At 40.6% G+C, this 143,006-nt stretch overlaps 1 protein-coding gene and 1 long non-coding RNA gene across 2 annotated transcripts; both read left to right on the top strand.

Annotated features, from left to right (window-relative positions):
* Positions 1-33,608: 33,608 nt before the first annotated feature.
* Positions 33,609-88,742, top strand: LOC129736275 (uncharacterized). Its single transcript, XR_008732628.1, has 3 exons — positions 33,609-33,924; positions 34,129-34,196; positions 78,479-88,742. It is a non-coding gene; the product is annotated as an uncharacterized LOC129736275 (long non-coding RNA).
* A 40,549-nt stretch (positions 88,743-129,291) lies between these two features.
* Positions 129,292-132,190, top strand: BTG1 (BTG anti-proliferation factor 1). The gene is made up of 2 exons (XM_055711581.1): positions 129,292-129,697; positions 130,907-132,190. The coding sequence occupies exons 1-2, from the start codon at positions 129,550-129,552 to the stop codon at positions 131,269-131,271; spliced, it is 513 nt and encodes a 170-aa protein (XP_055567556.1). The 5' UTR covers positions 129,292-129,549; the 3' UTR covers positions 131,272-132,190.
* Positions 132,191-143,006: the final 10,816 nt, after the last annotated feature.

Below are 143,006 nucleotides of genomic sequence, written 5' to 3'. Positions count from 1 at the left end.
GGTAGGGAAACTGAAGGCAATGCTATCAGAGCCAGCCATTTATCTTTGGAGAAGGCAGTCCTAGCTAAGAGATGTGTCTGGTTTCTGGTCTTTGTACAGACTAGGTTTTGTATATGGAAGAGAGAGGAGGATGGAGTCTGGACAGTATTTGTGGATTGCTGGGCAGTATTTTTACTCAGCAGATGACTTGTAGGAGTTTCTGCAAGCCTGTTGAGTGTCAAGGGGATATGAGATATCAAAATGAGTTGAATCTCAGTTTCAAACATATTTCTTAAGTTTCATGATTAATCAGAATCTATCACAATTAAAAGAATATGAAACGGCAACAGCAACATACAGCGCAAGCAAATGAGAAACAAAGAACAGCTGTGCTTATTGCAAAGCGAGAACTGCTCACTTTAATGGCCTTTTACTGTAAATCTACAGCCTTACGAGTGGCTCTGCAAACCATGAATACTACCCAAATGGAATGCTTGGCTGTTACAAGAAAACATATAAAAAGTTGAGCACACAGAGGACCTGCCTCCCATCATTAAATAATACAGCTGGCTTATGTTCACGCTAATACTTTCCTGTGGTATTTTCTCTCTGCACTACTTGAAGCCCTCACCATCCTGTGTTGCCCTTTTCCATTTTGTGCTTGGTCTGTGTTTTCAGTGGAACTGAGCTTAATGTGCCTGCTCTGTTTTGGTTACGCTTAGAGGTGGGCACAACCAGTTTTGGATTCACCACATTTTAAATTAAACATTTTTCTGTCCTCTGTGCAAACCCCAACCCCCTCTGACCACAGAAAATGTTTTAACTTTTTTTTCCCCTGTGTGTTTGAGCTTTCACCAACTGCTCTACTTCCTGCTCTCAGCCAAAGCATCAAGGGGAAGACAGAAAAAGGAGAGGGCAAATGCAAAGCAGTACTTTCATAAAAGGGGCCAACAGGCATGAAAAGCAGAACCTTCAGTGGCTTCCCACACATGCACTTGACCTTGAAATGCTGAATGTTTCTTTCTTATTTCAAAGGCTGAATTTCTTTATTTTTCTTCCCTTTCTGCAGTAAAAAACAACTTTATCTGGACTCTTCTGAAAGGCCAGAAGCATAATCAGTATCCTAAACTTTGCAGAACTCTCTAGATCATCACGACAATTATTGTCACAATTAAGTTAAATTAAAGAAAGAGGATTCCAATTAGAAAAATCACTAGTACTGTAATAAGGTAAAACTGGGAAGAAAGCCCTTAAAAACTGTGCTGCAAGCCTTCATCATCAAGCCAGGGTAATGAGCAATCTCCTTTGCAAGAATGCTTTGCAATGACACTTTATATCTTTAATGCATCATACATCAGTACGTAAAAAGTTTGTCAGGAACTAATAAAGTCCAAGAACAATCCGATACTGTCTGGGGAAATTGCTCCTAAATCCTAATGGGACTCAGAGACCCAGGAGTTTTGTAGCGTAGAACCCTGCATTTTAGTAAATATGTCTTGTTCATTTTTGGGAACCATGAACAGTCATACTTTCTAAAGATCCACCGATCATCAACCAAAAATATAGAATTCTGACCTGCTGTCAAGTAGTCTGCAAGCCACACGTACTTGCTTTTTCATTTCCTATCTGAAAAAGTAAATGATGGAAATGTTTATTAAAAATACAGTTGAGAGCAACTTTGTCAATGCTACTATAACTTCAGGAGCTATTAATCTGAGATCTTGGTGGGATTTCCACCCAGCACTTGATCTCCCTCTTTAGTCTCTTTCCCTACACACTGCTTGTCTATGCTGAATATTCATTGTTCAACCAGTTGAACAAAGAGACAAGAACTAAGTTAGGTTTTGGTGACACTGAAAACATCCTGCTTGCAGTGCTTTTCAAGAGTTCCTTCTAAAGCTTTTCAATAGCTTCTCAATAGTTTTCAGTTGTTCCTTCTGGAGGAGCTACTCTTGGCATCTGCTGAATATAGAAATTGTAAGGACAATTTTCTGGTTGAAAGCTCTCACTTGTGAGAGAATAACTCATGTTTATGGGCAACATATCATTTAGTGTGTGATGTCTTAATTTAAGATGCTAGTCTTGCACAGAAAAGCCAGGTCTCTTTTAATTTACTTTACAAATTACTTACCATGGTTTTGCTGCACTGTACACATATGTAAAAAGAGCTCCCTACAGTTTTTAGGTATTGTATCGATATGTTGAGTAGATAAACATTCCCACTAATTTGAGTAGGATCCTACCTTTACAAGATATATAGTTGCCATATGTATCATAAACAAATCTTGTGGGTATCCTGGAAAGTAGATGCTTCTACTGTTTTCTTTTTTTCTCAAAAATCTTTTATCCCAGACCAATGAGACTACCTTCTTGCTGGCTTAAAAAGAACCTTTAAAAATATGTTTTATACTTCACTCCACGTGTGAATTGAGCCTTTATATGGGAGATTTCACTAACATATAGTACTCCTTGTTGACCACACAGCTGTCAGCAGCCAGTAGAGAATTTTATTTAAGTTTTCACCTAATTTTGCCTCCACTGTTTTCTCGTGGTAACTGAGCTAAGCCAAATGCATTTGAAAAAACAGCAGGTCAAGGTGAGGATGAATAGGTCATATTCATGTGTTATCTGCAGTTTCAATCAAATTGATTTGTGTTATCTATAAATCTGGTATCCATTAAAAAAATAATCAAATCAAACGAGAAGTTTCTGCTCTCTTGTCTACTGAGTTAAGTTCAAAGCTGTTTTCCACTTGATACAGCACAGGAACTGGAGCGGAGGTCTTTCATTTGCTAACTAAGTGCCCCAAGCACTGTGAAATGTAATCCTTCTACTCTTAGGATCAGTAAACATTTAATGCATCCATACAAAGAGCAGTGAGTCTGCGAGGAAAGAGGAAGAACAGCATGTGATGGCTTGATTCTTTGGACAATATTCCAGTAGTAAAAAACATAGGTTCAAATTCTTTCCCACAAAGGAGAGGATGGAATATAAATGTTTTGCCTGGGTATGGGGAAATGTTCTACTCCTCAACTACGTAACTGTGTCCCAGACTTATACCTAATCCAAAACCCTGAGATGCATTGGTTCCAGCTTCATACCTTACACTAACATTTGCTTTCTCTCTCAAATTGAATCTCTGGATGATCTGTTCATTGCTTCTTTTTTCTCAGGTATTAACAGTGAGTTGATGACAATGGAAAAACTTGATGGTTGTGTTTGTTCCTTGCCACTTTTAAAGGACGGATTTCAACTCAGGATCAAAACTAAATTTGCTGTCTACAGGAAAGTGCTTGCATGGCAGGTGTATAGGCTCCCTCTACAGTCAACAGAAATTAGCTCAGTGAAGCCAGAAGGGCCTAGAAAGTGATTCTTCCCAGCCTAAGATAGTACTAAGGCTCAATTGGGATGCCTAGCCGTAGTTTTGGAGTTTTTGGCGATGTAGCAGGGAATCCCACTCAATCTTCAGTTGCTGACCTAGAAAGACATGGGTCTCACACAGCTGAACTGAGCTTTTCTGGTTTGTGAGCTGACTAAGCTCTTTAGCTTTACTGGTTCTATTGTCTACAGACATGATCAAGTTGCCTGCACACACAAGCATCTGGTACATTGGAGGTGCCCTGGGATAACCTGCTGGGGCTTCAGAAAGAGACGGATCTTCTACAGGCTCTGTGTCACATCTGCCAGCCTGTGTGGATGTCTTGGATGCCCTAAGACATGTGTGAGCAACAGAAATGAGCACCTGCCTTGACTATTATGATTTTCCATTGCTTAGAGGATTAGCAGACATCTGCAGAATTAAATATTGGGGTCTAAATGTCAGACTGTACTTTCAGAGCCCTATCTCATTGCATTTGAAATAATCCGTTTTGATGGAGACCAGACTTATTAGTTTAGCCAAATTCTCAGCTGCCATGAGAATGTCATTGATATACAGAATAGGTGGAGTTTACTACTGAATATGGCTGAAACTGCAAATACTGTCTATGCACAGGAGAATTGCAGAGGGTTGAGCACAGACTCCCTTATGTATGGTTGGGGTGCTTTCTTCTCTTGTTCTTTATTTATCATGTTCCTTCCTCTTTGCTGAAGAACTTTGCTGAACTTGCAGTTTTTATTTTTGCTGGATATATGAGCCTACTACTTTGCATCATAAACAAGAGGTTTGCTATCTTTGAACCTAATTGAATGCCAAAGACAGTTTCTCTACCCTACTTATAACAAACTTAGGTACAGCACCTTGGCTTTAGTTTATTCTATTTAAGTTTGTATAATATTTCTTTGTATGACATTTCTCTCTGCTTTTTGAAAGCAGAATTGTGTGAATGTAGTTCTGCACCAAAAGTTTAGGGGACATGACAGAGAATCTCTTAAATCTTCTTTTAAATATGCTATCATTGTGTTTTAAAGCACAAAGATTTATACTTCATACATATAACACACATATAAGATCACGTGTGTTTTAAAGCACACAGATTTATGCTTTACAGTAGCCTTTAAAAGGAAGTATTACTTGACTGTCTTATTTGTCCACTAGGCTCTATTGCTATATATAGGAAAATGGTGGAAGGGTAAATCCAGATTCCCTGATCCAAATTCTGTCTGCTAAGTCATTTTATCATGTTCCTTCCTCTGTACTGAGAAAGAATTAACATTTAAAAGAAAAATATATCTCCTGGTCAATGAAATTGCTTTTATATATGTGTTTATTTGGAATACTTTACAGTATGGTACCCTGTGTTGTCAAACTGTGCATACTTCCAAAGTAATGATAATATGCTAAGATGAACAACACAACGAAAGATTTTAAATATGGTTGTTAGGCAGGTAGACACAGAACTGCCTGTATGAATCTATTGCTTTAGAAAGAGACAGAATAAAAAGAGGAAGCAAAGTGTTAATGATTTTAGGTTGTGTTCTGAAGTCAGATGTTAAATTACTAGGACAATTATATACGAGTTTGTGAACCACTTAAAGAGTTGTGAGGTAGACTGTTTAAATAGCTCAGCAACTTACTTTAAAAGAAGTGACAGAAGTAAAGCTCCTGATAGTAAATTGGTAACAAGTTTTCTGTTTTGTACTGTAAGAAATAAGTTGAATTGGCTTTTCTTTTCCTTATTAAAAGCCATCATGCTGGCATGTGTATAGGAGGGTTTTTTAGAGTGCTCTAAGATACATCTTCAAAAATCCCTTACAAAATATGCAGAAATATTTGTTTTGTCCTACTTATTTTTAATTTCTAAAAATGATATCACGCTTCTTATAAGTAGTGTTCTATTGCTGAGAGGGTTTTGTAGTTGTTTTTTCCCCCATTTTATCTTACCTATTGAGTAATGAACTCTGTGCAGAAGTCAGGAAATTATTCCCCTGGAGCTGGAGTTATTTGCCTCAGCATAAGTTTCTAGAATTTATTTGTGAGCAGGCAGACCAAGGAAACAGAGAAATGAGCTATGCTCCATGTTATACATGATGCCAAGCTGTCCTTTGACATTCACTCTATCCACATCATACTGCTGTGTATTAACAATCCACCTTTTCAGATCACATTCACCACTTCAAAGTCTTATCTTTGTTTTACAGTTTTTCAAGCTCTGGTTGCTAGCCTCTGCAGAGATTTTGAATCACTGTATCATTATATGTCATTTCCCTTTTCCTTTCTTCTTTTGGCTGTGTCCTTCCTGGGTCTCCTTGTTGTTTCACAGTGATGATGCCAATAATGGTTCTTTTATGCCTGGGCTTAGAAGAAATGACACTTGTGTCTGAAACTTCAAACAAAGTTTGTCTGAAGGCAAATGTGCCCATGTCTGAAGGGAAAATGCATACATTCCTACACCTTCTGCTGCATTCACTGCAAAGTCTATTTATTTAGTTCGGTCTATTATTTTAGACTAAGGACATTTATGTTCAAGCAACACTCTGTTCTGAAGTGTTATTTGCAAGCTCTGGAGCAACTTCTCAGACTTCTCTGGGGTGACTGCATGCTGCCCTGGCTGAGGTGTGTCCCCGTTGCTTGGCTTGGCCATGTCACTTCCTAGCGTTGTGTCGCATCTGCCAACAATGAGATCGGTCTTCCAGCAGGTGAACAATGAGAAGCATATCTCTATATATTACTCTGTGTAAGGTGACTATGTAACTAATGGCTGGCAAATTGATTCCAGGTCAATAGTAAAAGACTACAATGAGCATCCTTTGCTTTCTTGTTCTCACACCACAGGGCAATCAACACAGAGATCAACATTAGTTTCCCTGAGGTCTCAAAACAGCTGGGAACTACTGCCAGTACCTAGGAGGAGCGGATCATCACCCTTGGTTGTCTAGCTGGTGTCTTCACATCCCTATTACTTCAGCATAGGAGCAACATAACATTCGTCATTGTATATACAATGCACAGAGCAAATAAACCAGTTGTAAGACTTTTGCTGGCCCCACTCTGTTTGCTGCTCTTCCTTTGCATGATCTCTTTATCCTTTGCTAAGTGTAATCAGCTTGTGCTCGGTGTTGAAAGTGGGTACGATGCAGGAGCTGAAGCAGCAGTTCTACCTGGAAGTCTCAGAGCTTGTTCTTTCATTCAGTCTATGGCTCAATACACTGGAGATTAAGGTTGAGCAAGGCAGAAGAAAGACTTTTCAGACGTGTTCCCTCCTCTGTCCCTCATGGCCACTGTCATGCTGATTCTGTGATTCCTGGGGCCAAGCCAGGCTGTGAGGTGGCCATGCCTAGTCATGGAGGGGCAGAACAGCTCAGACTGGGAGGAAAGACGTGGGATGGGATGAGTCTGGACAGGCAAAATTTTTCCTCCTGAGACAGGGACCTTGGCTTCTGGACTTTTTAGCTCTCTTCACACCAAGTTACATCTTCCCAGTTGCTCTAGAGTAACAGTTTATTCAGGGGCAGTGACAAACTCATGTGCAGGAATGTGTTACTGCAGAAATTGTGTCTGCCCTGTTGGGTACTGCAGGGCTCTGTGCAGTGACTGAACTGTGAAAGAGTAAATGCTGGTGAGAAGACAAGATGAACAGCTTTAGGAGGCTGGCAATAAGGACTAGAAAGATAAGACAATATAAAATAAGGAGGAGAAAACACTATTTATACTAACACATTCAGAGTTGTTGGGGGAAACAAAGCTGGAGTCATCATTTGGGCATTTGGATATAGGAAATCAAAGGATGGCAGTGGGGAACTGTGGGAGATGAAGATAAAAGGTTACATGGCTGTGAATCAGGGAGCATCAAAGGAGCAACCATTTCTGAAATAAAATGGTTTAGATTTAAGCCTTATTGCTGCCTGCATCACCTGTGTCCCTGTGAAGACAAACACAGCATTTCTTATGAAGCATTGACAAAGAGGTCCATGGCTGACTCATGGAACTTATAATGCATTGTATTTCTGAAAGATTTCACACGATCACCATCAATGGAAAGATGTGAGCCATAATGACCCTTCATTTCAGCCAAAGAAAAGCAGGCTAGTCTTGCAAAAATCTCCACTTTAATGTGTACTAGAGAATTTATATTCAGAGAAAAATGATAAAGTCATATCTATGTATGGTGAGCAGGGAGATTTTTTTTCCACTCCAGAAATAGTCCAGCAGAAAGGAGAGGACAGTGAGTTGCTGTGGGAAGGAAAAAACCCCACAAAAAATGAAAACAGCCCCCCCCCCCAAACCCTAAATCTTTCTCTCTCTAATCTTTCAGAAAACACTATACTTTTGATGGTTGAGATGGGGATGCAGACAGCTAACGGAAAGTACTGAGGCTAGAATAACATAGAGCAAGAAAATCATTGCCAGTTAGTGTTACTGAATAACATATCTTCTCTGATATATTACTGGCTATCTATTGGGCACCTACAATTCTGGAACAGTAATGTAAAGTGCTTTCTTACGCCTCCTGGACCCTCAAATTCACAAAGCTTGGAGGTTATTTCATTGCCTGTCTCATGCTGGTTTTTGGTTCTTCCATGAGGGTTTGCTGCCAGATGGAAGGATGGGGCTGAAGCGAATGGGGACATCAAATTTCTAACTGACAGATATCCCATGAAGAACAGACAGCTAACAAACTGCCATTTTCTTCTGCTGTTTCATCAGTAATGCATCTAATTACTCTTTCTACAAACTGGTATTTTAATTATTTTAGTTCAGATAAAGCAGGTACACTGTACTTTCTTTTTTCTGCCTCAATTAGCAAAACAACAACATACCAAGCCAGCTTTGTCTGCCTGTTCCCAGTTTGAAATTCAGGCTGTTTTGATTATTCTTGAATCCACAACAGTGGGTCTGGGTACTAAGTGGGAAGCTGCCAGTTTGGAATCTTCTGTTGGCCTGGGTGTATTTCTAGAAGGGACTGCCACTAATTTTAGAGGCAAGTCACTGAATAAACCAACCCTATAATATAAATAGAAATGGAAAGAATACAAACTTCAGCCTTTGAATTTGTTCTGGTAGCTGCAGAGTCTCCTTACTCATGCTGGTAGTTTCTTAAGGCACTCAAGGAATTACTGTATGTAAATGCATCTGTGTGGCATGTATAGCAACATTCACTAAACTTTGTATTTAGATAACAGGAGGCGATGTAGAGAAGGGGTTTTTGTTGGTTTTTTTTTTTTTTTCTCCCCCCCCCCCCCCCCCCCCCCCCCGGAAACATGAAATTTGGCTCAAGTGGGACTGATTCCAAACTGACCAATTTTATCCTGACTCCAGTTTTGCCTTGACCTTTCCTGACTAATGCAAAATGAGACTAGCTACATGGAGAGGTTTTTTTCAGTGTTTATACTGTAAGAGTCATGCTGACTCAAACAGAACCAGGCTTGTACTCTTCCAGTGAGCCACATAATAGATCCTTTGAGAGGAGCAGTGGAGGTAGTGTGGAAGGTCATTGACTCTCAGTCTCTGTACATGCCAAGAGGATGCAGACGAATGGTGGTGTGAATTCATACAAGTCGAAACCACCTGATCACAAGACACAAGAGGGCAGCTCAAAAACAGGAAGAAGCACCAATGTTCTGGGGCTTCCTACAGAAAGCCATAGGTATATAAACAAGCACATACCCCACCTACCACAGTTTTCTTTTTCTTTTTTTTTTTTTTTTTTTTTAATAGAAGGCTTTATTTACAGAAGTTTGCAATCAAATATGATCCATTTGCAGCTAAAATAGATTTATGGACTCTATTTTGTCAGTCACTTTGACTGGCCCTCTCTGTACCCTTCTCCAAAATGTGTAGCGTCATTGTAATCCATAACTCTCCTGAGAACTGTTGGAGGTTCTGGGTCATCTCATCCACATGAATGATTTTGTTGTCACACCTACGACAGTGTCTAAGATAAAGAGTACAATAAGTACTTTGAGCCTTTCCTAGCTGGGGCTGCCAGGCTCTGTCTCTGTGCAGTTAGTGGAGGGAAGGAGACATGATACCAAAGTTAGGCACCTACTGCTTGCCTACAGGTCACAACTGCCTTTTCCGCTCTGATTGAACTCTGGCTGCACCAGGCAGAAGGGCATGTACTTACTCTTCTCTCACTTCACTTTTGATGCTGTGGTAGGCAGGAGAACTCAGCCAGCCATCAGAATGAGATTTATTTCACCCAATGTTAGTCATCTAAAAATCGGGATATCAGTATAAGCAGGTCATCCAGGCTCCCCCTCTGCTCCAGCCACCTTGATTCATAACAGACCCCTTAGGTCTTGGGATGGATGAATCAGCCCACCCCCTCTGTCTCTCCATGGGAAGCAGAGGGAGCTGAGATAGCAAGTTTTCACAGGATGTCTCAAAACCTGAGAGCTTGTTAGGCAAAGTGAAGGCGGCTTTACTCCACTTTGCCCTTCTCTGGTGTCCCCCAGTTCCTATGTAGGTGTTGTTCCCTTTGCCTTCAGACTTTGCTTTTGGGGAGAGCTGATGCCAGGAGAGAGGACAGTGCCCTCAATAAGGCTGTGCTTCTGTAACAGATGTAAAGCCAGTAGGACTATTCAGATGCCTGAAGTTACATATATAGTGCAGTGGGTATGTGATTAGTTAGTGTTGATCTGCATCTGTTTCTTTTTATTGCTGCTTGGAGGCATATTTGTACAAAGAATGGGCATTTCAGCAAAGCCTACACACTCCCTAAATGCAGATCTGAAGTCCTGCCGAGCATCTGTGGATGGGAAGAAGTCAGTATGGTAAATAGTGTGTCCCTTCTTCTCATTGTTATTTGTATTAAATTAGTGATATTACTGTAGTGCCTAGAGACAGCAAATTAGGTTTAGGGCCCCATTCTGCTGGGTCCTGTGCAGGCAAATCAGATGATGCTGATTCTGCCTTAGGGAGCCTACAGTTCTGCAAACCTGCTGCCCAAATGCACTTACAAGACCCATTTGATTTGGAGGGAAGGCATGGGATGAAGGAATGCAAAGGCAGATTTTGTTTACTATTTGTAGCATGACGAGGTGCAAGTGACCACGTTGCACTGGTCAGAGCCAATGAGAGTGAGCAAAAGGTCCAGTCAAACTGCTGGCTGCTTACCTGTAGCATAGGCTGCACCTGGCAAAGGGCAGAACCTTCACATTGTCAGGCTGGGAGCATCTGCAAGTCCAGAAGCAAGTGCTGTACCCTCTGTAGGGTGAAAGCCACCCCAGCCCTCCCACGAACAGGCCATCTGCCATGGCTTGCATGCCTAGTGCTGGAACCTGCTCTTGGAGCAAATTGAAAGGGGCATGCTCCTACTTACACTGGTGTGAAAAAGATCAGCTACCTAATCTGTTAAAACCAAAGAGTTAAATTAAATGGTACTACATATTTTAAAGCAGCAAATGAAACAGTGTGTTAATTCAGCAGCAGTACTTTGTTATTTTTACTACCACCTGTTACTTCTTGAAGTAAATGTCTCAGTAGGACTCAACAGAAGATTTAAAAAAATGTTGCACTTTTTAATATTAGGAACACATTGTTCAGGGATAATTCTCTCATCTTCCATTTGTCACAAACATTTCCATTTGTGGGATCGCAGTATTTCCTTCTCCACCCCACCCCTCCACCCCCCTTAGGGTGCACTGTAGTCTAATGGATGATGACTGTTATATGATACATTGTTTATCACAGACCACAAATAAGTCAATAAGCTAAAATATATTATGCCTTCTTTTAAAGATGAGGTCTGAAGCTTACATTGGAGAAGGTGCATGGTATATCATTTCCCTAACTTCCAAAAACGTGCTTTTTCTCATACTCATTTCTGATGCTGTTCTGCAAGTCCAAAGGAAGTTCTTCCTTTCCTAAGATGTCTTCACCCTCTCCCCCTTTTTCGTGTGTGGGTAATTTGGTGCTTTTTTTTTTTTTTTCCCTTGTGTACTCACCAGACTAGGACTATTATTGATTCTGACATTAATACTGACCTAGAAAAGTATTCATCCCATGCTATGCCTGGATATAAAACACTTCTATATTGAAAAGTTAACGTGGATTTTGCAAACAAACGTAGACAAGAAAGGACAGATAGCATTTCAGGCCTACCACTTTGACAGCATCCCTTTGATGTGCCAAGCTTTTCTAGCTGCAAATGGATTTCCATCCCAGCTCTGTGAGGAGCAGAGCTAGGAGGCTGAGCAGCATGGAGTGAGTGCCAGGCTGGCACAAATATTAGGTGTCGTCTTTTACCCGCTCTGTGAACCTGCAACAATCCCTGTGAAATGGAAAGCAAAGATTTCAGCCCTCCTGGTGTAAGCAGTGAGCTTGAACTCTCTCTGAACTCTGTGTGTGTTGAAGTCTGGGATAGTTCAAAAGGAAAGAATGAAGGACTTGATAAAGACGAAAACTGTGTAGCTTCATGTTCTGGGTAATGATGCCTGCATTGCTGTGCTGGCACAGCCAGATCTGAATGCTGTTGCAGCACAAAAGGGAAACATTACATAAATGATTTGGGTTTTTCCTGAGACTCCTCTGGTTAAAGCTGTTGCTACCTTGCTAGTGCTGCAAGCCAGACAGCTGGACATATAAAATCAAACAAACCACTGTCAATAAATAAAGGTAGCAAGAACCTTGATTCATGAATTCTGGTGTTGTGGGATTTTTTTTCCTATCAGATTCTAGCAAGGGATGTGGAAAGGAGTCTGATAGATGTGTTTGCTCCCGCTGGAGTCAAATGGCTCTTCTGATAATGTTATCTCTGGGGACTGACCTTAAACTCCCAAGCTGATTCCATTTAACATATCTGCTGTGTTAACAAGCAGTTTGAGCATGATCCCAGGATGTGCCAGGTGTCTGGGACAGTGTCTTGACATCAGTGGACAGGGGAGAGGTGTCTGTAACCTGAATGTGATGGGGAAGAATAACTGCAGTGTTTATCCAGAACATGCCAATGGGCAGCACCACTGAGAAACTGCTGCTGAGCCTCTCTGGGGCAGAGAAAACCCCAAGTACTTTGAACTCCAGGGAGGGACTTACCCTTTCTCAAATTAGATGTCATTTTTTCCCTCCTCTTGTCCCAGCCTTGTTAGAGTATGTCATTTGGTGGCAAATGGTGCAGAACTGGAACCTGGTGGTGACTCCCATTCCCTTTCTGCTGTGAAGCTTCTTAACGCATTACAGTGGTGTTTCTCAGGAAGACAAGACAAACAAAGGAATGAATGTGTATGTTTTGACAAGGCAAATCAGGGAAGGATAAACATTTTCTAACTGCTATTTTTTGCCATATGCACAAATATTTATAATTGAAACTTGCATCTATGAGCTGTTCACATGGAAAAAATAATTAGCTATAAATGCAATATAGCAGCATATGTGAGAATTTTTCTGTGAAGGATTGTGTGCCTTCCATTCTCATTTCAACTTATTTTGCACTGAATGCTCCTCACTTCTGCAAAGGAAGCTGACAGCGTCTCTGGATTAGGAGTGTTCAGTTTATTTTAGGGGGTATATGTGTTCTGCTTGCCCATCCACTGTCTCAAAATTCATAGACAATAACCAGACCAGTCAGAAAGTATTCATTATTAAGTAAACGCTAATACAGTGACATGAATTCTGGTGTTTAAAATTAATCATATAACTTTATTACATTATATGAAAGACTGTACAGCATTTCTTTTTATAGCAGAATTCATGTTTGTTATTGCTTTTATTTTGTTGCCTTCTCATCTGTGGAAGTTTCATTCACAAGTGTAACTTTTTGATAGGTAGATTTGCAACTCTGAATGCACTGGCTTGTTTTGTAGGCCAACAGAATAAAGGACACTAAAGAAAACTAATTCTCCCTTTTTTCCAGTTCTGTGGCAGCTTGAAATCCTGTGTAATGACCCCTTAGGTCTAGACTGGCTTTACTTACTCTTAGCCACATAAAAGTAATTTGGGCTCAGCTGCGTTCTGTAGTCTGTGTAGATAAGGCAGCCCCAGCGGACAATTCATCCAACCTCTTTCAGAAAGCTAGGCTGGGAAGGGTTTAAGCACCTACCTTTCTGATGGCTGATATTACATGAGGCAAACGTGATTCTGGTTTAGGAGCAGTGGGAGTGCAAGGGCTGTGGCCATGCCTTGCACTGCCAGTCAGCCTGGAAGGTGCCAGGAGGAGGGGCTGAGTTTGACCTGGCTGCAACAGGACAGCTTCTGTGCAGGGAAATCTCCAAATTTCCTCTTGGTACTGTTTTATGGCATCTCTGTGTTGCCAAATCAAACAAATTAAAGGCCAGGGTCTGTCCATGTAAAATGTAACTGTACAAATGCCACAAAAATAAGAAATAAGTTCCTGGTCAGAACTAAAGACAAGGTTGAAAAGACTATTGTCATAGTGCAATAGGCATGTTATGCGTGTGTTTTTGTTATGCATCTTGGAGATTTATCATCATATTGTTAGAGCTGATGTCAGGTATGATGTAGGTCATAGAATCATAGAATTGTAGAATCATACAATAGTTTGGGTTGGAAGAGACCTTAAAGATCATCTAGTTCCAGTGCCCCTGCCATCCAACCTGTCCTTGAACACTTCCAGGCATGGGGCATCCACAGCCTGTCTGGGCAACCTGTTCCAGTGCCTCACCACTCTGTGAACAGGTCAAATGAACACTGCACATTCAGTAAAACTTCACTGGCCTGATCCACCTCCCAGTAAAAACATATTCCTTATTGACTTCTGTGGAAGCCCAGTCTTTGAAGAAAGAGAGGTGTAAACAGGGGCTTCTCCAATTACTCCTGTAATTACAGCATGGGTATTCAGAACCCAGTGAACACAGGGAAGTCAACAGGGCCGTCGCAATTGACTGTAATGGTGAGTGGCTGGGATTCTTGCTCTAGCCTTCCCCAATGCATGGTAACCACTGCCACGGGAAACCACTTGGTTTTACTGAATTCCAAACCCCTGCTGGTAAAAGTAGTTTGAAATGCCACCAAGAACGGCAATACTGGGCAATGGCAGAACTTCAGTGAGATGAAGGGGAGTGGTTAAACATTTGATTGACTGAAAACATGATAGCATCTTTCTAGCGTAATCTTCTTCCCAGAAATGTATCAAGTTACATGGTGCTGACAAATGACCAGCTCACAAGGCATCTCACCCCACCACCTTCTGCCACTTTCTATGACAAGTAATGAAACCCCAAAATGGTGGGGAGAAGTGAGTGAGAACCGCCTCTGAATCAGGCTCAGTTTAAAGGGCATTTCTGAGAACTTTTGGTTTGAGAATTTTTCATTTCTTTGACTGATTTATCATTTCCCTCCACCTGGACAAAAAAAACCCCACAAAAAACAACAGCAAAACAAAAAAGAAAACCCTAACCACACAAAAAAATCCCCCACCCCACCCCACACCCCCCCCCAAAAAAAAAAAAAAAAGAGAGAGAGAAAAAAGGCATTGTAAAGGATCCCTGGGAGGGTGAATAGCAGGACAGCTCTTACTGGACTCCACAGCATTTGCCCCTGCCTCCCTCAGTTAGAGAGCCCAACAGCTGTCTTCATAAATACTGTCGCTCAGGATTTGAATAGTTTTACATAATCTGGGCTGGAGTGGGGAATCCAAGCTTTTTTTGCTGTTCAAGTGACAGGTGAAGAATTTAAGCTTTTATAACAGGGCCACAATTGCTGCTCCCACAGGGATTTTCTTTTAATGTCTATTGATTTATTATAAGCTCCAAAGTAAAGACCCCGGGATTAAAGTGGGGGTGGGAGGTGATATATTCTGAAGGTCAGAGGGGTGAAGATGTAGAGGAAGTCTGGATCTGCCACTGGCCCAGACGGGTGGCCCATGTGCCCTGTTCTTGACCCCTGTGCTGAGGAGAAGCGTTTAAACTGCTGGCTCACCACTTAGATATGAGAAAAGGAGAAGCTTCTATTTTAGTTATGGGATTCTGTTTTAAATCCTTCTTTTCTTTTTATGTTTTAATATAGAAATACTTGTCTAGGTCCTAGCTCTGACCATAGTCCATGTGCTTGCCATGACTGCATCACCTGAGAACAAATTTCTTCAAGACAGCCGAAATGCTCTCCATTGGTGTGACCTTCTGGGGCTCCCCTAAGATTCCACAGACCTATGCTCATTTCCCCCAGCTGAGGGCCTGGCACAAACCTAATGGCAATGTCTGAGACAAATCAGAATTTAGGAGATGTAGATCTAAGAGTACATCAAAAGAAGCGCGGAGTACATTGTTTTATAATTATACAGGGCAGCGTAGCTCAGACTTTTCTGAATAATAGCTCACTGGTAGATAGGAAAAGTGAGCCAGCCTTGAGCAAATACAGTAAACTAAATAGAGCTGGGATTAAAGTGAAAAATACACATCTTTTGCTTACTCTTAGCTGACCATCTCTGCTGCTTGCATTTACTGTGACATCAACCTTCAGGTGAGGGCATGTTTACACATTAAAGCTAATGAAGCTTGATTGCAATGGACCTGCCCTTCAGCCTCCCTCCTCCTTCGTAGCACGCTGGTTCCAGCCAGAACGGGCCTGGGCTTTGCCTGCTCCACCACCCTGACGCCAAGGCTGGGGTGATGAACTGCTTTTACACAAAGCAAACTTTCATTCACTGGGAACAGGTGCAAAGTGTCCTTTTGTGTGAACAGCTGGGAAAACAGTAACCCTTCCCCTGCCTGCGTTTACTTCACTTAGGGTTCATGCTGTGGAAGGAATAGTGTCAGCAGATTTCAAGCAATGGTTTCTACATCTGCCCACTTGCTGTGGAAAACCTTTGCCTTTAACTCATATCACTGAACAGCTTTTTTGTCTTTCTTTGTCTTCAGTATGCACAGAGCTACTGCATAATAAAAACTGATTTTAGATGCCTTGCTACATATATTTGTAATTTTCTGAAGTCTACCCTTGCCTTGCAAAGGCATCTGCTGCTGGGATCTAGTCAATAGCTCCAAATATGGGTGGTCTTTCTGTATCTAATCACATAACTAGTTCAGCCATGTCCTTCATTAGACTCTGGAGTTCCACAGAGAGTATTACCCATTCTTTTCTTGTCCTAATTGTAAGAGATACTAGTAGGAAAAACCTCGCTCCTGTCAAGCATGTAACTATGTACTTAAGACTAAGTACAGTAGGAGTTGCAGTGAATTCAAATAAAGTTATAGACTGGCCTTCATCAAAGGAACCAAAGGAAAAAGACACATAAGATCACATGCATCTCAGTCAGGAGCATAATTTAGTAACAGTAATATAGTTAAAATTAAAGGCAGACCTTATGTTTCTTCAATAACAAACTTATTCTTATATTAGATTCAATACAAGAGCATTTTATTGTATCAGATTCTTTGCATTTAAGAAAATTGCAGACAATAAATTTTTATTTCCATAAATAAGAAATGAGGAAAAATAATACCAAGGTAATTCTAAGCACATCAAAAACTAATGCAAAATTATCTGCTCTAGTGGGACAAGTTAAGGAATTTAGTAGCAGAGCAGTCATTAAATGACTAGTTTTGAAAGAGCATAGTATATTGTGGGTAACCATCTATAACAATTTTGCTTGATAGTTATAAAATGGCTATGTGTATTCAGCAGGAATTTCACAGCATCTTTAAAATCTATAGGATCCTCTAAGTTAGCTGAACTGACTTATTGAAAGCCAGCATAAGTGCAAAGCAATTGGTTATATGACAGAAATTTAAAATTAGTAGAGTTTGGTAGGCCAAGAGAATTACTGACTACCGTTATTGCTGCAGTGTCCTTTCTTACCAAATACTCTGCCTAGTATGTTACAGGGAGACAGATACATGCATCAGCATAATATCTCACATCAGATTAGGAAGTCATTGACATCATAAAGATGGTTATTACAGCTTGGCATATTCCTGAGGGTATTTCAGAGTCAGATGTAAACAATGATGGAAATTTGGGAGGTAGTATTTGCAATATTGATCTATTTTGATCATGCTTGGACAGCACAAAGAGCCTTGAAATTTTTATTGCACAAGGAGTATGTCTCACAAATGCCAATTGTTTTTGTTAGGTCTTTCTGAAAAGATGGGGAATTTTCCATGAGTTCAGATGAACTAATTACTGTGTGTTCTGTCTTGGTGCTCTGTTGAAGCATACTTTCCATACTTCACACTATGTAGCATGGATTAAATTCTACCTTTAGGTTAGATCAGTGTTTCCTTCATCTTCTCCTCCCCCTTCCCACTCAGCAACAAACACTGCCCTTCACCCTTTCTAACAGGCTGGAAGTAAGAATTTGGTGGTTTGTGCTGGGGTGTCACAGACACAGGGGGAGACATACAACTGTGTGTGCTGCCTGTGCACGTTGTTCCTTGCTCCCTGGGATTAAGAAGTAGGTTGGATGGAAGTGCCCTGTGGACCATGGTCCAGGCTCTTAGCTGCAAGCTGGACCACACCAACTTCCAGATGGGCATGTGGGAAGTCAGGACTGAAGCCTTGTGTCTCCGAGCCCAGCACCACAAAACCAGAGAGACCTTAAGTGAGACAGAAAGACAGTAAATCAAAAGGATATGCTTTTTCCAAAATATATAAGTGAATATTAGCTGGTAGAGGACGTCACAGAGGAGTTTAGCAAGAATTAAGAAAGAAAAAAATATTAGCAGCAAGAATTTCCAGAATTGTTACAATTATCAGACAAAAACCCAGAGCTATTTTACTTCTCATGCTGTGAGAGTTAGTCAGCCTCTGACTACTGGATGGTGATATTTGGGATCTGCACTTCTGTGTTGACCTGCCTTGGTTCTCTGCCCCTTTGTGTGGCCTGTCTGCTGCTGACCACCACTAATGCTAACAGTGGTGTTCACACTGGAGAGTCTGGCCATGAAACTAGTCTAATCTAGACCTTCTTATTTGTCTAAAAAAATTATGATGACATTATTTTATATGTATGACAGGCCACTGGTGGTCCCTTCCCTGATGTTTTTGTTTCAGCCAAGGTCTGGGCAAAGCTCTGATTGAATTCGTTAAGGACAGGTATCTAGTCCTGACCAGGCAAGCTGCAGTCCTGGAAAGAACTGAACTTGTGTTGGATATAGTGTTAGAGTATACATGAGCTTTCTCTGCAACACTAACACCAAAAAAAGGTGTAAGAAAACTATCAGAAGTCAGGGAATGCTGCCTTGAGAAGATCCCTCTGTCAGAGGAAAATGTGCTCATTCAAATAACTGCACTGTATCACTTTAGACATAGTAGGTACTCAGCTATCAAAACAACCTTGCTGTGGGTGTGTAAGCACTACCCCAGATGGGGTGCATTGGCCATTGGCCACAAGGCAGCAAGTGGAGGAGACCACAGGACAATGATGCTGTGTTAGTATAAACCTGCCCTCTACTGCATCTTTGCTTTATCCGTCCCCTGGTGCTGCTCGTTGACTGCAGGATGAGCGCTTCATCTCACGTGCCATACGTTCAAAAAAGTACTCTGGGGACAAGGAGCAAGGAAGGAAAGCTTAGGTTTCCTATAGCTCCCTTCTGTCTTTCTTAGAAATATAAAGGGCCCAAACTCCCTGCTGTTAAGTCTTTAGCAATAATAAGGTATTAAACAAAGAGGCAGTAGTTCCAAAAAACGAAGAAAGTATCATACTAGGAGGAATACTGTAGAGGACACCTCAAATTCTAGCTCTTTTGGCGAGAGACCAACCCCCACATTAGTTCTGCAAAAACTTCAGTGTGCCTTGGTGAGACAGCCGGCCAGCTCAGAGAACTGTAACCCCATTGTCCCTCCAGAGGCTCTAAACCCCGCGTCTCTTGCAGAAGAGCAAAGTGGAACCAAGAGTAGCTTGCCAGAGTGAAGATCTCCTGAGAGCTGTGTGTGTGCACTTAGACCCAGGGAACCTCTGACTGACCCTGAAGGATTTTCACATGGAAACAAAGTGTGTTTTTCATTTGGAATCCCGCTTTCAAAGAGGCAGGTCACGTGTGAAATTTCAGCCATTTCAATGGGTATGAGGAAAACAGGGAAACCTCAGGGACCTGCAAAGTATTCTACAAAATCTGTTCTTGAAAATGTATTTAATGGTCATCAATCTATTATTATCTAGGAACAGCAGACCGCCTTACTTGTGAAGTATCAGTGCTGGTTTTATTTTTCACAGGTATTAAATATTTGGTATTACATCCTCCCTGGATGAAAATATATCTGATTAAATGAACTCCAAAGAAACTATATAGAAGAGGAAATGAAGAACTTAGAACAGGGGGAGAAAAATCACATAAGGTAGCTCAATTCCTGTGAACTTCTCATCGTAACTTTTCTCTTTAGCCTCGATGGGACACTGAAATGCCTTTACAAGGAAATCCAACCAGTGAAAGTGTTGTATGAAACAATGAGGAAGGCAGGTACATATGTCAATGTCACATTTCAGCTTATGATCTATATACATAGTATTAGGAAAAACACAATCAGTTTAATTTAATATATAATTTGTACAAAATATTTTACTTCAATCTGCATGAAAATTGGTAGCTACTGTTTTAAATTAGAGTGATCTGGGTGCCTCCTAGCACCTTTGTGTGAAAAGCCACACAACACAAAGTCTGTCTGTTCCTGTGAAGGTTTCTGCTTTCTTTGTGTTGTTCATTGAAGTCAAAAGGAAGACACAAATAAATAAAAAATAGGAAATGTGATTTTAAAGTTAATAAACACAATAACTAGAGGAGCTGGTGCAGAACTAGCACCTGCAACCAATGTTAACAATTTTCTATTTGACTTCTCTTCAAGTTATTTTGGATTCTGTTACTACCATCGGATGTCTGACCAGGCCATTTAAGCATTGAAAGAAAATCACTCAAAAAGGAAATATGAAGCTAACTGGTTTTGTTTAGTGATCTGCAGTAGGGTGGTAATGATAAGTTATCACAGCTACCTTGCAGCAGAGCTCTGAGGCTTATGCTAGATGAGGCTACTGGAGTTAAGCAGGCTCCTGAACTTTTCAGAAATCTTCCTAGTTTGCTTTTAAATGGAAGGGGGTGGGGGTGGGGGTGAGGGGGGGTGGGGGTGGGGGAGATTAGACGGGTTTAATCTTAACAAATGAATAGTTCTTTCTTTCTTTCTCACAGTCTGCTCCCTTAGCTCCAGCAGGGAAGATGGAAAATGTCTCTGGTACTCTATTCACAGGTGAATTTACTGGGTTTAGGGAAGTTTTGCTGTTATGGCTGACCACTGCAACATTGGCTCCTCGTCACACCATTGGGGAACAGCTGTTCCCTTGCTTCCCTGACCCAGTCTTCACTGCAGATGCAGGTTAGCTTTGTGCCAGGGAGAAAGAAAGGGTGTGAGACCATGCGGAAGTGTCACCTGAGCTTCTTGCTGGTGAAGCCTAAAACAAATGTTATATTTGGTCGTTTAAGTGTCACTTGTCATATACTGAGGGCTTTTCTTTCCATCAAATGGAAATAGAATATAGGGATAACCCCTAACCCAAGTCTTGCCAGTGTGCAGAAGGCACGTGTCTATTGACTTTAGCTGGCATGCTGAGATTACCTGCCACAGCAACAGTATGACCTAAAAAAATCCTTATCCCTAAAATATCAGTACAAAGATAAAACAATATAGAATCATAGAATCATAAAATAGCAGGTTGGAAGGGACCTCAAGGATCACCTGGTCCAACCTTTCTTAGCAAAAAACATATAGATGTAATGTTTTCTGTCAGAAGCATCTTTTTACTAGTAGACCCTTTAACATAGAAGGGGGTGGTTTGATTAGATGAGCAGAGCAGCTGGTTTTGCCTTTAGAGACTTGTGGCTTTACAGAATACGTGTAAAGATAAACTGGCATCACCTCAATAGTGCAGACTTGCTGACCAAGAATGCTCTATTTTGAAATGAAAAATGAAGATGCCTACATGTGGAAAACTAGAAATGTATCATATCAGCTGGCTTAGCAAACTCATAGTGAAAGTGAGAGTGGAAAGCCAGGCACTACAGCTCTTGGCTTGGCTGTAAAACCAAAGTCAATGAGACAGCCAAAGGGTTAGAAGCCCCTGTGTCATGTAGGAGCCAAGATCAATGAGCATGAGAGGCAGGCCTCTGAGCCTTGGCTGTAAGTCAGGGTTTCAGGGCTGCCAGGCTCCCTGCACCAGCAGGGGAAGCCAAGCCTTCAGGAAGGATTGCAATCCCAGGGCTTTGTCACCGTTGGAAGGGGTACAGAAGTGTGGAAAGCTGCACAACCTGCAAAAGCCCTAAGGTCCCTGAGGCATGTCATGAGGCTCACAGGTGCTCAATGGCCTGGCTAGTGCCATCACGACACAACACTTGCCAGAAGGCTGTGAAGCCTACAGCCTTGCACGACACCTTTTGATTTTGATGGATTGGCATTTTCTCATGAAATTATTCCACCATAAAATTTTCAGCCGGCTCTATGATCTTCAGAGGGTACCCTGCCTACCTCAAATGGTATTTCACTGAAAATCTGTTCTAACTTGCACAAGTCAATGCGGGTAAATATACACCCTGACAGGGATGAGGCCAGTTCCAAGGGAAAGAAAGTCACAATGGGGAATTTTTAAGAGGGCCCAAACCTAGCTGTAATAGTTTCTGATACATCAGTCGTTTGTGCCAGAGGATTGAAGCAGCCCTAAACTCACTGGCTAAAGCCTATCCTATCCTTTTTCTAATGTATTTACAACTTCCCTATTCACCCACACTGACCACATGTTGCATGGTTTTGTGTCAGTCACCAGAAACTCCTGTTCCTTAGGGTTTCTGTCTGTGGTCTCTGTGTTTTCTGTGATTTGATGCAAGTGAATTGACAGAAATAATAGTTCATCTCTCTAAAAAGTTGCTTACACTGCAGCAGTGACCTGGAAAGCCCCATACTTCCTTGGTTCCTGCAAGTCAATATTCACAGTGATCACATGGGCTGATTGCTTATGTTGAACTATGTACGAGTCATGATTGCAAAATATTAGAAATGCATTCCTTTTACAGGAATGACCACATTAAACTTACTTGATTTGATTTGAAAAAACAATAATAAATGTATTAAGGAATTGTTGGGAATGTAGTAGCTGAAGACAAGGGATGTAGCCTTGCTGAATGTTAACTTATGAAACACTGACTCTTCCAATGAGGAACTGACGCTTATCTTCTAAATGTGATATTCACAGGAATTAAAATTACAGCACTTTGAAAGAAAAACCTGGACAGATTTTTTGTACAAAATATTTATCAAGTTTTCTAGAAAATTGCTAGAAACAAGCAGGAAGGCAACACTCCCAGGACTAGATTATTATTGTCATTATGGTAGTGATAAAGGAATATAGAATTAGTAGTACTAGTACTAAATTTTGCTATACTGATTTTAAAATATTTTAATCTTCCTTCTAGTTGTATGAGAAAGAATATTTAAAAAACATACGCTGTTTGTAATTGCATATTTACATGCCTCATCATGTTTTCTGTTGAATTTAATTTTTAATTTATTATTTTTTAAAAAATGTTTGAATGTAATTAAAGATTAAAATTTGTAGAATATTAATACAACTAACAATTTCATTAAAAGTTAATAATATTAACTGCTGTTAATAGCAATTAATTCTAAATTACTGAACTACACAGGCTCCCCACATTAGCTCTATATTAGTACTGCTTTTATTTGGGAAGACAGGTTTGGAAATTAAGTAGTAGGAAATGCCCATACAGTGTATGCATGTGTGTATGTGTGCCTTTATACATGTGATATACATGCCTCTGTACATGTCATACAGGCACTCAAACTGGAACCCGTACAAAAAAAGACTCCCCAATGGATATAGTTGAAATTGTGTCTTGTGTAATGAACAGCTATTGCATTCTATGTTCAGACAGAGAATTCTCAGCCCTAGAGGCTCTTGTCCACTGTTGTCTACTTAGCCATCATATATATATATAGAAAGTAACTTTCTATCCTTTTATCTTCAAACATCTGCACAAATACAAATTTTCATAATCCTTCACTCCTGTGAAGCTGTACTGAAGTTTATAACAAAACCAATAGCTGATGTTGCTTGCACATTTCTGCTCATTATGGCTTTTTTAGTTATCTAAAGGAGGATTGTGAAGTTTTGGGGCTGAAATTTACTGGGTTTTTGGATTAACTGTATGATGTAACAATTACTTGTGATGCTCACAGAGCGAACTGCTTTCTCACAAAAATCTTTGTATAACTGAAGGCTGTTAAATTCCAAGGAAGGAAGATAGTTTGGGTGTTAGATTTGTTGGGTTGATAGATTTGTATGGAAGGCCTTTAGAAGGACTGTTTTGGCTAAGCATGAAACAAGACTTGCAACAGTGAGATATGAGTCTTCCTGGGAAGAATGTTTGGGACTTTGATGACTTGGCAAAACAGTAGTTAATGCCATGCAGGGAAGCATCTTGTATTAGCAGAGAATGACAGGAAGATAATCTACTAAGTCTGGATTCTGGGCTCTCCCCTTCCTCCCATACAAATAGACAGGAAATTAAAAGGAGAAAGGTGATACTGAAAATATAAGAGCATATTCCTCTGTGACACTCCCATTGCTTCCTAATACGATCTCAGCAGGAAGTTCTGCAGCAATAACCCTTCTAGTGAGATTATTGATAAAAAATGGAGGTGCTGAAAGAATAAAAAAAATTATGATATTTGAAGACAAAAATGTTTCAATAGGAGTATGGAGTAGACTAAGATACTGAATAAAGTTTCTAGGTTTTAATCAAACCTCTTCAGCTCATGCTGACATTATTTTAATTTCTAGCATATCTATAGAATATAAATAAATATAATAAATTAAATGTAATGAATAGAAGTCTTGTTCAGGCATGGCTAGGTACACAGATGAACTGAATTTCAATAGAAGCTATGGCAAATTTCTAGTTTGTTACTTGGTGAGGAATTCCTTCTTGCAAGATACTCAATCAGATACAACAGCCCATCTATCAGGTGTCACACCAGGGACCAAGATCCTGAAAAGATTTGTACTAATAGAATCACAGAATCACAGGATGGTTTCGGTTGGAAGGGACTTTTGAAGATCATCTAGTCCAACCCCCATTCCATGGGCAGGGACATCTTTCATTGGATCAGGTTGCTAAAAGCCCCATCCAGCCTGGCCTTGAATGCTTCCAGTGATGGGACATCCACAGTGGCTCTGGGCAACCTGTTCCGGTGTCTCACCACTCTTATAATAAATAAACATCTTTCTTATGCTCAATGCAAACCTACCCTCTTTCAGCTTATAAACTGTTGCCCCTTGTCCTGTCACTACAGGCCTTGGTAAAAAGTCTCTCTTTCTTATAAGACATTATATATTGAAAGACTGCAAGAAGATCTCCCTGGAGCCTTCTCTTTAGGATGAGAACCCCCAACTGTCTCAGCTTCTCTCCATAGGAGAGATGTTCCATCCTTCTGTTCATCAGCTTCTCTTCAGCTTCTCTTCATAGGAGAGATGTTCAATCCAATGAAAATGATCATTTTCATGGCCCTCCTCTAGATCTGCTCCAACAGGTCCATATCTTTCTTGTACAGGGGACTCCAGAGCTGGATGCAGCATGGCAACTGGGGGAGTTTCACGAGAGCAGAGGAGAGGGGCAGAATCACCTCCCTCAACTTGCTGACCATGTTTCTTTTTAGGCAACCCAGGATATGATTGCCTTTCTGGGATGCAAGTGCACATTGCTGGCTCATGTCAAATATTTCGTCCACCGTTATCCCAAGTCCTTCACCACTGGGATGCTCTCAATCTATTAATCCCCCAGTCTGTATTGATGCTGAGGACTGCCCTGACCCAGGTGCAGGACCTCGCACTTGGCCTTGTTGAAGTTCTCACAGGCCCATTCCTCAAACCTCTTAAGGTCTTTTATGGATGGCCTTGCTTTCCTCCAGTGAATCAACTGCACCACTCAGCCTGGTGTCATCTCCAAACTTGCTGAAGGTGTACTCAGTCCCACTATGTTGTTGATGAAGATATTAAATAGTGTTGGTCCCAGTACAGACCCTTGAGGGAAGATAGAAATTACTACTCAATATAATTATTATGAACAGATTTTTATCACTGAGATACATTCCATTTCATTACTTCATATTGTTTTCCAGTCTCTTTTACTTTCCTTTTATGGTAACCTGATTCTTGTTTCATTCCGAAAAGTGAGGTGAAGACCAGAGCATTCAGCTGTGGACCTGGCAGCTCTGATTATGAGGTTGCTAGATAAATACATTTAGCTTATATCTGCCCAGAGAAATAGTTGCATGGCTATAACCCATGTTATAGTGATGAGACTCACACTGTGTGTAGGGAATTGAATGAGGCATTTTTTATTATTTGGATAGCCCTGAAAACTTTCTTATGGTGAAATTCAATCAGATAGCAATTTCATAGCCTATCTCCCTCTCATACCACAAATAAGCTGGAAAACAAAAACTTTAAAATTAGCCTAACTTTTGCTGATCCACTGCAGTCATGTTCTTAGGCAGTAATTAAGAAGAGCTCTGAGCTGGTGTTTATAACTTGATGAGACTTCAGTAAAATAAATATTGGAGGGAAGAGCTTTGAAGGGAGGGAGAAAGAAATCTGTTTCTCTTTGTCAGGTAGATATTAACTGACAACTGCAAATATAATCAAAGCAGAATCTTCCTGCATGTTGAAAGCACCGCTTAGTCTAGTTTCAGCGACCATTTTTTCATATTACCTTATTTATGTTGCATGACAGTTTTGTTCTCATGTATGGAGTCTGGCAGGAAATGGTGGAACAGTGAAATAATAATTTTCCTTATGCTGTTGCTGCTTTTCCTGGGGTAGACATACATAGACTGGGAGAGAGACTACATTTAAATCAAACCAGTTCTGATATGGTGCAAGCGTGAATCATACTATTTAACTTAAAATAAATAATTGAGTACCCCATTCTGTTTCACAGCTTGAACAAAACTGCTGAAGGAAAGATCTCTTTGCTGCAGTCATAGTCTTTTTCAATGGATGTAACCTCCCAACTGCCCACAGGCACTTCAGTACACCAGCTTCTCCCCTTTCCCTACACAAACTTGAGTGCTTCTGAATGACAGCATAGCTAGCTATGTCAGTAAATTGGGGAGGCAGATCCTCAGGAATGAACAAATGCAAGCTAATTCCATGGTATGGCTATGAAAAAGATGCTCATCTAAAGAAAACAAGCAAACAGTTCTCATTTATAACAGGAGTGATTCTTGTATGTACCAATCTCTGTTAGTATCAGGGAGAAAGAAGTCAGTCCCAGAATATTCAGAAAGATCAGCTGTCTTTAAAGATTAACAGCTCTAATTTGTGCTTGGTCTTTGGGGCTTTTTGTTTCTTTCTGGTACTGAGATGCTAAGCAGTCTAGTAACATATTTATGAAATATCTTTATTGAATAGTTGCACTGTGGTTGGTCTCAGCACAACTTAGCAACTAATGAAGGTCTTTAAAGTTCAGTACAGTACTCAGTCTGTTACTACAGGAAGAAATTTAAGACACTAGAAAGTGTATTTGCCTGGAAGCAGGACAGTATTGTACGAGCAACTGCTTTCTCTCACATGCTTTATCCCTTCATTCTTTCTTTCTGTGTTTACCTATTCCCTCAGCCCAATATACTGGCCTGAGGGTAGCTGCCTGTCTAATAACTTATTCAGCAATATTCTAAAAAAGAAGCCACCCATGAGTCATTTCACACTCCCCAGGCCCTTTATACAGATAACATGAAAGTTCAATCATGTATGCAAACTGTTTTCTTTCCATTAAAGTAATTGGTATATCCCTTTTGAGGATATCTCACAAGACTTGACTGTATATTGCCAGACAGCACTTACTCGGAAGAGTGGTACACCCCTCTGCAGCAGATGCCATGGGAACCTACTGTGATAATGTTGATCTATCCACTGGATCATGCTTGGAAGTGCACAGCTTTGCAATAAATGAATTATGTTTGCCTTGCCAGCGCCCACTGCTTCTAGATCATTTCAGGCCTGTCGGTGATCCTTTTACCAACCTATCTCACAAGTATCCTTTTTTGCTTTATCCAGTTATCAACAAAGCAAGGAAATATCTTTTTTCCTCCCTGTTTCTAAACCTTTTAATTCGTTGCTGGCAAAGCTTCTCAATGGTTACAGAAAATGAGGCAAAGCTGCTGTGTATAGATAAAAAAGAAGACTCTCTGAGTCCTTGCTTCCCGATTTAATGAAAAATCTGAACAAATGATAGTTTTCAGGCTACTGCAAACGTTATAATTCACATACTGCTGCAAGGTGTATTTTCAGCAACTTAAGTAGCACTTGTCATCTTGATCTTGTTTTTGCTTTGATTTCCACAAACAGATCCAGGCTTCCTGAAACACAGGCCCCTGCTACTGCAGGCAACCATATCATGTAATCCCTTTCATACAATGACCTAACTCTTCTCAAAGCCAGGTGGATTGTTTTTCCGCACTGCGGTTCCAACTAAAATCAGTTTGCCTAATGCTTCCTACAGCTTCATTTGCCTCATCATGGTCAAAGAACAGTGCTGGTATTTGGGTAGCTGGTGATTGCTCTGTACAGCAAAGACACAGCTTCTACTGCCAAATTTCTTACCATTTGTACTACTTCATTGCTCAAAGTCATACAGAAATTCTTACATAGTATCAGCATTCTTCCTATGTTTCCATCACCTCTGAGATTCATGTTATCAGGGAAGTTTTCTAGCCCATCACTAGTTTCCCTGACACCAACCAATGAAAAAATTTGTACAAAGAGTAATTATTAAAATAAAATGTACATATCTCTTCCATTTGGGATTTTTCAGTTTTAAACCTAAGTGTTTTCTTCATTTAGCACATACCTGTGTAGACTTGTATTCCCATGTCTTTAACTGAAATGTACTAAAAAGATGGTCAGAGACCAAGGTCTTTCTTCCCACTTGTATATGGCTGACATTAAAGAGTACGGTAGATCAAAGTGGTATTTTTCTCCCTTAGGCTCATCTGCTTTTGGTAATCTGTTTTCTACTCTATAATATTTTTGGTTTTTTCTACAGACTGACATTTGCTTACTGCAGCAGCAAGTCCCTGGTAATTGTTTTCTCCCACTAGACTTGTTTAACATTGCAGAAAGGAAAGGTGGTTTTTGTCGGGGGGAATTGTAGTCTTCAGTTGTTGACTTCTATGAATGGCACTGAAGAGGATTTAGAAATCTAGAGTGGTGGTGGTGGGGAGGGGTGCGTGTGTAGAAAAAAAATTCTGCAAGGGTTTACTAGTAAATTTCCAAAAGATGCCTTAAGTTAGGGACTTGCAGACAGATATAAGCCATGTAACTGCCCTCGGTAATCTTCTGCAACTGGTGCTGAAACCTATGGCTGTCCAACCTGGAACAGCATTTTACTGAGAATTAGCTCAGTTGTAGAGTCCTAAGTAAATGTCAGGTTCTCCTTTTCTGTCTTGTCAGGGATTTCCCTTCCAGTTTCAAGTCTGAACTTAGTCTTCTTTTTTTAATATGTCCAAGAGAAATTTTAAGTTATGAAGATTTTCAAAGCTGGGATTTTCCTTTTCCTACCCTCAACAAAATCAGAGCATTTCCAGTCTTAACTGATATACGAGATACATCCCATTCAGAGAACTAATACATCCCAACACTACCAAAACAAGGTACCTGCCTCTAAAATTAAGACTAGTGTCTTCTCTCAGAGGCAACCACTCATCTTCACTAAAGGATCTCTTCAGGGGACTCTCCTGCCAGGGTAATTCCAGTGATAACGTGAAGGGCTTCACTGAATTAAGTCGTATGTCATTGCTTTAATTAGATTCATTGGAAGAAAGAATCTGAAACTTGTGTTCTTTCCCTGATTTTATTTGACCTTATTAATCTGCAAGATAAAAAAGTGGAACACTGTGTTGCAGCAGGACCAAAGTTTGTCATTGCATGCCCATTCTGAAGAATGAACTTTCAAAAAGATGTCTTAAAAATCCATCACAAAGCTCAAAGCAAATTAGAACACTTACGACATAGGATGGTCTAATCCAGAGCAGGAATGCTTACATGGACAAACTATACATCCCAAAGGAGTTACGGAGAAAGTGGGATCATAGCTGTATTCATTCCTCTAACAGGGTTTTGAAAAAGGCACAAAGTACCAGACTGAAGAATGTCTCACTAGAGAGATAGTCATCACTAGGGAAGTGGAGCAGGTTACCACCCTTCCCCATCTCTGTGTTTGGAGAGGGACATCTCTATTATATATAGTCATGTGAGGCTAGGGCATAGTGGATGGGGCGCCAGATACTTGACAGCATAGATATTGCTCACTGTGTCTAATTGCTAGTGCCCAGTAGGCTCCTACTGGGAAAGTGCCTACAGGAGAAAGATGGACACAATGTCATCATCCCCTTACATGCAGTGGGACAGACCTTGTCTGGGTTTGGAGTCTTTTGTACCCCAGATGCCCTCCTGACATGTCTTCACACAACTTACCTTCACCCACACATTATGAAAAGCTACCTCTAGTAGAATGCAAAACAAGCTTGGCGGTGCCCTGTGCTGTCCCAAATATCTTAACAGAAGAGGAAAGGGCAAAGAGGGAAAGCCAGAACTGGTGGTCTCCATCAGCCCCGCTTGTGAGAGAGCACTGCAGGCTGTGCTCCTGACACACAGCGATTTGCATGGTGTTCCTGCTGTCTCTGCAGAAGCAGCTTTGGGGAGGGTAGCATGTTGACCAGAAGCACCTGCTCCCACAGGATCCTTGTGTTAGGTGAAAACACAGGGAAAGACATTTGTTTCTGTAACTGTGGCTGTAACTGAGACAGGATGTAGAACTTTTATCCACCAGTTATATATCAGTGGTATATAACTAAAGCAGCAAATTAATCATAAAGTAGGCATGTGGTTGAGAAAACTAACCTAAATATCAACATCTAATACAGGGTATTTTATTATTTCTGTGTGTACTGTTTATGGAGATTCTTGTACTGCCTACTGTGGTAAAAGCTGCAGATCTACATATCCATGGAACAGGCCAATGCATCTTTGTATCACAGTCTCCTTTCCAGGGCCCACCATGGTTATTGGTGAGTTTCATTGCCTGAGGGGGTGCTACATTCATGAATAAAATACATGGGCTCAAGCTTGGGTGCTTCTTCTAACTAACCTGCAGAGACAGCTTGGCTTGTATCTCACCAGACACCCAGTACAATGGCTGAATAGAAAGAGTGGAGAGGTGAAAGGTACTGAGTCAGGCCTTATAGAAAAAGTAGTGGCTAGATTTTACCAATGACCTTGGAAGAATCCCCCATCTAACCTGAACTGAAAGTGATACTGTATTTGTAACCATCACAAGCTTTTCTGTGATGGTGATGATCAAAGGCTCTCAACGTTGCCATTATCAACCGACTGAAAGAAGCTATGTTTGCAGCAGCACTGGTACACACTCCTTCTATCTTAACTAAGATCGACTTTAAATTACTCAGGAAACAGAAGGTACAAACAGGCACGACTTTACAGAGTGATTTCACAGAGCTTGCTAAGGGTTTCTCACTGCTTTTTAACAGAGGGTTGTAACAGGACGCAGGATGTGGCCTTTTTCTTTGACAAGCATCTAGAAGTGCTTGTATCTAGAGAAAAATAACCTTTCATTACCCATAGCCTGTGCACATGTGCATATTTATACACAAACAAGCACCAGTGGAGGAAACCGCACTGTGTTCTCAGTTTTGCAGATCAGCTGTTTGACTTCATTGTGCTCCTATCTGCCCAGTAATCTGAGAGCACATAGCAACATAAGTGTTGCTGGGCCAAAAATAGTCCTGCCTTCAGCAAACTTTTCTCATACTAACCCTGAGCAAAAGCATGTGTAGGAAATGGCATCTGCCAGATAACAGCTGCTAATTATCAGAAAATGGGTGAATGCCTGATTGGCTTTCATTAGTGTTATATGCAGTTAAGAAGTCAATTGCTTATATGCATATAGTCTTTTTAAGTGTATGGTGTTCATTATAGGTTATTTAAAATTTTCAGTAGAGTTTAAGGTGGTTATCAAAGGTATTTATGATAGGAGCTATCTTACAGTGAAAACCAATCTAACTTTCATTTTCCATTATCACATTCTTTGCTGGGGTTTCTGCCAATAGAATTCAAGAAAACTGAACAGCAAGAAGAATTCTGCTTCTGAGATTATGTCGAGAGTAGCATACTTCTGGCCTGTAATCCGTATGAAGCTGTTTTGAATAAAATGCACGATTCAATATACCATGTTTCTATGTGTACATGTAATACGTATATACACGTTTGCCACTTTGGGGAAGGTAATGAGACAAACTGCAAAACTTCCACAGAATTCAATGGAGTACCAAGTCCTGACTACCAGGAGTACTACAGCTTCACTTGATACTATATCCAAGTTTAAAGTGTACAGCAAGTATCTACTGTGTATGTATAATAGGGTGATTTTTAAATTTGTCTTAAACATAATGCAAATTAGCATACACAAGAAGATGAATCACTTACAGACTTACACGGTTCAGTATAAGTGATCCTCAAGACGTCAAGCTGAAACACTCTCCACTTAGTTCCCTGAAATTTATTTACCCTTAAGAAATACCCAGAGATATTTTTTACAGGACTTCAGTGAAATTCACCGTGCAAACAGGGAAATCCCCTAGCAGAAGAAAGCTTTTGAAAGTGATAGCACAAGATTACAGAGTCCTTCAAAATGTGGAAATGAGAATGGAAATAGCGGAGAAAGGCTTGAGAGCTCAGTATAGATGTCATTTAAAATCCTACCAGCAGCACTCTCTAGGACTACTGGAAACAACGCAGAAGCAGCTTTATTTACACTTCTTAAAGTTTCTTCTCATTCTACCTGTAATACATAGGAATAAATCTACACATATGTATGCAAGTGAGCAATTTGAATTTCAGCTCAAGCAAATTTTCCTGTCTTAAGTGGTTGACACAACTGGGACATAGCCTGGGATAAGAGAACAGATGTGGAACAGCATGCAGATTCACAGTTACACACTTCTTAGGAAAAAAATGTATTTACAGAAACCTGAAAGGAGAGGGTTTTTAACTTTTTTTATCTGCTTTTCTTAGTTTGAATACAGACTTTAAAACAACAACAAAAAAGGCATTATATTTGGATATATTTACAATGGCTTTGAGATCTCATTGGGAAGGTTTCATTTTGCAGCACACCATTTTGGTGGATATTTCAAAATAGGAAGGGTGGAAGCACCTTGGTGGAGGAAGGAATAGGTTATTGAAGTAAACAGAGCCTTTCAAGGGAACACCTATATGATGCCAGAGATGGGGAGCTCATGCAGAACGTAGTCAGACTGAAAAAGACGTTCAGAAAGCAAATAAAGAGGTATCTTCCAAGAAATAAAATGCTGTATGATTTTGAAACGGTGGGAGTCAATAATAGAGCGAATGCTACAATAATAGATAGCAATGGGAAGCTATTGCATGCGATAGCAAAAAAATGATATGTTTTTAAGAGTGCTGCATGTTCCCAGCTGCTATAGTTCTACTTGATTTCAAAGATGCTCTGGTATGTATCTTACTAATTATTTCAGTTATTTCAGTAAAGATACATCATAGCAGCCTCAGTATCTGGGAACATCAGAATAAACTTGTGGTTTACAGTATTCTGCAGGAAGGTAGCACAATGTGTTTCATCTGCCTGGTGCCTCAGTTCTGTCTTTTCTACAAGTCTGTCTGTACATCAGCCATCAGTAAACACCTAAAGGGTTTTCAAATTTAGCACTATTATTTATGTATCATCTACCAGTCCCTATTTTATTCCTTCTGTAGACCTACCTACAAGCAGGGTTTCTTTTTTTTTTCCCCAAGTCCAGTGATCTTTAGCAGTTAGGGAGAAAACTATTGGTCTCAGATTACCCAAATTGTTTCTCATACATGGGTTAGCACACCGGTTGTTATTTTTTTGTGCATTCTACAACAATAATTTGAGAATTAAAAATTCAAATTCTAGCTCTATGCTGTGTTTATTAAACATAGACATTCCACTTTCAATTTATTGCCCTTCCAAAGACATATTTAACTAATTGGTGTATTTAGTGGACAGGTTTCCATCCTGACATTCCCTGACTCCTCATTTTCTATTGTATAACAGCTACATGCTTTGAATTGCACTTTAACTGGTATTCCAGGTTATAGTTCTGTTTTGCATTGGTATTGCAACTTCTTAAAATGCCCTTTGTTTCACAGAACATTAAATGAGCACATCTGTCATAATCATATATTAACAATTATTTTAAAGCAAAATGACATTTTTAATACTAATCTAGTTAGCCCATGAGACTTGTTACAGCTGGCAGTTCTCAAAAATGAGAGATTACAAGTTATTTTACTCTTCATTGTTAATCCTGTAGAAAAATGGTGGGTTTGGTCTGTTTTGAAGGTGTACATTCTACTTACATTTTTTTTAATTCCTGGTATGGTAGGCTAAAACTTCAGAAAAGAACATCTGATAAGTCAGCAGGAAGAGATTCTGGCTGACCAACTAAAGCCACTACTGAAGAGGGAGTCTGAATAGGCTTGTGGAGGACCTGTGATGCTGGGGGACGGACTGATTCAGAGAACTGGAAAAGGGGTATGAAAATATTAATTTATAGATCGTGAGGAGTACAACAGCTGAAAATCTGTGTCAGGTGAAGTATGTCTGCAATAATATATGGCTGCATAGCATTTTGGTATGCTTTTGGTTAACCTTATAGAAAGCATTGCACACAAAAAAAACCCCATGTATCACTGATAAGATTTCTTTTTACCTGGAGATGTTTTAAATCTATTTCAGATCCAAGATCATCACTACACTCCAGCAAGTTCTCTGCACAGAGCTGGTGATGTGAAGACAATCTTGAGGTATGTAAGTGTAATGTCATGGAGCAAATCCTAGGAATGTTAAGTACTTCTACCATGGGTTATTTGTTGGAAACAGGAGGGAAGGAGGCCATAAAGTCACAGAGAAAGAGGGTGGGTGAGTTGCTTATTTAAGAAGAGAAAATGGAATTTAAAATACTGAAGAACTGACAGATCTATTCCTCTGATTCTGTAAACAAGGAGAAGGAGAAGCCAACAGGTTAAAAATCTGACATCTACAATAATTTAATCAAATATGTGGCACTTTTGACGTAGAACTTGGCAAAAAATATCTCAAGTGTCTTGAATAAGCTTGCTCTTTCACACTCTTCTTAAAATGCTTTCTTGTTGATTTTCATTGTGGAATTTGAAATGCAGTGATTTTCTCAGGCATGTTCCCAAATGTGGGTCAGCCATTTAGTGAACAGAAATCGTACCATGTGGCTAAGGAACAATCACATGACTGCATTTAGCAGTAAGTGGTGACTCTTTTTGGACAAAGAATTTGATTTGCTATTACAAATAGGGAACATCGTGATGAGTCCAGTGAGATAGCTATGTGTGTGGTCATTCATCCAGCATTAGTATTCAAAGCTGTATGTGCTTACATGATGGATTCCTCTTTACACATAATGCTGGTCTTTTGACACTCAGAATCATATTTTTTTTTTGGAAAAAAATGCTTTCCAACAGAACACAAACTTGAAAAGTTCTTTTTTATTCCAAAACTATTCTTAGCTATACAAGCCTAACCTTCTTCATGTTTGCTTTATATTCAGTAGCACTGTTCATACTTTGGCATCCTACCAGATCCATTTTGGAATTACTATAATGGCATGAGAACATTTCCAAAATACATTCCAAAATACAAAATTTCCAGTTTCCAAAAAAGTATGTATTTCTCTCCTATTCTATTTGAATTTATTCCTTAAAACTCACCCAATAAAACCAAATATTTAACATAAACATCTAGGACTTAACGTTTGACTGCAATACTGAGAACATTAATACAGTTTTTAATTGTTCATGTACCAGAAGTCATGGACACTGATGCTGAAGAGACATTTACCCGTTTTTAGATTTATGAATGTAGCTAGTTCCACAGAAGGAAGGAAACTACTCATAAACATATGCACACATCTTGCAAGAAGAGGTCTTTTTCTTTAACAGAATAAAATGGAAATTATTGCATTTACAGGCTGAGCCAGAAGGAAAGTCCTTTTGTTAAACAATTGTCTCCCTTTAGACTTTCAGAAACCTAGAAAGGTGTTTGTAATGCCCTATGCTGATAAATCTAAAGGAATTACCCATACCAATTACTTTTGGTCCTAGAGTGCCTGAAGGCTCCTCTGTGCTAGATACTGTACAGAGCAGACAGTCCATGCCCTGAAGATCTTAAATGCTCCGAGGTCGTTGAAAAACTGGTGAAATTCCCAGCACAGCTACAGTAGGTTGATTGTGCTGCTGAAGTTTTAGTGGCTTAATCAGGCACATGACAACCCTCTCCCAGAGGAATGTTCCTCTGCAGCTGTGCCCCTCATGTACACAGAGTTGGCAGATGGAGCAAGAAGGGGTATAACACCAGAATGGCCATGAATGGAGGATGGGATCCCTGTGCTGCAATGGGATTGGAGAGACTTTTTAGGTTTGGTTTTGTTCTGTCAGAGAGGCTGAGGTTTGTTTAGGGAGGGAGATAAACTAGTGAGAAGGAAACCCTGAGAGCACTGAGGACAGGAGGCAGCACTGAGTGGGGAGAATGTAGTGAGAACGGAAGGGAAAGATGGAGTTGAGGTGAAGAGACTGCAGCCATGAGTGAAATGTGTTTAGAGCAAACAGGTAACCGGTAAACACCAGACTGTTGCAGTTTCAAGGTGGTAGGAGCTCTGTCATCAGCTTTGGAAATGAGAGGAATGAGTCTATTTTCCAAAGTATTGTAATGGGTTGTCTAAACAAGAAACTTCTTTATCCAACTATCTTGTCCCAGATAGGCTTTGACCTGGCAGAGCAAGCTGAGACACACATCCTCACTCTTGGTAGGTCAAGGTGGGGGAAAAATTCTCTGAAAAAACACTGATTCAAGAGGTGTCAGGACACTCTTGGGAAGCTCTGACTGCATTGCACAGCAGGGAGAAAGGGAAGGCTGAATGGAGGAGAAACTAGAAAAGGATCTTTGCAAAGCTCAGAAGGGTCAAGAGCATACCTGTGGGCTGGGCAGGTAGAAGCAGGACTTTGCAGAACTTCACAGAACTTTCAGAGGAATGGCAGAATAAGTAGAAAATTAGTACCAATGTTCCAGTTAGTGATCATGTCTGGGTAGACTCACAAACAGGAGCCAGTACTGCTTTAATTGAGTTGCAGTTGCTTTGGCCACTAGGTTATTTGGCAGCTATGGGAAGATACTTCTTTGTTTGGCTGCATTCCTCGTCTGCTGGGGTACATGTTCTTGAGCATCTACAGGGCTAGTCATCAGGAGCACCTTCATATTATAGTAGTCAGTCTAATCTATTAGCAATAGGGAACAAGTAAAAGTAGACCCCATTATCCTAAAAGTGATCATTAGCTTTGTCTCTAGAGGATATACAGAAAGATGAAAAAAGGGAGTAGCTGGCTACTTGGTTAGGAATCTTCTTCAGCCAGTCTCAGGACATCAATTCTTTTGCCTTGGACTGGAGATGACAGCAGGTCATATAGCTGTAAGGGTAAGCAAAAAAAGGTGGTTTGTAATTGGAGGCAATAGATGCCAGATCCCACCTCCATTTTGTAAAAATTGCTAGGTTAGAAGTACAAGAGACTACCAAGAGAGAGAACATGAGATACGACTGAATTTTAGCCAGCCAATAGAACCCCACCCATTACTTCAGGAGCTTCTCATTCTTTGAGACTAAATGAGTAGGTAAGGAGGGTATATTTTAGCTTAGAGGTGCATGGTACTTTATCAAACATCATACACCAAGACAGACAGTGCTATATTCCACACTTACTTATAACTCCTCTTGCTTGTTTGGGTGCAGAAAGCAAAACTGGCCTTCATACCAAAAATTGTCATCTCATGTTTTCAAATACATCCAGTATGTTTCCTTATAAACAATAGCAATGTAAATACAGGATCAAATAGTCTGCACTTGGCTGCCTGTGTAGAATTGCAGCATTAGTAAGTGTGCTATGCTATCTGGCATAGGGTAAGGCAAAAGCATCTATATATGCATTGGTTTCCACAGCCTTATCTTCAAACACCTTGTGTTCAACATATGTGAAATGATTCAGAAGTATTCTGCAGTGCCCTTCTGTCTGCCACATTTTGTCACACTCAGATGGAGATAAAACAAAACAAAACAAAACAACAAAACAGAAAACCTCAGGGCATTTTAAAACAGCTACATGAGTGATATCCTGGACCTTTTATCCATTTCATGAAATACATTAGTGACAGATAATGATAGCCTGTCAGATAATACTGGAGCCAAAAATTAGTCTCCTCTTGTTAGTTATAAGCCATTTTCTGCAAGGATTTCTAAAGTCTGAATGCTTGAAAAAATTCAACAGAGAAAAGGACATTATTCTGTCACCTTGTTAAAATACAACTATGGTGGTGTGGTTCAAAAGTGTTTACAACATCACAATGGAAACACAGGCAGTGCAAAGTCACAGTACTGCAGGGAACTAGATCAGTTTTAATAACATCTATTGGGAATAGTTTTGTAAGACTTGTACTCTTTCAAATTAGTTTTCAATGTATTCAACAAAGAAAATAAATGGAGTGTAAGATACAGGGCTATTTTAATGCTGAGATATGATTCTGTGTTAAAATCCGTGGTAACTTTGTTAGAGACGCCTCATTGTTGGATTGGTTTAGATTATTTCCATAGGTAATAGAAAGTGGAGAATTTGAAAAATGGAAAAAAACCCTGATGCCATCACGTTATTAATCTAGTATTGCCTTCTGCTGCCTACTATCTTCCTGAGTTTTGTTCTGTATTTGCCTTCTCATCTGCTTCTATTGGCCTTTTCTTCAGCCCTCAAGCCATCATGCAGTGAAGTGTGAATCATTTCCCTCATACCTTTAATCACACTCCCCACACAACCTACTATTGAAAAAAAAAGACTTTTCAGCTTGGGGGAGATAAATGCCAGCAAGGAGAAGGCACATAAAAGCCCTTGTTTCTTCAACCCTTCCATATGAGTTATAACTAGTGGGGAGGTTCTCGTTTTGGCTATGTTGCCAGTATATTTACCTCCAGAAACCCACTACTGTGGCAGACAATCTGAGCAGGAACAGTAGTGGTTTCCACATTACACGTAATCAAAGAAAGAGGATGGGAAAGCTCCTGAAGTTGTAACACAAAGGGGACAATGGATGCAGTTTAATTTAAACATGGTTTATTTAAGATTTAAGCAGATTTTTTTTCTCTTGGGGAATTATGATGCCATTTTAATGTCTATTTCCAGATATTTTACACATTGTTGCAATCACTTTCAGATGACTTAAACATATGCACAGTTATTATTGTTTATTCCTTCTGTTATCTCATACATTTTCATTCAGCTGCTCTTTATTTTGAACCCTCTTTGATGTATCTTGATTTAGGTCTTGCCAAACTCTTAATCAAGAGAACAGATACTTCAAAAAGACTTTCTGGCATCAAGTCTTACTCCCTCCCTTGTTCTCCCCCCCCCCCCCCCCCCCCCCCTTTTTTTTTTTTTTTTCCTTTTAACAGGAGAGTGGAAGGAGGGAGGAAAGGATTAAAACATGGACCTTGTTTGTCACAATACATGATCATACAGAATAGTGTACTGCTTCCCAACATCTTTTGAAGCATGCCTCTAAACTTTTTTTGCTCCTGATGAAGTTCATCACACAATCCATGGCATTTGGGTTAGAAATTGTCTTGTGAGGTACCACCACCTTCTGCAGGGCTCTGAAACTTCCATTATGATGTACCATTGTACCAAAATACAATATACCATTTGTTAGACACCCAGACTACTAGTTTTATTAATTTTGGCAAATACAGTAGTAGCTGCAGCAGCAGTAACTGGAGGAGCTCTCTGATAGTTACTCTAGTTTGGACAGGGTCAGGTTCAGTCTTGCAAAGCTCCTAGTCTGACCTGTATGACTGGCAAGTGGAGGGAAGGCATTCAGGGCAGTGAAATAACTTCTTCAGGATGACACACAGGTCAACGCAAACTCAAAATTGCATTGGAAATATTACAATACTCAGGATGAAGCCTGGGTAGATTTTGGCTAAGGGAGGTCCCTTATCACTCACCTAGCTTGGGCTGCATACCCTCACATGTCAGTGGTGCACTGTTTGGGCCAGGATTTCTGTCCTAGCAGTTTTACATCCTTTTTTCAATTAAAATAATTTCTGATCCCTGTTTCTTTGTGAAAAACAGTGATCTGAAGAATGAAATTTCATTTCTTGATATTAATTTGATAAGCAACCTTTAACACACAGATTTAAAAACAGCCTTTGCAGCTCTCAGTTAGTCAATAATTCAGTTAAATTGAGCTCCCCTTCAAACTGTTCAGTACTTGGGATGAAATCTGATTGCCCCCAAGGTTACTTGCAGGCAATTCACATTTAATTTTCTTGTAAAGGAGTCGTGTTTGTTAGAAAATTCACTGAAATCACATAGTGCTGGCACTGCTCTAAGATCTAAACTACTTCCATTCCAAAGTGAAAAACACCTGTGGCACAGGGAGCTCCACCTGAAGCAGTCACCTACAGCCCTGTTTGTAGTTAATGGAGCATCACTGAGACATATGGACTATGTTTTGTCTCTTCTAGAGATGTCTGATGTAGATTAAATACATGGTTCTTTAGAATTGCTTATTTCTGTCCCTGGTCAAAAAGGAGTCTATGTTACCAGCTAGAGACAGGCATGTGTATTTTAGGCAAGTCTATGTTACCAGCTAGAGACAGGCATCTGTATTTTAGGCATCCAATACAGATAGATAGATGAACTTCATCCTATGAAATCACACATCCAAAATTCACACTGTAGTAAAATTGTAATAAACAAGATTTCGCCTACTCATGATGGGATCACAGAATGAATAATGAACTGTTTAAATTTAACATAGTACACCCAACTGAGAGGTCCTCTGGTGCAGCCACCAGTTCTGATACTATTCTGGACATCCACATAGCGAAGGAAAGACTAAAACTGGAACACTCTTGTCTTTTTCTGGAGACAGAGCTACAAAGAAATTTAGCGTGAAAGACAGACTTCTGCTCTGGGATGAAGTTTTCCTCAGCTTTTTGAGGTGTATGTCAGCAATCCTCCCTGACTCTGTGTCATATACCTAGAGAGGACTTGGACTCAGGACAGTGCGGTAGAGCCTCGGTGGTTTTGGGATAACATGTGACTTCTTTGGGTTTTCTATTATTTTCCTTCTGTGGGTTTTCTATTATTTTCCTCCTCTCAGGTCATCTTTGTAGCATGTCACCTTTTCCTACCCTGAAGTGTTCCTTCTTCCACATTTCTCTGTGAGACTTCTGATCTCTCTTATTGGTTTCTTAGATGTGTTGACAGTTTCCTTTTCAAGCCGATGATACATTTCGTCTCCCATGAATTTTCCAAATTTCTGTCTGGCTTGTTCAATTAATACCTGGCTCAACATTTTCTCCAGTACTCACAGTTTACCATTTCCAACACATGCTGGAAAAAAGGTCACACATACACAATTTAATTATTTCCTCTGATCTTCTTGCTCGTGGTTTTAGTTTTCTCTGGATTTCACTGTATCTTCCCTGTTTTTTTCTTACATTAAAGTTACTGATTTGTGCTTTCCACACTATTTGTAAATTTAATCTCTCTCTCTTTTCACTGTCATCATTGGCTGTAAACATCCTGACATCTATTTGATATTGCAGTGCCATACCAGGTGGATGCTCAGTGTCACCATGCACCATACTCTCACATTTTAGTTTCATGAGATAGCAGGACATCCAAACCCCCAAGATCTTCACTTAAAAGTCATTGGTGTATCTCAGGGATATGTGCTACTTACATAACATGAAAGCTGCCTGTTTTGCAGTAGTACTAGTAACAATCAGTCATGAAGGGACTAGTTGATCCTTCCTTCTTTAAGGTTTGAATTAGAGGGAATCAGGTGTTTGGAATTAAACATACGCGAGTGTTCTGCTGCATCAGAGACAAGAATTTGCCCTCCATTTCCATTCACATTAATCTAGTCCAGCTGAAAGTTTACAAAGCGTGTGCTACCCAGACAAAGAGATCTAGGAAAGGATTCATTGTGTCTTTGAGTAAAAGTGCTAAGGTATTTTGAAACTAGTTTATTTTTACAGTGTAGTTTTCCAGAATCATTTACTACTTGATATCCTTTTACTGTTTTACAGTTTCATCTTAAAAATCTGCCCTTAGGAAAATCCAGGAAACGCAGTATTCCTGGTGCAACTTTTCTTGTAATCATACTATTTCAAATGAAAGCTTTTAGGATGAGGTAATTCAAAAGGTGATTGTAACCCAGCAGTGGAAGCCCCAACCTATGTAAGGATCTCTTTGAAGGAGTCTAGTCAGGCTTGTACTCTGCATGCAGTGCTGGGGAAGGCCCTCTGTATAAATGCAGTGATAAAAGTCAGACTGAAATGATTTTTTCCCATGACTGGTAGTATTTAATGTTAAGATAGTATCACATCATTCTGACAATCACTTCCTTTTTTCTTTTTTTTTTTTTTCAGCTTTAATGGTTCCACTTCAAAATTTGCAGTCTCTGCCACTCCGTCTAGATGCAGATTAAAGTAGTTACTCTTTTGATGTAATTCCACAGCCCTCTTTCAAAACACCATATACATCTGAAACACCATATACAGCTTAGTCAAGCCAGATTGAACATCTCCATACATAGCAACTGGCCACTACCTTTCTGTGGTTAGTTTCTGGATTCTGTCGCACACTATTTAGAGTTGCTATGCTCTGAACAACTATCAACAGCAGATAAAGAAACACCTTTAAATGTTTTGCTTAAGAGTTATTGGCTAAATTCTGAATCACATCACATGGTACAGACTTTTAAGATCAAATTACACAACAGAGAATGTGGTCAAAACAAGCTACCTGAAGAATATTACTCAAGCATTCATGATTTTTCATCCCATATATTTGAGAAGAATGCACAGTACACACCCATCAGGATTGGATGACTCCAGCACGTAGGGACTGAATGGATTTCTTTAATAGTTCACACCCAAGTTATTGGCAAACTATTCAAATTATGCAAAAAAATCACCTGGGTTATTTGTAGTTCTAGGCACTGAATCACACACTTGAGCAATGGACAACTTAAGCAAAATTTCTACTTCAGGAAAACAAACATGCTCTGTTTCTGTTAATCTTGAAATGTTAAGTTTATAAAGGAGAATGGCTTATGCATTAAAAAGAACTAGCTGAAACTTTTCCAACAGGGTATGCTCAGGTAGGGAAATGCTATTATACTGAAAATGAAATATTGGATTGAGGTATGTCCATACTTAAATAAAATAGATTTAAAAAATGGAGTAATTTCCTTTTTATGTTTTGTTTTGAAATTAAAATAAAACTTTAAAATCTCCTCACAGAATTATAAATCACAACATTTCAGCATGAAAATAAAAATGACACTAACTCAGAACCAAAGTTTTTGGCTTTAGCAAACAAGAATGTTCCAATTCAATTTGATGAGTTTTCCATAACATTTGTTTTAAGGAAAATTTAGGATTTTCATATTTTAAAATTCAGAGCTGAAACTTGTTGCTAAGATAATAGAAATCCCGGTGGAACTATATTGCTCAGTTTTGACCATTTGCAATATCTTGCTTTTCATGACTGATACCGTATTCACCAAAGTTCAGCTGCAACTGTCAGCCTTACCACTCACAGCTATGTTGTGGCTTGGTAAACTCCGATTTTCTTAGTTGGGTTTCCACACTTTACATAAAGTGCTAGACTCACCAGATTGCCCAAGGACTAGTCAGATGGGGAAGCTGGTCTTCATTCCTGACCCAGAAAGTGAAACCTCCGTTATAGGCTGAAGAAAAAGTACCAGGACTTCATAAGGGGGAATAAATTAACTCTGAATGCTTTTGCCTTGCAGATAAACAGAGCATACCCAGGAAAGCTCACTCCAACAGCTTTCTGAAATATCGAAGCCTAAATCCACCAGTGGCTTAAAACCAAAAGATACACTACTTCTGCATTTCAAAATACAGACGTTGGCTGCGTCTATGTGTCACTGAAAAACAGAGGAAAAGTTTCATGTGAAATGAATTCTTATGAGATGCCAAAATGTTAATTTGCTTGTGAAAGAAATGCTTGGAGTTCTACTGCTTTGGAGCAGGAACCTTTGTTATATAGCACCGGCTACACAGGGCTGTCCCACAGCTGCTGGAATAGTATAAGAATAGTAACAACAATATTCATTGATGCTCTTGCTAAAAGTAGTAGATGAAGATACTGCTAGCACAACTGGAAAAAATTAGTACAGGAAATATGCAAGCTGGTGTGAGAAAATTTCCTGACAAGTGAGAAATTGCAAGTTATGGAATATTTCTCTAAGGGAAGTGGTAGCAACTGTATTGCTTAAGATGTGTGCAATGAAACAAGACAAGTTACTAAATAATAAACTATAGGAAAAAAATTAGACAAAGGAACAGAATAACCTTTAAAACCTTTCTATCGCTAACATTTTCATAAAAATAATTTAGAAAAAGGATTGAACTGGCTTGGAAATTTCATGACCCCATACCATTATTTTCAATGCATTCTTTCAAGTAAATCACACCTCCCTCCATGTCTGGCTGAAGTCACCTGCCCTGGCCCGCACATCTCATAATGATTATGGTCATAACCCACTAACTGCTTTTTCATTGCTGCCATCACTCACAATGTGGCAACTTGGGAAATATATGTCGAGGCAGCTCTGTAATTAATAGCATGATAATTAAACAGATTCAGTTAAAAAAAAAAAAAAAAAAAGAAAGAGGTTTAAGTTTGAATAGTCACTTTCAGAAGTATCTGTGCATTCTTTTCCACAGAATTCATGTGATGGTTGGGGTAGAAAATGGCAAGATTGCATTTACAGACCATATCGCCTGGGGTCAGTCTAGTCAAGGCTATCTTAAATCTCAGCATTTTAGAATGAATTTTGCTCTCCTTGTTATATCTGGGGTGACCAGCTCAGGCTTAGAGGGAAGTCAGTGGAGCAAGGGTTGGGAAAATCAGCAGTGGTCAAGGGAGGGGGTCTAGGGGAGTGAGCAAGTAGCAAAGAAAGAGATGTGAAAATGGAAAGAAAGGGTCTACGAGTTTTCTGGGAGTCTGGGTTTGGGATGTGTGAAGGGAGGAAAAGGAAACCAGTGGTTTAGTGTAAATGGTGACTGCTTCTGCCTGTCCCTCAAGAGCAGCAGGTTGGAGGTTGCAGGTGAGAGTCAGAAACTGGCTGTTAGAGCTTGTGGTTCCAGGCAGTCACTCTTCTGGCTTGAAAAGCAAAAGTAGGAAGATTGCTACACTTTGGCCTAAAGCTATTCTCACCTTTTGCTGCTGTGGTCTATTCTGGCAAAGCAAAACTATAAACCTAACATAGCCTGAAACCTAGCATAGTCAGCTAACCTAGTGGCGAGCTATCATCTCATGTGTAGTTTTAGAAGTAACAAAAAACTGGTAGCATATCCTAGAGTTTCAGTACTGAACACGATATAAGCATGGCAGAAGAGCAGACTACTAAGATCCATAGTGAATACCGAGAAGTAGAATTTTGTCATTAGAATTAAATTACCCTACATAATGCAGTTATAATGCAAATATTTACCTCTTAGGAAAGGATCTGAGAAGGCTACGCATTTGAATTTTATTATGTTCTAATAGCTTTCTCAGTTGATTTTCAGAAAATAGTTGTACTCCACCCTGCAGTACCATATACAAGGAAATAGTAGCTTTAAGAACAATGAGGAACATCCTTTGTGACCTTGTTTTGTAGAGTCTTGTTTAAAAATATAAAAGGTTGTTGAATTATAACAGATTAAACTCCGCAGACCTCTCAACATCTCAGCGCAAAGTGCAGTCTTGATTTCAGTTTATTCATGCAAGAACGCCATCAGCTAGGATACTGCTATAGCAATTCAGTATTTATTATCAGTCTTTTATTGCATTTGACCTCAGTCAAACACAGCTGGGTGAGGTTTATCCCTGAGTTATTAGACAGAACATAAGAATGAATAAGTAAGGTCCACTGTTCTCCCTTTTTCAGGGTAACCATTTTCGTAACTTAATGCCTTTAAGGACTGAACTTCAAAGGCCATTGCTACTGTACATATTCAGCTTCTAAGTAATTTTCATATAAAGATGGGCAGTAAAGCAAAATGAATCAAAAAACCACTTTCTGCCTGGCGCTCAGGCTCCAAAGGTTAATTAGTCTCAAAATTTTTTTTAAATGAAGGTTTGGTGTGCAAGCTAAAGGAATATAGTTACTTGAATTGTTTGTTTGCTACTGCATAGGACCATCACCTAAAGGAAAAAGAGATCTGGAAGTGAAATCAGTTCGCTTGCTCTACTAGAAAATTGCCCTGGTCAAAAAAGCCAGTCTTCAGGAGCTAGCCATTGAGCCTCTCTTTCCTGCCTGATCATTTCACCAAGCCAAGGTAGCAGATCCAAACCAGTGGCAATCCACTGTTTCTTATATCCTTGGCAGGTTTATTGATCTTTCATCATCTGCCTGTTTGTCAGTCTAGTGTTTACTTCAATTTCTGAAAGTATTGGACAGAATATATGACTGGAGAATTAGAAGGCTTGCAAATGTCTTTGAAAGTCAGGAATATCTGTGTTCTCACATATCTCTTTTAGCCTTATACATTGTTTTTCTATTAAATGCTTTTATGGAGGCATTGCCCCTTCTCATGTACTGTCATCTGCCTCTGACCTATTTGACACACTTCACTAAAGGATTTGATCTCAGTAAAGTACTGAGATATTGCTGCTGGAGGCGACGGATATTCTATGAGTTCTAAATTCAGGAATATTATCACTAGGCATTGTACTAAACCAGAAAGCAGCTATTAAGCTTTCTATCTCTTAATGCAGTGTTTGAAGTCATATGCTGATATCCCTGGAATGGTGTCAGATTGAATCTCCTGGACCGTGAGCCACTGCTGTATTTTATCGGACAGCTTCTCTGCAGCTATTAGTGTGTTTCATGTACAGTGGTTGGTGTTCTGCATCCCCCTGCCTACCTCAGGCTACTGATTCTCAGCAGTTTTGTGTTTGTGACCCAGCAGTTTATTTTTAGTTCTGCTTGCACTACTATAGTGATCTCTGGCTTTTCTTGGAGTCTATTTACTCTTAAAAGGTAACTGATAGCTAATAACTCACTGCTTTCCTGCTAAAGTTTTGTCAAGTTCACTTGATAAAGTTAAGACATCTGAAGCTTTACAGGGGATACTGATACGTGTGTATGTAGTAGTAGTAGTATATATACATGTATTGCCCTATACTCTCAATTACAAAGCATTCACTCATCTTTTCATTAAAAAAGTCTTAAAGCTTTTACTGTTTATGACAGGCTTTGAAGTTCAGAAGGGAGAGAGCCTTGGGCTAGAGATGTGTCTTTTCTTGCTCCCATGCAATTCCAGAGAAGTTTAGTAGAAATATAAACTGCTAGAAATCACCAATTCTTGCCTCATACTTGTGTTATTCAGAGGAATGTTAAGAGCATGCACAAAATAAATGCACATAAACATTTTAAATAGCTGGGTTAAAAAAACCACCAAAGGAAAAGCAGCAGCAGCTGCTGCCTTGAAACCATAGGTTGGCAGCCTCAGGAAGATAACTAGGAACAGGTCAGCTTATGAAAATCATTTTGCTGCCCCTCAGGAACCCAGCTGAAAATATTCAGTGTTGGTTATAGCAGTCCATTCCCATACTTTGAGACAATAACTGTCCTTTGTTGCCAAATGCATAGGACAAAGAAGGTATCTGCAATATTTTATTAATTACATAGGCGTGGTTCTCTTTGCCTGAATCTTGTATTCATGGTGACCTGAAGCTCAGCCAAAGTCTAGACAGTGATCCAGCCTGCCTGCTTCAATGGATTGCTCACACCTGTAGGCACCTAAATTCTCCAGGTGCCTGCCTTTTTCCCTCAGCACTTCATTGTGCCTGTCCCTATGAGCTGTGCAGTGCACATTCACAGAAGCATAGAATCATTGAATCATTTAGGTTGGAAAAGACCTTTAAGATCATCATCTCCAACCATTAACCTACCACTGCAACTAGTCCACCATTAAACTATATCCCTAAGCACCATGTCTATGCATTTTTAAAACACTTTCAGGGATGGTGATTCCACCACCTCCAAGGGCAGCCTGTTCCAATGGTTGACCGCCCTTTCTGTGAAGAAATTTTTCCCCATCTCCATTCTAAACCTCCCCTGGCACAACTTGAAGCCATTTCCTTTTGTTCTATCCCTTGTTATCTGGGAGAAGAGGCCAGCCCCCATTTGGCTACAACCTCCTTCCAGGTAGCTGTCAAAAGCAATAAGGTCCCCCCTGAGCCTTCTTTTCTCCAGACTAAACAACCCCAGTTCCCTCAGCTGCTCCTCATCAGACTTGTGCTCTAGACCCTTCACCAGCTTCATTGCCCATCCCTTGGACACACTCCAGTACCTCAGTGTCTTTCTTGTGGTGAGGGACCCAAAACTGAACACAGTATTCTAGATGCAGCCTCACTGGTGGCTGTGTATGCCCTGCTCTTATCCAGGTGTAAGTATAGATGGGCACACAAAGTCTTTGTAAGATCCCAGAGGAAGCCTGAAGGACACAAGGTGTAGTCAGCAGTATAGCAAACCCCACTGTAGGAAGCAGTGACAGTCCATTTTTTTGTGTAACACTTAGTTACAGTTTTAACATTTAGAAAGGCAATCTGAGGTTAAAGGATTTAGTTGCTTTTCTGTCAAGGTGCAATGTTACCCATATCAGCCCAAAGAGTGTCCCACTAGCATAAAACTAAGATCACTTTTGCATGTTTTCCAGCTGGATGCAGGACTCCTATGTGCCCGGCTTCATAGTGGCTCAACTTGTTAGGAAGAGATGAAAATCTCTTTAGGCAGGACCATAAAAAAATTGCCTTTAAATGGTGTCCATGCAACAGCCTATCAGTAAAGTTAAAAAAAAAACCCCAAAAAACTGCCGTCAGGCACAGGAGATGATGTGCAAGCAAAGCAGAAGCTAGGGCAGAAGCCTCCTGCTTCCTAAGTGACTGCCCTTACGTTGCCCTGTCTTGCAAGCGGTAAGTAGCACCTCCTTCTCTGTACCTCTCAGTGTCCCACTTCAGAAGCGGACTAGGCAGCTAGCTAAGAGGCACTTGCCACTTTCCTACCAGTCTGTGTATGATTTGGTGAACTATACTGCCCTTTAGATGTGCCTGAATAAGGTGGACTGGCTACCCTTCGGCAGGACTTCGAAGGCATCTCGCTCTCTTTGAATACAAAACTTAAACAGTTTGGTTAGGTGAGCTGGATTGCATGCCTCATTTCACTTTTGGGATGTAATTCTGCCTGCCAAAATGGACTTGAATCAAAAGGAACTGTGAGTACTGTCAAGGAGGAAGTGAAACAATGGCAAAGAGATAAGGCATCTTTGGGTATAACGTCAAAAAGTTAAACAATGGTCAAGCAATTGACTGGGGAAATGCTAATTCTAGGTGCCAAGTAGAATTGCATAGGTTACTTGCTAAGGCGAAGGTTCAAAACCAAATATTTACCAGTTAAAACTTTCACTTTAGAACATCTGCAGAAAAGTGAGGGAGAGGGAGAGCTTGGAAGGCAGCAGCTGCATGTAGTAGAGGTGATCAAAACATGGGTCTTGCACAGTGCATCAGTGGCTAGGCTGCTCTGAGGAGTTCAAGGAATAGTAAACTGAACAAAAGTACTAAACTTGCATGGCCTTTTTTGTTCCTGCTCTCCATGTGCCTGCAGCAGAATTACTAATGAGTTTCTCTGTAAGAAGCTGAGTTGTTTAAATCAGCAGCTTGTGGCCATACCTATAGGCAGGGTTTTCTGAAACAAGCAAGGTGTCTGTGGTGTGAGGAGACACAATAAATTCCCAGATCACTGGTGGAAGGGGAGTTTGTTTAGTTGGTGGGAATCTCAGTTCACTTCTGGAGAGAGAGTGCAATCCAAACCGGCTTCTGAGCAGGGTGAGGGGCTGTGTAGGTCTCAGCAGGTCACTGGTACATGTGGAGACCTGGGAGCAGCACTTGAGAGTCTGGTGAGCTTTTGGTGCAGCAAAGGAGTGGCTCTAATTCCCTGATTTTCTCCATATGGTAGGCTGCTGCTGGTCTGGGATGGCAAAAGGAAAATTTCTTCTGTGTGGCAAACACAGCTGGCCCTGCCATGTTAGTCAGCTGGAAAAAAAGGAAGGTTTCATCAGAGACTGTAATATGCATCCAGAGATCCAGTCTAAAGTGCTTATTGGCACAGTTCAAGATGTAACAGAAACTCAGCCTGTCGTCTCTCAAGGATGTGCACAAAAGGAAGGGAAGGGCACAGTTCACCCTGAGGCCAGGATACCCAGCGATATACTTAGTCCTATAGATCGAGTGACAGAGGTCTCTTATTGCAGGGCTGAAAAATGGGGTTGCATCTCTGATGGCAATATACATTGGGAAGAACAAATCACTGCATTCAGTGCTGTTTGTCCTACCTTCTAATTGAACAGAAAAGGCAAATTTAGGAAATTATATTAAAAAACCCTCTGTTAACAGAGATGTTATTCAAGATTCAAGATGTAATCAAGCCCTTGTATATATGTGTTTTACACATAACCGTTTTTTAGGTATGTAGCTGTGTGGTCATTGTCTGTAGGATTCAGTGCACAGGATAATCACTACAATGCATAAACAGCTGTTAACAAACAAACAAACAAAAAACTTCTATAAAAAGATATGTTTAAAAATGCATTCCAGCAGAGCTAGCTTGTCGTTACCCAAAAAATCGGTATTAGCTTCCAAATAAAAAATCTTCATCCATCAAGAAACCCTCAGGATTAAATAAACCCACCTAGTTAATCAGAAAAATAAAATGTAAATGTGTCCACATGGACTTGTTGCTGAAATATGTATTGCTTTGCTAAATAAAGTTGACAGTCTGTGATATTGCAGAAGTGATTAAGGGCCAGCAGTGTATTCTTCCAGTGGAAAAAGCTATATATAAAGGAAAAGGAAAACAGAATGACTTTTAGTTCGTTTGGCCCTATTCATAGTTTATGTGATAAATGACTACAGGCCCAGATGTTCCAGAAAACTGTGTGCTATTTAAGTCACCTTTAATGTTTTTCCTATTAGATAAGGTTGCTTCCAAAATGCCATAAACCAGAGATTTTTAACAGTTGTCCAAGGGAATATTAATTATGGAGTTATTGGTCACATGTTGTGGCCCCTTATTGCCAGCTGCTGAGATACTCTACAAGAAGTATATAAATACTCTCTAAATATCATTGCTGCTTGTAAACAACTTCAAATGAGAGGGGCCAAGGCTGTCATCATCAGGTGATGAGAGCTGCGGAGAGAGGCAGAGTGCAGTTTAGGAGGCAGCCAGTCTGTTAACGTGGGACCCTCACTATCACAGTTGTTAATACTTTTTGTCTAGGTCTGTATTGCTGGATCCAAGAACAGTTTCTAGCCCCGTGGTAGCAACTTTGTACCAGGTTAAAACTTAGGCAGGCTTAGTTATTCCTCCTTCTCCTTATCCCCCTCTTCTCACATTTTTCCCCTATATAATCTGTTCCCTGTAGCAAGGAATCCTGGGCTGAGCCGGGGGTGCAGAACAGCAGTGTCATGGCCAGAGACAGTACGGGCAGCCCCCTCTAAGGGCAGAGACACATGGCCCCTCACAGCAGTGGTCCTTCAGCAGGAACTGTCCTTTGTGCAATGGTGAAAGTGGGAGTTTTTCCAAGGGAAAAGCAAACCCTATTTTCCTCCTGAAAAATGTAGATGACAGACAGATAGATCCCTCTAGCTGGTCTGAAAAGATGTTGCCAAGAAGGGGAAAGCAAACACACAAATACCCTTCTCAGCAAGGTGAAGGTCTTCCCCAAATAGATATTTTTTTTCCAAATTCTTTCCCCATGACATAATTTCGGTTTTGTCTTGCAGGCCTTGCTGAGATGATCCTTCTTCTTTGAACATGACATTTTCAGGAGATAGAATCATATTTTCCAGTTTTCTTTCCAGTCCCAGCTATAACTGCTTCTGGATGAGGCTCTGGGGTTTCATATCAGGTGGAGGCTTACGAAGTCACTGTACAGCCCAAGCAGAGCTCAGCTCTGCTAGAGGACTCCAAAATGACCCAGCAGTTAGCAACCTCTCCAGATGACAGGTTGAGAAGTGAGAGGGAAATGGTGTGAGTAGCTTGCAGACTTCTGTGGGAGTCCCTGGGTCAGGATCTCTGGGCTCACGTAGCACCGCGCTGAACTGACTGAAAACAGCCAGCGTCCTTCATCCTGGGTCTTGCTGTGCTGCCCTCTTCCATGGGACACACTGGTTTTACTCCGGCCTTGCGCTGCAATGTCTCACTCTCTAACCTGTAGAAAACTCTCTCGTTTCTTGGGTTAGGAGGCTGCAATGGCCAGAAGTGATGGAAGCATGGGAAAGGGGCATCCAAAGCTAGGAGAAGAGCTGGGCTGTTTTTGGACTGGCACAGGCCATCCCTAACGTGTAGTTGGATGAGGAGGCTGAAATTGTTTGCTGTATCCTAAAGTGAGGGTTCCACTCCTCCATGATGCCCTTGCCTCTGTGCTTCTCTTTCTTCCCTCCCTGTTGTCATGGCTGCAACACCAAACCTCCCTTCTGCTCCTCAGCTTCATCTCTTGTTTCACCCTATGTGAGCCAGTTCAAGTCACTAATCCAGCAGAAAGTTCTACACTTTTTTTGCTGAGCTGAATTTCGGCTAGGTCTTTGAGTTGCTCCAACTCAGGGAGGACTGGAAAGGCAGCAGCAGGAGTACTGGAGAGTGATAGATAGGTGGGTGCTGCCAGCAGATATGGAGAGTGAAGGGCTGGGGCCACCTTCACTCAGTGGCAGCAAACTCTATTGAGCACTGAGGTCTGTTTCATCTGGTAGCATCCGGAGTGTAAAAATGCTGACTTTTAACCCCTGTGGTTTAAAATTGTTTGAGGCTGAAGTTTTCCGTAAGTTAATTTCCTCAGTGACAGCTGCCTATAACAGAGGGCCTCAAACAAACCCTTGCAAGAATGGTCCTTATCCTTCCTAAGTCAGTGAAACTACCTTGAAGTGCACTACCAGCGCTAGCTATAATATGGGTATCTTGGAAGTAACATTTTGTTTACAACTACAAGAAAGTTACTACAAGGTTTATATTTCTCTTGAAGTCGGTAGTTAATTTGATGTGTTTGTGTTAAGTCTTTATGTCACTTTGTAATCTTTCTTTTTAATCTTCACACTTTTAAACATATAATATAAAAACTAAACCTTGCCATTGGTTGAGATTTAGCACAAGACCCCAGGCAATGGCCCTGGTGGAAAAAGCTCTCGGGGAGAAGTTTTCATGTTGCTCAGCTCTCCTCTTGGCAACCTCTTTGTGACCCAATGACAACAGAACCTGAGTCATTGTCATTTCTCCTAACTGTAACCTTAACCCTAACTATAGCCAGGGGCTGAGCTTTACATAAGGACCTCCAGCCTTGGCCTTTTCGTTGCCCAAACCTTCTGTAGGCAGCCCCTTTGCAGCCCCCTGCTCCAACTGGACCCTTAAGCTTTGTCTCACACCTTGCGTTAGCTGTAACCTTTAAAGTAACTGAAGCCTCTACCCCAGACAACCCTTCCTACTGACAAAACAAAAAGGGGAAAATTCTTTTTGTTGCTAAAACTTTCCCCTGGCAGCCTCTTTGCAACCTCATCCCAACTGTATCACAGGGTTTTGTGTCTTCCCTAATTCTTTTCCCTAGAAACAGCCACAGAGCTAACCCCAGACAAACCTAGCTGTGGCCAAAACAAACAAATAAACAAAATAATGAAAGAATTCTTTTGTTACCCAAATTTCCCCTAGGCAGCCACTTTGCAGCCATACTCCAACTGGACCCCTAGGCTTTGTCCCTCTTCTTACCCTAACCCTTAACATGGGATGAGCATTAGTCTGAGACTTCAGCCCAGACAGAAAATTTCTCAGAAGAGACTTATTTTTGTTGTCCAAATCTTTCCTTGGTAGCGTCTCTGCAGTGCCAACACAGCTGAAGCCCTGGGCTTTACCTTTCTTTTAATCTCAAGCCTATGATAGGTGTGTTCTGTGTATTAGGAAATAAACCCACCAGGTAGCCCAGGTGAAGACCTGTTGCAGCACTCTCCAAACTATCAAGCTGCAACAAGGTCTTTTACCATCTCATACCAGCATACTCTTCATACAGTGCCTCTGCTGCCTTCTCCTGGTCTCTCCTCACTCCAGGCACTCATTCTCTCTTCCCTCTGCTTCTTCCTCAACCACTCTCTCCTCATTGGCTCTCAACCCCTTCACAGAACCAGCCACAGCTGCACCTTATCCACATCAGCCAAGCCGACACCCCTGAAGCCAGCCCACAGCTGTATATTATCAATGATAATTAACCAGCTTCATTCCTCTACACTTCCCCTTTTTTTTTTTCTTTTTTTTTTCTTTTTTTAACATTTCATACCTTACGTTTTTAACAATTAAAGACCATTTGAATTTGCAGTTTAGCCTTTGCGTGGGTTATGGTTACGGTTGGGGCTGAAGTTACGAGAGAGAAAATACCTAGATCTGCCACTGAAGGACAGTAGCAATTAGGCTCCAAACCAATTAATGGGTTTTGTGGCTTGGGATCTTAGTCTAAGGCTTAGCAAAAGTCTAGGTTTAGGGTTGGGTTATGATGATTAGGAGGAAGACAGACCCTATGGATCTGGTTGGAGATGGGCTGCCAAAGGGCTACCCACAGAAGGTTTGAGCAACAGAAATTCATGTCCCCTAAGAATTTTTCATTTTGTCCTAGGCAAGGGCTGTCTGGGCTTAAAGCTTTGGCCACTTTTAGGGTCAGGAGAATGACAAAGACTATGAATCCAGTTCAGAAGTGCTGCAAAGGGACTGCCAAGAGAAAGTGTAGGCAACCAAAGGTATTGTCCCCTGATAAGTCTGATTGCTCTTTGGGATATGTTTACCGTTAGAGTTACTAGAAATGTAAAGCCAAGGGGTCCGGTTGTGGTGGGGTTGTAAAGGGCCTGTAGAAGGAAGGTTTGGGCAATGAAAAAAATTTTCCAAGACAAACTCACATCTAGGCTTAGAGCTGAGGCATTAGAGAGACAAAGCCTAGGGGTCCCGTTGAATGGAATTGCCCAAAGACTGTTAAGGGAGACAGAAGGCTGCAGAAAGACTTCCCTCACAAGAAGTTTTTCATCCAGGACACATCTGTCCTTTGTTGTCTCATTTCCCTAGGACTTTCACTTGTAGGATATTATGTTTATTTCCATTAAAACACTTGCTGAGAAGTCTGAAGTACGTATGTGTCATGTCTTGATATGTGTAAACCAAAAACAAAATTACAAACAATCCTATTGAAAATGTTCTTCAGCTGGAAAACAAAAGTTGAAAAGAAATGTCCTGTCATGTTATGGAATACAAAAGGTCCCTGTAGAATTTGAAATAAAGTATGTAAGTGGCAAGGAAACATAAGACTCATAACAGAAGCTAATGTATGGGGCTGAGTGAAAGACCTTCCTAATGACCTGTAAGGCAGGAATGTCAGGAGGATGAGGCTCAGATTACAATCTTGAATACAGTATGTAGTTTAAAAGTAAGCAATGACTTTATGGGAGTCATCTATGAATAAACATAACGTACTGGTGGTAATTCAGGAAAATCCCTCAGTTTTAATATGAAACTGATGGATGCAAGCTCAGTCCAAAAGCATACATCCTAGCTTGGAGGGAACTGTACACATAAATAATGGGACTGGTAATTTCTTGCCACTGCTGTGAAATCCCCATGTCTAAGAACTGAAAAGGGACTTGCCCAGAATTCAGAATTTCCTGAGGGTTTAGAATTTCAAGTTTCAAATTCCCTGAAATCCAGATTCTGTGTTCTGGCCCGAGTTAGGCAGGTTGGTTTTGTCTTTGGGTTTGTTGTGTCTGATGCATAAGCTGAAAAATAACCTGCCTCCTCTAATACATTTTTGTGGCGAGGATAACCCTGGCAAATACCTCTGGAGATCAGTTGGTTCTTCCTTTGCACTGTGAAAATCAGCTAATGCCTCAGAGGGGCTTCACAAGCGTGACAATATTTTCATAACATAGCTGAGGCAGGAACCATGCATGTGTATCACTGCTTTAACAGTGTTATTCACATTCTGTCAGTGTATGCTAAACTGAACCACTCGCTGTTGTACTGTAGCACTGATGATATGATAGTTATTTCTATGATTTCTATTTGCTATTAGGATCTCATTGTGTGCAGCTGCTGCAAGTTGCAGCCTCCTTTTCAGCTCTCAGTATCATGCACCTTCTCTGCCTTTCACATTAAGAGGGGACAGAAATTCAAAGTGGGGGATGATCATCCAACTCATGCGGCAGCCCATGTGTACAAAGAGATGGCAACCTGGATGACAAACCAGCACCCAAACCAGCATCCCCAGCAACAATTGGCTGGGGACAAAAGACTTTGATCATGTGACGATGCTGCTTAGAGTGTCCCACAGAAAAAAGATGGGAAGTTTTGAGGAGGGGGGGGAAGGTATTTAGTAGTCTATTAGGGTGACAAGAAAGAAATAAATTTAATTGAATAGTATTTGGAAAAGGAACATGTCTGTGTATGTGTATTCATTCACCTGTGTGTTCTGGAGCAGAAATCAGGAGCAGAGGGGCAAGGGCAGAGAAAGACTCCAGGACTCCTTCGAGAAATGGTGAAGTTGGAGCAGGGACACTGGTGCAGAAGTATTCAAGGGTTGATTAAAAATGAGTGGTTTTGCTAAACAGCAGTCCTGATCTTCAAATGTTGAATTTATTTAGCTTTATACCTCTCAAATTGTCTTGTGTCTTACCAAAGTTACCAATAAATTTTGTACCCATCCAATTTTGTGACTGGACTACAACAGATAGACAAAGACCATAAAAATGTTTTTTTTCCTTACTTAGTTCTTAAGTGATACAGTAATGTGTTTCCTTCAGAGAAGCAGAAGCATCTGACCATCACTCTCATCCATTGCGGCTGCTGTGTTACATTTGGGTCTCCAGCCTTGGGTTGTGGCAAACCAGAGACTGCAGCTTTTTCATTTCAGCCTGCCTGCAGATCTGGTTTGTTGTCCTTATACAGCTGACAGCAAGCACAAAGTGCTGCTTTCCAGTTGTGGTCTCTACCTAGATGAAAGGAGGTCTGTCTCTTCACTACTTACTTAGCACTTCACTTTCAGTAACCCCAAATAAACCTCTAATGTAATAAATAATTTCAAAATCTCTTCTTTGTCTGCCTCAGAGGAAAAATAACGAACAATACTCAGCTATGCTCTTTATGCTGCTCAATAATTTTCCTGTCCAATGAACAACTGATCAGGGCCAAATTAATTAAATACTCTTTGGCCTTTTTCTCCTGTGGGTCTGACTGACATAGTTTCTTCCTTTACATATAGCAACTGATTGACGTATATCTGGGTTTAACAGGAATAGGTTAGCTTTAATTCCGAAAATAAACAATCGAAACAATAAACTTGTTTATCAGCACTAAAGACTGAAAGCCATTCACTGTTCTTTGTGGCATTTGCCTTTGCCATGTCAAGCACTACCGATTTTGAATAGGGCAAACAATTTTCACTTGCACAGTAGGCACTCTGAGCTCCTCTATCTGGTCTTCACTGCAATTAACATTGAAATAATGATGTGTAGCACGTTTGTCACAGAGGGAAGACATGCAGTAGATTTTCAGAAAGACATCTAGTGTGAAGATGAATTGTGTACATAGCTTAACTGTACATCTGGGTAATAATTCTGTCATCAAATGCTATCTCACCCACTTCTTCTGTCCTCTACCAAAATGATAAAACCCCTGAAATTAAATTACTATTTTTAAATTCTAGAAAATTATTTTATTTGTACCTACACATGCCTTTTAATATCGTGAATTAAAAAACATGGATTTGTCTGCACAATTTGATCTCATCATGTATTTAGCACACAATGGCTAATGGCAGGTACTGAGCTTTAACGTTAAGAGGTATACATGAATTCTACCCACAAAAATTCCTCAGTGATGCATCTTCAAACTTCTAGTCTACATGCTTATCTTTAATACTTTGTTAATAAATCATAGCATCTGCCCTTTGTGCTCCTATGGCATTCTTCCAATATGTTTGGATGCTGAGTAGCCAGGAAGATGGGCTCACAAGCAGTAAGTAGGAACAAACTAAGAAAATTCAACTAATTTTTAATATGGTGATTATTCTTCCATCAGTTCTAATGTTCTAGCTATCTGGGGCTATAAAATTGTCACAAGTAATCACAATTAGGTATTCCCATTTTCTAAACTGAAATTCCAATTCTTAAATTCCTTAAAAACCTATGCAAAGCACAACTTTTCTAACCATAACTTGTCAATCAATATCCATACCTGATGGTTCTGGTTACGCCTCTTATACCAATGGCAGTGCATTATTCTTCACCTTACTAGCATACAACAGCAACATTTTACTTAGAAATCTTGTTTAATGTTTTGTTTAATCTTCACAATCATATGCTTGTTCTATATCTGGCACACACAGCTGTTCATGTATGTGCTTTCATTATTTTGACCTATTTAATGTGTGATGAGGGGAAAGCGAGCAGAATGCTTTTAAATGTGGATTGGAATTTCATGACTCTGTGTGTGCGTATGTGTGCATGTAAGTGTATGCACACCTGTGTATGATGGATGGCGACAGCTTGCATGTGCTGTATGCAGAGCCCATGCATATAAGCATGCAGTTTAACATTGCAAATATGTACTTTCAGCTTTATTGTTTTTCAGACAAGGTGTTTGAGCATGTTGTGTTTAGAACAGGCTTGCCTGGCATTAATTTTCTGCAGCTAATTCCCTTTATTGTCTTATTTGAATTCATGCCAATTGCTGTGCATTTGAAGCTGAAGGCCTCTCTTACATAATAATGTATAGCACAGCCCCACAACGTGCTGGCTGTCCCTAGGTGCAGCTAAAATACACAGGGTGCAATGACTGCCCAGAGCCAGCTTTCCACAGACCTGCAGGGAGCAGCAGGCTACACCTGTTCTTTACATTCTCACTTGCTTTTATGTGCTGAGAGTAGGAGGTCGTGGGGGCAAGGGAGGTGCTAATGATAAAATTAAGACATGTGGCACTGGACACAGAGAACTTAAGGCAGCTCTGAGCACCTCTGCTTTGCACATCTCCTGGTTGGGTTCCCCATGCACAGGACCTCTCTCTTCCCATGCTAGGGCAGCTGACAAGTCTGCAGCACTCCAGGCCTGGTTTTTAATAAAGGCTTAAATTCTGTTTGCATCCTGTTTCAGTGCAAGTCATGTTCATGGTAAATGAAACTAAACTCAAGAGTCAAGACCAATGGATACAATCATATTCATATTTATATCTTTAAACTGTCCTTCTGATGGTTAAACCAGTATTTAAACAGTTTTCCTGTTGGTTTCCAAACTTGATCTCAAAGCATCTTTTTTCCACAGCACACCAAGAAAGGCTAAGTGCATTTTTTTATTTTACTTTCAAATCTATTCTGCTGTGAGAGAAAAGCATTTCTATTTTCAAAGTGGTGGATTTAACAAAATGGGTGGGTTTTCTGCCAGTATTATTTGAACTTTACACAATTACCTGTCTCAAATTTTAGCAGCTGTTTCCCTGCCTGAAATGTATTTAATGATACGTTCCTTGTACATTGCTTGTTTCATAGTAACTGGGGATGTGTTCAATAGTACAGTTTTAAATGTAATCTGCCAGACAGTAGTTGTTTTCTATTAATCATCTTAGCTGACATAATAGAAATACTTTCAATTGTGAATGCTAACTGTTCTTTTAAAAGCCAAAAGTTAAGTATCTTCTGTGACTGTCTCTTCATTTCAGTGAAATAAAATGAAAGTATTATAATGATTAGATACTTTGGGGCACCTTACAGAAATGCTACTGTATTGCAGAACAAAATGAGGCATTTTATTTTCAAGGAGCTGCACAAATTAAAAGGAAACATAAGTCACCCAGGTGTGCTACATGACTCTGGCAATGAAAGGTAATGCTTGATGGGAGCTGAGGCAGAACTGCTTATTTACAGAAAAACTGTTTTTATTCCTTTTATTTTTAGCAGTGCTTCTATTTATTTAAGAAAGGGGAAAAATGTGGAATTTCAGTTTTCCAAAATTTTAGTTCCTTATTATGACTCATCATGTTAATGACAACTGCAGGATTATATGCACTTCAGGGTGAAGCCACTTGAATTTAAAAAATTTAATCTGTGGATGGCAGTACTGTCCTGGGAACCTTCAGAAAGATGAGATTAAGAGTGAGATTTTACCGATTCAAAGAATAGAGATCTTGTTGCCTTGGATTTGGAAATGGGAAGATACTAACTCTGGGGAAAATAATTAAAATTAATTTCATATTAATATTTTGTCCAGGATAAGTCTTTTTGTAGCAAAAACATCCAGAGCCTTTTGGAGTCTCTGAATTTCTGATGGTAGTTCTTCACGTGCCCCAGCAGCTAGTCACATTTTTTAGAGATGTCATGGATGCTAGAGATTTGGCTTAATCCCAGTTTGAAGTTTTCTACCTAATCAAAGGTTGAATAGGTATTGTGCTTCCTACCTTGCTAAATGCTTGCTGAGATTATCCCCTGTCACTCGCTATACTTATTATCACTGTATCCCCAAAGAGCCATTCTCTCTGATGTGGTGCTTTCAGAAGTGTTATTTCATCATTGAAAAGATGGATTCCAAATGAAAAGGCACTTGTTACAGAAATGACATTTCATCTCAGGAAGATAAAAGGAGCTGCCTGTGGCTAGGTCTGGATTGTGCTACTTTTCTTGCACTTCCCTATTGATTTTTGAGCTTCAGGCCTTCCCCTAGCCTAAAATGGGGGATAATGTGAATTCAGACAGATCGCAACCATGGAAGGAAAAGAGAAAGTGTGACATGGAGATAAAGTTCCATTCTTGGGGTAGAAGAGGATATTTAGAGAGAATCAGGGGCCAGGGAGAAAGGAGAAAGCAGGATGAAGGCTCAAATAAAAAGAAGGAATGTGAGGTCAAACCTTTAAGGAATTGCTCATGTTGTGGTCACACATGAGAAATCTGTCCTATCCCACTGAAACAACGCCACGAGTAATCTGTCTTCTTGGCAATTTAGGATAACAGCAAAGTTTGGGCTCAGTTTTCTGAGCTTTTCTGCTCAGAATTCCAGAAAAACTGGTTTGGCCTCTTTGGGTTGAGAAAAAAATCCTCCTGCAGTCTGTCTTATCAGGCACTGTCTGTCCATGGGCCTAAAGGGTGCTGTGACCCTGTAACAGCTCCAAGCCAACACGTAAAGCAAGGGAACTTGTGTTACAGAAAGAATGACATTGAAACTCACAAGCTAGGCACCAGGATGTAATCTGAATAAAGTTACAATTACTCAGCTGTTCTGCATCAGCTTGTTTGGTTCTGCCCTAAGTTGTGAAAGCCCTAAACTTCTGCACTGAGGCTGCCTCACAGATCAGTGCAGTAGGATCAGCTAAGTGCCTTTGACCTAGCAGGAGGTGCTGGCTTCACCCCTGCTGGAGGGGGCCATGCTGGCCTGGGCTGCCAGACAGAAAAGGGTAGGTCATCCCTTATTCTACTGTGGTCCTTCTAGTCCCTGTGAAAATATCATCTGCTACTGAGAAGTGATTTCTCTGCTATAGTATAAGTAGCAAAGGTCATTTAGACCTAGAGGCAGCACCTTGCTTTCTTAGAGACATGGGACCTCCCCCAGCCTTCTGCCCCCCGCTTCCTTTGTGAAGCTGAACACCATCCTCCGACTGATGTTTGCATACAGCAGGGATAGGGTGGCTTAGCAGTGTCACTGTTGGCATTTCTGAGAGTTAGATCCTGTTGAAAATATGCTGAAAAGGTATTTTCTGCTAAAAAAGAATGTTGATGATAAAGAAGCCAATGCTTTCTGCCAGCTAGGCCTGCTGAGTTGCCTGGCTTCTCCTGCTTGAGGGCTCCCTGGTATTGCCCGGCTTCTGAACGTGACACATTCCTGATGCCTCTGAATTGATGTCTCCCCAGCTACTTGGCTTACAATGCCTTTGGCTCCGCAGCAGCTGGCAGCCTGGATGATTAAGAATTTTTAAATATTTACTTCCCCTTTCCTAAAAACATTTTTTAAAAATTCTTTTCAGCAAAACGTTTGCATTTTTTCATGACAAAAGGATTTTACATTATGCCGTCCACATGCAAGATTCTTCTTTCAGAATGGGGCATTTCTGACCGAGTGAAGAATGCACTTCCATTGTGGTGTACCAGGCGCTGAGGAACTGTGTGCTTGGTCTCCCGGGTCTCCTAGTTGGTATGTGAAATTGTGGAGCAGGAGCGAGGATGCTCAATGTCCAAGTTTTAACAGGTCTACAGTTACAGTGTAAACATGGCTTTTGCAGAGAAATGACACTCCTTTATTCAACATATGTTTGACCTATCAGCTTACTCATTGCAGGTTAGCACAAAGGCGATGTAACGCAGCCGTAAAGTAATCCATTGCACCAGAGCCTGTGCCAGCTGCAAGAATATGTTCTGGAAAAAACTGGAGGCAGTGTAAAGACTTAAGGTCTGTTAGCCTGATACTCAGAAGCTAGTGTTTCTGGACCTCTTCTTTTGCCTCAAGGAATTATTTCTAAAATGCTACAAATTAGACACATCTTAGAGATACCTCAATCACTACTCACACCTACATCCCCTGAACTGCAAGATTTCTTCCTATTTGATGATCTAAATCAGCATTAAAAATCTTTAAGTCAGACTTCCTGAACTGAGAGACAAAGCCAAGTGCAAATTAAAGAACTGAATAATTTAAAGCAACACACCTGTCTTAAAAACACACACAGTTGTTCAAAAACATTGTTATCATTTCTGACAATCTATTATTTGTTACAAAGCAGTTCTAGCCTGGGCTGTGTCCTGACTGGATTTTGTACTATAAAACATGAGATTAAGTGAGCCTTTACACAAAGGGTTTGGAATAGAAGTTTAAAATGCCGCAACAGATAAAAAAAGACAGGCAGGAGGATTGATGGGGGATCTTACTGATTTTGATCAGTAGCACACTGAGATCTTATCTCACATACCTACTAAACAGCTCAGAAAAGAAAGGAAAGAGGGATAATTTGAAGGGCTAATTTGGACGGGTAGCACAGGAAAACTATGTTTACTAAATGAGGAGGACAGCATTTGCGTCAAAACCATTTATTCAATATCTTACTTTTTCTCATTGTTCCACATGTAGCCGTAACCTTTACGCTCTGGTGATCACTCAAACCCTCTTCCAAATTGTTAGAACAGTTCTTGACGTGGTTTTGGCTCATGAAAATTCCTCCTTGACAATTCCTGAGCACAGGAGTTGCGCCAAGCCAGGAACCAATCCCAGTAGACACTATGGAGAAGTCCATGCTGTTCTGGAAGCTGAGCTGAACAATATGGATGGGGCACTCCATATAGTTGATCTTGGGAGCAGTGAGTGGTCCTAGGAACATTAAATAGCTGTACCCTGTATATTCACAACACAGCTCACACTGGCTCCAGTTACACTTAGAAGTGGACCAGTTCTCTCTGCATTAGAACTTGGGGTTTAAAGCAAAGGAATCCTGTTATGGCTCAGTGCCTGTGAAATGTTGGTTTGAGGGACAGTTTTGTATCACGTAGACAGTACATGGCTAAAAAAGGGACAGAATTCAATTCTCCAGTCTCTTCAATGTAAATTCTCACTTTCCTCCTCTTAACATTTCTTTCCCTTATTATTCCTTTGCCTTATTATTAATTGGGGAGCAGATACAAAAATTATCTTAACTAGAAGGGAAGACCTAGGTGTTTTGCTGTTCTCCTTGGATAACGTGGTTGATAATTCTCACATGAAAAATGTGAATATGCTGAGGACCAGAGACCTTCTGATCTTCCCCTCTTCTAATTGTCACCAGTTCTTTCTCACTTATTTCAATGCCTTAATCAATTGACTATAGAGTCAGTCTCTGCTTGCTTTTCTCTTGGCCACACGATCCTTATTTTTTTTCCTGTATGTTGGCTTGTTCCAACAAAGGCTTCAGAAAATGAATTGCAGATAAACTCTCTTTTGAACTGAGGTGAGTTGCTCAGGGGTTAGACTATTTCCTACAAGATAAAATTTGTGAATTCAAAGTGCCTTTGAAGTGCTGCAACCACTTCATAGGTGTTGCTTTTTTGAAAAGCATGGACATTCCCATGATCACTGGATACTAGCTGTGGGCAGAGTTTATCTACTGAGTCTTACACCAATCAGGGCAAAGAAGCTGAGTTCATGTATGATATGGGCTTTAGGCTCTTTAGGCACATGGTATTTTGAGCCATAAAACTGTAGAAAAAATTAGGGAGGAAGGGAATCACCTACTCCATCTCCCCACCCAGCGCAGGGCCAACTTCCCAAGCTAGGTCAGGTTACTCAGGGCCTTGTACGGGTGGGTTCTTTGGATCTCAAAGTAAGGAGATCCCACTGTTTCTCAGGGCCTCTCTTCCAGTGTGTCACTCCCCTTATTGCAGTGTCCCTTTCTAAAGTGTGTGATCACTCACTGCATTTTGTCCTTTTACAGCATACCTCTGTGATCCTCTTTAGGCAGTGGAGGATGCTCCCCTTTATGCCTCTTTTCTCCAGCTAAATAAATCCAGCTCCTTTAGCCTCTCCTTTTCTATGCTTTAGAACTGTTATCCTTTCACCCTCCTGCAGAGGACCCTCTCTAGTTTGCCTTGTATGGAAGGATCCCAAACCATACAGAATATTCTAGATAAGAGCTCATGAATGATAAGTACAGAGAAATAAACACTGTCTTTGGTTTGCTGGTTATCTTCTTGCTATGTACGACTAACCTTAATTGCTGCAATAATAATCTGCTCATTCATGTTCAGCTTGTCCACCATGACCAGCATTTTTTGTGCAGAGCTGCTGTTTAACCAGACAGTTCCCAACCTCTGCTGTTGCATGAGGTTATTCCATGCCAGGTGCAGGTTGTATTTGACTTTATTCAGCTTCATGATTTTCCGTCTGTCTCATTTCTCCAGAGTCTGGGTCCCTCTGAATGACAGGACTGCCCTCCAGTGTGTCAGCTGCTTCCTCCATTCTGTTGCTATCCACGAAGTTGCTAAGGGGGCCTTTCCTCACATTGCTTGGGTTGCTGGTAAAGATGTTGGACATATTACCCCCAGTACTGACCCAAAGAACACACTCATAACTGGCCACCAGCAACACCTCAGACCATTGAGCACAACCCTTCAAGCCCAACAGTCCAGCAGTTTTTCCCACCAATCTTGTGTCCATCCATCTAGTTCACATCTCCTCAGCTAAGAGGGCACTGTGGAAGAGCATGTCAAAAGCCTTACTGAAATCAAATCAAACGATCTTTACTGCTCCTTCTTTATCCACAGTCTTTCATCACAGGCAGTAACCAGGTTGGACAAACACAATTTTCCTTTGGTAATTCTGTGCAGATTTTTTCCATTAATTTATTACCCTTCATGGACCAGGGAATGGCTTCTACAAGTTGTTACTTACCATGTCTTACATTGCATCCACCTTCTGCGAAAAATGAAGCCTTGGAAACAAGAGTACCTTCCTTCCAGCTTCTGAGGCAGTGATTTTAATGTGAAAAAATGTTATCATTTTAATATGTTTAATATTTAATTGTATATCCACACGTGCAGTGAGGAGAATAACAGTGCTGGGTGCTTCTTTGCAACCCTAATGATATTCTGGCAATGTGTGTGTAATATACAGTATAAAAGGGTTAACAAGCAGGCCTTGTGCTGTTTCTCTTTAGTGTGAGTTCAACTTTTGGCTTTCAAGCTTAAAGGATATCTCGTATCATGTGTATACTGCCACATATGTAATTTTTTGTGTAGGACTGGTTACATTGTGGAGATGGCATAGTAATTCCTAACAATCTTTCCTGCCCATAGTAGTTTTCCAGAAGACAGAACATACTTCTGCCCATGCACGTTAAAATCTTTGGATGAGCTAATACGAAATACTTCTGCTGTTCTAATTTCCTCGTGTGTATTTTTTCCTGGCTCAGAGTCAGTGACCTAATTCTTTTCTTCATTCTGTCCAAGGTTTTTGCTTTTTTCCAAGCTATTCATGTTGGACTCTTCCCCATTGTGGAAATTGTGCCTTTTATTTCCGCTCTGTATTAGGACTCTGGGGTAGTTGCATTTACTGCCCTGTTGCTCCTCTGTCCCCAAGCCTGAGGGTAGGTAGTGACAATGCAGAAAGGATAACGTATAGAAGATTACTTCCATAGCATGGCATCTCCCATGAAAGGTGACCAAGACCTTCTGCTAGACCCACCTAAGGGAGTTCCTGCAAGCCTAAATGAAGATCTTCTTGTAGAGTTTATGCTGGAAAGAACCCAATTAAAAAGTAGTACCTAGAAGAAAGTAAGTTTGCTTTCCTAGTGTGTTGGTTGGAGAGATAAACCAGTCAGTGTCTCTCTGTTTACTTGGCTTTTAAAAGTACATAAAGACTTGTTCAAACCCCTTTTTGACAAGATGTGTATGGTGCTACATTTAACTAAACAAAATATACAAACAAAAAGCTCTTTAGTTTTCATAATTGTGAAATCCTCAAACTAGTGCATGCACGTTTCCCAGCCTAGACTGAGGCATGCTTAGACCAGTTCAAAGGCATGTAGAGAGCAGACCCAGCAGTTTCTATGTCTTTGATTTTGATTCAAATTCACTTTTTTCATTCCAGCACATATAAGAGGTTGACAAAAGGCTACCCTTGCTTTTTTGTTTCGTTCAGTTGCACTTCTAGACCTCTGTTTCTTTTTTGTTCTGTGTTTCCCAGCAGTTACTAGATTGTGGTTCCTTGGGGCTACCTTAATAAATACCTGCTTTCAGACTCAGATTTTTTGTTGTAAGGAGATTTTGTGCATTTGCAAAATAGTCTCCATGGCACCACTCATGGGCTTAGTGTATTAACCATCACATAGACTGTTTTAAACAATCTTCCTGTCTTGACAAGAATTGGTATGAGCAGTGTAATCACTTTTTATCAGGGGGAGAGAGGGGATCATTCTATTCAAGAGATAAAACCACACAAAACTATGATTATGCATTTTGAGCTTTAACCTAGCAATAAATTGCATCTTTTCCATAGCATAGGCAAAGACCTAAAACTAAGTAATACAGAAATTGAGTTCTGTAGCTTCAGTTTCAAGTTACACATATGGAAAAGTGTTTGGTTGATCTGTGGCTGGTCTCTGTGTAATTTCTTGAGCTGCAGAAGGCTGTATCCTTGCACTCTGTGACAGGCTGACTTCTCCAGTAAAAGGCCAGCTTTTCCACATTCCTACAGACATATAATAGCAAACAAGCTGCCTGCCACAAGTGCTTTACCACCTTTAATTTTCAAGCCTTCCTGTCAGTCTAACTGATACTGCAAGGCTCTGCATCTTCGGTCAGTCTTCTTCATGTTCCTTGTCGCTAAGATCCCTAGGCTTAGAGTTTCCTTATGTGTTGGTGCGCATTTGCACACATTTTAAGGTAAAATGAGCAGGGACACTCTGGCTTGTCACCAAGACAGCTCTGAGGAACTCCTACATCACTTATACTTTGGGAACTTTTAAAGACAAGAGTGGCAGGGAAGTTCCTGTCTCCTATTTTCTTCAGAACACTGTACCATTCCTTTTACTGCCGGCATTACAAAAAGCTGGAGAAAAGGTATTTTTCATTCAAGATAAAATCCAGGAACACATGCAACTTTCTGGTTTTGCTTTGCTCCTGAATGATGAAACGACTCAGAGTATGTATAAAAAAGCATCTCACATTACTTACAGAATAAAAAGCAACTAAGTTGCTGGCTTGTAAAAAAGAAAAAGTAAGTCTTAAGACGAAAGAGAGTTATATTTTACCTCACTCATAAAAACCTGTTTATTTTTTTTGCTGGGTGGTGGTGGGTTTTTTCCTTTCAATTGAACTCCTGAAAAAGTGCAATTTTACTTCAAGACATTTTGGTTCATATCACAATGTTAATTTTATTAAGCAATAAGACCAGACAGGGCTTGAATTATTGTGCAATAATTTATGCTTAGGTGCATTCTCAGGCATAAGCCTGAAGGCTAAGTGTTATCAAGTCCCAGAGTGTTTCACATAAATTATACTGTCGTTTAAAATGAAAAAGAAAAAACCAAAACCCTAACTAGGGGAAAGAAATATAATTATATAGGCTACAAGGGTCTGTGCTCTACAGAGGCCATCACCTGAAAGTTCAGGCAGCCTCCTCTTTGGGACATGTTGGGTTAGTAGCGGCTCTTGGAGTCCTCAGGGGACCTTCAGCATCTCTGTGTGGTGCTTTGGGGAAGGCTCCCCCCATCCCTGCCCCGGGGGTGGGTAGGCATGCTGCCGGCCCCACATGCCAAGCCTTTCCCTTGCCCAGGACACTTCTCCATGAGCTGTGGTACCCAAGATGCAGGGAGCGTAAGGCCTAAAAAGGCTGAATCATGGACTTGACCTCAGCTGTGTGGTGAATGCTGGGATATCTGAGCTCGCTATAGCTGTGGTTCAAAAAGCACAGAGCAAAATAGATGAGAGCTGGTAACAAACACACCTGGCTGAGGGGATCCACTTGCTAAATAAATTCCCATACAGATTACCTGAATTTCTAACCATAATTTGTGACTAACTTGCATCTCACTGTGAGACTACGTCCCATCTCTAGTGAAGGCCACGTAAACCTTCCCCTGAGAAAAAAACTTTTCATGATAAAAATGTCACTCACAACACTGATTACTTTGTTTTCCCACTCTGAAAAAAAACTCTCTGAAAACCATCTACAGCAAACAACTCAACCAAACAGAGAAGCACAGAAAATATAAAAGCAGCAATGAACAAATATTCCTCAGAAAGCAAAGTTAAAGCATCACTTGGGCACAATTTTAATTGAAAAAGGCAGAACAGTTCTATAGGTCAAGAGTTTTAATATCTTTTCTGATTTTACATGGAAGGGACTAAGGTATTATTACCCTGGGGAACAGTAAGAAATTTAATAATAAAAAGATAACCCTTGGAGGTAAAGCAGCAGAAGAGAGAGAGAAGACAGAAAGGGTTGGGAACCACAGGCTGTGATGTTTTTTGAAACTTCAGAAGATGCTTGCCCTCACCTTGAGGAGTGAGTAAGCAACAAGAACATTTGTTCTCTGCACAGAATAATGCACAAAAAGTCCCTCAGTGGGCATGAAAATCAGAGAGGAACAGTGGCCACATGGTAGCACTGAAACAAATGGAGAATAAGGTGCCATTCAGCTGCACTGTATGTATCAGAATCTTACCTTAATCAAATGGCCTTTGCAAACAACATTTAAAATTCTTGTCAAATGCAGATTAAGTGGGGTTTTTTTCTTTCTAATGCTGAGGCAAAAGAATCTAGAAACAAAGCAAGCACTCTCCAAACTGGCCACATTTGCCAATATATATAGCTCAAACAAAGTTAATGTGAATAACCTACAGCTTTTAACAAAGCCTAGAACCTACAGAGGTTTTCCTGACACCACCAACTTAAGAGAAAGCTAGTCCATAAGATGAGCCTTTCAGGCACATTTTCCTATCTAATTACCAATACCTCTTAAAGCTTCAAAATTTAGTCCAGATCAGAGGAAGAGTGTTGCTCAATGAATACACTTTTTGAAATGTCTCAGTTCTTCCTGATTCAGATGAATTTCAAAGGGGTGCCTTTTGGTCAGAACAAGTTCCCTTCAGGTGTAAGCCACTAGTACCACATGTTCAAGCTGGAAGGGGAGGGAAAACACAGATGCCAAAGAGGGAGAAAGAAGGTGGGACTCACAGAGCCAGAGAAAATCAACATAAATCTGACATGAAGATTGGAGACTGCTAGCTCCAATTACAAACTGAAGACATGAGCAAGAGCCAGTACTAGCATATAAGCAGTTCTCCAGTTAGATGGCAAGCCAAATTTCCAGGAATATGTGTTTCTGGAATAATGAAATGCAAAGCAATTGATTAAAAAAAGTCCTGTGAAATGTCAGAACAGCAGCAGAAAGCACTGTGGGAAGGGACTCCATCAGCCTACACAAACCTCACCAGTGGGGCCCATCCAGAGCATGTGTTGAGGTCCTGTCACATCCCGGCCAGAGTGCCACTCCATTTGTTCCTGACAACATGCACAGCTTCAAGATGGTACACCAGTACTGTGCCTGCTCCCTGTCCTCATCGCTCAGAGCTGTGAGTCCAGTCTGACATCCCATTCCCAAAGGGACTCCCACCACAGGCAGAGAGGTCAGAGGGAGCCTAGGGGAAATGGGAGGTTTATCTGTATAAATGTTCTGTGAGGAAAGCTGTGGTGCAAACCCTGGGCTGACTGACAGTAAATACATTCTCCAGAAAAACGAGCCCTGTGCTGTATTAGTAAAACCTCCTAGTTTTTTAACCCTCCATCTGTCAGGAGTTTGCACTGCAGCTCTGGGAAAGCTGCTTTTCTCACCTGCTTCAATTTCCTCCTTGACAAAATGGGGCTGGGAATTCTCATCCCATAACATTTTTTGCACATTTGTTTTTTCTTCCATTCCTCACAGGGATGAAATCAGGTATTTTGTACAATTATTTGGGGGTTTGATTTCTTGGGGCTTGGTTGTTTATCTTTTTGGCAGAGAAGCATAAAGGGAGGAAAACACATCACCAAGGATTAGCCTGTACTCCATAATTTAAGTTAAAGACTATTTTTGGAGCAGGGCTAGCACCCTTGACCAAAATCTTCATTGAGTGCCCTACGCAGAATATTGTGGTGATTGAACTCTTGAAACTCCTGAAATCTCAAAAACTTGACCCCTACATTTTTTTTCTGTCAAAAATTTCATCCAAATCAGTAAGTTTCCGTAAACATGAGTTTTGAAGCACTAGATTTCTAATAATAATCAAGTTTTGAAAAGAATTCTTTATGAACCTTCACCCTAGCTCAAAAGGAAAATGGATACAATAAGCAATATTGGCATTTTCTGGAAGAGCTTATTATTATTGTGTTACCAGACTAGCAATGACTTACTGACATGGGGAGTGCTGAGGAGAAATGACTCCACTTGCTTGGTCCTCCCCTCATCATAGCTGCATCCAGTTTTCATGCAATGTTGCAGTCTGCTCATACAATTTACTCTGCTTCCTTAAACCTCACAAGTTGCCTGAGTCTAATAGATGATTACACTTAAAAGCAATTAAAGCCTTTGCTGCAAAACTGTATCCATGACATATATATACTACTGACTGCATTAGCAACAATGAAAAGCAGGGGGCTTCTTTTATTTATTGCTTTTCAGAATGAAGTTTTTCGATCAGGCTCTCTTTATAGGTGCCTGTGCATTTTTGAAAATACCTTCCCCAAAGTTCTTATTTGTCCGTTTTATATCTTCTTTACTCTGCACCTTTGTGTGAATGTAATCCATTTGGTTTGCTCAGCTTCTTGGACAGCGCAGTCTGTTGTTGTATTAACTATATGGCAACTTCAGTGGTATTTCAGTATATATTCAGTAATGTGGCTAAGAGTCTGGTCACTGCAGGACATAATTCAGAGCTGATGTCAGTCACTAGTGGCCATAAACTCCTTGATCTATTTGTCATTGCCATGAATCGCAGTATACAAATCACTGTTTCTTTTGGGAGAAAATACAGCAACAGCGAATAAAGGAGATGCAGATGGTGCTCTATAGTGTTCCCCATATTTTGCTGTTACCTTCCTACAAGCTCAAAAGTGTGTCTTTACCTGTGCGTCTTCAGTAATAATTTTGGTTCCTAGGGAGCACTCAGCATGGGGAATGGGGAACACTGGATTCCACTCCTGGTTCCATAGTGGCCTCTGGATCAAACACAAGGCATTCCCCAAAATACTCCTTCCCACTTCTGGGATGTGCTTTGAGATCTGCAGTTGAAAAGCATCACTGAAGAACTAGGTGTTACTGATTAATGTTTTTTGCAGGTGGACATTTCTGAAGTCTTATTTAAATGTCACCTGCCCTCTCCCAAAATACACGCAGAGGGGACAGAAAGAGAGTGAGAACAAGAGAGAGAAACAAAGCTGCTGTAGCACAAGGATTGATCTGGAAATGAGCAAAAACCTCTGCCTCTCAATGATCATCCTTGGTCAGTCATGTCAAATCCATTCTTCATGTAAAATGGTTGCCTAGAGATGTTGTTAGGTGCTGTGGCCACAGTATCTTTGCCAATGCTGAAGACTTTATTGTTTTCTTAATTTGTTGCAAGAGGCTGGAGAAGACTAAAAAAAGGGAAATATTTTCTAGTGATCCATTTGTAACAATCCTAAACTTCAGAAGATGTGGGGCCTAAAAACCTTTGTGGTGCCTCCTTTAAATGTGTATGGTTTCACAGTGGACTGTAATCTCTATTTCCTTGATTGATAGGGCTATAATGCCTAGGAAAGAGTGGAATGGATGGGCCAATCAGAAATAAAGACCCAAGAAAAGGTCAAAATGGTGGAGCACTTCACTATATTTCTTGAAAGATGTTGGGTATTAAATGTCAGATGCAATCTTTGTCATGAAAATGAAGTAACAAGCCACTAGTGTGACCCTCTCCTTTGAATGATAGTCTTGTCACTTTTTCTAATGCTCTTTCACCAAGGTTTAAATTGAGGGAGAACACTGACTATCTTGTAAAATATTTGAATAATGGAATGCATTGAGGAAACAGAAAGAAAACGAGAAAAGGAGGGAAACAAAAAATCCTTTCTTAGATACTTGCCTTACAGGCTGGGCCACCTAAAATGTATTTTGTGATACAACAAACCAGATACTAAGAGTTCAATAAATACTGGTTGCATCATTATTTTATTAAGATGCTTTCTACTTTGGGTTTTGACTAGTCCGTCCACCTAGTAGTAGCAACAGGCTTGATGGTGCTTGTCCTAGGATGGGCAGACATTTCTGTTTAGTAAGTCAGACAAAAGAAATGCCTGCTGAATGGAAAGAAATTTAACAGCCGTTACTAGAAAGATTACTTCCCAGCTGAGATATGTAGCCTTTTACAATGCTCAACATTACCTTTTAATACGTATTTCTGTATCATCATAGTACTGTCTCAGAGTTTTTAAATCAATAAGTCTTGAAATTTCTGTAGAAGAATCAGCTTGGTCATCAGTTCAATGTCCCGTACTTTTCTGCTCTGGCAGTCCTTTACACTGCCACATCCTCTCTGATCTTTGTCAGCCACATCCTCTTCTTTTAACATTTCCCAGCATAAAAAGTTTTCTGGTCATTCATTGATGGGCATGTTTGAAGAAGTATTTTAAGAGGCTGCTACTGCGCTGTCACCCCCTCCCTAATAAACATTCCATTACCTTCTCAGTGGGTGCCCTTACTGGCGGGGGTACCAGGGAAAATGATATGTAACGCCTGGGAAAGCCAGGCTTGCCAAAGCTCCAATGAAACTTGCTTTGCCTAGGCACATAGGTAAACCAGGAAGCACAGGTTGGATGCAGGTGGAGGGATATGCCCTGTATAAATAACCTAACTTGAGTTATATATTGAAGCATCATGTTTCTGCCTCATCCTTCACACAAACAATTCACTTCTATTTGGGAGGGAATCAGTAAACAAATTAAATAGCTTTGCAGGTTTGCCCCATGATATTGCTAGTTCTGCGTTCTTACAGTGTGGTTAGTATTGAGTATGGTTCAACACATAAAAATGGAAAAAACTCTTTCAGACAAGGCAGAATCACAGAAAACTGCCATCAGGACAAAAGCAATTTGTCTCTCACTGTACTGGCAGATAACCCACAGCAGCGCTGGCTTGGTGCTGTCAGAGAGACAAGGTCACAGTGACTATGTCCATCCAGCCTGTGGAGCAGGTGCACACAAGGACACTCCCTGCAGTCCTATTGCTGATGGTTTAGACTGGGAATCGGTTGTATCCCTTGCAGCTCCCCTTCTTGCCTCACTCTTCACTTTTCTTCCCCTGAAAGTGCAAGGCATGGAAGGATGGGATTTCACATCTTGGCGCTCATCTCAGTATGGAGTGAGAGTTGTCACCTGGGAAGTTCTCCTAGCTCGCCCTATAAGGATTATAGGCATACCTCAACTGAGAATGATGTGGCAAATACTCTGTGTTGAGATTTCCCATTCCCTTCTTCTCTCTGTCCTCAGTTTCTCCTGTGCTTGGCAAAATAGCAGAGGTCTAACTCTGCTTCTTATATGTGAAGTATAAAAATCAGACACAGACAAGAGCAGAAAGACAAGGTCAGTTCTATCAAGAGCAAGCTATAGATGTTATCATTAGGAAGGAGAATGAGAAATTAAAGGCCTAAATTACGAATAATGAAAAGGTAACTTGTTCTACATACTGAATTTTTATAGATTTTCAGCAGAAGTCTGGAAGTGACTGAATGGAAAAGAGTAATCTTCTTGTAATGGATTTCACCTCCTACCCACTTCCCCCCCATTGAGCTTTCCTTTTTTGACCCCTTTGTGAGAGAACAACTCATGAGTCACTACCTCCTTTCCTGGCTTTCCTGGAGTTCTTAAATAATACATGACCTTACCATTACCACCTGTGAGACTGCCCGGTAGCTCCCTGCACTACATCTCACTTTCCTCCTTTCTTTCTCATTGTCTCATGTTTAACGGGAAGATTGATTAGTGGTCTGGGAGCATATCTTTTGCCAGTTGCTGCGTAGATAAAAGCATTATCTCAAATAGCTCAGCACTGGTACAAGTTTTCTGGATGTGCAGATGTCAGGCAAGACAATGTGCTGGGCTTATGTTTCCACAGCAATGAGCTTGGAGCTACAACTCAAAAGGATAGAAATAAATCACATTTTCTCCCTTTACCAGTCTTTTTTCACCTTTGCTGTTTACTTTATGCATATTTTAAAGAGTTGCAGCAACAACACCTCAGTTGATTCTTCCCCTCCAAAAAGGAAAACCAATAACATCTTCCATATATTCTGAAAGATTGCCAGAGTTTTTCACATACAGAAATTCCCTGCAAGTAATGGGAAAGGTAATAAAGGATGTTATCAAAATGAAATACACTACATTTGAAATGCTTTCATTGTGGGTTTTTTTCCCTGTGTTTTTACTTTAAAGGAAATTATTTCTCCCAGTGACTGTTGCTGTGCAGCTGATCAGGCTGAGATCTCTGTTTACATATTGAGAGCTTATGTAACAGTTTGGTCTTGCAGAAGACTGTGTCAACTTCTTTGGCCAACTGAGCTCGTTTATCATCTTTATTCTTTCAAACTCATGTTGCCAGAATAGGCTTGAAAAAAGCCTCGTTGGACAGGATTTTCTTCCCTTTGTACAGGCCAGGTGAAAGCAACTCTGCTTTCTGCACACTTTCTCCATTCCTTCATCTCCACCAGCAGTCATGGAAACCTGCCAGCTGTGGACTGAAAGGGGACCTTTTCCCCATTCAGTCATCCAGTGGTTCATCAGAGAAGACCACAACCATCAGCCAGTTGACCAGTCTTACATGGAATATTGCAGAACGCTTGCCAGAGCCTCAGTTTTCAGGATGTAAGGAAGCAAAGAAAGGACCTTCCCAGAAGGCTCTGGACTCAGCTCAGATCAATGCCATCCATTTACTTCCCCCTCGGGCTACTGCAGAGGGAGGGCGCTGAACTGTGAGTGGCAGTCATTTCACTGGAGTGCAGCAGTCTCAAATTCCATCCATGACTTTCTTATTGCTAAGCATTCTTTACCACAGCAAAAGTATTTGTTTAATGGGAAACAGATTTGGGTCATAAACCTTAAGCCTATCAAGCTTTATGTTAGCTAATGTTTACCTTCTTGTATATATATATATATAACTGTTGTTTTTTTCTTTTACTCTATCTCTCTCTCTGGTAAAAAAAAGCTATTGCTGTAAAGGGAATGCAGGGAAGCAAATAAAGCAAAGGAAATCAGGAAATACTATGAACTGCATGTGACTTACAGCTGCAGGGTTCCTCACAATAAAGAACCCTGCCTCAACAAAGTGGCTTATGTGCTTTAACAAATATCAGCTGTTTGTTTGGGGTGTAATGAACAAACCAGAGCCAGAGTGACAACTGCTTCAAGTAATTATGAAGACAGCTTGCAAACTATGGCCCCACTTGTTTCAGATTCTAAATGACGACAGTTGGGCTGCTGTTGCTGCCAGCTTTATTTCTGAGCACTTTTATTTCCATATTTCAAAGGTCAGTGTGTGGTGGCAATAGCAGCCAAAGAAAGCCTGTGTGAACAGTGTGTGTGTGCCTGTGTCTTTGTGAGAGAGAGAGGAAAAAAAAAGAAAAGAAAAGCATTTTTCAGCATTACCAGTAACTGCTATATTAATACTAAACTCTTAATGAAGTGTTTATAATATGTTAAATCCTTGGACCCCAGATGAGTTCAGGGTTTCTTTGCTGCAGGCATCATTTATATGTGTAGCGAGGGGGACTCTGCCCTGAGGAGTTTATAATGCTAACGGTAGAGATGGCAGAACTGTGGTCCCAGGGAAACTATGTTATTCTACAGAGAGCCATGGACACATGAAATAACTTATCCAGGCACATAGAGGGATTTACATCCAGGTAAAACCTGAACTGATTAGAAACCCCCTGAATCTCAGACCATTACTTAGGCTGCATCTTTTCCTTCCTCTAATACCTATAATTTATGGTTTTAAATGCCGTTGATTTATATGTAGAAAGAGGCTGAGGATTTTGTGGTATATAATAATAATGTAAAAGAACCAACCCTTGTGCTGAAGATGTTATCACACTTGTGGAACTTCTACAGGATTTTTGGATGAATTCTACCAAAGAACTATTTGCATGCTTTCTTTTCTTTAATGAATTTACCTACTAAATATCTCATGAGATAAATATGAAATAGCACAGGAATGGAGGTGAAGGAATAAGGAGAGAGTTTAAAGGAATGTGTACCTTGGTGACACATGGACAGGGAAGCTGCCATGGTCGCAGAACTGGGGTCTTATTTCAAGCACACCTTGGTCCCACCAGGATTTGTGGAAGAAAGGTCTGAAGGGCATATGAAAGGAATGAGCAAGTTAAGGGTCTCAACACAGGAATGGCAGGAGGTAATATAAATTCTGTGGAGATTTAAAAGAAAGAGATTTGCGTGTGATGCAATAGGAGTGATTCCATTATGCTGATTTCCAAGGAAAAGATTGTGGATCTATGTGAGCCACATGGGTAGATTGGAAAAAGAAGCCAAGCAGGGTCAAGGCAACATGTTGGCTACACTGACAAGGAAGGCAGGTCAGGAGGTATGAAATTGCTAATGAAATAGGAGGAAGGTTACGAAAGCATGGAGAATAGTGTGACAAAAGTAGAGACGTTTGTGAGATGATATGGATGTAAAAGTGACAGCAGTTACCCTGGCTGTTGGGAGACAGTGCGGCCAACAGCCCAGTGGTTGGAAGGCTTGGATACAGGGAAGTCTGTATCCAAGCCAATTATCCTCTTAGACACTTACGTATGTGACCTGAGATCACAGTGAGAGGGAGGAAGAAAGAAAATAAAGAATGCATCCTGTCCTTCCCATCAAGCTTATGATCCTTTGCAAGATGTGCTTTTTCCCAGATTACAGGAAATTAGAAATTTCTTCAACCAAATCCAAAAATAAATGTAAAACAATTGATGAAGGACAATAGACTGCAGCCAAAGGTAGACAAATGCTCCTTAGTGAACTATGAAGTGTTTATTAATCAGATGTAAATAGCCTTGCCTCCAATAAAGTCTGGATTTGGCAGCTGTTCATCTTGTTTTTTTTCCCTGGTTTAGAAAAGACAGAGTAATTTCACTTACTCTTGAGCCCACTCCCAGGCACCTCTTTCATTCAGACACTCTCTTCAGCATATGTCTCATTGTAAACATCTAAGTTTCTTCAATATCCACTATCAGTGAGGCTCTGTCTCTATTTTTTTACCCATTTAAATTCTGGATCATAATCCATATAAATTATGCTTTCCTGTGTTCAGGGGAAGAGATTGATAAATTTTGAGAGGTTTGTGGAGAATTGTCTCTTCCATAACAGATTTGACCGGTTCACATGGGATGCATCCTCGCAGGAAAAGCCCACATTAGGCTACATGTGCTTGAGGAACAAAGCATCAAGAGAAAAATAGCTGATGAAAGAAATAAAAGCACTGATTTATCTGACATTATGCTTTCCTAATGTATAAAACTTTCAGTTTGAAAAGCTGAGAAAAAAATCCTACTGACTTTGATTATTCCCTCTGTAGGATAATTTGCAATTATCTTCTTGCAACATGCGAGTTGTAAACTAACTATAAGTAAAATTTGGATCCCTTTATAATTGTCCTTTTCTTAGTTTCTTTCATAATAGTAGTTTAGTCTTCTTTAAACCTCACTTGGCAGATTTCCCAGCCTGCCTTTTTGTATGGCGGCTCCATTAAATTCAGCAGAGACCAGCACGTGCCACTCTGAAGTAGCCATTTCACAAGTGGTCTCTGAATTTCTTTTAGTGCTGAGTGCATTCAGTTTCTGCTTTTCTCCTGATAATCTTAGTTTTACAGCACATGCTCACACAGGTTTCTCCAAGGGCAGTTCAATCTCGGCTGCACCAGTGCTGCTGAAATGAAGGAGGCAGGGAGCTATTGCTCTAGCTGTCTTTCATGGCTGTCATTTATAGCTCTTTTCCCAATTGAAGTCCTTGGAAATTTTTGCTTCTTAGCAAACAAGCTGATGCAGTGTCCTAGCTTCCCTCTTCTACTGCACAGTGGTTTGTATGTAGAAATTGGAGTGTTAAACTTAGATGAAGACATGCATTTAAGACTCAGTAAATGCCAAAATAGCATAAATAAAACCTCAAAAATTAAATTGCCTTTTTCTGTTACTATTAATAAGTGATTAAGTTTGTTCTCAGTAACATCTCTACAGGTTATGGTCATAAATGGTAACAAAGATGCAGTATCACTTAGCAAGTACATGGTAGATAGTGAAGGTAAGTATTGCTTAGCATGTATCACAACAGATTGAGAAGGAGGTTTAGCAACACTGCAGTAGAGCATGGTAGCATTTAATACTTGGCTTATTTTTTTTCTTGTTTTACAGAGCTGAACAGTTTACTTTGAAGTTTGGCTGTTTGTTATTTCCTTCAAGGCTGGACACCATAAGAAAAGGAGTTAATCAGTTGCCAAGGCCACTCAGTGGGTAAATAATTGAGATGAGACTAAACTATGGGGTTTGACTTCCACGGTTACTGAGGTGAGCAGTATTAAGCTGGGCTCTTAAACTGTATCTATGACTGACACTTTCAGAAAGACATTACCATTTGAAACTGGAGTTGATCAGCCATGTTGATAAATGTGTTTGATTCAGTGGCAAATAACCACAAAAAGGTTTATATACAGATAACTGATGTGGCTCTGGTCCAAGTAAACAAATGAATGTGAGAGAGCATGGATTTCAGGGATGCCTTATAAAGTAGGGTAGTGATAACAATGTTACTGGGGCTTTTTTCTCTGAAAAGTGGAGAAAAACGTCCTTTGCCATGGATTAACCTCATCTGGGATTCAGTGAGCCAGGACAAGGCGAGCTGTATGCTTCACCTCCACCATGTTAGAATTCTGCATAATTGATGTCTCCCAGGCCATTTGTGAGCAAAGTGATGTGCCAATGCAGAGTGGCTTGTAGGGAGGGTCTTATTTTAGAAGTATTGAGTATGCTGGGAGATTACCATTTTTCTCCTTAGGTAGTCTTTATCTTTATTCTTCTTTGACAAGAAACTTAAGCTTTGATGCCAAGAAGCACAATGAAAAAGAATGCTTTCCCCTTTCCCATTATCTTCCTCTTTGTTGAACCTGAGAATACACCTATTTATTTCTTTGAGAGGTTAACTCAAGAGTGGCAGGCTACTTTTTCATTTTCACTTACTTTCTCATATCCAATTTCTGCTTTATGATGAAATGGATGGAATTTTTTAGTACTTTTTAAGATCAGGTTTAAAAAAAGGTGAATAGGCAATTATAGCATGGCAATTACATTAAAAAAATCCTTGCTATAGCTGCCATTCTTGCAGCATTTCTAGTTTTGTCTTTATTACAGTACCAGCATCCATTCTCATTATTATCAGCTATATTTCTCTTCATTATTACCAACAGTTAAAGGGGGGCGGGGGATGGGGGGTAGGGGAAGTACAAAGAACTGCAGATCAAACAGAAAATACTGCCGTACTAAGTTAAGGGATTCCCCCAAAGGTTGTTTTCTGCGATCCCAGTCTTAAGGTCCTTAGGACCTTTACTTTACCTTTCTGCAGTTTAAGGTCCTTAATATGTTCTGTAGCCCAGAGGCCTTACATTTGCAAAAAGAGGAGGGAAAGGAATCTTCACTAAGCAAAATCTTTCTCATTTTCACATCTGCTCTACCAGGTTATGCCACTGTGCAAATAGACTTTTCAAAATCTAGATTTTTCTGGGAAGACATATGCTTTTCTCCTACAAATTAAACCTACTGTACTGGTGGAACAGTACAGTGTCAAGTTTTTCTATGTCAGATGGTCTGTGAAGAACTGGAGATGCTAGGAGATCCTACCTTAGAAAGTGATTTGAAATTCCTGACAACTGGTGCAATCTGGCTTCTAAAAGCAAAATATTTACCCAGTAACACTTTCAAATATTTGTATTAAATTTCATGTCACTTATTTGCTTACTAACACTGTACCTTAAGGTGCTCCAAGAACAAATAATTCTTTTCCACTGCAGGTACAGTAGCAGTATTCAGAGGGGAGCAATACCATGAAAAGGAAAGTCACACCCTTCATTGTGTTGTTTTACAGTTTAGTAATATTGTTCAAAGTATGAACCAAATGTTCAGATCAAAATGAGAAGGTCATAGGATATGAGTATGTCATAGGATCGAAGAGGTGGTCACAGGATAAAATATGGTCTTTATTTATGATCCAGGAGTAAATGATGTCATGTTGTAGACTTAGCTGCCAAGAATATGGGGAAGGTATTTTGCTAAAACCTATGTCTCCACATTGGGAAAATGGCAGGACAAACATGTTACTGCAGGTTTTGGATGAAAAATAGCTGGGCAGAACCGAAATGATGCTAGTCAGTGAACTGAAATAAAAGGTTGGTTGAATATCATCTCAGCCTCCCCACTGAAGGTATATACCTATTTGCCAACATGTGACAAAGTCTTGGGAAGGTGAGGAAGTTGTGTTTATCTGCTGATGACATTGGGATGAACAGCATAGCAAGGTAAGAGTGAACAGAAGTCCAGGAAACATCCATTTAAGGCATTGTTGTATCCATTCATTAATATGACCTTCTCCAAAGGAATCACCAAAGCTGAGTAAAAATGTTTGGCAGAAGGCTGACACCATGCATCTGATGGCTCGGCCCAGTGTGAACATAACAGATCTTTAGAAGAGTCTTCCAGCTTCTCAGGTCGGCTCTGATGCCACTGTACAGCTCTTGTCCTAGCTTACAAAGCAATTAATGGATCGAGTCTCACCTACATAAAAAAAACAGATTTCTGTGACAGCTGAGGAGATTACAAATCCCAAATATAAAGACTTTGGGAAAGGAAGGGAGCAGAGAAAAATGGTTTGCTATGGAATGGCCTGGCCTTGGAGATCATGCAAATCCAAATGCTGACCACATTTTAGCCTGCGTTGTAAATCATTTACAGCCTATGCGGCGGTCACAATCTCAGATTTAGTCCTAAATTTATATTTTCCAAAATCTCTAGTCCAAGGAAATTTTTAGCCTCAAAGGTGACAAAATGGCATTGACCCTGAAATTCCCTAGGGATATTAATGTTGCTTTTGATTTGTACGTGGAAAATTCTCATATCTTAACACTGACGCTTATTGTTGTGCTATGAAAAGTAAGACATAATAAGATGGAATTCCACCTGAAAGCAGAGGTAAATCTGTGGGCAGAATGGAGAAATGTAGGTAGAAGAATGATCTTTGTGCCAGGATACATGCATTGATTTCACATGCCAGTTCACAGTCATCTAAACTGTGGGTAAAGGGCTGTTAATGGATTTTATCTCATGCGGAGATGACCACACAGTGATTTAATTTATACCTTGGTTGATTATAAAGGCAATGTGGTTCAACCCTAGCATCCACCTTAGAGAAAATATCCCTATATAGCAGACCAGCTGCTCTAGGTAAAACAAGCATGGCACATGGGATCCCGGCTACATACCAACTGTGGGAATTTTGAGGACTGAAATGCATTCGGTTCTAAAACATATCTAAAATTAAGTTTAATTTAATAGGTGGGACAGAAGAAGTCCTACCTTATCTAGGCAAATACAAATGCTAAGAAAGGATGGTCTTGGTGCAAAAGTCTGCGAAGCCCATGGATATTTATAACTTGGGTTTAGCAAACTTCCCCACACTGTGTGTTAATGTATTAATTTTATTTATTTATTTATGAAAAATAATGCTGTTTATTTTATCTGTTCTCCAAGAAAGACTGCTTCTTAATGCTTGGCCCCATTTTTCAGGTAAATTTAATTGCTCTTCCTTCCTGCCCTCTGTCCTACTTGTCCTTGCAGCTTTTGAAGAAGCCATGCCACAGAGGCAGAGGCTGGAGAGACCCCTGCAACTGAGGCAGTGCTGCATCAGTTTGAGGCTTGTAGCCTGTAGGAAGAATGATAACTTTGAATATCAGTGGCCATTGTGCATGAGCCTAGGGGCTCAGGTCAGTGTTGGCTTGGAGGTCTCTGTTTTCCCTGGTCTTGATAGCCATGGTTGTTCAGTCCTTGTCTTCCCTGACCAGTAATTGTAAAAAGGACATTTATGAGCTGTACATCTGTCAAATCCTTTTGGGCTACTGAGGTCAGAAAAATCTAGCAGTGTCAGTTCACTCATCCTCTGCATTTGCCAATAATGTTACTTATATTAATGTGTTTTTTCAAATGGTGTATTGTTGAATGAAATAATTGGTGGAGGTGAAGTTGGAGATATCACAAAAATTTAGTTAGTTTCATGTGGATTGAAGGCAAATTTGGAGGCTGGTGCTCTACAGACATGCAATGAAGTTAATTATCTCTTTAATCTCGTATATTTAAACCTAGCAATAAACTAAGGAAAGATGATATTGATCTGCAGGAACTTTATGGAGACAAAGCAAGGATTGCAAAAAACCAGAAATATTATGCATAATTAAGAAAATTGCTAATGATAACTTTAATCAATGAAATTAGAGATGGAAAGGCTGCTAGGTCAAGTATTCCATCCAAGGCCTCTGACAGCTTATTTCCTTATCACTGAGAGAACAGTTTTCAATTTCATGCCTGATTTTGGCTCATCCTTCACTTCTAGTTAACCAACAAAATCTGTCTGAATTTCACAGATATTATCCTATTTTTTCCAGAAAGATTAAGGCAAAATGAAGAAGGCATTTTCAAAAATGAGGGTTAAAAATATGAAGGATTGCCATTACAAAACACTCTTCCATAGCTCACTCTAATCTGTTGTGGCTTTGCCTGGAATAGCTTTTGTTCTCTGCCCCTGTCCTTAGCAGCAGCCTGTATGTTTGTCAGGCCACAATAATTTGAGTGGTAGGACTGTGGGCAACTAAGGTTCTCATTGAAATAGGGTTGTGCTGTGTCGTGTGGTACTTTCTGCCAGGTAGCTACAAGCTCCCCAAAACATCCCTATGAGCCTTCAGAACGATGAATAGCATCACTGGTTTGGGCACAGGCTGCAGAAAGCCTGAACTGGAGCAGCTGCCCTGTATGACATTTGCAGGGCACTGAAACATCCAGCTAACCCATGTTTCCAGAGTCAGTAACAAGCCAGAAGATGCAGAGGAAGTGCTTGGTTGGTTCTACCTCTGCTGATAAAGGACCTTGGCAGTGATGAGTTTTGGGTGGCACTTAGGGCTAGCACTCCAGTGTATGTTTCTGCATCCGGGTAAACTGAGGTTCATCACATCTAAGTAGGTCCACTGCCTTATTAAAGCAACATTCCCATATTCCTCCCTAGCTCAGTTTCTGGAGCCAGTTTTTTTTGTCAAGAAAGACTGGACGGAGAGGGAGAGAACTGTATGTGAAACAGTAGAAAGGACAGGCCTGTCTGTGCATCACAAAAGTCAGATATAGATCTGTATAACCTGAAAGATACCACAAACACTTGAGTCCTCCTCTCTGTTCCCACCTTGGTCTTAAACAATAGGATTGACATAGCACAGGGTAAGTATAAGAAAACTGATCAGTAAGAATAAAAGTTAACTGTCTCATACTGTGGGTGTAAACAGATTAAATATAATTTTAACTACACACTCCAAATACTGCACTTTCTAGCAAGAAACTCTTTGAATTTTGGAAGACAAGAATGCTTCCCCATGGAGACCAGACATATGACCCTCAGAAAGCTGATTTATACCTAGGCTGGATGAGCTTGCGGATCAGAAAACTGAAGTATGTACGAAGAATAGGAACAGGGAAAGACAGAAAACTTCAGGAGTAAAGCAATGAATGACCATTTTATTCTGGGGGGTGGGGGGGAAGGTTTTACATATAAACACACACAAAAAAGATAACTGAACAGTAGTATTGTTTGGATGGTTTTCCTGTATAAAGTGACTAATCTCCCTAGAGCCATAGGTCAAAATCTAGGCAGGATTGGCTTTGCCCTTCATCCTCAGTTTTCATCTCTATGGGAATAGATTAGTGCTTAGCAGCACACGCTGCAGCAGGAAACAGTCTCAGTGTGTGCCATTCCTCTGATCAAGAGCATTTTCTTGCTTAGTACACTTCTGTGATTGACTTAGGGTTTCTTTTTTCATGTGCAGCAAAGCCTTCTGCATTATTATAAACAAATTATAAAGTTGCATAATTGTATCACTTATGTAATTTAATTCGTGCTTTTTGCATCTCCCAATAAGAGAAAAAAATAAAAAAAATATATATGTGTATGCACACATATACAAACCCAGGCTTTTTCTGCTTTCTGTGCTGTGATTTTCTATATGTTCCTTTTATGATACCTTGGATGGAGTCTGTAAGTATAAAACAATAGGAAGAACCAAGAAATTAGATCAGCATTTAAATTAAGACAATTTATTTCCAGGTTTTACAGAATACTAATCAGATCTGCTCCATCTGACACACTTACTAAGGTCATTTTTCACTTGAATTAACAAAAAATTAGATGAGTAAATCAGTGGTACATATGTTGTTTAGATTAGTTACCACTTAAATCTCTCAAATAGCCAGACATATGGATAAGCTAGGCACAGATTAAGCAGGTCTGATTTGACATTAAAATCCTATTCTTGTGATAAATACTGTAATACAAATAAGTATATGGCAAATGTAACCAAGACTGCATTAAATTTCAGGGTAATATTGATGCAACCCCAGGACTATTCTGTATGTGACATGAATTGGTTCCAGGCTTATTAACAGATGACAAAAACCAAAACAATCAAATTAGCTTTCCTTTAATTGTCTCCCTAGGTAGACTGGAATAATTTTATAACTTTGCATATTCAAAACAGCAATTACCCAAATAACCAGAAATTCTTCACAGCTTTAGGTGGGTTTTGGGTGGCAAATTGAAGGACTTGAATTTTTTAAAAAGTACTGTAGCTCAGCCTTAGAAAGTCATCTCTTCTTAAAAGCACATTAAAGTCAACGCAAATCATTGCAATAGGTCTTTTTTTAATTCTTACTTGTAGACTGGAGTAGAAGCCTAATAGAGTTAGGTGCTCTAAAAGCTCTAAAATTCAGAAACATGTGGCAAAGTCACTGAGGTGTCTTTTAAAGTACATCTTTAGGGCCTTATTGTTTAGTCAGCATGATGGGTGTCTGTACAGAGTATCAACACCTCTGCTCTGTGCTCAGAGCAATCTGCTGGCAGGAGCGTGCACTGCCCAGGGGAACTGCTCTAAGCTGGTGCTCATGGACGTGGACTTCATTCTTCATAAAGTTGTCATCGTCTCTTTGTTGGTTGTCGCAATGGCTTTCACAGGTGAGGCTGGCACAGGGGCTCCTTGGCTTTTACAACCATCTGTTGTGAGTTGTGTCTTACTGTGGTATTCATATGTTAACTCTTTTGCTGGGGTTAAATCCATTCAGCTCTGTTCACATCTCTTTATGTCAGTGTGTCATTTGTTCTGGTACTGGACCCACATTATTATTATTATTATCATAATCTGTATTATCATCATCATTAGTATTATTATAATTAGTATTATTCGTATTAGTATTATTACCACCATTCAGAGGGACCTTGACAGGCTTGAGAGATGGGCCCGTGTGAACCTCATGAAGTTCAGCAAGTCCAAGTGCAAGGTCCTGCACGTGGGTTGAGCAGTCCCAAGCACAAATGCAGGCCAGGTGGAAAATGGATTGAGAGCAGCCCTGAGGAGAAGGACTTGGGGGTGTTGGTGGACAAGAAGCTCAACATGGCCCAGAAAAGTGCCCTTGCAGCCCAGAAAGCCAACTGTATCCTGGGCTGCATCAAAGAAGCATGACCAGCACGTCGAGGATGGTGATTCTGTGCCTCTACTTTGCTCTCATGGGACCCCACCTTGGAGTTCAGCTCTGGAGCCCCCAACATAAGAAGGACATGGACCTGTTTGTGTGAGTGCAGGTGAAGGCCACAGAAATGATCAGTGGGCTGGAGCACCTCTCCTATTAGGACAGGCTGAGAGAGTTGGAGCTTTTCAGCCTGGAGAAGAGAAGGCTCTGGGAACATATTATAGCAGCCTTTCAGTACCTAAAGGGGGCCTGCAGGAAAGCTGGAGAGGGTCTTTTTACAAGGGCACGTGGTGATAGGCCAAAGGGGAATGGCTTTAATCTGAAAGAGGGTAGATTTAGATTAGATATTAAGAAGAAATTCTTCACTGTGAGGGTGGTGAGGCACTGGAATAGGTTGCCCAGAGAAGCTGTGGATGCTCCATCCCTGGAAGTGTTCAAGGCCAGGTTGGATGTGGCTTTGAGCAACCTGGTCCGGTGGAAGATGTCCCTGCCCATAGTAGGGGGGTTGGAGCTAGGTGACCTTTAAGATCCCTTCCAGCCCAAACCATTCTGTAATTCTATGATTCTATTCTGCATCTTTGAACTGCTATTTGCATTTCTCATTCATTTGTAATGTTGTGTTTTATAGTCAGGACACCAATTTTTTAAAAAATATTATAGTATTTGTTTAATCATGTCATAGTGGTGAGCTGTAAAGGTCCAGTAGTTGTTCATATTTTTTGAACTCTGGACCAATCCTTTCACTTCCTGTAGTCAAGAAAGGCTTTGCCATTATTAATTTTTGTTTCCTCTCTAGATGCCTGTACCCAAATCCTAGTTGAGACAAGAAGAGACAATGAGTTTGGTCTCATCTTTGGCCTTTTGTTGAGCATCAGAAACTCTCGTCACAGTGGTGACACATCTGGCACTCTATGCCCCTGTCCGTGGTAATAGGGGTGAAATAGACCCCGACCGAGGCAAGGAAAGCTTACAACTTGCTTGCTGATGCTTTGCCTGGCTTTCGTTAATGCCATTAGTTTCACAGTTAGATGAACTCTAAACTGCAAATACAAGGATCCATTATCCCACATAGCCCTGTGTTATTTCAAGGTGACATTGAACTACTGATCTGTGTTTTTATACTGAACGGTGGTCAACAACTGTACTTTATCCTATAGCTTTTGTGCAACTATGAAATTGCAGCACTGGAAGAGCAATTTATCAGCAAAAATGCTGATCACATTCATAGACTAACTCCATATTAACTCCATATCAAAGTGTCTGTGTTTACAGGAATGTAAATGTGCATTTGATTTAAAGAATTTGCTTTTGTGATGAAAACATTATCAAATCTGCTCTTGGTTTCTAAAAGCCACTGTTTTGGTTTGGTTTTCTGCTCCTGCTTAATACTTACATATATTTATATGCAACGCTAGGATAAACCACTTTTGAATCTCTCCTGCAGTCAACAAGGAAAAAGGGCTTTCAACACTATGCTGCAAGTATTGCAGGTTTCCCCCCCTGAGTCTGAAGTATCACAGCAATTGAAGCTGTCAATTACTTTTAAAGTAAGCTGTTTATAGATCATTATTCGCAAGGCTTTATTTGCTTGCCTTCTTCGCAAGTAAGATGATGGAGACAATTCAACTATTAAGATTAAGAAATCTGCCCCCATCCCTTCTACCAAGTTGTTACCATCAGAAGACCCTCCTTTTGTCTTCTGCCTCAGTCCCTATATTTATCAGGCATTTTCCTATGGACTGGAGGGATTGTAAATAATTGCCTCATCCATCGCTTATGGACATGTGTATCACATAGGGAATATATAGTGAAACAAACATCTAAAAATTAGAATCAAACATTTTCCTTTGATTTGTTTCTTAGATTTGTTGTTTTGTATTTCAAAGGGCTCCACAATGTGACCTTCACTTTAAATAAAGAAATGCCTTCTCTTCTGTGTTCCTTACTTTAGGTTAAATGAGGACTTTTGATGACTGATAAATACTGGATTTCACAAAAGTCATTGGAGTTGGTAGAGACATTTTGATGAAATATACTGCCTAGTAAAGGAAAGAGATGAAACCCAGATAATTTAGAAGTTTGTCTTAGTCCTAATTTCCATGAAAAGATGAAATACTGTAATATTCTTTTCCAGCATAGTTTAGCGTAGTATTTTCAAACACACATGAACTGATACACAGCCTAAGAGAAGGACCGTATGATGCTGTTTTCCATGATGTATCAGAGGATTGATTCCAAATGATGGCAAAGAAGCATTAATCTCATCAAACAAAGTCCAGGTAAAACCACATCTGGAGTTCGTTGCTGCTCAGTGAGAATGAAATTACATGGGGACAACTGAAGATGACTACAGGATTGTAGTCTACAGGACTATAAATGACAGTACCCCTTAGAAATAAAGATCAGCAAACAAAACTGTTTAGATTCATGGAATAAAAGCTGGTAGGGAAAATATTGTGCTGTATGAGTATGTGAGGGTATTTTAGATATCAAAGAGGGAGAGGAGTTAAATTAAAGAACAGGGTTTGCTCTGGAAAAAGAATAGATATGATCTGGCAACAAATAAACTTGAATTAAAATGGGAGGATGGTTTTGAGACATCGCAGGACTAAAGCTCTGGGACAGCTTCTTGACAGGAGGCATAATTGCAAAAGTCATGGCTGTTTTAAGGAGTCTGGTATTTTCACATCTGCAGTGTGGTTGCCTGAAAGAGCTGAGGATTGGTCTCATTAACCCGGAAGTTCCCTTCTGCTGTGGAGCACAAGAAATGGCATTTGAATCAGTAATTAAAGAGTCTTTTATTTTTATGTGTGAGGGAGTCAAAAAGCCTATAGATAGGTGTAATTGATTTTCTGTTTGTTTTTTTTGGGTTGGGGTTTTTTTAGTTGTTTTTTTTTTTAGTTTTGGTTTTAATTATTGAGCATGTAATGGTTTGACCTTAATGTTATCTTAGAATATTTCTGTGGAGGATATATATTATATAAAGATACATGTGTTAATTAATGCCGCACATAATGCAATATAGCTGCTCAGTAGAGAAAAATACTCTATTCTAAATAAAAAAGGTACATAATTAATATATTCCTTGAGTTCAACACCTTTAAATAGGCCCCCAGAGTGCTCTATTTGTGGACAAAGCGCCAGTGCATTGGTCTCCATTGAGAAGCTGGGCCCTGAGTCATCAGTCTGCGTAAAGTGCTTTTCTTTTTTTTTTTTTTTTTTTGTTACCATAGTAACATTCAATATTTTTTTTTCCCCAATTGTTCAATTTCAGAGGAAGTTTAGAAAACAACCAGAGATGAAAACAAAACAATAGCTAGTGAAGACACAGCTGAAGCACTGTAGAGGAAACTCCAGACAACAGATGCTAATTTGTGAGGTGTAGAGCTCAGGTTTTGTTATCAACAGGAAGCGGTGGTTCTGTAGCTGCTTTTTGGCTTCAGTTCCCGTAAATCTGTACCATTTTAACAGAAAGCAATATGTGGTTCAAATATTTATAAGGTAAATGTATAATTAATTCACAAAAGTCTCTTTTTTTAACAGAAATTATGCTGTATAATGGAAAAATAACGGCAAGAATGTATTTGAGAAAAATTGCTAGTGAAGATTTATCTGAAGTTTATTTTTCAATTCTTTTTTCAGATTAGGATACTTCTACACATTTTTTTCCTTCTGGATTTTATGTAGGGCACAGAAAAAATTAGGCATATTAATTTGTACTGCATGTTCTCTCTGTTTCATTTTGCTACCAAGTGCTAGAGCTGAGTAGGGTAATACATTTATTATTACCCTGGCAGAGGCTGGGAACAGGAAATGAATGTCTGCTGTCAGGGGAGGAATGGTTCAAAGCTCCGTGAGGTCAACAGATGATTTTCCGTTTACTGCAGTGGGTTTGGTATAATCTGTTTATCTCTGGTAATTCATTACGGTTTCCAGTGAGGTAACGGGGTTGCAGAATCAAATCCATGTATGTGTGACTACGGAAAGGCAGTCTGCAGTGTTTAATACACTGTGTGCAAGAAGCAGCTGGTCGCTTTTCTTATCAAAACATGTGACTGAAGGTTGATGGTAGACATTAGACAACAAAGTATTGCCAAGCAGGAGGGAGTTTAACGCAGTAATAAAGCCAAGCAAACAAGCTGTGTAATCAAATCAGAACTATAAATTGCTGAGGAAAATAGGATTCAGCTTATTATATTCTTGCAGTAAATTCTGTCTTTGATTTATAATCTCAATTGCTACACTTTTGAAATACAGAGTTATATTACTATATCTGTTGGGGAAAATTACTTCATATTGTATGATTCTCTACCTATTGAAACTATAAGCCTGATTAAAATAACACCTGGGAGGGGAGAAAAAAATCCTGTGTACCTTAAATCTTCAAATCTGCAGTATTAGATAGCACTCATAAATATACTATAAGCAGTGCGGCTTCTATTTATTTCACTCACTTTTCCATACTGTTAAAAATTGCTGACTTTTTTTATGACCTAGAATCCCCCTTCCATTGCTTATCTCTGTAAAGAGGTTTTATTTACTTGAACTATACTTTCTGTGATAAAAAAAAAAAAAATTACTAATCAAAATGACTTCTACTTCTTAAAGCAAATCCACTGTTAACCAACTCATCCTGGAGAAAAATGGCTTTAATCTCAAGGACTGCATTAAACTTAGAAAGAACCTGAATCAATAAAGGTGAAGGTCATGGAAACAGATGATTAAAGCAAACAACAGGCTGCCTACTGTACAATAGGGTTATAAAATAAGCTGAAACAAAAGCCTATCAGAATACATCAAGAATGAACTTTATGAATAGGTTCCTCTTCAGAGTGCTGAATGGTCAGATTTATCTCCTGAAGGGTTTTTTTTCCTCCTTTTCTGCCACCGTTCCCCCTGGCTCCTTTCTCCCTGCTCTTTTCCTCTTGTTTCCTGCTACATTATAAACTAAATTACCCTGTGGAAAGATCAGTGAGCCCTGATTAACTAATGTGTCAAGTTTTCAATGCCCACAAATACCTTGTGCTGACATGTACGTGATGTGAAACGAGTATTGCTCTGAAATAGGTGAGAAATGGACCAGTTCATTATCTGTGTAGCTGGCTTCTATCTCTCTGCACACATGTAATACAAATTCCCACATGCAATTTTTAGCTGATTTTTTTTGGAGCGAGAGTCAGGGGAGAGACTGGGGGATGGGTCTGTGAATCGGAGGGGTGAATAGCAGCCACAATGATTGAGGACTTGGTTTAGATCCTAGAGCTTAATAACAGCTAGGGTTAATGGCTTGAGGTGATTAACTGGTTCCAACCAGTCATTAATCTGCAGGAGGTGTCTTTAGTCTTGTTCATTATTGGTAAGAAATGACACCCTAGCATTTTGCTTGAACTTTGTTCTTTTGTTATTGACAAACGAGTCTGAAAATAAATGTGGTGGAACCAAAACCTGCAGTGTGATGTCACTTTTCTGGTGCTCATATCAAGGGCTGCCCCAGAGCTGGGGTGCAGCTCCAACCTGACCATGCTGGCAAAAATTTGGCTCCTAATTCTGCACTTCAGTGTCTATTCTTCCCTTTTCTCCCTCAGCATACTGCACACCTAGTAATTCTTAGCATTATTGAAAATGGGGACAATCACTTAACTAAAGGAAGATTTCACTCTTATATTTTAAAAGCATCAATATTAATTTTTACCCAGAGCTATATTCAGAGTAGTGATGTTACCTTTGCCCATTCCCAGCATATTTCACCCGTAGGCTGGCAACACTGAAGGGAATTTGCAGGAGCTGATTATAGGGGTTTTAATCTCTGTTCCCTGCACTAGCCCAAGCCAAGTAAAAATCTTGACAATCCACTTCAGCTGGGATGACAGGACCAGTGCTAGAAATTTCAGTGCAGCAGACCCAAAGCTGTTGATAAGGATGCACAAAATTATTAAGCTAAAGCTGGAGAAGGCATCAATCATTTTGAAAGGAGACCATTCAATTCTTCCCTCAAAGTCCAATCTGACCTCACACTAGCCTGACAACATCCTTTTATGCTATACAGGCCCCATCACTGTTTCATTCTACTACATTGCTAATAGGGCCAGCAATAAAAAAATAAAAAATAAAAAACCAAACCAAAAAAACCCCAGCAATGTCAGCAATGTTAGCTGTATGAGAGGACTGAGGGAAGGGGAAAATAGAAAAGGTTAAAGGTTTAAAGGTACAGAAAGAAAATATCTTTTAAATACTAATTTAAACTTGCTCTACTGTGGCAGGTCTGTTTGTCACCTCCATAGAGGCATGTGAACAGCGACTGGCACATGCAATTACACTTTGAGATAAAATGCATAAGAAAACCCTGGCATTATCTTTTATTTGAAATGTTAAATCTGCCCTTCCTCTTTCTTTTATATCACAGGTGCCAGAAAAGGAAAGGAAAGGAAAGGAAAGGAAAGGAAAGGAAAGGAAAGGAAAGGAAAGGAAAGGAAAGGAAAGGAAAGGAAAGGAAAGGAAAGGAAAGGAAAGGAAAGGAAAGGAAAGGAAAGGAAAGGAAAGGAAAGGAAAGGAAAGGAAAGGAAAGGAAAGGAAAGGAAGGGGAAAGGAAAGGGAAAGGGAAAGGGAAAGGGAAGGAAAGGAAGGGGAAGGGGAAGGAAGGAAAAAGGAAAGGAGGACTGCTCTTGTTCATGACTGAAAGGAGGATTTTCAAGGAAACCTCAGTGCAGAGGAAGCTTTGGTGATAACAATGAATGTCATGGGTAAAGAACAGTGGCTGGCAAGAGATCACCTTGACTGCAGAATTAAATTAGACTTAGCGCGAAATATACCTATCTTTGCAGTCGAGCTTAAAGCTAGCAGGCTATCAAAACTCAGGGTAGAGGCTCTGCTGCATTCTGGGCTGCCACTGTGACTCGAGTGGCCTATTTATTTACATGACTGAACTTTGTGTGCACACAGTAGACTGCTTCCTGTGAGTTGAGAGCCTTGTAAAATTACATTACTAAATCAGCACTGACTGTGACACACATTGAATTCCTCATACATGGAGCTGAACATGATAGCATGATGTTCTCTTTCAAGTGCACACTTCAGAGAGATCAACAAAATGGGTGAATTTTTACAGCAAACTCGAAAGCACTAAGACCTGGAACCCATTTAAATGGCAGCTTTAGACCTGATCTGCCTGCTGTTATGATTAATGGTTATAGTGTAAATAACAGTTTAGTCCCGGACAGTGGATAAAGGACTGTTTGCACTAGTTCATATCCAGGCACAAGTGGCTTAGAATCACTGGTTTGATGTGGGTCAAGTGCTATGGTGGATAGGAAGCCACATCACTCTTTTTCTCTAAGGGTGCAGACCCGTTGTGCCCAGGAGGTGTTTCTCCATATCTTCTATAGCAGAGTTTTCATGAGCACCTCTGTACTGACTGTCTCCTATGACCACATAAGCACTGAACAGCCAGGTGGAGAGTCTCTGACATTTTCTTGGCAATATAATGATATATGTTCCTGGACTAGTGGTCTGTGTCTCTCTCAGCATGTGGGAGGTGAAGCTAAACCTCCTCGTACCAGACTTATCCTCAGCCATAGCAATGGCTTTAGCACTTTATTAGTCAGCACACATTAGCACAAATGTGCTAACCATGTTCTGGTTCTGGGCTGTGGCTCACATCCAGAGGCTGCCATGTCCTCACCATGTATCTGTGCTGAGGAAGGAGGAATTGCATTTGCATAAAGCTGTTAAATGCCAAAACTTCACTGCCAAACAAAAAGACATTGACAGCATGGGATATAGGGTGACTGGAGCTCTGGGATGCCTATGGCACACATGCACATGGTAGCCTGGACACATTCCTGGTGGCCTGCTGCCTTGCCTGGCCATGTGTCGTTTGGAGGAATGGCTACTGCACACTGAAAATTCAGCCATCAAATCAGGTGAAGATAGCCTGAAGCTCTCCTGAGTGGTGGACACAACAGTGGTGAGACCAGTGGCTCTCCATGCACGAGGATGGAGGAGGTTAAAGTGAGATTTGAGGATAAAGGTACATTTTAATCTAGTGCCCCTTTCACCATCTCTTATATATCAGCTGCCCTCTTTTCCACCCCATTAACTGTATGAGCATACCTTTTATCAGCTTAAAGACCTTAAAATACAGTATCTCGTACGTGGATTAAGGGCAATGTGCAGCTCTGAGTAACTCCTGCTGATGAATTCCCCTTTGGGATGAAGTTGTAGCAGAGTGCTGCAAGGTTGCATGGCTTTTCTGTGTCACTTACAGAAATATCAGATAAAAACATGCAATTTGTCAAAACCCTGGTTAAAGTAGTACATTTGTGCCAGAATACAATATTTCTCCTAGAGTTTAAATAAATTTGTTTACATTCAACATAAGAAACCAGAATGTATTTACTTTCAGTTTTATAACTAAATCCATGACAATTTATTTTGTACAAAAGGTTAAATGACTTAATAATAGCTTTCTCAGAACGTTGTCATATTTTCTGGATGTTGAAAAAGACATGCTTTTTTCTTTTTCTTTTTTTTTTTTCCTAGATTGTGAAAAATACATCATTATCTTCTTGCTTTAGCTATGTAAATGACCTTACTGATAAATGAAAATTGATATTTCAGAGCTGTAGTTTATTATAGCCTGATGGCATGTTAGCCCTTATCATTCAAGGCAATATTTAACTCTGGATAATATATTATGCTAACTCTCTGAAATTGTTATTATGAGATTTTAATGCACCATAAAACATGTCTTATGATCTTCAGTATACTAAAATGACAGTCTAACATATTAATCTAACATGTATCTTGGAAAGCAGTAGTTTCACAAAATCTGTCTTCTTATATAGCATTTCTTGTACTATATTTCATATCTGGATTATGTGTAAGTATGGGATTTGCAACATCTGAATAAAATAATTACCTTTTTCTCTGCACATACAAAACCTAGCACAATGAGATCTCAGCCATAACAGGGTATCTTAGATTCTGTCAAAATGTCTCTATTAAATAAACAGTGTTGTTGGCAAAGTAGCCGTGATACTGAAGCAATGTATGTGAATATATTCTTGGTTTTGCACTTGGACTTCTCAGGTTGTCTTTTTCTGATTTGAAAGTATTGGTCTTAGCTTAGATGTTACTCTTTTATTTTGGCAATTCTGAGGAAAATACATTAGCTTACCTTGAACTGCAAGATGATGGGGAAGAACAAGGACAGGGAAATAGATTCTTCTGGGCTCAGATTCTTTCAGCATGGAATTTATGCAGAGGACAGCAAAAAGTGGTTTGTCAGCAGTTACCTCCAGTCAGGAGGGCCAAGCTTGCGTGTATTCACATTTGTATCCACTCAGTCTTATCTGGGCTTTGCGAGAACCACTGCCGAAGGTGGACATACAGTCATGCTGTTTCTCTTAAAACTAGAGGGAAAAGACAGAAGTGTATCTGCTGACCCAAAGATATTGGTTAACCATTAGAGTCTGCTGGAGGAAGATGACATCTCCATCATACTGCTTTTTCTTGTGATGGTTAGGGTGGAAAAAAGAAGCTGTCACAGAGATGTTGCATCATCCAAATATTCTTGTGGCTGGTCAATACAAGTAGAGGAGAGCTCTGCAAGCCTTACAGCTGAACTGCTGCAAAGCAATCAGTTTAGCATTGGATCCATGGACCACAGCTGGAGTACTCATTCCAGGGCTCTGTTCTGTTCATATCTGAATTTAGCAAACAGAAGTCCCAAATTAAAAAGTTTTCTTTTAGTTGTGTCTGCATTAATCAAAATGTCATCATTTCAGACTTTTGATTTAATGGAATTTTATAGGTCACATATGAAGAATGACTTGGAGGCTATCCCTATTTTTTATTACTATTCTTTTTTTTTTTGTAAGAATGGATAGTTCACAAAGTGGATTAGTTATATTTCAAACTAAATCAAAAAGTCAATGTTACATCTGTTCTGAATATTTTTCCTTAGGTATCTAGAAAATTAGTAACTGTAGCTTATATCCTTTCAAAATAGAACAGATATTTAAATTAAGAAAACTGCAAAAGGCAAAAATGTTATTTAGTTGTACTCATTAATAAGGCAATGGGATTTGTTTCAGAAAAATCTGTAAAAAAACCAGTTTTCCTCTGAAGCCAAATGTTGTCCATCTGCCAGATCACACTTTCTCTACCTGTGGACTAGACGTAGTATCTTTAACACACTAAGTTCTTGTGAAACAAATAAGTAACAACGGCTGTCCTCGAATGTGCATTACTTTTTCTGGTTTTCAATCTAAAAAGCTTAGCTACTGCCATGCTTAACATTACAAGGATATATTATAGTTTTTTACCAGGTTCTGAACTAGTGTTAAAAACATGAGGCCTGAAGGCTCTGTAGAGATCTGTATTTATATCATTTGAAGACACATGCTTAGAAGCATCTACCCAAACCTGTCTAAAGCTATCTAACCCGAGACTTTTACATTTAGATGCTCTGATTTTCTAAAATTTATCTTTGCAGCCTATGGGAATTACCTTTGATTATCCTGATTACATGTCTGCAGTGATCAGAGACACCGTTTTCTGATTTTAAAGAGGTAACAAAGAGAAAAAAGGAGAAAAAGGATGACCAGATATAATGCTGAAGGCACAGTAATTGAAAGGAAGAGCAGTATTTCTTCAAATATTGCAAACTGAATAGAGGTTCAGCAGTTTAAAGGAGAGCTTATAGGGTCTATTGCACAAGAAAATTTCAATTCACAGCCAGCAGTGGCCATCTGTGGTAGTGAAGATGCTGGTGAAGAAGAGGGAACAAGAAGTATGATGCATGGACAATAGACCTTGTAAAGAGAGGCTTCAATAAAGCAGCAGCTGGAGAGACATCCTAGCACTACAGCAGTCTTTGTTAGGTGTGTGCTGCTGTATGCTGCTGTACTCCTCATTCCTATTGAAAAAATCAACAAGGAACTAAGTAGTACTTAGGAAAATTAGATTGCATTTTGCCCTTATTATAGGAAATGTGTGGGTTTTGTTGGGTAGAAAATAACAGAAAAATATATTTGTTATTAAGGGGGTTTGTGCATCTCTTCTTTCATAAAACAAGTCTCCAATGAGTCTTTCTCACACAGTTTTCAGGGAAATAGTTGTCTGGTTGTACCCAAGGGAGATTTCTGGATTGGTACTCATGAAGAACTGTCTGGGGCAGACACAGACTTCTACAGTCCAAAGCAAAGATCTGTAATGTGCCCATAATGACGGATCTACAGGAGCTAGATATAAGCAGGCATAAAAATATTTATAGGGAAATGATTTATCTGGAATGTTATTGAGACTAGCCAACTGCAGACAAATGGCAGTATGTGAAAATCTGTGAAGATTAGTCATCACCAAATACTTAGTGCTAATTAGTTAATCCAAGTGGATGGTTCTTGAAATGAAGCATGTAAAGCATTTCAAAATTCAGATCTTTAAAAACTCATTAAATGAGGATATTGCTCCACTGAAATGGATTAAGTTACACACCCATATTTGCAAAAGGAGGGATTTTTGAGCTTGGATCCTTGGCATAATTACTGAAAGTTAGTATCTGTACCAAGGCTCAAGTCAGGGGTGTACACTGAAACCATCTGTGACACTCTGTAAGCCCTGGTTGACCTCAAGTGGAGTATTTTAAATCACTGGACTTCATGCTTCTTTGCTGTATGAATTGATCACATCATCTACTTATAAGTGTATTTCAGTGGTACAGTATCCGAAACCAAACCAGCCAATCAGACCTTCTAAACAAACAAGGGAGCTTTGTATCTTAAGGTGAAAGACAGCAGGGAAATTATTCCCTGGGATCACAAGGAAGAAATTAATCATCAAATAATTCCATCAAGAAGTTGTTGACAGTTTGAAGAAGGCAAATAATTTGATGACTAAGTGAGAAGTCTGTTATTTTTCTTTGTTGTATATTATTTGGGAAGTGTGATTTTTATTTTTATATATTTTCTGAGTAATAGTAGAGCAAAAAGGATAACTAACATAATAGAAGGGGAAAATGCTTCTCAGACTTTGTAAAGTGAAAGATAAAGGTTCCTGATGAAGGATACGAGAACACTTAAAGGGCAGGAAGATACAAAAGAATGTGGATTTGTGTCATTGCCTGAACAAATGCTTCTACAGTTTTTGTTTCAAGTGTGACCCTAGGATAATCAATCAGGGTAAGACTGTCACCCATGCAAGTTTGAGGGTATGACGCAGATCCTGTATGTTTGGAGAAGGCTCGGAGGCAGGGAAAATATCTTCCATATGTACCTCGAAAAGGAGAAAAGTGTTTCTAAATTGAAACCAAATTAGATCATGTGAAATTTCATATGTTCTTTTTCCCTTCCCTTCCCTTCCCTTCCCTTCCCTTCCCTTCCCCATCCCCTTCTTTATTTTGCCTGTGTACATATGTGGATAATGGACAGGAAACACTATTTTGGCTATGCAATCTAACAAATTAGATTTCCTGTGGCATAGATCATCATAGCTGTGTTGAAATCAGTGAAGTTATGGCAAGACACCACCAGTCATAGATGCAATCCATAATGTAAAGTGACCATGTTTTCGACAGGATGTAGGTGATATTTGCCATGACACTCTTATACACAGCTGCACTGACATAAGCCAGCCCACATGTTGTACTATCCCTTTGGTTTTTGCAGGCAGGCAAGCAAGGACAGAAAATATTAGGGTCCTCACTTCATCCAGATGGTTGACAATAGAACAAGGTTTTAGCTTGGACCATAGTTGTTTACAAAATGTTTTGTTTGGCTCTGACTAATACTTAGTCAGGGAAATTTTTCAGGGAAGTTGCTACATGGAACTGACACATCATGTAGATAACTAAGTTATTAAAATATCACTTTTCCTTTTCAGCAAACAGCATGGTACTATGGGCAGAGTAATTTGGATGACCCATCAAGGGGAGATGTTAGAAAGACCAAGACATCTTCATTTAGAGCAGAGGTGTTAGCTCTGATATTCTGGCTAAAGTGAAGTCTGAGGTGCTAAACATCTTTTGAGGTTAAAATATATGATCAGTGCCTGGCACCTCATCTTCATTTTACCTACTCTCTAGGGCAAACAGTTCTTATTCTAAGCTGTTTATGGTAGTGTTGTGTTGTGTTTCAGGTATAGCTCAGGAAGCTTAAACCAGAAATTGTTAGTCATGAGCATAAATCTATTCAATTGCCAGTATTTATTCATGAGATACAGGCAAGCCTGTTTGTGGATATAACTCCTTAATTTCTTCATGCACAAATGGGTATGAAAACTTGACTCTCCTTAGCAACACCCATAGGTAGAAAATGCAGCTACATTAACTTTTTCCAGTTTCCAAAGTCTTTTCTCTGTCATGTATTTGTCAACTTGTGCTGGAGATCAGTTTGGAAAATACCAGTTTTTAAGTGAAAATATGTTTATATTTATTATTTAGGAAAATTATTAATAATAGTTGATTATTAACTCTTTCATTTTACCCATATTTTAAAAGCTTTTTGAAAACTAATGTTATGTTAGATATGCATTGAAGCTAAGTATGACAAGCACAGAAATAATTTCCTGGCTTAAAGTAGCATAAAAATTGTTAAGATGTTACTGACTCTTTTAATTTAAAACCTTTTCCTGCAACTCGTCCTCCTGCAAATAGTTTCATTACCTTCAATTTCTTTTGGAAATTGGAGACAACTTGTGACTAAGAGACTGCAAAGCTTGATTCAGTGCTTATTTTGCAACTAAAATATGAAGGTCTTTATGATATTACAGAGTTCAGACACAGTGATTACAGAAAGGGTGACTAACTTTCAGTGCTGCACTACAAATCATTCAAAAGGACTTGCTTTCAGGGACCAAGATTTTCCAAAAATCAGGCTCAATTAAGATGTCTCAGGCTAAAACCAAATCTGTGGTTTATTGAAATTCCAGATATGGTGTTCCCAATGGTCTACACGCTTTCTATTCTGCTGTTCTAAACGGCCAACTGACCTTGTTTCTCAGGGCCATGCTTTATCAACTAGTAACAACTGGCGTTGTTAGAGTATTTTGGGAACGGTATCTCTGGGTTTTGAGTTTGGGATGGTACTGATCCTTACGAATCTCAAATCACGGCAAGATATATTCTTGATGGATGCTACATTCTGGACTTCCTTTGTCTGTTTGCCTGTTTTTCTGGAGGCTACAGGAGGACTTTTGCTATGCACAAAAATAAAAAGTTCCCAATTTGTTTTCCTACACAGTATTTGTTAGCATAGTAAAACACACAGTAAAACAAATAAAGAGAAAAATCCTCAACTTATTTCTGTCTTGCAATTAAACAGTGATCCAGTTCTCATAAACATTTAGGTAAACCTTTCTTATTTCTTGACACATAGAGGAATTACCTCCAGGCCCTGAGGCTGGCTTCTTGCTGCCCTAAGGGTGTGCAGACATCCTTCAGGGTAAATGTGAATATGTGGGGAAAAGTTCCTTTCTCTCCAGATTGGTTTTTACATGTAAGACTTACCCTCCCCTAAATTGCCAAAAGAAATACCTACTTCTGCAGGATCATAAGTGATGATAACCAGAACAGGGAAAAAGTGTATATCAACATACTGCCTAACACTTTTGTTAAATGTTACTTAGAAGGAAAAAAAGGAAGAGAAAGCTATGTTTGGTAATTTCTTTTTTAGATGTGTATTTGCACCAGGGAGGCCAACATCGCATTTACTTAGGTGTGAAAAGTGCTAGAATAAAGTCTGAAAACTCGTCTCTCCTACAGTCAAACACAGCTGCACGAGCTGGAAAAGCACTGTGTAGGCTATAAAATGGGACATACAAAGAATCACATTTTTCTTTCCAAAATCCTCTCTTCTCTACAATAGAGGTCAAGCAGAACACCTGTTTCATCTCTTGGTGTTCATGGCCAAGGACATGCATGGTAATCTTCCTCAATAGTGAGCAGTATTCCTAAAAACACATTATTCATACTTAAGCACGAGGGCCTTATAGAGCAGCTGCTCCGTAAATTCACCAGAGGAAGGTGATTAAGTCCTTGTATGGCCACTGTAGGATATGCAGACCTCTTAGTGCTCTCTTGCTGTGCTATTCTGAATTTGAGGTGTCAGCGATTAAAAGTCTGTGTGAGATGACTATTTGCAGCTCAGCACTGATGTGACGCAGTAGTTAGTCCTACTGTCATTGAAAAGGTGCCAAAAGAACTGGGGCTCTTTGGCATGTCATGAGCCCTCTACTCTGGTGTAAAGTTGTGTTTGTTTTCTTGTGCCTATTTTTTCACCCTCTCTACCTTCTCATCTTCTAATATTTCTCTCCTTCTCTGGTTTTCCTGCTTCTTGATCCTGTTTAATTTCTTGTTTTGCTGTCTCAGTCTTGTATTGGTGATCCTTCTTCCCTTTGTTTTAGCTCCACACCCTCTTACCACTGAGGGCTGCCTTGCAGTTGATATTATTACGAGATTAGTAATGCTCCCAGGACAGCATGGAGCATGCCACTCTTAGCTAATCCAGTCCTTTCCCCTGCTCTCCGTAGATGACTTCAGAACAAACAGAGCAGAGAGGGGCTCCAGCGATGGCAGTGTAATAATCCACTGCCATATGGGTGTAAAGTCTTTTTTATAAAGAGGGCTATTATTTTCTCTTTTACTGTTGTCAGTGCTTCCTCTCCCATCCTATCCGGCCACGAGGCTCACAGATGCAGACTTGCCCTATGTTCTAGCAAAGGCACACTTTTACAGTCTAGATGGACTTTAAAATTACCCCCACGTGCCATTCCATCACCCCTGTAACACTGTGTGAATGATATATATGTTGTATACCCAGAGGTGGCAGTATTATTTTCATGGTGTGATTTCCTCTGTGTTCTGTAACAGCTGTGTCAGGCAGCAACTGGCTTTGCAAGGATGTCCCCCAGAAATTAGATCTTTAGGCCTCTGCTGTGAGTAAGATCCCTGGGGGGGAGATGCAAGCAAACTGATCTGCTGATCTCTTTGGACAAAGACATGAAAACTGAAAGAGCTGACTTGGCACAACTTTCTCAGTGAACTCAGGTTAAGCAGAATCTGCACTTAAACCTAATGAAAAAATGTATGTGCAAGGAAGAATGGGCTGAAGGAAGCTGAAAACAAAGTACCGACAGGACAGATTGCTATTTTGGAAGAGATTAACAACTTTTTCTTTGCATTCTTAGATTCTCCCCAAAAGTTAAAAAAAAAAAAAAAAAACAGAGAAGAAAAAAAAGAAACCCGTTCCTCCACTTCCAGGTTTGAAGAAAGTACAAATTCCTAAAGAAAACACTGTTTTATTTGAATTGATGCAGAAAAATATATCGGTAAACAAAACATAGAAGCACAAGTAAAACTGACCAATGATGTATTTTTGCCATACCTTACCAATGTATGTATTCAGGTGACGTCAACTACTTAATAGCATTTGTAACTTTGACCAATACATCTCTAACAGGAAATCGGTTTTGTATGAAACAATTTACTTTCCCAATCCACATATCACATTGTAATTATTTTAGTTAATGACAACACATCTACAGAAATGTATTTGGCTTGAGAGGGAAAAAAGCATATACAATACATGGAGTTACACATGGTCTGTGTTTCAATAACATCTGTAACTTGAGAAGTGCCTCAGTTTCTGGGCTCCAAATTGAGGCATTTCTCAAAAGAGCTTGATGTTTCTGAAAACACAGAAAGCTTCCTCCAGAATGCAATGACTTAAATGGCACCGAACTTCTTAATTTTGGTGGGTTTTTTTTTTTGGATAGGGGGTGTGTTTGTGTTGGTGTTGTGCTCTTTGTAACATATAACTGCATTTGTGCTCTGTAAAAATATAGGTACTTGTCATACCTGTGTCTACATCTCTATCTCTCTTGCCATTCAAGTTAAGTTTCACGTATCTACAATTGATGGTCCCATTTAAGAGGTAAGCTCTACAAACAAAAGTGGTTTTCCTGTATAATATTCCACACAGGCTAAAGGTTAAATTACCACAACACACCACAAGATTGAGTGGTTTTCTTGACCATCCTCAGTGCTGTTTTATCATTCTCTAACAAAATGGGCTTGGGTGTAGGTCTGTTATAGGAGGGAAAACAAGCTTAACCCAGCATGCAGGAGAATTCCAGGGGCCTCCGATTATCAATCCTATTTATTGAGCCTTATAATTTCTATGGGGTTTTGGGTACTTTACTTTCACGTATCATTTTTGCAATAGGGCATCTTATCTATTTCCCAGAAAATAATTTTTATGTTGTCCATCTCATTAAAGGGGAGGTTTATTTTCTCATTAACTCCTAAAGAAGGCAGAACTAATCAGCTGTGGATTTTTATCCCACGGATCAATGTCATCTCTAAATTGTGTTAGAAGGCTAATTCTTTGTTTCTGCACTAGGAACGATAGAAATAATGCAGGTCAAGGACAAAGACATATCCTATGCAAGCAGACAGACTCCTGCCAGCATAATATGTAAGTGGAAAGTTAACACTTGGCTCTTTGAAACAAGTTCTGACCTGACAACAGCAATAAGCTTCTCAGAACTGGGTCAGAGAGACTGAAGGGTCAAAAAATTAATTAATGTTCTGCTGAAACGACATGATTTTGGTGCTGTTGAGCATGCAATCATTCTTCACTGATCCTGCTTTGAAGTGATATAACCAGAAAAGTTATATGAAATATGTCTCTCTACTGATCCTGAATAAAACATGGGAATATTTAAAAACTATATAAAATCAGTGCTGGAACAACTTTAAATCTTTTTAGCTTTGTTTCTGAAGATAAAGATTTTTCTTTGCTTTTTTTGTGTGTGTGGGGTTTTTTTTGTTTGTTTTGTTGGGGTTTTTTGTTTGGTTTGTTTTTTTGGTTTTTTTTTTAACAGAAGAGATAAAATAGGCAGTATCTCTGCATCTTATGAAAATCAGACATATGGCTAAAACATTGCCCCTTTGGCCATAGATCTCCCAGCTGTGGTATTGGTACTAATGATTAAATGATTCCATTACTGACTAAAATCTGTTAGATGATGCCCTTCTAAATTTAAGAGGAATCGTCTCCCAGTGAGCTGTGAAGTGTAAAGACAAAAGGCTCACCCTCATGGAAACACAGGACTGAGTCCAGTTACCTTTCCTCTCTTCCTCCCCTCCCACCCCCCCCACCCCCACACCCCCACCCCCGCCCCCCCATCACCTAGAGCAGCTGTAAAAGGCATTCTTTTCATTCATTTTTATCTGCCTGCTGTGTAGTGTCAGCCTACTTACTGTCAAGTCTGCAAGTGTGAAGAAACTTGTATTGTTCCTTGTCTGGATGGGTGGTGCCTCTTGGGATGAGAAAAGCCATTGGACTGGCTGCTCTGGGGCTGGAAGTGTGATACTGGTAGTGTATTTAAACATGACTTTCCTGCAGGACAAATCACTTTATCAGCCTGTTTAGACTGAGTCATGGAGGTTAGTGAAAGGGTTCCAATGGCTTGTTGCTTTACTAAATTGCCTTTTTAAATCTAATTTATGTACCTGGCTTGTACCTCTTCAGGAGAAATCTTAGCTAGCAGACACCCTGCATCAATAAAAGGTTGCATCGTATATCTCGAGTATGTGCTGTTTGCTCCAGCGTCTATAGGGATGGTTGGTTTACACCAGAGAAAGAAGTAAAGCTGGGGGACTTCATCAGCCCTATAAGAAATCCAAGTTTCTTTTTTGCTGTAGAAATGTCCATGGAAGATTAAATGGCCCAAGTTGGAAAGGACATAGAGCAATGCTGATAGGACTGAGCAGAAACCAGGAAAAAACTGTTCTATGTGCAGGTGATGATTGCATGGAGCAAGCACACGATGCTGCCTCTGCACAATGAACAACATGGGGAAAACTGAGTCGAAACATCCCCTTCTCTGATCTGGCCCTGTGGGATTTTCTTGAGGCAATGCCCTGTGTGTGGCCCATAACTCTACCCCAGTGGACTCAGGGCTAGTTTGGAGCTGGAGGGCATGGGCAGCTTGAGGACCAGCCTTTCCATAGGTCTGCTCAGCAGGGATGATTGGGCAATGGCAGGTAGCACTGCCTCAGGAGGCTGCATGAAGCTTGGCAGCTGCCCCTGCAGCCCTTCCTCTCCCATGGTAAATACATCTTCCTGTTGGGATACTTTCAATTGAGACGAGCTGACAGGGTATTTATATATTTGTGCACTTTTATGCTATTTGCATGAACACAGGATAGCCTGCAACATGCCGTGACTAATGCCCAAGTTATGTGATGTTCATACCCGGGTGTTTGCACAGGGCAAGGGCTGCTGCCCTTGAAGTGGCAGCTGGATGGCTCTGCTGCCTGAAAGACTGCACAGGAAGGAGCCCTTGCTTGGGTACCTGAGGTACTGTATCCATATCACCCTATCCTATCACAAGCCAGTTAGTGATGATAAACCAAACCAGTGCAAACACTGCTGTGTGCACAGGCAGGCATGCACCTGCCTGGTGTGCACGTGTGTGTGGCTTGTGTTTATGCATAAATGCATGCTCACAGCAGTGGTTAGGGAGCTTTCAGCCCTTTCTGCCAGCTGATGTAGGAACAATACTCCGTGAACACCTGTGGGAGCAGAAAGTAAATAAAGAGTGCTCACACGTGCTGCTGGTTGTTGTGCATCCTCCAGTGCTCAGCGCAGTAAAGATTTTTCTTCCCCATGAATTCTGTACTGTTGTAGCTGGGATGCTCTAACACACCTTGTCATCTCTTTAATCAGCTAATTTTAAACAAGATATAATTTGTATTCCAAAAATGGTTTAGCTTATATTTTTTAATTATTTGTTTGGCAAATACATTTATTTCCAGGGCCCTGTTAATTAATGAACAATCAATTTAACAACCGCTTCCTCCTTGTTATTTTAAGAAATACTTTTAAATGTGCTACCTATTTGCAGCCATGAGCCATAAATATTTCCTTCAAAGTCTTGAACTAGAGAAGTATGTACTTTAGGTTTCCTTTCCAACCTGAAGCAGATGCTTTAAATATGCTTGCATTCTTCATTTGCTATCTTACGAGTTGCTCACTATCGCTAGATAAAGCTGGCTGCTTCAGCACACTTGAGTCTTACTGCAGCTTGGGGGTTGAAAAGTTCTATCTAATTCAGGAGCTTTTTATTTATTAATTTTTCCTCTACAAGGTTCACAGCTAAAGTGAGAGAGTCATCTGCAACTCTGGCAATAGCTGTTTCCCTGCTAGCCAGGGTCAAAGGCTGGCTGCATTCAAGTGAAATAAGCTCTGCATTTTGTGCCCTGCTACCAAAACTGGATAAACTCCTGAACTGCCCTTACCTCCCACCATGTAAAGCGATAAGAGACTATAAACTTAATATCTAAAGGAGAGAGATTTATTTTGTGTATGCGTCAGCTAAAACATTATTTGCTTAGATGATGGTTACCCCAATTATGGTTTTGCAAGTAGGCATATTGCAGTTGGCTTTACTTTACCTGGACTAAAACCAGTTGGATCCATAGCTGTGACTGTACCTGAGGATTAAAATGATGTCCTGTGGTTTTAGCATCTGTGCCCTGAAAAGAGATGCAGGAGCATATATTCTAAATGTATAACAGGAAAAGATTAACAAGCAATATCTGTTCTCCTTAATCAGCTTTGGAAACAACAATAATAAATCTCGCTTGATTATTTGATGGGGTCTAGTAAATATTTGAACCAAATAGTAAGATGCATCTTACAACTGAAAATGCAAGACTTCAGATAATCTTATCTTCAAGAAGCAATACCAGCTAAACACTTTCTCTTGTGCCTCTTCACCTTTGATTGACCCACTTTTCATCCATGTACCACCTTTCTGCTGCCAGTCTCCTGACATAATATCTTGCTGATGGGGCAAAATTGGGATTTGTAAAGCTTTGTCTAACTGACCTGAGTGGGGCCATGCTTATGCTATCCGCTTTGTCAGATGGTAGGCTACTTAATGCTGTTTCGCTGGTCTAGACACCTGTCTCCTGAGGACTGGTTCACCCTTAAATATCCAGATATACTGGGGAAACAAATTCTTATCTTATTTATTGTCTCCATAGCCATCAGCAAGGATTTGAGAGTCTCTCAAACACCAGAGCTCTGATAGCACAATTGCCACTTTGTTTTTGTAGACAGAGGCAAAGGCTTCAAGCACAACTAGCAAGAGAAACACTTTAAATTGTCAGGGCCATACTTAGACCAATATAGTTAGATCAAATGTGAGTCTGCAAGGAGAAAAACTGTATTTTCCCTTGACTTACTGGCCTAGTCCATTCTGCATTTGTAATGGCTTTGAGTAGTCCTTAGAAGTCCTATTCAAAGAAGACATAGAATGCCAGTCAGTTAAGAAGAACAAAATTTAGTTTGTATATTTGCATACTCAGGAAAACAGGACAATTTCATACATTTTTCTGAACTCTTTATGTAATCCCTATAATGGTGATATTGTTCCATTCTTGTGTTTCTGTAGACCAATGTGCTAACCAAGAAAAATCCTTTCCTGTTTTAAAGAACATTGATGGGCAAAAAAAGACAGTGGTATGCAAATACAAACTCATATTTGCATGTTATTCAGGCTTACCTGATCGTTCCCTCATCAAATGTGGAACAAAAATGGTGGATTACTGTGGCAATCAGAGCAACATTACCATCAGAACAAAATGGATGGAAAAAAGATTACTGTGACAAACAATAATTTAATGTCTCTAACTTAGCTGCCAAAATTACTTTCTATCTATCCTTCACCAGGAACGGGAAGGAAGGGAAATCTGGGTCCACCAAGAAAGAGTATGCTAGGTCTTAATACTCTGTACTTGGACACTGACCTTGGGTGAATTTTTTGTTTCATAATTTTTCAAGTTCACTAGATTTTGCTTAGACTGTAGGACCACACTTTCCCCATCATTTGGTTATGAAATAGCTCACAAGGAGCATAGCTAAAATCCAGTGCAGAATCTTTGAAAGAAGCATATAGACCTTGGAGCATGCCCAGTCCAAATGTTGATCATGGAAGAAACTCCAAACTGAGCATGATTTTAGTTTCATTATGAAACCCTTTGAACAATCTTAGAACTCTGGGTAACTTGTGTCCATGTTGAATAATTTCAGGACTATTTTCTTCCTGAAGATAATTTTCTTACTGTGTTAAAACATTGACAGAGTAATGATCATACTTAAAGCATGTTTTATTATTGATACATAAATTAACAGCCAGGCACTTTATTAACAACACAACCAAGTATTTTCCATTAAAAATTTGAATCTCCTGTCAGTAGTGCATGGCCATTGACATAAAATACAACAAATGTGCTGGACATAAACTAAAGAAGTTGAAATGAACTCCCCCTGAATCAGCATTTACTAGATCTGGCCATAGTATATGGGTTTCTGTCTGTGGGTAGGAGGGATGGAGGGTCAGTCAGTCAGTCAGTTTGTCTTCCTCTTGGCTGCATATATTTTGAGCAAGCTCAATATATACATCTTTCTTAAAACACTAATTTATCTTCTGATTCAAAAGCCAAAAATTAAACTTGATGCCTTCATAAATGTGCTTATAATTAGGTAAACCTGTACACCTTGCAGAAAGAAAAACCTGCAAAACAACCTTTAAATTATTATTAAAAAAAAGTCAACCAAAAAATTCACTTTGGTTTGTAACTTGGTTTTGAAATAATTTACAATGCCATGGCTAAAGTCCTACTAGACAGGCTATAGAACTCTGCACCATTAAATACACTTACTTTAAACTGGGTTAGTCTGTCCTTCAGGGCAATGCCACAATAGTTAGGGTAGTGCCAAAAAATCACACGCTTGCAGAATATTTACTTGGAAATAAGGAGTGTATTGAAAGCCAGTGCCAGTGGTTTCAAGATCCTGCCTCCACCAACCCTGTGATTCCAGGCAGTGAGAAGCATACCGGGACAGGTTTCCAGAGGCATAATGTAAGCAGCATTATGCAGGATATGGGAAATGCTTAACCTCATATGGCTGCACAGTTCAAAAAGTGTTTAGTACTTGTTTTTTTTCTTCTTTCTTTTTTGAAAGGGTTTAACTTTGTCATGTGAACACGCAATCAAATGCATCACAGGAACAGCTCGTTTCCTTTTAATGGAATGACATGGCACAGCAGTTCCCAAGCTGTAATATGTTGATTAGGGTTGTGTGTAAACTGCAATCAGGTGATAGCTGAACTGGTTTGAAAGTATAAAATCAGAGGAGGAATACATTTAAAATGCATGTTTAAGAAAGCTGGTATAACCAGGTGTCTGAGCTTCAAGCGCAGTGTGTGTTGGGAACGATCTGAAAGCTGCTGATAAATTTAAGACTGGAGAAAAGAAGCCAAGTTGGTGCTTCCCTCCTTGGTTATAGAGTGCTGAGCACTGCATGTTGTAAATAACAGATCTTTCTACAGAGAGTTAACTTACTGCTTAATCACCATGAGGGCTGCGGTTGTGTGCTTGAATCCCAGTTCAAGCATTTGCAGCTGCTCTGACATGTACTTTGTACCCTTGGAAGCCAGCCACCCCTCCCCAAAGAGCAGTCCTTAGTTTTTGGCTTTCCATGCTTTCCCTGTGCTTGGGCTCTAAGGGAAAATTTTCAGTCTCGTTGACGGAAAATCACTACATTTGACTTGAAATATTCATTCTGTCTTAGAGGACATGCTTTGTAACAGGAGCATTTGAGCAGTAGGAAATCTGTTAGTATTTAGAAAATTTACCTCTGCTTATGAGAACGCATGTGTTATTTCAAGATAACAAACTATGATCTAGAAAACTGAAGGGTGTCTTGAAGTTTGTCTTCAGGTTAGCAGCAGTTGTTTTATTTTGTTTCCAATGAGGCAATGCACATTTATTAAGAACATATCTAATGGAAAGCAAACATGACTCTACACCAGCCTTGTATCTGTAAAAAGTGCGAGCTGTTACCACCTCCTCCGTGAAACATGTCTGTGCTAGTGTGCAGCTGGCTAACATTTGTGCTTATCTAGGCTGTTGTCATTTTTGATTGTTGAATTAAACTTTGGAAAACACAGGGGAGAGTGTTCTCGTATGCCATCTATGTAGGTCAGAAATTATTTTCTTTATGTACTGAATGTAAGAGAGAAAATAATAAGAAATTCATTTTGGAAAATACTGTAAGAATGTCTGAATTCTAGTATAATCATTCAGTAGCTTAAATACCCTGCAAAATAATTACATCATGGAACTAGTCAAATGCTTTACTTCTGAATGAAGTTGCACTGTGCAAACAGCTCTTTTACTTTGGTACCACTTAACTTCAGGTGAAAGATAAGGAAAAAAAAAAAAAAGTCCATGCAAACAGAGAATTTGTTCTAAGTTCTTACATTTTGGGCAGGCATGCTCATGTCTGCAAATGTTTCAATTATTTTGGGCATATATTTCTTGCACGCAGTATCACTCACTCACCCCAAAACACACTGAGCCACCTCCACAAAGCCCAGACTGGAAACAAGCAACTCAAACCAATTTCCAACGACAAACACTCTGACATTCATAAAGCAAGAACCGGTATTGTTTTGCATGTAAACATGTGCATATGCATTTTATCTCAGTTCATCAAGTCAGAGCTCTAACAGCACTGAGGGTAAGAGGAAAGTACTGGTGTAATTTGTTACTGAGAATGAGGCTGAGGAAAGACTGATTAAACCTGGTTTAGCTGGGAGGACACCTGAAGACACACTTAGGAAGATCTCGTTAACATGACCCAGCTGATTGCAAGGCATGTAAGGAGCTGACATTTAGATGTGCATACAAGCATGCACAATCTCAATATGATACAAAACTGGCAGCCAAATCCACAATGGTTAGGCTAGCTAACACCTACAGTTTCCTTTAGGCCTTTGATAGCAGCCTTTTTTTGTAAGCAGAGTGAAAATCGTGTCTTCCTAAAGCTTCAGTGAATATGGTGGTGGTGTCTGCTTCCTACTGTGAGCAACTGCATTATGTGAATGAGTTATAAATTGTTCATTTACTTTGTGCAAAGTATGCAGTTATACAGGTTTTCCCGTGTTTCATCCCGGAGCTGGTTTCTTTATAGAATCCATCCTATCTGGAGCTGAAGTTGTCACCTCTTGCCCTGATAATGTGCTTTTAGCTGTTCGGAGGCAAAAGGTCTTGCTGAAATAAGACATAATTTTATTCATGGTGTGTCCCCTCATCAGAAGCACCCAGAAGTTATCCAGGCTTGGATCAGCTGGTATTCATGACACTTCTGGACATCAGTTTCTGAGTAAATATATTTTCCTGTTCCAAGAATGCACTGGTATGGTTAAAATCAGGGATTTAAGGCTGATATGTTCCTACTGGCAGGACAACTGGCTGTATTTAGGTTCTCTGATGATCCAAAATCTTTCTTAGGCTGGGACTGCAAATAGGATGATGTGCTGGCTAATTTGCTTTGGAGATCTGGTCGATCATGTTAGAGGAGCTATAATGTTCAGTAGTTTTTAAACTTCTTTTCTCAGTACAGTATAATGGCAAGAGCTTATTTTTTTGCATTATTTCTGGAATCTGGACTTTCTCCCCAAGAGGACGGTTGCTTTCTTGACCTGAATCAGTGGGAAGGGTCAGTTCTCCAGCAAAACTATCTCCATATGACCCTGTGGTGTAGGGGCCACAAAATACTGTGGTGTGCACATATCTGCTTGTGGACTCTTCTTCCAGGTTTTATGAGAAGATGAACTCAGTTCTCTCAGGACATGCAAGGTGTAAACACCACTTTCTGACTTCCAACACTTTCTCAGTATTTCCTCACCTCCAGAAGCTCCACCTAGAACCGAAGTCAGGATCACATGGAAAGATAAAGTTATATGTGATACTGTAGATGAAAATGGATCTGGGGAGGAACATAAATATTTCTGCTTCCCTCCTCTCATATTTCCATGGGGTCACCTTCCCGTCGCAGCCTACCTGCATCCAGGACCAGGCTGATCAGATGGTAACTGAATAGGCCCTGAACATGTAAGGGCTCCCCTTCCCCAGTAAATATCTGCTCTCCGTGCTGCCTGAGATGCTGCACAGGCAACATGCCAGTAAGAAACTCCCTCTTCCATCCAGCTCCAGCTCTCCCCTCCCTGTTCAGATGCCCCCTGTGGCCCAGAAACAATAAATGTTTTAACAGTAAACTTTCACTTTTTGTAATTCAAACTATTTCAAAGGCTATTTCTTTGCCATGAAATAATTTGAACTAGTTTTTGAGCCTTTCAGGGTATTCCTACCATTCCAGCAGGTCTCAGCTCTGTTCTCCCAGTTGTCTTATTCCTTGCCATTATGGAGGGATGAATGGTCAAGGCAGGGCTGTGAGCTGGTAACTGCTCCCTCACCTAAAAACGTGTCTTCTCTGTGCTGACAGCAACTGCACATGTAATGAGAGACAGAGGGGTGACAAGCACTTAGTTCATTGTTGGACTGGCTTTTCATTATTTTGAGCAGTGCTGTCTCAGCTTACTTTGGGGATGAGTGGATGTTTTAACACTTAAACCAAAGGCGGACTGCCTGATCTTTAAATTCCCTAGATTTTGAGTGAATTAGTTTCTCACTGTTACTATTCTGCTAGATCTTTAGTGTGTGAACTGTATTCACAGTAACTATGGGTACATCTGTTAAAGGGTCTCAAATTTGGCACCCAAAGTCACCAACCATTTCTGAATAAATATCATCAAAAATCCATGATATTTTTCTTTACACAAGGAATACATATCATAATGTACTACAGATACCATTTGATGACTATCCATTAAACATGGGATACAATTTAAAAAATGATGACAAAAACCTGAAACATTTACATATCAGACTTTCTCTCCGCTTCTGTTCAACTAAATACAGTTAATAATAAAAATAAAATGCTAATAAGGATTGGTTGTGAAGCAATTCAATAATGTTTTTCATTTAAACATTTAAACATTTAAACATTTAAACATTCATTTAAACATTTTAAAATGTTTTTCAATAGTAGATGATACTTATGTATTCTTGCAAAACAAAATAATTGATACTTGATTCACAACTTGCACCAACATATATTAAACCTAGGAGTAATTAAAAAACCAAAACCAAACCATTCTCATGCTTTTTAGTATCTGCCAGTTGGCATATTGTTCTTTTTTGTGTTCCTAAAGAGAGAAGCCATGTATACTCTCAGTGAGCAAAGAGGATAGAAGTATTATGACCTTTATTTCCAAGCAAGGAAATGTATGTGTATATGTGAAATGCAGAAAGGATGATCTCATGGAAGGAAGGCCCATTTCTATTACAGCCTTGTCACAGTTTTTTACTTTGTTTGCTGAATCTGACCAGTTCTATTGTTCCCTCTAAAAATGACAGCAAATAGAATGTACAGTGAGTGAACTGCGTGTTGTTCCCTGCACTGTCTTATAACGTGGTCTGCTTCTGAGCTCTGCAACATCTACTCTGAGTTGAATTCCAAATTGGACAGGGGGTTTAAACACCTATTACAGGCTGTAGGCTCATTCTCCCTTCCCTTCCTTCAGTGCACAGTATGTATAGGCATAAATGTATATAAAGTGTTCTCTATATGGAAAATTGTTGCAATTTTTGAATATATTTTTTTTTATTGAGCTGATGTGTAGAACTGCCGTGCCAGATTATCTGTACCCTTTTACAGGTCTTCCCAGGAGCACAGTCAACAGCTCACAGTTTCACGCCATATGCTCTCCTCATTTGCCTATAGACAGAGAGACCCTACAGTGGTCAATGCGCTACAAATGCCTAAATAAATTAGGAAAATATAGAATAGAGCATACATTAAAGCAGCCTCAGGCAGTACTACAATATGTTAATGGAATAACTGCACAGTACAGTGACCATGAAAAACAAGATTAATGAGGTCAGGCAGCGTGGACATCCTGAGGAGGTGCAGTGAAGTCCAGGAACCAGCTTTTTCACTAGAGATGAATTATTTCTCATAATATAAGCTATAGGACCCACACCAGTTTCCTAAGAAGATCTTACGCAGTTTGGATGTTGGGCATTTGCATGTATTACATGGGGAGAAGTTTCCTCCCTCCCACCTCACCCTTATTTTCAGATACTCTGTGACTCAAGAGCTTCTGGGAGAAGATGACGCAAACCAGTTTGCCAATGTTTCATCACTTTCAAGTGCATTCAGAGTTCCTCACTGAGAACTTTCTGATCAGTTTGATCAAAAGCAGTATTTGAAAGCTGAAAGTGAGAGCAGACAAAGCTATCATCTTTTTTACATCCCTGTGGTGAGAGAGGATCTGTATGTAGATACTTGATTGACAGCTGACTTCTCCTGTTAGGAGTTCAGAATTTGATGCCTTTTTCAGTCCAGTCATCCCAAATATGTACAGCAAATATTGTTCATGCTTCATTTTTTTGTCATTATTTAATTAATCAACATGCCTAAGAAAAATGCAGCTCCTCAAATACACACTGTAATTTATTTCAGTATCTTTGCTTTATCATGGAATCCACCTTTTCACATATTTTCAGCAGATTTAGGTATTTTCATGGGTTTCAGGAGACAGGATTTTTTAGACATTTTTCTGAGTATTTTTTCATTTTACATATTTTCTTTTTTTTTCTTCTCTGGGTCAGAATATGTATTTCTGAGTTCTTTATTTGGTACTACATGAATATGTCTCACTGTAATAGTATTCATCATGACTGCACATTTATTTTTTAATTCATTTAAATATTTTTCTGCTTTCCTATTGACTGTTTTTTGTTACTCATTCTTTAGTGCTCAGTATCAGGCTGATAATCCTTCCCTTTGACTACAATAATGATTTTGAGCCTAAAATCCATTTTCTTTAAAGTCACACATTTTGCAGCAAATACTTTTACTATACGAAAACCCCACATGTGGTTGGGTCTTTACATGACCTCTCACACATCCTCAAAATGTGTCTGAAATCTTTAGATTATAATCACAAATTCCATCTAAATCAATCCATTATTTGCACTTTTGTTTTCCCCCTAGGCTCCAAACCCAGTCAATACAAAGAAAATATATGCCATTGATGTCTTCAGATCACAGAAGGCCATTTAGAAAATATAAATATTTCTTTGCACCTCAAGTGCATAAATCCAGTGGCCTACTTTAAATCAAAGACTGAAGAAAGTGAGTCAGGAATTCATCCATAATTTTGTCATCTACTAGGCAAACTAACCTGCTTCAGAAGGAGAATCTCATAACAAAACAGCTACTTGAATTGTTTATATGCCATTAATTTTTTTGGCAGTTACATTATCAGCAGCAATAGTATCTGACTCCAGCTCTTTGCTTTAGCTTAGGGCCGTAATTGAATTAAAGGGTATGAACATGAAAGAAGTTTCAAGGCTCCCCTGTGTGTAACTTCTTCATACTAAAATAGTGAACAATTAAAGGAATAAGGTCTTTTTTTTTTTCTTTTTGCAATTCCCAGTTGTATTTATTTGAAAAAGATAAGGCAACTTTGTCATCCGCTGGATGATAAAATCGGGGTTGATTTTGCCATACCAGCAAAGCAGGTCATTGCCTAGGGAAAAATGCAGGAAGAATTGAATCTTCTATAATTATATTGGGGATTTCTGAGGGAGAGCAAAGGAACTCCTGTTTGTCGAGGCAGCAATGCCTTAAATTCAGCTCTGGACAGACAAGAAATTAGAGCGGCTTGTTCAGGACCACAGGATCAGTTTCTGTCCCCTGAAATGTGTAAGACAGATAACAGAGACCTCTTTATAAGAAGAGGTAGCATTATAAGAAAACAGGGTATCTTATGCATCATTGCTATAGTGGTGATAAAATGAAACACTTGAATTTGAACTTTTTGCTTTTGCTTAAAGCTTTTACTGATGCTTTATACACTCATTTTAGTGGGGTGGGGTTGTTGTTTTTTTGTTGTTTTTTTTTGTTAAAAATTCAAGGTGGCACACTTACAGGCATTTGAAACATTAAAGATATGACCTCCTAATCATGTAGTCTGCTCCACCATGGTGCAATTTATGGAGTTTAAGGAAGCCATCCTTGGAGAAGGGATTGCATTTGTTGTGATCCACTGTTACAGACAGTGACCCAGTATATTTAAAGCGTGCTCTAAAAAACAGTTTGGAAAAACAGGTCACAAAGTTCATGTCTGTGCTGTCATCAGGCCAACTGTTGTGCCTCAGATGGGTGATACAGAGCTGTGACTTTAATCTATGCAGGGTAGCCCTAATCATGGATATATTTAGACAGTCACATTGTCAGCTGCAAGATGGACTTGATGGCTGCTAAGAGCCCAGATCCTCCGTTGCACCAGCGCTCTGCCTGGTGTAGCTTTCACAAGCAGGCAGCAAAAATATTCTGAGGTGACCAACATCCATCTGTCCTGTCAGTCCTGGGGCTCTCCACGGCATGCCCTACACTTGGAGTTCACTCCTACCATTGTAGCAATGCCCACAACACTTAAGTAGCCTGATGCATGTGAAGGTCCACACACCTGTAGTGCTCCATCCACTAATGCACGTACAGCCCATCAGACCAGGATAGAGGTGGTCACATATAGCCCACAGGACCAAGCTCCAGAAGCTGTATATTGTGAGTTTTGGGTCCTCAGCACCAAAAGTTTCACTCTGTAGACTCGCTTCTCTTGGGCCACAGCACAGAGGCACAGCTACTGTGGCTTTGTGGACAGGGCCATGTGTTGCAATTCAGGGTGAGGAAATGCATTAATATGCTACAGGAGTGTTAGTTAATCAGAGGTTAAACAGGAACCACACAGGAACAAAAAGACTCTCCTGTCCTGGCCTTTCCTTCTGTGCATGCCTGTGGATGCATCTTGTGTTATCCAAGCCCTCCACAGCTCTCCCAGAGGTGGTGGCATGAGCGAGCATTGGCCATTAGCCCAATGTCCCCTTGTCTTCAGGGAGGCAGTTATGGCTGGGACAAGCAGAAGGAGTATGGGAGAGCCTGTACAACTCTAAGAAGAGGAAAGAACTTCCCTTTCCCTTCCCTTTCCCTTCCCTTTCCCTTCCCTTTCCCTTCCCTTTCCCTTCCCTTTCCCTTCCTTTCCCTTCCCTTTCCCTTCCCTTTCCCTTCCCTTTCCCTTCCCTTTCCCTTCCCTTTCCCTTCCCTTTCCCTGCCCTGCCCTTGCCTTTTCCTTTTCCTTTTCCTTTTTCCTTTTCCTTTTTCCTTTTCCTTTTTCCTTTTTCCTTTTTCCTTTTTCCTTTTCCTTTTCCCTTTCCCTTTCCCTTTCCCTTTCCCTTTCCCTTTCCCTTTTCCTTTTCCTTTTCCTTTTCCCTTTCCCTTTCCCTTTCCCTTTCCCTTTCCCTTTTCATAAAAGGCTTTGCTAAGTGGAGGTAAAACCAAGTGCCCATCTTTTATTAGCTCTGGGATGTACAAATGACACATCTAAATAAATTTTAAGTTCTTCACTACTTGCAGTTTGTATTCCATACTCTTATGAAGTAGGACTTTATTTGGTTAATAAAATGGTCCCAATTTAATAGTAAAGCTTCAAAATCTGTTAAATGAAAATGTTTTCAAACTTATTTAGAATTTAATTCTCTATTTGCATCTAAATTGTGAATGACTTGTTGAGGAAAGTGTCTGTTGAACTGTGTTTTATCAGTGCTGTAATCCATGTGGTAATCTACCAGGTTTTTTTAATTTATCATTTCTTGGGTTTTTAATTAAATATGCCATTCAAAACATTAACCATTCTGGCATCAATTTTAAAATATGTTTTAGTTCTTTTAGTATTCATAGAGGGATTAAAATAATTCAAATTAGCAAAGGAATTATATTCATTACTGTTTGTGTTGCTTGATTTGCAAGGGCAAAACAGTTCATACAACCATCCTAGAAATAAATATAACTGCTTCTACAATAATGTTTATGCCTAACTCCCTCTGAACTGGCCCTTCAGTATTCCAATAATTTTGATAGCTTTTAAACCCATTTGACATGTGCATGGGGTAACCAAAGTCCTGCAATCCTAGGACTTAAAGCTACCTGTTAAAGGGCTACCAAGGAGACACTGTTCCTAACAGGCATCCTCTGGACTCTGCCTTTCCGCAATGACTGATCTCATACTCTGCTATTGGCAAGAAGGACCTTATCTATTTCCCAGCATTTTAATGCTTTGTCAGTTAAAACTGAGAAAAACAACATGTGAATGTCAGGCAATAGGCCAAAAGCCAGGAGAAGGAAAAGAAAACTGGCTTGGTGAATTTTAAAGGAAGGGTTTCTAAATCATTCAGCACAGTGAAAAATGTAAAATCTTACCCTCTTTCCACAGACATGCATGGCAAAACTCTTCTGACATCAGAAGAAAGCCTGTTGAACTTGGGAAGTGTACGCACCAGCAAGCAGCTGTCATTAGTGTTCACCTTACACTTCCAGAACAGGGAGGTACAGATAAGCAAGCTGGTCACCCTCTTTTCAAGGAGTTAGTGCAATTGATATATAATCAATGAAGAAGTTAGTAATGATAACTATAAAAATAGTTGGAAATGACTCATGGAAGTTATAAAACAAAAATATTCCACTGCCTTTGTTTCATTTGCTTCAGAAATGAGCGCATGTAAAATTCTCCTCCACCCTCCATTAAACATATGCTTGGTCTCCAATCTTTGGAGTTAATGAGCAACACTATTGCATTTTTATGTGACCATCCATACCTTTATTTACTACAGGTAATCTTTTTTGTCTGTCTTCACAAAGGAGGGTGTTTACCTTTATCAGGAATAGTAAAACTGCTATTGTCTTTGTTCTAAAACCTCCAACGATGACATAAGCATTTCTGTGGTCAATGTAGCTGCTTTATAGTTGCAGTGGGGAAGGCAGAGCAAGTTTCTGGCATTTACAAACACAGGGTCAAAGTTATTTGAGATTATTGGATTGAAAATGAAATGAGATCCACAGTTATCAACTGCACTGTGATCTGGCAAAACGCAAAATATATTTGTACCTCACGAAAGTGGGATTCTTCACATCATCAATGCACCTTGAGCTATTGAGCCCTCATAGCTGCTCTGTTTGTCCCAGAATTGTAATTACTCTTCTTTTCAAATCTCGAGCAACTGAAGTTCATCTTTGTTATACTTTTGGCCATTGGCTGAAATACTGCAGTTAAATCAACAAAGCAGAGAAGTAAAATGTGGTTCATCATTCTACGACTGTTTTGTGTTGAAATCACTGCAGTAGTGCAGCAATTCAAAACCTACATAAGAAGTCCAGGTTTCAATCACTATTTCTTACTGTACGAAAGTTCTTACTCCTTAAGAACAAAAGAGACGACCAGTCTTCAGGAAATACCAGCTATTACTAAGCCATCCTTATATAGTGAATTTGCCGTTGATACAAAGTAGGATATTGCATAACTGATGGCCAGATCATTTCCTCTAGGACTGAGCAACTGAAGGAGCTCTCTTATGATCACTCCTGGACATCCCTAGTAATTCCTTTATACTGTGTTATCAATGTAGAAACCCCAATGGGTACCCACATGCACTCACACTTGGAGGTAGCTTTGAGCAGATCTGGATTGGGGTGGGGGGTGGGGGGGGTGGGCAGAAGGAATTGGCAAAGTTTGTTGTTGTTGGGTTTTCGGTTTTATTTTATGTGAAACAGAAGTGTTTGGGTGCTGGCAGCACCGGCTCTGGCATGGCTCTAATGAAACCATGCTGCCTGGCAGATGAGACCGAAGCTCTGAGCTGGTGGGGGAAGATGACTCTGCAGGAAATACCCTGCAGCTCCAGGGTAACAAAACTGAGTGGAAACAATGAAGGCATGTCTACACGGAGGAAAGGAATGTGCTGTAGACGTTCCCTGCCTTGGCCTTGCACACGTTGGTTTCTCAGTATGAAGCAGTGCAGTTTTAGGGCCTGAGCGGGCTGCAATGATATGGCTTCACAGTGGGGCTGAGGCAGCTGGTGGGGCTCCACCTGCTTGTGGTGGAGCACAGCACCATGTTCTCGTTCCACAGTGCAGACACACATGCTTTTAGCTCTCCCTTCTCCCCTGTTATCTCATACTACTTTCTACTTTTTTCCTCTCCACTGACTACTAGCTGAGTTATGTGGCACAAAAACCCAAGGTGAAGAAAATATTGCTGCAAAGATATTTTATTCAGATCTTTAAGGGATGCTTTATGCGGCTGCTGCATCTCTTATGTAATTTTTTATAAGCAGGCTTTCACGAAGCAGTGAATTTTTTTAAAAAATCATGTTTGAAAAAAACAGTCCTCTTAAATAATTTAAAAGTGAATTAACATGAAAAAAGACAAGGAAAGAAAAAGTTCTGAAACAGTAGGTTCATCCTCTGCAAGCTCAGGATCTTGTATTAATGCATTGCGTAGTTGTGAAGAAAATGGCTTTCTATCTTTGCCTGTGTGTTAGATTCTGCTGGAACACTCTGTTCCCTGCTCCCAGGAACACTTAATGCGGTTCGAAGCATGTGTACTCTGTGCTACATGGCAGAATCGAGCGGCTCCTCCCACACAGCCAGGCACATCTCTTCTCCATTGTCTTTGAGGGGATCGGGCAGCGTTTTGTTCCTCTGGCTCTGGAAACGCATCAGAGACAAACGTGGGGAGGGGCAAATGGTCACTGTTGGAAGTTGTTGGAAGCAGAAGGCAAAAAGACTTAGATCACAAGGCTGTGCTTTTTTAGATTCATAAGTGCTATGCACCTCTTTCTTTTGTTTTTGTTTTTGTGGGTTTTCTGTGTTGTTGGGGTTTTTTTTGGTTTTTTTTTTTTTTATAATTTTTTAATTACATAGCTGTGCTCGCCTTGTTTTTCATCACAGGCCTGTTTGAGACATCTGGTTAATCTAAATCAGAACTAATGGCCTAATTTTATAAGAGGTGCATGTTTCTGCTCACCAGATTTTTGTTCCTGTTTTAGTTAGTCTTTTCTGATGTTCTTTAAAAACAATAGAGGAAAAAAAACCTTTCTTTTTTGGTGAGATAAAAGTCGACTATTGCCTCTGCTTGTATTCAGGCCCCTCTCCCTCCTTTCCCAGTGTTATCAAGCATGCTCATGTAAGATACTTGTATTAACAGTCAGACAGTTCTTGTGTTCTGTAAAAATAGTACCATTATAAACCAGGAACTCCTTTTTCCTTTCTTTTTTTTTTTTCTTTCTTTTGTAGGAATTGGCAATTTATAGGCAATATAGGACAAAGCAGATTCCTCAGTTTATGGCACATCTTGCAGAAAGGAGAAAAAGCATGCAGTGGGAGCTCTGAGATGCAGTCTTGGGTTATGTGCCCTAAAATCATGATCCTGTTCATTTGCCATTATATGGATAATCTTATCAAAGTCAGGGAGATTGCTCACATGAGTGAATTTAGGAAAGTAAGTAACTGAGTGCTCAGGTTTGTTCATCGCTTCTGGGGAAAGAGTTCGAGTTGCATGGGGACTGGCCAAAAAGATTAATTTTAGGCATGCAACATGCAATACAATCCTGTTAAAGGGATGACTACATTTTTACACAAGCATATTTGAAGTGTTCACACATAAACATAGTTGAACAGCAATATATGTACAGCTCCAAGAACAAGTAAGAACTGTGTATCTGTGATTTTTAATTATTTTTTTCCCACCTGATTATATCCAGAAAACCTATCAGTACTTAAAGGAAGGTAATATACAGACTCTCAATGTGATGTTCCTTCAGCCTGCCAAATCTGTCCTAGAGAACTGATTATATTAATTTTGTCCTGAGAATTCACAGGCTAAATTTCTGTTAAAGACTGATTAAAATGCCTAGAGTTAATACCATTGCAAGGAAATAGAAAAGCTGTAACAGCAGCAGTGCCATGACTACGAATGACAACGGGAAAGAGAGTAAGTTGTGGTAAGTGTTGGCTAAGAAAAACGGGAAAAAAAAAGAAAAAAGAAAAAAGAAAAAAAGAAAAAAGAAAAAAAGAAGAAAAAAGAAAAAAGAAATGCTTTTAAGTACCTGTTTTTACACCAGACTATTCATTGCATTGATATGCAGGATTTAGATAAGACAGACCACAATGAAAGAATAAAAAAGCTGCTTATCTGAAATCATTTGTCCTCCAAAGGCAGACCCTGCACTGAATTAAACACGTGCAGGAGCACCTGATTTACAACCAAAACCATAATGTCCAGCTTTGGCAGAGGGATGAGTTTGTGAGGCAGGTGTGCATGTCTAGCTACATATTATAGTCACTGTTTTACTGTTTCTTCTGTCTTATTAAGTGAACAGTGGGCAATGGCCTTTGTAGTCTGTGCAGGCCTAGCCTAAAAGCTCCAGCGTTACCGTTACAATGTCTCCACGTTTTGCTGTTCCCAAGTTTTTTTGAGACAGGCAGATTTGCTGAAGGTTTGTAGCTAGTACTCAGTAACTGGTCCAAAGGAGCCATCCGTTTAGAAAGCGCATCTAGTTTCCAAATCACAAGCCTAAATAAAGCTGCTTGAGAAATGTTTACATAACTAGAAAGTAAATGAATGTGGGTTTGGTTTTTTTTTCTCTACATCATAAATCAAAGTACATAAGCCGTAGATATTTAAGGAAAAATGAATACTTGCCGGACCAACATATTGGTTTCCTAAAACTTTTGATTATTTTGATGAAATGATCACCTAAAATCTGCAGACAGCCACAGTTTTAATTCTAACGGACAGGAAATACTCTTTTAAACATATTATTAAAATTCCTGGGTTTTGGTTAATACAGTTAGGCCAGTGGATTCTCCACTGCATGGAGTTCCGCTCTGGCAATATGTTGTGAAAAATATGCTCAGATGTGTTTAGATGGATCAGATGTTTAGATGCCTATTCTGTGCATAAACATTATGCAGAAGGCCACATGTAATGATTTTTGCTGTCCTTAATGCAGTATCTGGTAAGCTTGTTCTAGCTGTAATCTTGTTTCCCTGCTGCCGATTTCATGCCTCCTCAGCTACTAGCACAAACACCAGAAGAAACCCACTCCTGGCTGAGCTCAGGACACTACTTGTCATTGCTATGACCCCTGCTGAGGGCGATGACCTTGCTTTGGGAACCACTGCCTTCAAAACCAGAAATCAACCCTTCAAGAACACCATTTAACACAGCATTAAACACGGGACTAAATGTTCTTTAAGCCACTTCAGCACCACAAAGAATCCCTGAAATGCCTAAGTGGGTTTTGGGATATTCTTCTTCCAGCAGGTTACCTATGTTGGTTCTCCCTATGCCTGACCACAGGGAGACCAACAGCCCTGTGCCGACTGACACAGGCTGTTCTGGCAGTCACCGGTCAGAGCAAGAGCCCACATATAGCCACTATGGACAATGGAGTTCTGAAATTATTTCAGACCTTCCTAAAGCTATAATGCAGGCCAGAAAACTCTGGAAAGCAGAGAACTATAAACCTCTTTTTCACCCCTTCCATCCCAGCTGCACTATGAAAAAACACAGGAGTGGTAAAAATTTGGAATCTGAGGGGACATCATTTGATTGCAGAGCATGACAGCAAACGGTTAAATCATTCTTTACACTTAAAAGCTCCTTTCACTTTAATATTGTTGTTAATAACTTTCCCATGCAGGACTACAATATCTGATTGTTTATCTCATCTATATTAGTCTCTCCTGTTTTATTCATAAGTGCATAGAAATGAAAAAATGGATGTGTAATAATGGCTATGTATAACCCTGTTTTGTGAGGAGCTCTCTACTGACAAGCTTGCAATTTATCTGCTTCTATTGTCTTCTTAAATTTTTGTTGTTACTGGATCCAAACTATGATTGCTTTGTTAAAAACAAGTGCCCCATGTGCTGCCACACCTGCTACTATCCCACTTGGAAAAAAATATTCATCTTTATCACAAAACAAGAATAATATTTTCTGAATTTGCCTTTTATCTGCTCCGTGTGCATGCTGTCACATGTTGTTTGCTGAAATCAAAGCAATACCAGAGGAAAAGCCTTCTGTTGAATCTGTCCTGGCCAGATTCTGGTTTCTGGCACCTGAGGCTTATGCCACAAGAAGTATCTTCTCTGTGAGTGGTCCCTTTGAAATCAAACTCAGCCCTCTACAGAGCAAGCTTTTTTCTGTATGGAGTAAGTACAGCGGTATTTTGTCATTTTAGGATGTCATGAGTTGGTTTTCCTGACATTACTTTTGCAGAACATGCGGTAGGTATAACCAACACTGACGGCTTCCTCTTGCCCCTCTGAGTCTTTCCATCCCCTCTCAAACTTCTTGCACTGGCAGAGATGTTAGACAGTTACTGGCCTGCAGAACGGGACTGGCTTATGGGACTTGGCCTGCTTACTTAAACAGGACCGTACTTGCGTGAGAAATGGTTTGAGGGATTAATTGCCTGATACACCAATCTACAGGTACAGTAGTGCATGCACTTGTGTTTGTGTGCATGTGTGTGCACGTGAGCATGCTCAAGAGAGAAGGGGGCTCCCAGTGTGGTCACAAATTGGACTTTTGCCCTTTCTGTGACTCATACCAGCCTATCTTACGCCTTCAAAAGCAAGGCTTCTCCATTTCGGAAGAATAGGCGACTGACTTCTTCACCCCCACACTTTTTCAGGATAAAAGACTCATTGCTGTGGTTACTTTCAATGTCGTAATGCTGTGTTGAGAGGAAGGCTTACGATCGGAGCCGGAGAGCCCTGAGTCCTGCCCCACTGCACCATGCCACATTGCAAGTGGGCTAGATCTGTAAGACATCGCTGAGCCTGAGCTTGAGTCCAAAAATTTCTTGTGGCAACACAATATGAATGACAGCCTGCCCTCAAGGCTTCAGGGAAAAAGAACTTAGGCCCAACATAACCCTTGGCAGGCACCTAGGGGCACTCACCCTGCAGCAAGGGGGGGGGGGGCAGCCACTGCTGTCCCCATCTTAATCCAACTCGCCTGGCCAAAGTCTTTCTGAGAAGGATTCCAGTATCAGTGCTGTAGCTTGAGGCATGTCTGCTTGAAAACTTCACAGAACCTGGTGGGAACTCACAACCAGACCCCATGGGGGTCCTGTGGGGAACAGCATGGACATGCAGGGCCAGCCAGGGTTACAACTGTCTCCTGGAATAGCAAATTAATGTCACTACAGCTGCAACCATGTCTTTGGAGCAAGGACTGAAGAGAGCTAAAACATTAATAAATGTTTTATGTATCCCATGGTATGCTTTCCTCTGCAAAAGCAACAAGAAAAGGTAGTAACCTACTGCTATACACTTTCAAATGCTTGCTAAATCACAGAAATAATGTGGCACTTCAATAACATCAACCTACACTAAAAATAATCTCTATACATAGAACGGATTGCTGATGTATTTTATGGATCAAAAACATACTCTTCAGTTAACAGGCGAGAGAAAGCTTATGCCAATCTAAGGCACATACACAGCTTTTTGGAAACAAATACCAATTATTTCTCAACTGTTACTTCTTTATTAGGTCAACAGCAAACAGTAGAAAACCATAGCTAGAACTGACAGAGAAACAGGAAAAGAACAGATCTAATGCTTTTCTATACTCAAAGGCTTTAACAAGGTACTGTGTAAAATAACACTTTCACACTTTCTTGCATTTCCTTATTCTGTTAGGAATAGTGTCCCAAACAGGAAAAAAAAATAAAACCGCACTGTATATATTTATTTTCCTAAACAAATATATACTAATTCAGACTTTTAAGACCAGAACATTTTTTTTAAAAAAGCAACAAAAAATTCTAATTCTTCTCCTTTGAACTCTTGAGTTTTCCTAGTTACCATAAAGAACACTCAGTAGCTTCCTTCAGAAAAAGCTGGGAAAAGAGCATGTTGCAATAGTTGCAGGGTGTCTATGTGTGTGTGTGTGGCACAGATAAAAATAGTTGTATTTCTATTACTTATTTCCATTATGACAGAACTCACAAAGTGCTCTCTCCAGACCAATGGCGAGAAACAGTTCCTGCCAAAACAACATGAAAGAAATGTTGTAAAGGTTGCATTGTATTGCTTAAAAGTTAGGAAATATCAGAAGTTGGGTTGCCAGTACAACCTTAATTCAACCCTTCTGTGCATATTCATTATGATCCAGCCTTTCATTACATGATCACATACTCTTTTTCTTTATTTTCTCTCCCTAGGGCCTCTGCTTCTTTTTAAAGTATCAGATGGGCTGAAAAAAGGCAGTTGTTAAATGTTTACATTTATTTTCCTCAGCACCCTGCCATTAAGGTATCAGTGAGTATCTTGCGCTATTGACTGGGCAAACTGCCTCCTCTGTGTCTGGAGGTGCAGAGGCTGGAGTAAACAGTTGGGACCGGCCAGAGAAAGTAAGAGCCACTTCACATATGCCAAAATGTACAAGTGGTGAGGAAGTTCAGAGCAAAACAGCAGATCAGTGAAATATGCTGGCATACTGGCAGGACCCTAAGGTGCAAACCAGCAACAGGCCAAGGTACGTTCAGTTTCTCTGATGTTGTCCACTGAAGTCCTATCAAGGAAAGCTGACTTTCCCTGATCCTGTGAGCTGTATGCCAAAGCCTTCATCATCGCTAAGAGCCTGCATACTTTAAAGATGAGGATCTTTGGGAGCATTTCACAGGCAGCAAATGGTAGTAGCTCCTTTGCTTTCCCACCATAGCACTGAGACGGAGACAGACTTGCCTAGACTGGGAAAACAAGACAGTTCTCTGCATCAGCAGCTACTTGTTCCCTCCCACAGGTAGGGATGAGGTCCTGCTGGCAGGCATCTCACAGAGCCTTGGCCTCAAAGCTACACTTGAACTGCTTGCTGGCTGCACAGTAAGAAACACTGAGGTAGTTCATTCAGTCACTAGTAGACTGGAACTGTACGCACAGCCATTTACCCTTTCCATAAAGACCCTCTTCATACATGCTGTAACTGTTTGTAAGCAATAAGTACTATCACCATTTCTCAGTTTCTAAAGTGCTCTGACTTTATTGACTTTGCAAGAGATTTGAGGGAAACGCTTCCATGGTCTAGGAAGCTTTTTTTTAACAAAAAAGATAAAAATAACTTTTAAATTTCTTCCCCTCTCACAGAGCATGCATGAGGTGCATGCTGTTACGTTTATGTTCTTCAGTACAGTTCAAAGGGGGTGACTCAGATCTGAACTGAACAGCCTTGCTGTCCATAACAGCTACTGCTGTAGCAAGCCGAAGAAAGCTTTTTAAACCTCATGCTTTTGGGTGCTACTATGTAACACGACCTATCTACTTGGCAGTTCCTAAAACTCCTTCTGAGTATTTGATTCTGGCTGGCACTAAGCAGGAGAGATGAGAAACCGGGCCAGATAAAGCTCAGGTCCAAGCAAAGGTGGCAAACATCATACTCCCTTTTATTGAAGTATTTCCAGTAGTTATTTCGGTGTAATTGCAATACTCTTGAGAACAACATCGATTTTGCACTAGAGAAGCGGTATTTTCCTTGTTGCAAAGAAGAGAAGCAGCTGCTGCTTCAAGGTTTGAAGAAGAACAGCAAATCCCACCCCATGAACAAAGCAGAAATGGCAGCTCTGGATAGACCTCACATATGCTGGGAGAAGAAAGGCCGGCACCTATGGAGCAACACAGAGGAGGGGCCAAGTTGGCAGCTCCTCCTGCCTCACAGGACAGAGGGGACAGCTCATGATCACTAACGTAATACTCAGAGGTTTGTGGGGGGGGAAGACTTTCAGAGACTGTGCTCTAAACCCCACACCAACATTTTCATTTTGCAGCAAAGCTGTGAGTGTGAGCTCTCAGGATTATCTGTTGAAGGTGGTTTGCAGATCTCCCTTGTGTATAGAGTCAATCTGAGTGTCTCTTGAGGCTGAGAGTCTAAGACAGTAGATCCAGAGTGCAGAGAAAAGACCAAATGCACTATCCAGCTACATCTCTACCAGACAAGCAAAAATGGTGTACTTTCTTATTCAAATTATTTCACGCGTGTATTTTTGTATCTTCCATTACTGAATTATTTTTACTGAGAAAAAAATCTTAGGATTTAATTGCGTGTTACTATTGTGCCTTTAATGGTCCAATTTCTGATCTTTGACTGGAAGAACTGTACATGTAAATACCAGGCTGTATTTCATTTGCAGCTTTGCATAAGGGGCAGGGCATATACCCTAGGAGAAGAATGAGTTTTCTATCCAAGCAGCTACACTTGGGTGGTTTTTTTTTTTTTTCAAAAAAAAAAAAAAAAGAAAAGAAAAAAGAGGGGAAAACAAAAAAGGCCTTCTGCTGCTTCTTTCATCTCCCCTTTGGTTTTCCATAAAGGGAGATATATGGCATTGGGAGGCTTTAGGCTTTACACTCTGCTTGGCCATCGCTCACAGAGTAATACACATCAGTCCTTCTGTCCGCTTTGGATTTTTCCTATTTCAAGGCAAGCGATACAAAAGCTGGGAGAACTGTACAGCCCCAGGGGCAGCGTGCGCGAGGTGCACGGGGGGGCTACAAGTCGTATTTCTGGGGTGCCCGCACGGAGCGAGCACGCACTGGCCCCGCCGACCTGCCCGTCCTTGGTGGGTGCCCGGGGGCTTGGTGGCCCCAGCTGCACGGGGACAGGGCTGTCCCTTCGTGTGGGGGGCCCCTGCCCGGAGACCCCGATGCCTCAAGGCCACGGCAGACACACGTGACGACAGAGCCACCCTCAGGACCCCCGGGGCGCCGGGTGCGGGAGCGCTCCCGCTAGGGCACCCCGGGGCTCCGAGAGAAGAGACAGAGGGAAAAGCCACGTCACCTCTGCTGGCCACAGGGACCTTCCCGCAGCCCTGCGTGGCCTTGCGCGGGGAGACATGCCCGAGCACGCCCCGCTCGCAGCCGCCGTGCCCAGCGAGGAGCGCAGCTCCCCCGCCGGCGCGCTCCCGCGGCCCCCCCCGGCTCGGGCGGCCTCTGCCGTCCCCCCGCCCCCGCCGCTGACGTGGCTCTGCTCTCCCCAGATACAGCGCACGGCTGCCGCCCGCCCCCCCAGCGACAGCGCGCCGCCGTGCCCACACGGCCGCGGAGCACGGCAGCCGCGCCGTTTACGGGCTCCGCGCAGGCGGGCGGGCAGCCCGGCCGTGCCGCCGCCCAGCGCGGCCTCACCCTGCCCGCGCCGGGGTCCTTCAGGCGGGACCTGCGCGGGGATGCACCGCACCGCACCGCACCCCACCGGCGTCCCCCTGCTCTGCTCCGCGCCGCCGCCTCCCGCCCAGCTCCTGGGGCGGGGCGGGCCGGGACCCCCCTGTCCCCGCAGCGCGGGCCGACTCGCGCGGAAGCACTTGCGCGGCGCGCAGCCCCGAGCCCGGCGCGCGCCCCCACACCCCGCCGCGCGCCCCGGCTCTATTTGTTTACAATCGATTACGTCACCCCCCCCGTTTCCCGGCCCCGCCCCTCCGCCCGCCGTCATCATGGTGCGATCGCTCGATTGGCGGCGGCGCGCCCCCTGCGCCCTGACGCCAGTTCCGCCCGCCGGGGCTATAAGAGGCGGCCGTCGGCGGGCAGCTCCCTTCGCCCCTCGCAGCAGGAAATGCGGTGTGCGCTGCCGCGGCCGCCGCTGCTGCTGCCGCCGCCCCCCTGCCGCAGGAAGAGGAGGCGGAGGCTGCCGCCCCCGGGATGTGATCTGGGCTCCGCCGCCCGCTCCTCTCCTAGTTAGAGACGCGCCGCCCCCGCGCCCCGTCCCGCTCCGCTCGCCACGCGCCCCGTCCCGTCCCAGCGCCGGCCGCCCCGGGGAGCTGGCTACCGCCCGCCGCCGCCTCCATGCATCCCGCCCTGTACACCCGGGCCAGCATGATGCGCGAGATCGCCGCGGCCGTGGCATTCATCTCCAAGTTCTTGCGGACCAAGGGGCTGATGAACGAGCGGCAGCTGCAGACCTTCAGCCAGAGCCTGCAGGAGCTGCTGGCAGGTGAGGGCGGTGCGGGCGCGGCGGGAGCCGCTCCCCCGCTCCGGCCGGGGAGCCGCGCTGCCCCTCGGCCGCGGGGCCGCCAGCCCGGGTCGGCGGGATGTGGGCGGCACCTCCGACCGCGGCAGCTCCGTGGCCGGGGCGGCGGAATGGGAGGAGGGGAGCGGAGCGGCCCCTCCGCAGGGGCAGGTGCGGGGGGCGAGCGGGGCTCCGCGGCCGGGGCTGGCCCCGCCGGGGACTCTCCGCGCCGAGCCGGCCCGGGGCGGGGGCGGCTGGAGAGGGCTGTGAACAAAAGGGGCTCGGGCGTCGCGCAGGCAGCCCCCCCGGCTCCCCAAATAAAGGTTTCGGAGCAGCCCGACATCGGGCTCCGCTCCAAGGGCTCAGACCGCCCGGTTTCCAGAAGGGGAAAACCCCCCGAAGTTGCTTTTTGTGTCAAGTAAAATTCAGCGACGGACGATGAGTCTCGGTTCCCCTTTCTTCTGGAAGCATCTCATGGCCACCCGACAGCCCCAGTTAGGATCAAATGCCGAGCGTTTCTTCGCTGCCCTGCGGGTTTTTTAACCCCGACCCTGTAGTCCCAGTGCGCTTGATGGTGGCTACACGTAGCCTCGGAACGGTCGGGTTTTGGGGGGGGGATAAAACTCCAAAGGTAAGTGAAGTTGCCTGTATTCCGCCCTGGAAATCGGGCTGGGAAGAGCAGTGGGGAAATACGCCTTGAGTCTGCGTGTAAACACAGCCCGGCTCCTTCCCTAGTTATTTTTGTGTGCTCTCAAGAGTGTGAGGAGCTAAGCATGGGGGGGTGATCTCAAGAGAGTGCTGGAAAGGTGTGGGGTTTTTTTTTTGCTTTTTTGCTTCGTGGAGTTATGAGACCCTTGAGTTTTTCTGCTATGTATATAATCGGTTCTGTATTTTTATATTCGTTTCTGTGAGTGGCAGGAAGTTGCGTTTCACTCCTTTCAGATGGCGAACACTGTTCACTGTATATGGTGGCACTGAACAGTAACTTTGTATGCAAGTAGTTCCCAAGGGGCACTGCACTTCGGCAAGCAGTCAGCAAAAATAAAGGCTCTAATGGCTTTTCAGGTCACTGGATGCTAAAGTAATAAGCTTTTGAACATTGTTGAGGTGTGAAATTTGCAAGAGAACAATGATCACTGCGCATCTTTTTGAATACAGAATTAAGGAGGATAATCTTTTTTCTTTGTTTTATAGAACATTATAAACACCACTGGTTCCCAGAAAAGCCGTGCAAGGGATCAGGTTACCGATGTATCCGGATCAACCATAAAATGGATCCTCTCATTGGACAGGCAGCACAGCGTATTGGATTGAGCAGTCAGGAACTGTTCCAGCTTCTTCCGAGCGAACTCACTCTATGGGTTGACCCGTATGAAGTGTCTTACCGTATTGGAGAGGATGGCTCAATCTGTGTGCTGTATGAAGCTGCACCAGCAGGAGGTAGCCAAAATAACACCAACGTGCAAATGGTAGACAGCAGAATAAGCTGTAAGGAGGAACTTCTCTTGGGCAGAACTAGCCCTTCCAAAAGCTACAATATGATGACTGTATCAGGTTAAGATATAGTCTGTGGATGGATCACCTTAAAATGGATGGATAAATTTGGTTTTTACTTTGGGTGGGCACCTCTGGGGATGGATTATGGAATTTAAACCATGTCACAGCTGTGAAGATCTGGCACACGTTAGAGTGGTATACTTTAAAGTGACAGTGCCATAGTTTGGACAGTACCTTTCAGTGATTTAATAGCCTGTGAGTCAAAATGATCGCAACTTGCTAGGGAGTGAAGAAGATTTAGGAAGGGTCAGTTTCTCCCAGACATCTTACTTAATTTCTACACCAATTTTCAACCCCAATCTGTATTTATAAAGTGATTCTCTGCAGTAGGTCTTGCAGAGTAAATTTGCACTATTACATTTATTATTAGCATTTTTGGCAGCTCAGTAACAAGACTTATTGTTATGAACACCATAGTACTGGAAATCTTATTTTTCAGACTTTTACCTAGCACTTACAAATATGTATAAATGTACATAAGATAAACTAGTAAGTATGACCTGGGGAAATGGTCAGATCTTTACATTGGCCTCAGAAGTAGCAAGTGATCAGAATCTGCCATGGCAACAGGCTTTAAAAAGACCATATAAAGACACTGTCTGAACTGTGGTGTTAGCACCAGCCAGCTATCTGTACATTTGCTAGCTTGTAGTTTTCTAAGATTGAGTAAACTTCTTATTTTTAGAAAGTGGAGGTCTGGTTTGTAATTTCCTTGTTCTTAATTGGGTAAAAGTCTTTTCCACAAACCACCATCTATTTTGTGAACTTTGTTAGTCATCTTTTATTTGGTAAATTATGAACTGGTGTAAATTTGTACAGTTCATGTATATTGATTGTGGCAAAGTTGTACAGATTTCTATATTTTGGATGAGAAATTTTTCTTCTCTCTATAATAAATTGTTTCCTATCTTGGCATTTTAATTAATCTCTTGTCGTGATTACATAGGATCAGTTAAACTATTTTTGTCTCACAGTAGAGATGAAATAGGTACTATAAAGGCTTAATGTCAATGGCACCCTGATGCTAGGGAACACTTGGTGCAGACGTGGATTAATGAAGACCTCATACATAGATGCTTGGGAAGTATAGGGAAACACAATGATGTACATGTCACTTTAAACCTTTTAAAGTCAGTCAATGTGGAAATAACTCCAGGCCCCATAATTCCAGGATATGAGGAAAAGGTACAGAAATAACATCCACCAAAGATGACTTGAATAAATCCAGAGGATTAAAGTTTACTTGGCTTCCTGATGAAGGATATAGCAGACCTAAATGTCCATTTTGACCTACTTGCTCACAAGTTCTCAGTTCTTCCCTGATGGATTCCCTGCTCCATAAGAGTTCCTGGGACAAGTGTCCCTTAGCCTTAAGAGCAGGTTAAGCACTCTACAGAAAAGGTTGCTCGCCTTTTGCTTTCTTCAGATGCAAGACTTTCACTTTAAAAATCATTAAGATGGGATTCAACAAAAGGTATGTAGATCTTTTTTCCCAAACTTAAAAGGCTGGCTGAGGCAAAGTGAGAAGCCCATACTTATATGTGTATTCAAAGTTAATGAATGATGTGGAGATGTGATTCACTTAAGCACCACACTAATGCCATTTGTATACAGCACAGTGGTTAGTTACACTTGAGAGAAATTCCTTACCACTTTATTTGCACTTGTTAAAGTGCTGGAGTAAAACTCAAGAACTTTCCATTCCTTATCTCCTGTGTACTTTGTTCTGTGAGTGTTTAATAAAAGGCCTACCCAACTTGGTCAGTTGAGAGCTGCTGCTGCTCTGAAGGAAAATAATCATTACTTGCCACCTAAACTTGCTAGCTGTGGATGGAACTGAGCTTCAGGCTTGCCACGCATTGTGGCAGCTGCTGCTCCCCTATGAGCCTTTACAATGTGGTAATAGTAATGTGTCCTATCTCCAGTTAAAGTCTTTCAGTCTTCTGGTCTGTAATATAACTGATTATAGATAAGCAAAACATAAGACTGAACTGTCTAGGTTTTCTTTCCCACTGGTTTTCTCAAAGTTTAGCTTTACAAATACCATTTTTACCATTATCTGCATATGTATGTCAACATCAGTGCTTTAAATTGTTAAGGCTCCTCCAGCACTATGACTTTCTGGCGCAGGCTGGTGGAAGCGTAAGTGCTCGTGAAGCAGTGAACTTTAAAAGAGTTTGCTCAGTATCTGGAACTGGCAATAACAGATCTGTTACTAAAGGTTCAGAATGCACTTCCTTTAACAAGGTGTTAGCTTGTGATGTAGAGTCAAAATTTAGGCTCACATCTTGATACCTTAAAGATTCTACTGCTTTTAATATGATGCTTTCAAGTTAAGTCTGTAAGCAAGAGGTTTATTCAAGCAGGAGGAGTACTCAAAGACATTTCTGTTGCATTACATGTCCACAGACAGCATAAGTGTATCTGAATAGAAAGAAAAACATTGAGCTTGGCTTCCTGTAAAGCTATATTAAACTTTCATGAAGCTTCCTGCTGACTGAGCTATGCTTGGTGTATCTTGGTGTTGCCTATAGTCTTTTCTGCTGCACAGTAAGAACAGCAGCAGAAAGGGTAGCTGTATGTTTCGTCTTTGACAATGAGTTATGCACATTATGAAAGCATCAGCTGTCAGTACTTTCTTTCTGATAAGCATAGCTTTGCAAGGCAGCAAGTATTCCATCTGTGAGGCTGGCATGTGATGCTGAACCAGGAATGAGCCTGCTCCCTTAGATGGTTAATATTTCAGTCCTTTTATGGTAGGGTGCTTTCATTCATGGCATAATTTTTAACTGCAGCTGTAACGAGTAATTGGTGCAACCTGTGTCCTCAGAGTTGTTGGGATTTCTTCCAGCTGGAATTTAAACATACCCCAATGTGCACACAATGTGCCCTTGTCTCATTTTGAAGGTACTTAGTATACTGTGGCAGCGGGGCACAGGAAGGACTCCTGAGAGAAATGGAGTGTGTCTCTAAGTGGAGGCTGTTGCCAATCCTGTGTTTTGGTGCAGGTAGAACAAACAATGCACTAACTTAAATGCTTGCCACCTTTCAATTTCATTTCAGGAGCCATTGTGAAACCAGCAAGGCTTTTATTTTAACATAGGTATTAGAGATGAGAGAGCACATTCGAGACCTGCTTGCCCAGTGCACGTTAGTTAAATTAGTTGGACTTCTTTCTAGTTGGACTTCTTTCCTTGTGAAGCACTGAATAATCCTGTTGTTCTGTTGGTGTTCTGAGGGCAGGCTCAGTCATACACAGCTGGAACGTTACGGCTCTTAGACTGACGGACCAGTCTGCTAAGACTTGTTGACCATTCAGTGACTGTCTTTATAAAATGTACAAATTGCCTTCTAGTCATTTTGCCAGGTGAGCAAATGTTTCCTCTTCTCACAGCATGTTCCCCCATTATGCTGTATGTGGCATCAGGTCCTATGCACTCAAATTTGCTTTTGTATTTCGTGTTCGGTAATGATGCTCGTCCTATACAGACTTGCATGTACCCTGTAAGAATCTCTGTTCTGTTCTCTTTGTAGTTGTGTAGGTTTTTTCCTGCTTATTCTGGAGACGTACGTCTGGCTTAAGCAGTCATTCAGACCACGCTCTTTTTCTTGATCTTAAGGCCATGCTTAAGTCTGATTAGAGATGTGAAGGCTTTCGTTCAAATACTAATAATGCTGATTTTAGTTTTCTGCTTTTCTGCTGACTCTGCAAAGATTTTGGGTAGATTGTGTATGACGGGCCTCATCGCACCATGGGATTTTCTTATTGGTTTGTTTTAATTGGTCTATGTGAGAAATTGGAAATAACCTACGTGAGGCACTCTTCTGATGTGAAAATACCATCACCAGCTTCTACTTTTGTTGTATCTCATATTGAATCAGTTCATAGGATGAAAAAAGTCTCTCCTATTCATCGCTAAAAAGAGTCTTCTTGGATCAGAAGATCAAGTTGTGCTGTTTTGTGTGATGACAGCTCTGAAGGCTAAATATTGCTAAAGCCTGTATGCTCTTGAATGCCTTCAGTTTAAATGGATAAAAGAGTAGCTTCAGAGGTGATTTAAAAGCAGGGGGAACTGTACCGCAACAGTAGGGCCTTACAAAACAGTTTACTGATGTGCAAACCATGAAGAATCTAGTTAATGCTCCTGGAGTGGTTGGTTCGTGCTGATGCTTGTAAACATTCCTGTCACCAAGTTAAGCAGATGTCACTGAACATGAGCCCTAAATACGCATAAGGTGTCCCAGTTAACCTTGCTTGCTTATGCTGGGAGAATATGTTCTCTTGTTATTGTGCAGGTTAGTAGTGAATAAAATGAAGAACATTGCTGCTTTTCTTTTTTGTGTATCTATGTAAAGCTTATTTCTGAATTTCCATAAATCAAGTAGCACTCTATTTTCCAAAGTTTCCTCTACTTGATGCCATCGTTTTTAGGGAAAATAGTTTATATTGGCAAGAGCTGCCACTTGACTGAACAACATTAAAGCTGTTTTTAGTTTAAAGAGTGAAACTTAACATAGACGGGAGATAAATAGCTCTCCTAAAAAGGAATGTATATTTACACATTCTTGGTGTAATAGCAGAGGTTATTTTTACATGTTTCAGATTTACATTCCGATGTGAACATTGTGAAGCAGTGTGTTAATTCAGTGGCTTTCAAGGGTTGGTAGAGCAAGCTGGGCTTAGACAGTAAATGCTGTATTAATGGTTAGCAGTGACAATTTCATCCACATAGGAATTGCAGGGTATAATTAACATCAATTGCTTTGACACTGTGCTCTTAATGTATGGTTTCAACCTTTCTTTCAGTAGCAGTTGGAGAATGCACTGTGACAAATTATTGCTGATACAAAGTAGGTCAACAGTAAAATGGCTGACTTGCCATAAATGAACAGATCTGAATTATTGTAATTTAATGTCCAGTGGAATTTTCTTAGTGGCCAAGTCTTCTATGCCCTTGTGTTTCTCAAGCATGAATCTTGTATACAGCTTTTCCTAACTCTTTATTTCCTAACCATTTGATATTTTTGTCCAAACAAGAAGGAACATTTCCTCCCAGCTGCTGGGAAGAAATCCACACGAGCAGTAATGCTGCACGCGTGACAGCAGAAACTTGCCCTTGTAGTGCCCAGTTCTGTGACTGCAAGGCTGGCAAGGAGAAATGACTTGCAACTAAGAAAAACAAGTAAAATGCTGCATCCTTAAGTTCTGAGGTTTTCTCTACTGGAAGTGACCCATGACAACACAAGAGGAAGGGAAATAGGGATGAGATGATACTGGATGAGAAATCCCAGGCTGAGAGAATGTCGAGTATGTTTTTGCAGAGGCAACTATCTTTACCTTGTAATTCCTGTGATCAGCTACTCAGCGCCTCATCAAGGTTTGCAACAACGTTTTCAAGTTTTCTTGAGAAGTGTACCTTTATTTGATGCTTTTACCTCTCGGATATCAGGAAACGGCCTCTAGCTTAGCGGTTTCTCTGGGGCACTGTAAAAACCGGTGTGATTGTTTTATGTGCTGATTATGTAACTGAATAAAACGATAAAGAAATGACTCTGTTAGCATTGTAAGGAACACAAGGGAGGAGAACTTCAGTGTTCTTGGAGCAGCCTTGAATGTATGCGAAGAGCAGAAGTGTCTAAAGTGCCCAACAACAGGGGGAGGGCTGGGGATGCTGCCCAGCTTTCACGGTAGGGTTCCAGACAGCAACACTTACCTAAAGGGCTATAACATGGAACTAAGGCTTGGATATAGCTTCTAACTCCAAGATCAACTTAAAGACAGATTTCTAGTATCAGTAGTATCATCTGCTGACATTGGCTGCAATTAAGAAATTCCGAGTGTGCCCTGGCTGTTCTGTGTTCTATAAAATTCAATTATTACTGCTTTTTCTAATCTGAGAACATGTAATAATTAGTGTCTTTGGACTTCTGCTGGCCACAGGTTAATTAACAAGTTTCTTGTCCTTTAAGAATAATACTGGAAGACAACATTCCTTCCATGCATTAAAGTTTAAACCAAGTTTTATTTGTATATACGCTGGGGCATATATGTAAATTTATTGTATAAATATACACACACATATTTAATTATTAGAGTCTTTTTCAGTGGGTCATAATGAAGTCCCTGCTTGCTGTGATTTAATTTGCAGGTCACTGCAGGTGTTCTGAAGATTGTTAAGTTCACATAGATGGGGGAAAATTATCCTTCTCATTCACTTTTTGTGGCTTAATATGTTGGTATTAACAGGAACATGTATTCCTATTTTTCTCTTTCAATTTTCTGGATGTGACTTTGCAGCTTAACTCAATTTGCTAATCAGTGGAGCAGATTTTCAAGATTTACTGTAGAGTTTTAAAGCAATTGCAGAATATATGCAACATTTTAATCAACTTCACACCAGGCTGAAATGAAATACAGCTAAGATACTTTTAGAATCTCAATTGTATATTCATTCTAATACTTTATAACGCGGGAGAGGGATTTCTCTAATTTCTGGTAAGCAGTTGTCTGCACAATCAGCAAAAGATCCATTTTGGTTGAGCCTAACACCCTTCCCTAGATGGCTGCACCAGAACAGTTGCTTCTGTCTGGTAACATTCACATTCTACAGTACATAAATCAGAAATTTGTTTACTAGTGTGGAAGACACTGTATCATAATTGCAAAAGAAAACCAAGCTGCCTGTGTGATACTCCTAATGCTATAAAGTTATACTAGTGATCCTAACTAACCTTTGCAGTTCCACCTCTAAATTTAGCTTGTATTATAATAATCTCTTTTTTAACACTTAACCGCTTGCTTCCTTTGTCATTTACAGGCTATTGTTTAACTCCCCAGCTTGCAGTCAGGATAAGGTCATTCTGTTTTTAGACTTCAGATTGGTAGGGAAAAAATAAGGCAGTGGAAATGGCAATATCAGTCTGAATCATGATGACATTAAAGCGAATGATAAATTTAGTTCCATGTTTGTAAAGGATCTGTTTCTGTGTGATGAAGGTACCAGACTCTAAATTTTGATGATATTTATCATACTTCATTTGTTGTCTGGATATATTTTAACATGAGTGAGGCTTTTGTAATATAACTGAGAAAAACATGTTGCAGATATCAAAGTACTTTTCAGAAGGACAGCTGAACAGATATATCTGCTTGATTGTTTATCCAAATGTTCCTATGACTATCTTCAAAGATTGTTGCTTGCAGAATTGTCAAGTCCTTCATCATAGACAGGAGGACACTGCCTCTGAATACTGAAAGTGAGAGTTTCTGCGATTATTCCGTAGAAAAATATGTGGGCGTCATTCAAATTTGAAATAGCTATTCGTAGAGTCTAGTGATGTGAAAGTTCATTCCACACCAAGCCGATATGTATACAAAACGTCTCCTAAACTATCAAACTGATGTTACCACATAACTAATTATGCAGTACGAATACGCTGATTTCCTTTTCTTGCCTGTTTTTGTATACCCCCTCCTATCTACAGGAGCATCCCTTTGTAAGTAGTTTACAATCAATACGAGGAAGACTGGAGTTCTAATGTGATGTGCACTTTTAAAATCTAAGACCCCAGCCTTTGCACTTTCCTAATTGTACCGTTACGAGTACCATGAAACCTTTTGACTTATTCATGTGAATGCGTCATATGCCCTTCAGTATTTTATGAGATCAAGTATGTGTCAAAAGCTTTCTCAGTGAAGCAGAAATGTGTTTTTTATTATTTCCATAGGCACTGGAAAGCACATTAAAATATTATTGACTGAAAAGAAACTTTCCTCTTTATTACTGTAGGATAGAGATAGTGAATAGACTGAAAAGAGAATGCTGCACACCTACTGCATCATGATCTCATTCTCAACATGATTGCTTCGGTGCTTGCCAGTTCCAATGTTAATGAGTCACACTCCAGTATGTGATTTGCTTAAAAGCAATAAATGTCAGCATTTTTTATTTACAATCTGCCTTTGAAGATTTGGAAGTCGTAACTTCAACACATTTTTTTCTACAACTGTGAAGCCTAGGAACTAGCTTTTACCTTTTTCTTTTAAATGAAAGATGAAAGCTTTGATGTATTGCTATGTCTGACCTAGCTGCAGCAGGTTAAGATGTGTATATATCCAAGCCCACTCCTTCCTCCACTTTGCCAGAAATTGCCATCCTGGTAGGTGGGGCAGCAGAAAAGGCTTTTCTGACTCTTGCTTAAAATTAGCTAAGTTGTTAGGGTTGGTAGATTTGTGTCATGTCAGACCACAATGCCCAAGACACAGTGGGAGCCTGGTGCTGCTGTCACATCTGCTGGGGAGCTGGCAGCCTCTGGCACACGGCTGGGGGTGTCAGGGACGTGGTGAGTTCATCGCCTGTATGTGTGAGCCCTGCAGGCTGCTGTTGTCACCTGGCTGCAAGGGCTGGGACGTGCGAAGCAAACAGAGTCATGCTGCAGTTTCGGGAAGGGGTCATGGATGATCTGGGGGGGAGAGGAGGAAGCAGAGAGAGCAAAAGACCAGACAAATAATCCATATGGTGAGTCAGTGGGAAAGAACTGAATGTAATTCCAGCCTAATAATGACTCATAGTCCCATTGTTTATAGCTCTTGAGAGAGTGTCTGATCATATGGGCTGTAATGCACACATTTATATGCTGTCCTTGAGGACAAATGAGAGAATTTACGGGGGGTAGGGGGAACCAACAAGCTTTTAATTTAGCTTACCTCTTTCTTGTGTATATTTGAAAGTTCCCATTTATTCTAAACCTCATTGCCCCAGGCTTCTATGCTAATAAGCCTGGCAAATTTTGCTTGTGAACTAAACATGTGATTGCTAGAAACCTTAGAAGCATTGTACAGCTGCTTTTAAGACACCTACAGGAACGTGGGGTGCTGCTCTGCAGCCTTCACACTACCTGCCCATTAGGTAGCATGGCGGCGGTACTTTGGGAAACTGACTTTGCACATTCAGAATTCAGTCGATAATCTTATCCCTCATCTTCATGGTCTTTCAGTTTGGTATGTGTTTGACTGCCTCCACTGTTACTATGTATTGCTCAAGTCCAAGATAAATGGCAGTGCTGATTTGCTGGAATTAGGTTCTCAAGTGATTATTTTCTCGGCGGCCTGCTTTCCAGATGTAGCTGTAGGCAGTGTGGATCCAGCCTGGGCTGCAGATAACGTAAGATCAGCGTCCAGGGGAGCTGCAGTGGTGTAGAAGGCAGTTGCTCTATCGGTGGTGGTGGGGTGTAATATGAACTGCAAGAAGGCCTTTTTGGCTAAGGATTTCTAAAGAAAGAACCCTTTTCACTGGAAATTTTTCAGGAAGAGGTAACTGCAGTTGGGTGGCTGTCCCTCTGCCTCACGTGAGAGCTGCACGCTGCCTCACTTCTTGAGAATGGTCAGGGTACTTAAAATATTTAACAGTTTGGTTGCTTACATGCTGCATGTATGTAGAGGTACATCCATGCAAATATACAAGAACCTAAATTATTGCCATGAAAGAAGAGATTGGAGTGGCATAAAATGTGTGAGAAGCTTCTGCAAATAACTTGGTATGGTTAAATGATTATTGTGTAGTATTTATGCAAAAAGTGGTGGACACAACTGAAGGAGGAAGGCACCCAGTGTCCTTTGGCCTGGAAATGTGGGAAGAACTCTTACATTTAACCTTCTTACCCAAAGTTCTACCCTTTGGAGAAATGGCAATGAGAGGAGGGAACTGGAGAAACTGAAGGGTGGAAAGTCAAATGAAAGTCTGAAGTTAAGGCATGTTAAGTCTCATTACACAATGCTCAAGCCATGAACAAATGTCCTTTTCTGAACTGTGACATAGGTGCCATCTGTTTGAGTTGGAATTAATTTGGTTGCTTTTTATCAGGAGTTGGAGAGACTGATCCACAGGTGAAGAAAATACTTCCAGGAGGCTTGTTACCTCTTGGCCCTGGATCCAGCTGAGAATGTCTCTCTGTGGCCTGTTGGTTTCTCTCTCCCAATATTAGTTCTTTCCAGTCTTCTCCACACCTAAATCTCATATCTTTCTTAGCCTTTCCTGATGGCTGATGAAGAGAAACAGACACTTCATGGGAAAATCCTCAAAGTGATTTCAGTGTGCTAGCCTAGAGGGGATGTGCTCTAGAATAAGCACCAGCTTCTCTTCTTCATATACAGAGGGAGCTTGCTGAGATATCAGTGACTCCATCTAGTCTGGTGAGTCTCACCTGCTCCTTCTGAATGGTCCTACATTTGATTGTTTAATGTGCTTTAACTTGCAGTATATTGTAACTATTTTATTAACTCCTAACACCTCAAATGAAGAATAGCTTACTCTGCTCACATGTTCATTTTGAAATCCACTAGAATTGCCGTACCTTAGAGCAATCATTAGCAGTAAGTTTCCTGAATTTCAGGAACATGTACTCCTGTAGTTGGAATGGTGAAAACTTATTTCTAGGAAGTTGCAAGGGGTTGGTTCATCCCATCGCAGCTTCCCATGCTCTGTGCCTGTGGGCATTCACACTTTTCCCCAGGGAATTTTGTACTACATGCGTATTTACATGAATTATTTTCTTGATATAAAGAAGAAATAAATATTTCTGTCCTCATCTCATGCTGCTCTCAGTTTTCAAAAGTCGGTTCCCAAACACAAGAGGCCACATTCTGTCGTTTAGTGTCAAAGTAAAATGGCTTGTTTGAAAGCACTGGATTCACTTTGGATTGATGTCAATGTAATTGCTAATCAAGTTAAGCTCGCTAAGCATAAGACTGGACATTTTAAGTGCAGGTTCCTTGAGCAAAGAGTGCTCTAACAGGACTTAAACAGACCCGTGTTTTTTTGTTAGCTACATCAAGTTTACATGTAAAACACACCAGAGTAGGCTGGTTTTGCTCTAGCTGCCAGGCAGCAGCCGCAGGTTGTGTGTGGGACCCAGCTGGACCCCTGCTCTTGGGTGGCAGCTGTTGTGGGTGTAGCTCTGCCAGGTGGGGTGTAGCCCCAGTTCAGCTGTGTGGGGTTTGGGCAGGAGTATCAGGCTGGCAGCAAACAGTTTGAGGAATCACAGGGTGGACAGTGTCTCTGCTTTTTTCAGGTGGCATTGCAGGCCCAGAGGAATAGGAAAGCATTGTCTGATAGTGGCTGCCAACGTGCAAAGGATGTACTCTCACTGCATCCCGAGGAGTGCCTGTCAGTTTAACGTGGTTGCTTTTCTCAGTCGAACCCCACTGGGTGATAGGTGCTGCCGGCAGCACTCTGCAGTCTTGCAAAGACTGCTTGCGGCATTGGAGTATTTTTCCCAGTACTACTGCTGGCTTCTTGGGAGATCTTATGGGAATAAAATGGCATTACTTTTATGTAGTAGCTGAAGATCACATGCCTGTTTACTTTTTGTAACCCGCTGGTGGAGGTGTCAACAGTTAACCATAAACAATCAGAATTTAAAACTGATTATTCTTACGCAGTTCCAGATTATCGCTGTCTTTGTCTTCTCAGACATCCACTTCTGCAGAAGAAGGGTATGCTGCTGCCAGGCTTTGGGGCTCTGAAATCCAGAAGGGCAGCTGGGGAGCCAGGGCAACTCTAACATCATTGTTATGAAATAGTGAAGGAAGTTTTGGAAGCGACAGGGTATGCCCATATGTTCTCCTACTTTAGGAGACTGCTAACACTCTCCTAAAGGGCTTGTTTTCTTTCTGCTCCATGAAACTAGGAGGATGGTCATATTGAATTGGCATCATGTGGAACAGGGCTGTCTCACA

Source organism: Falco cherrug, chromosome 5, assembly GCF_023634085.1.
Source record: "Falco cherrug isolate bFalChe1 chromosome 5, bFalChe1.pri, whole genome shotgun sequence".
Classification (NCBI taxonomy): Eukaryota; Metazoa; Chordata; class Aves; order Falconiformes; family Falconidae; genus Falco; species Falco cherrug.
Note: the sequence above shows the minus strand (reverse complement) of the source record. Positions and strands in the feature narration are given on the sequence as shown.

Excerpts from the sequence above, each read along its gene's own strand:
- BTG1 (XM_055711581.1), top strand. The coding sequence starts at position 129,550 with ATGCATCCCGCCCTGTACACCCGGGCCAGCATGATGCGCGAGATCGCC. Across the intron at positions 129,698-130,906 it reads CCTGCAGGAGCTGCTGGCAG|AACATTATAAACACCACTGG; the intron begins GTGAGGGCGGTG and ends TTTGTTTTATAG.